Source organism: Carcharhinus amblyrhynchos, chromosome 22, assembly GCF_965287045.1.
Source record: "Carcharhinus amblyrhynchos chromosome 22, sCarAmb.v2.hapA, whole genome shotgun sequence".
In the NCBI taxonomy this organism is placed as follows: domain Eukaryota; kingdom Metazoa; phylum Chordata; class Chondrichthyes; order Carcharhiniformes; family Carcharhinidae; genus Carcharhinus; species Carcharhinus amblyrhynchos.
The window spans coordinates 9,279,055-9,385,073 of record NC_137345.1 but is presented as its reverse complement, the minus strand read 5'-3'; the positions used below and the strand labels follow the sequence as shown (position 1 = coordinate 9,385,073).

At 43.7% G+C, this 106,019-nt stretch overlaps 2 protein-coding genes and 1 non-coding gene across 9 annotated transcripts; 2 read left to right on the top strand and 1 right to left on the bottom strand.

Moving 5' to 3' along the window:
- Positions 1-37,563: 37,563 nt before the first annotated feature.
- On the bottom strand, positions 37,564-37,636 carry trnak-uuu (transfer RNA lysine (anticodon UUU)). The gene has a single exon. It is a non-coding gene; the product is annotated as a tRNA-Lys (tRNA).
- Positions 37,637-37,991: 355 nt separating this feature from the next.
- On the top strand, positions 37,992-73,448 carry zc3h11a (zinc finger CCCH-type containing 11A). Of its 7 annotated transcripts, none has more exons than XM_080209831.1 (19): positions 37,992-38,088; positions 41,595-41,807; positions 43,191-43,384; positions 43,959-44,078; positions 44,385-44,508; positions 46,334-46,549; positions 48,671-48,784; positions 49,264-49,338; positions 49,475-49,597; positions 51,299-51,403; positions 52,620-52,715; positions 55,777-55,842; positions 57,738-58,070; positions 60,484-60,696; positions 63,491-63,585; positions 66,513-66,825; positions 68,069-68,241; positions 69,325-69,398; positions 70,339-73,448. In XM_080209831.1, exons 3-19 carry the CDS (start codon positions 43,331-43,333, stop codon positions 70,592-70,594), a joined length of 2,550 nt encoding a protein of 849 aa, XP_080065957.1. In that variant the 5' UTR covers positions 37,992-38,088; positions 41,595-41,807; positions 43,191-43,330; the 3' UTR covers positions 70,595-73,448. The 7 variants fall into 7 exon arrangements, with proteins under 7 accessions (XP_080065957.1, XP_080065962.1, XP_080065960.1 ...); XM_080209830.1 differs by having other exon boundaries at positions 37,997-38,088; positions 41,355-41,807; XM_080209833.1 differs by having other exon boundaries at positions 38,025-38,045.
- Positions 73,449-75,081: 1,633 nt separating this feature from the next.
- On the top strand, positions 75,082-84,810 carry snrpe (small nuclear ribonucleoprotein polypeptide E). Its single transcript, XM_080209828.1, has 5 exons — positions 75,082-75,220; positions 77,687-77,713; positions 78,005-78,067; positions 79,471-79,549; positions 84,585-84,810. The coding sequence occupies exons 1-5, from the start codon at positions 75,167-75,169 to the stop codon at positions 84,638-84,640; spliced, it is 279 nt and encodes a 92-aa protein (XP_080065954.1). The 5' UTR covers positions 75,082-75,166; the 3' UTR covers positions 84,641-84,810.
- The last annotated feature ends 21,209 nt before the right edge of the window (positions 84,811-106,019 follow it).

Genomic DNA, 106,019 nt, shown 5'->3' with positions numbered 1-106,019 from the left:
ACATCACTCTTGTTAAAAAATAACTAGCCATCCGCATCCTGGCAGCACTACATCCTGCTTGGCTGTTCCTATTCCCTTTGATCTAATCTGGCTCCCGTTGAAGATCCTAGCCCTGTCCTCTTCAAGTCTACTGTCCTCTCCCTCGCCCCCACCCACTCCATGGGCTCACCTCGCCCCTAACTTATAACATATGTTTCTATCATATCCTGTGCCTTCTGAGTGACCAGCTATCCTACTTCCTTTGCCCACTCTTATGGGACAGCACAATGGCTAGCAGTGCTGCCTCACAGCGCCAGGAACCTGGGTTCGATTCCCAGCTTGGGTTATTGTCTGTACGCAGTCTGCACTTTCTCCCCATGTTTACGTGGGTTTCCTCTGGGTGCTCCAGCTTCTTCCCACAATCTAAAAAACATGCAGGTGAGGTGCATTGACCACGCTAAATTCTCCCTCAGTGAACCCGAACAGGAGCTGGAGTGTGCCAACTAGCGGATTTTCACAGTAATTTCATTGCAGTGTGAATGTAAGCCTACTTGTGACAAATAAATAAACTTTAAAACTTTAAACTCATATTGCTTTTCACCACTTCTGTCCAACGCCCTCCTTAAACCCCTCCACCCATCCAACTCACCTTTAAAAATCTTCTCAAAACCCGCCTTTCTGATGAAGTTTTTGGTCACCTTGGCAATCTTTAGTCTTTCGAGGGATATGGGTATTGCCTGCATGGCCACCATTTGTTGCCCATCCCAAGGGGAATTTCACAGTAACTTCATTGTGGTGTTAATGTAAGCCTTAATTGTGACTAATAAATAAACTTTAACTTTAATTTCCTTTCAACTGAAGATATTTCTGAGGATAGCTAAGAGTCAGCTACATTGCTGTGGCTCTGGAGTCATATGTAGGCCAAACCAGGTAAGAACGGCAGATTTCCTTCCCTAAAGGACATTAGTGAACCAGATGGGTTTTTGCTCACCGTTATCGAGACCCAACTTTATATTCCAGGTTTATTAATCAAATTTAAATTTCACTGGCTGCCATGGTGAGATTTGAACCCCTGTCCTGGGCCTCTGGGTTAGTCCAATGACATTACCGCTATGTCATCACTGTCCATTCACCAGCCACCGCACCCTCATCCCCACCGCCATCTCCCCATCATCTTAGCGTACATTTCTGTATCCATTTGTGTTCCTTCCCCCTACTCCCCCCTTCCGCACCACCCCCCCCTCCCCATCCTTGCCCCCATTCCCACTCTTAAAGTATCTTGGGATTGTTTAAGTTTGAAACTTCTATATCAATAAAAGTTATTGCAGAATCATAGAATTGTGACAGCACAGAAAGAGGCAATTCAAGCAGCTCAGCTCCTGAATAACTCAGCCAGTCCCACTCCCCTGCCCTTTCCACAGAGATCTGCAAATATTTCCTCTTCTGAGAACTATCCCAATTTCCTTTTCAAAGTTGAATCTGCCTCCATCACACTCTCAGACAGTGAGATCCTACCCATAGAATCCCCACAGCGCAGAAGAGGCCATTTGGGCCATCGAGTCTGCACCGACTATTTGAAGGGACATCTTACCCAGGACCTCTCTGTCACCCTATCCCCATAACCCCACACATTTACCATGGACATTTTTGGTCTGTGGGAGGAAACCGGAGCACTTGGAGGAAACCCACTCAGACATGGGGTGAATGTGCAAACTCCACACTGACAGTGACTCAAGAGCAGAATCGAACTTGGATCCCTGGCGCTATGAGGCAGCAGTGCTAACCACTGTGCCACCACTCACTGCATTGTTCCGTTGTTCCTCTAGCTGCAGTAGTGATTGAATAAGACTGGCTTGTATAGTTGGTGGAGACTTACACAGACCCTGGCAGGTCCAAATTACAAGTGGACAGAAAAGTTTGCAGAAATTATTTTGCAAAAATATGCTTCATTCATATAAAATCTAAAGACACATTACAAAACATTTCAAATTGTTACAACCGGAAAGTGCGAGGACTTTCATATCTTCTCCAGGGATCCAGATGCATTTTGAGGTGCTTCAGTTTAGTAATGAGAACATTCAATATTTTCATTACAGAGAGTGCAATTCTGTTCAAACAACATATGTTGGACATGTTGCACTCTGCAGTGCTTCAACACAGTTACGTTTAATTAGTATTATGCACACAATCTGAGATGTTTTCCACGGTTACTAGCCCGTTGGTGTACACTGGCTGAAAGGCCTTACACAGTGGCGTTTCCCCATTGCACTCTGCTGGAGAATTGCGTTACATTGCAGCACAGAAAAAGACATTCAACACAACTAGTCCATATCAGCATTAATGCTCCACTAGAACCTTTCCCATTCTTATCCTCAATCAACGTAACCTTGTCTTTCCTTCTTCTTCATGTACCCCGCTGGCTCCCCCTCAAATGCATCCATACCAACACTACCCAAACTGGGAGTTCTGTCAGAGACATCCACGGTCGATCCAGCTGTTTTAAATATGAAAAAAGCAATCCTTCCAACTTGTCCAATTGAAGGTGGTTTCCACTCTGTGTTGACAACTGACAGGTGCACGAGTCAGCCTACCAGCAGCAAGTATGCTAAGAAGCCAGTCTCTGAATGGCCGAGCAGGAAATAGTGACAAAGTCAGTCTTGAAAGTCCCAAGCAAGGCCAAGAGCAAAGGTGAGTGAGTGTGAGGCAAAGAGGCCTAGGAAACAGAGAGAGAGCTCAGAGTGTGAATCTCTATATCTATGTTTTTGTGAGAGAGGGAAAGGTGAAAGTGTGTATGAGAGAGGAAGAAAGATGAGAGTGTGCGTGAAAGAGGGAGTGAATGCATTTGAAAGGTAGAGGTGACAGTGTATTGAAAGAGAGAAAGGTGAGATGTAAATGTGTACGTGTGAGAGAGAGAGAGGTGGGAGTATGAATGTGAATGTGTATCCTTGCATGAGAAATTGGTAAGAGTGTGTATGAGAGAAGAGGTGAGTGTGTGTGTGAGGAGTTAGAGTGTGTAAGAGAGAGGTGAAAGAGTGTGTATATGAGAGAAAGAAAGAGTGTGCTTGTGTGAGAGCGAGGTTAGAGTGTGTGAAAGAAAGAGATGAGAATGTGCATACGTGCGTGTGTGAAAGAGAGGATGGAGAGTGTGTGTGTGATCTGGGGTGGCACGGTGGCGCAATGGTTTAGCACGGCTATGCCACAGCATCATGGGGCCCAGATTCAATTCCAACCTCGGGTGACTGTCTGTTTGGAGTTTGCACATTCTTCTCATTTCTATGTCAGTTTCCTCCAGGTGTTCTGGTTTCCTCCCATGGTCCAAAGAGTGTGGGTTCGGTTGATTGGCCATGCTAAATTGCTCATAATGGCAGGGGAATTACATGGGGTTAAAGGGATAGGGCATGGTTGGGATTGTTGTCAGTGTAAGTTCAATGAGCCAAATGTCCTCCTTCTGCACTATAGGGATTGTGTGTGTGTGTGTGTGTGTGTGTGTGTGTGTGTGTGTGTGTGTGTGTGTGTGTGTGTGTGTGTGTGTGTGTGTGTGTGTGTGTGTGCAAAAGTGTGAGTGTGTGTGTGTTTTTTGCGCGCGAGTAGCTGTGTGTGTGTGCCAGTGCGCGTGTAGTGAGAGCAGCGAGTGTGTGTTTGATGTGTGTGTGTGCGTATGGGTATGTGTGTGTGTGTGTGTATGCATGTGTGTGTGCATGATATGAGAAACCAGCTTTCCAGCAGCATTCTTAATATTAAACAAATTTGTGAGCAAAAGAAGCAACATCACTCCTCCCATAAAAAAATGACAAAAAGGTAAGACATGAGCATTTGTTGAGTTCGAGAGCTTTTTAATTGCAATGAATGTGTACACATAAGAAATAGAAAAGACTATTATAAATGTATTCTTCTAAGTTTGCACCCAATACACAAAAGTAATCATTTTTAGTAGTTTAATTCTTTAGCATCAGAAGAAGAATATTCCTCAATGGTTCTGTCAGTTCTCTTGGAAGTCAAAATGGTTCTGTGGCTGAAAAAGTTAAAGAAACCCTGACCTATTTACCTCAATATTCCCATGTGGTGGCGAGTTCCACATTCCTACCATTCTCTGGAAAAGGGATTTCCTACTGAACCCCTTATTGGATTTACCGCTTACTATCTTACGTTCATCCTGGTTTTTCTCTTCAATTGAAAACACTCACCAATCTATCAAAATTCTTCGAGTTTAACTTCCATGGACCGTGATTCTCTGACCTCTCCCATTGGCTGGGATCATCCAGTCCCACTGCTGTGAACGAAGATTTGGATGAGCACCAAGTTCTCCTTTCCCATTAGCAGTGGTGGCTGGGAATGCAAGACCGGAGAATTCCGGCCAATATCTCTATTAATGACCTCAGCCTTCACTTTTCAAGAGAAAAGAGCCACAGCCTCTTCATCCTTTCCTCTTAGGTAAAACCTCAAGAATCAACCTTGTCAATATTCTTTCCAACTCTCCAGAGCCTTTACATCCTCTTTAAAGTACGCCAGACAGAACTAATGTGTCACTCCAAGGATGGTCAATCCATGTTGAGAATAATTCTAAATTCATCCAAATTAAACAGAGATAGTAATAATGGATGGAATTTTACCACCCCGCCCACCACAGAATCAATGGGATGGGTGAGGCTGTAAATTCCCCCCTAATGAGTCATATGTGAAACACTCTCCTGTCCATAGAGTTGTAGAGCTTTACAGAACAGAAAGAGGCCCTTTACCCCATCGTGTCTGCACTGGCCATCCAGCATTTATATATTCTAATCCCATTTTCCAGCACTTGGCCCATAGCCTTGTACGCTACAGCATTTCAAGTGCTCATCTAAATGCTTCTTAAATGTTGTGTAGGTTCCCGCATCTATCACCCTTTCAGGCAGTGAGTTCCAGATTCCCACCATCCTCAGGGTAAAAAAGTTTTTACCTCAAATCCCCTCTAAACTTCCTGTCCCCAACCTTAAATCTATGCTCCCTGATTATCGACCTTTCTACGAGGGAAAGAAGTTTCCTCCTATCTACCCTACCTCTGTCCCTCATAATTTTGTACACCTAAATCAGCATCTCCCTCCCCCTTAGCCTTCTCTGTCTAATAAAATTTGACCTGATTCTTGACTTTTGCCATTCTCTCATCCACCTCCTCACTTAGTCAGTGCAGAGTTTGCATGTTCTCCCTGTGTCTGCATGGGTTTCTTCTGGGTGCTCCAGTTTTCTCCCACAGTCCAAAAGTACTGGCTTGTTGCATCAGCCGTGCTAAATTCTCCCTCAGTGCACCAAAACAGGCACCAGGGTATGGTAGCATGGTGACACAGAGGTTAGCACTGCTGCCTCACAGCACCAAGGACCCGAGTTCAATTCCTGGCTTGGATCACTGTCTGTGTGGAGTTTGCACATTCTCCCCTTGTCAGCATGAGTTTCCTCCGAGTGCTCCAATTTCCTTCACAGTCCAAAGATGTAGGTGGATTGATAGAACATAGAACATTACAGCGCAGTACGGCCCTTCGGCCCTCAATGTTGCGCCGACCAGTGGAATGAATCTAATGAACCTCTAACCTAAACTATTCCAATGTTATCCATATGCCTATCCACTGACCATTTGAATGCCCTTAAAGTTGGCAAGTCCACAACTGCTGCAGGCAGGGCATTCCACGCCCTTACTACCCTCTGAGTAAAGAACCTACCTCTGACATCCGTCCTATAATTATCACCCCTCAATTTAAGGCTATGTCCCCTCATGTTAGCCATCACCATCCGAGGAAAAAGGCTCTCGCTCTCCATCCTATCTAACCCTCTGATCATCTTGTATGCCTCAATTTGGTCGCCTCTTAACCTTCTTCTCTCTAATGAAAATAACTGCAAGTCCCTCAGCCTTTCCTCATAAGACCTTCCCACCATACCAGGCAACATCCTGGTAAACCTCCTCTGGACCCTTTCCAATGCTTCCACATCTTTTTTATAATGTGGCGACCAGAACTGTACGCAATACTCCAAGTGCGGCTGCACCAGAGTTTTGTACAGTTGCAACATGATCTCATGGCTCCGAAATTCAATCCCTCTACCAATAAAAGCTAACACACCGTACGCCTTCTTAACAACCTTATCACCCTGGGTGCCAACTTTCAGGGATCGATGCACACGTACACCGAGATCTCTCTGCTCGTCGACACTACCAAGAGTCCTTCCATTGGCCCTATATTCTGTACTCCTGTTACTCTTTCTGAAGTGAATCACCTCACACTTTTCTGCATTAAGCTCCATTTGCCATCTTTCAGCCCAGCTCTGCAGCTTATCTATGTCCCTCTGCAAACTGTAACATCCATCCTCACTGTCTACAACTCCTCCGACTTTGGTGTCGTCAGCAAATTTACTAACCCATCCTTCTACACCCTCATCTAGGTCATTTATAAAAATGACAAACAGCAGTGGCCCCAAAACAGATCCCTGAGGCACACCACTAGTAACTGAACTGCAGGTTGAATATTTCCCATCAACCACCACCCTCTGTCTTCTGTCAGCTAGCCAATTCCTGATCCAAACTGCTAAATCACCCTCAATTCCATGCATCTGTATTTTCTGCAGTAGCCTACCATGGGAAACCTTATCAAACACTTTGCTAAAATCCATATACACCACGTCAACTGCTTTACCCTTACCCATCTCTTTGGTCACCTTCTCAAAGAACTCAATAAGGATTGTGAGGCACGACCTACCCTTCACAAAACCATTGGCCATGCTTAACTGCCCCTTAACGTCAAGGGGACTAGGTAGAGTAAAAGCATGGGGTTATGGTGAGCAGGGGGGTAAGTGGAGCTGAGTCCATGAAAAGATCAGCCATGATCTTACTGAATGGCGGATCGGGCTTGAGGGGCCAGATGGCCCACTCCTACTCCTGTGTTTATGGGGATAGAGCCTGGGTGGGATTATGGTTGGTGTAGACTCGATGGGCCAAATGGCTTCCTCTTGCACTGTATGATATTATGACAATGGGATTTTCACAGTAACTTCATTGCACTGTTATTGTAAGCCTACTTGTGACATCAATAAATAAACTTTAATCTTGTTTCTCTTGTCGTCGTCTCAAATACCTAAACCACTTTTAAATCTGATTCCTGACACACTGAGAGAGATTTTAACTCATTCATAATTCATCCATTTCCACTCAGTTAAAACCATTTATATAAACTTATAATCATTTATATAAATTTATATAAAACTATTTATTTACGTGTATCATTCACTGAGGAGCCCAGTGTTAAAACACAGATCCACAATTCTCAATGTTCTGTTCTTGGAGGGAACGCAGTCTGTAATTAGACGCTTCTCCTTTGTGTGTATGTGTTTTGGGGGGCTGGGGTGGGGGGTTGGGGAACGGCGGGGAGATGAAGAACATGATACAGCTTCTAACTTGCATCACAATCTTTGAAATCCCAACCCATGCAAATATCCTCAATCACAAGACCATACCAGTAGGTTTTTTTTATATCCGCCTCCTCAAAACAACTTGCGTTGCCAAATTCCCTTGGGGAAACACAATTCAGACATTCTATTTTCATTAGGTAAAAGAATGCAAGGATTATCCTGGCATGAGAGAGGGAAGGGGCATGCATGGGGATCTTTAACACTGTTACTAGTCATCGCTCTTCATTGCAGCTATCTATAATCACAAATTCCCATTAGTTTTACACATTGTGCATCATCAGCTCCTGACCACATGTGTTAAGAGTTAGAAGACATTCTGCTTAAGCTTTAGGCCAATTATCTGCAAGCAAATGAATGACCTCCTGATTTCCCTAGGGCTTTCCCAGCAGCTCAAGGATTGCAAAGCATTTCATATTACACTGCTCCTCCATTCCTGAAACTCTTATTGACATAGTCATTCCACAGAGACAACACATGGGCAACAAGCGGCACAATGTCACAATGGTTAGCTCTGCTGCCTCACAATGCCAGGGATCGGTGTTCAGTTCCTGGTCTGGGTGATTGTGTGGAGTCTGCACATTCTCCCCTCTGAGTGCCTCGGTTTCCTCCCACAGTCCAAAGATGAGAGGGTTAGGTGAATTGGCCGTGCTAAATTGCCCTTTAGTGCAAGGTAAATGCATGTAGTTATAGGGATAGGGCCTGGGTTGGATTGTGACCGGTGCAGACTCGATGGGCCGAATGGCCTCCTTCTGCACTTTAGGTTTCTATGATTCTATAAACCAAAAGCTTCGGTTTTTAGTTAATAAACATTCTGTTTCCATATTTCCCATGAATTTAACATTTGTTCTGTGGCCAGATTAAAATGCCAGCAATAATTTCTACAGCAAATGTTGTTTTGAACAAATAATTAAAAAGTTCTGCCGAATTGTCAGCTACCCATTGCTGGCTAACTTTATCTCATGTTGGTTTAATCATGCTGGTTCGGGAGATAAATATTACCAGGACATGGGAGAAACATGGGGCTGTATTTTACTTACATCCTCCCTCACCCCTCATGGCTGTGTTTACAGTGGGAGGAGAGGTGGGGGGGTTAAATAAAATTTGTTGCTTATTTATTAGTGTCACAAGTAGGCTTAAAAATATCTAATTGTCTCAGACTGTTAAGTGCTTTGAGATGTGCTGAGATTGTGAAAAGGACGATAGAAATGCAAGTACTTTCATTTGCTATAATGCTCGGTGAAGTTGTGTGTGGCAGCTCATCTGCTGCAGACCTCTTTACTCAGCCATGCTCCTGATCCTTTTCACACATTTGATCGCTATCTTAAGTTTCAGTAGAATTACACCAATGCCACAGACGGATGTAGATCTTGAAAAAGTTTTCTACTTGCCCATAAGCCTGGAAACTGCCGGCTCTGCACTTAAAGTGGTTTTATACTGATGGTAATCTAGAAAAAGCTTACTTGCTTGGTGGCCTCTGACGTGATGTGGAGATGCTGGCGTTGGACTGGGGTAAACACAATAAGAAGTCTCACAACAACCAGGTTAAAGTCCAACAGGTTTATTTGGTGGCAAAAGCCACTAGCTTTCGGAGCGCCTCCCCTTCGTCAGGTGAGTGGGAGTTCTACTCACAAACAGGGCATATAATGACACAAACTCAATTTATAAAATAATGATTGGAATTGTCAGTTTCTCAATTGTTTGTGGGCCGTGTGATTGCCAGCCAGTGAAACATAGGGTCAAGGAACGTAGGAATTAGGAGCAGAAGTAGGCAATTTGGTCCTTCGAGCCTGCTGCCCCATTCAATCAGATCATGGCTGGTCTCTCCCTGGTCTCAAATTTTCCTCCCCACCTCTTCCCCTTATCCCTTTTTTTATTCGAAATATGCCTGTCTCCTTCTAGAAATCATGCAACAATTCAGACTCCACTGTGCGATGGGGAACGAGTTCCACAAATTCACCCACCCTCTGCGAGAAGGAGTTCCCCCTCATCTCAGTTTTAAATCTACAGCCAAAGGGCCTGTTCCCGTACTGTAATTTTCTTCGTTCCTTGACAAAGAAAGAACTTTATTTGTTCTTATGCTTTGACAGAGGGCCATCTGGACTCGACACGTCAGCTCTATTCTCCCCTTACAAATACTGCCAGACCTGCTGAGGTTTTCCAGCATTTTCTCTTTTGGTTTCAGATTCCGGCATCCGCAGTAATTTGCTTTTATTCTTTGTTACTTGTTCTATATCCCAAAGCACCCAGTTAAGTTAATGTGAGGTGTAGCCACTGTTGTAATGTAGAAAACATGGCAACCAGTGTGCGTACCACAAACAGCGATGCGATAATCGGCCAGTTCCTATATTGGTGAAACAATGCTTGAAAACCTCATCAGGTTTGGGCAGCGGCTGTGGAGAGAGAAACAGTGTTAAAGTTTTGAGTCCGCCATGAATCTTTTTTGGTTAATGCTCTTTCTCTTTCGACAGATGCTGCTAGATGCTGTTGTCCTCTTAATCGTGGGCAATATGAAAGATGCACAGAAGAGGAATGATGTGAGATAAGGTTTTCTGGATGATCTGTCTGTACATTTTGTTTAGCCATTTGAAGTTGAGCACATTTTGTAGTCTTCCCTGTCTGAGCAATCAATGGTGCCCTCCCAATAGTTCAGGGCTATGTGGTTGTACCTTATGAATGCTGAGGTTTTCCAACATTTTCTGCTTTTGTTCACAATTTCCAACATCCCACAGTACCTTGGTTTTACTTTCATGTTTTAGTGAACTTCACTGATGAACGATGTCGACTGGAACACCAGGGAGTACACCCCTGTTCTCCTGCTCTTTGGTGAAGAGGGTGATGGGATCCACTGAAGTTCCAAAGATCTGCCATGGTGGACGTCTCCATTCAAATTCTGATAGCTCCTTCATCGAAAGCTCCCACGTCTACTCCATTATTAAAGGTACTGTTATGTGTACCGGGGCATAGCCCCTTTTAAGAGAATGGGTCAGATGAAGTGTAGGGTGAGCTGGTCGGGAACTACACTGAGTGGGTGATGAACGTTTGGTGTGTGGAGCTGGTAGACTGACTAAAGATTTGTGTTTCCTGATGATACAGTAAAAAGTCTGACAACACCAGGTTTTAGTCCAACCGATTTATTTGATAATACTCACAAGCTTTCGAGGGGACTGCCTCTTCGTCAGGTGAATGGAGAGTTCTGGCCTCAGACAGAGCATATAAAGCACAGACAGTTTAGAGATTACTGATTAGAATGCGAATCCTTACACCTAACCTGCTGTTCAAGACCTGAAGTGGCTGACAATGTGAGTGGAAGGAGCACTGATCACAGGTTACAGAGATGTGTATTGTCTCCAGACAGTACAGTAAGTGTTGTCAGACTTTTTACTGTGTTTACGCCAGTCCAACGCCGGCATACCCACATCATTTCCTGATGATAGGCAGTGGCGGACTCGAAACTTTAACTGTTTCTCTCTCCACAGCTGCTGCCAAACCTGATGAATTCTTCCACTAACATAGGAACTGGTCGGTTATCGCATCGCTGTTTGTGAGACACACACTGGCTCAGTGACTACACCTCAGATTAACCTAGCTGAGTGTAAAGTGCTTTGGGATATGGAACAAAGAACAAAGAAAGTTACAGCACAGGAACTGGCCCTTCATGGTAGTTCTTGAGGAAGTGCCTCCGCACTCAGAGATTTAACAGTCACCATCAGTAATCTGTTTCCCTTTCCTTATTCAAAACATACTGTAATCATCTTTAAATTTTGAGTTCATTTATTGGTGTCACAAGTAGGCTTGCAATAATACTGCAATGAAGTTACTGTGAAAATCCCTGAGTCGCCACACTCCGATGCCTGTTCAGGTACACCGAGGGAGAATTTAGCAGGGCTAATGCACCTAACCAACACATCTTTGGACTGTGGGAGGAAACTGGAGCACCTGAAGGAAACCTCAAGCAGACTCCACACAGACAGTGACCGAAGCCAGGAATTGAACCCGGGTCTCTGGCACTGTGGGGCAGCAGTGCTAACCACAGTGCTTTTATGGAGGCCAATCTTCCGTTCCGTCACCATCACCCTTACAGCGTACTGAAATAGTACTGTTCGGCAGCTACAGAGTACAAGTCAACCCCGCAGTCTTTCAACTGCTGCCTGAGTGGAGCCAGCTGGCTTTAACTACCACTGCCGCCTCCCTGCCCCCCCAAAACCAACCCCACTGCTTTCCTATTGAGCAAGCTCCCAGTCACCTAATAGGGGAGCTTGTATTGTACGAGGCCCGGGGGTTGGGGGAGATCTATTGACGGGACCCCCACGGCCATCATGACACATCTCTTTGAGGGGTGCTTGTAATGGATCACATCCTCTTGACCACGGACAATATGAAAGATGCACAGAAGAGGAATGATGTGAGATAAAATTATCTGGATGATCTGTCTGCACATTTTGTTCAGCTGTTTGAAGTTGAGAACATTTTGTAGTCTTCCCTGTCTGAACAATCAATGATGCCCTCCCAATAGTTCAGGGCTATGTGGTTGTCCCTGATGAATTATTTGAGTAAATGTGCAGTGGGACCACAGCCTTGCAGCTGCTGTGGTTAATAAAGCGGTCTTTCAGTTCAGTTTGCTTGTTCTTTCAAAACTGGTTATTGTTGTAATTTGAAGAACGTCTATTACAATATGGAGAGAATCACAGAGACAAAGGCTTCGCAGTCAGTGCAAAGTACCAAACAGCAAACACGAGGCTTGTATTGTTGGCTAGATTTAGTGAGGCAAATCACATCATAGAAGGTGCAGTGGCAGTTACACTGACCAACAAGTTTCACACGGAAAGTGAGACCATAAGATGTAGGTGCAGAATTAGACCTTCTCTACTACTGAGTCTTCTCTACTATTCAATCATTGCTGATTTGATTCTCATCGCCATTTCTCCTGCCTTCTCCCCATAACTTCTTGATCCCCTTATTGATCAAGAACTTATCTATCTCTGTCTTAAAGACACTCAATGACCGGGCCTCCACAGCCCTCTGCGGTAATGAGTTCTCCAGATTCATCACCCTCTGGCTGAAGAAATTCCTCCTCATCTCAGTTTTAAAGGAGCATCCCTTCACTCGGAGGTTGCGCCCTCGAGTTCCAGTTTCTCCCACTAGTGGAAACATCCTCTCCATGTCCACTCTATCGAGGCCTCTCGATATTCTGTAAGATTCAATGAGATTCTCCCTGACCCCCACCATCCTTCAAAACCCCATTAATTATAGACCCAGACTCCTCAACCACTCCCCATATTGGGGGACGGGGTGGGGGGGGAGCAATAAAATTAAGTGCAAAACTAGTGAAGGCCCAGGTTATTTGTAGTCCTGCGCTGTGTAATCTGACCTAAAGCACTACTTTCCTAAGGAGAGAAACAAGTTCAGCCAGGGTTTCTTTCATAGGAACAGTGGGACAGCAGTCAACCATTCAGCCCCTCCAACCTGTTCTTCCATCCACAAAATCAAGGCCAATTCTTTCTGAAAATCCATTTATCCACTGTGGCTTCTTAACTCCTAATACCCTCAATTTTACCAATTTCAGTTTTGAAAATTACAATTAATCCCGAGCCTCAATGCCTTCTTGGGGAAGAGAATACTAGATTTCCCCTATCCTGTGTGTGTTTCCCAACATCATTCCTGAGAGGCCTTGTCCTAGTCTAAGGTTTTGGTGCTTGGTTCAGCCTCCCAATCCAGAAGAAATAGTTTCTATCCATCTAGAATCATAGAATTCCTACAGTGCAGAAGAGAACATTCGGCCCATCGAGCCTACACCAATTCTCTGATAGAGTATCTTACCCAGACCCTCTCCTCCATCTTATCCTCATAGCCCCACAAATTCACCATGGCTAATCTCCCTAACCTACATCCCTTCGGACACTAAGGGTCAATTTAGCATGGCCAATCCAGTCTGTACCGACAACAATCCCACCCAGGTCCTATTCCCGTAACCCCACACATTTACCCTGCTAATACCCCTGACACTAGGGTCAATTTTAGCACGGCCAATCAACCTAACCTAAAGTAGACCATTTGGCCCACTAACTCTCTTCTATCATTTTATCGGCCTGCTTCAGCTGGTCGCCTTTTCTTTATTTTTAATGTCCTTTCCCAATTTTTCTGGAATCTGGGTCCCGCCCACTATGGGAATCGTACGGATGGGACAAGGCCATGTCAGTTGACCTTGGCCGGGATTTCCAGCCTTGGAGCGAACGTGGCCAGAAAATCCCGTCCTAGATCTTTAGTAGCTGTTTCCTTTCCAATGGCCTGCAATTCCTTGAAGAAATCTTCCCACTTTCACTTTTGGATCTGATTAGCTAAATTTCCGGATTGGATTTTGCAAGTAACAAAGCTGTCTTGCCCTCAGGCATGTTTCCTGCCACCGTCAGCAAAAACAAATCCCATCAATCACATCTAATCTCAATGGAAGTCTCCCACAGGGAATTTCCGCTTTGCTTTCCCTAGGAGCGCTTTGCTGGAATTTCCTTCTGTTGCATCTGAAACCAGAGGCAATTTGTTTCTACCCCATTCCTTTGGTGCTTGACTGAGTCTTCAGTTTCATGGAATTTCCCTTAATTTTTGACCCAACCTCATTTTCCATTCTGCCATTCATTCCACATTTAAACAAAAAACTGTCCGTCTGACAATTGATGCTCCGATTGCCAAATCTCCAGGAATGTCACAGAGTCTCCGAAAATTAATTATTATTCTCTAAGACACTGTTGTGAGCAATCTGGGAAAAAACTATTAATAGCTATTAACTATTAATGATTAGTGCTTTTTCTGTAAAAACAATCTGTGGATATTTTGTGGGTGGCACAGTGGTTGACACTGTTGCCTCACAATGCCAGGGACCGGGTTCAATTCCCGGTTTGGGTCACTGTCTGCGTGGAGTCTGCACGTTCTCCCCGCGTCTGCATGGGTTTCCTCCGCGTGCTCTGGGTTTCCTCCCACACCCCAAAGATGTGCAGATTAGGTGGATTGGCCACGCTAAATTGCCCTTTAGTGTTACGGGTACTAGCTAGGGTAAATACATAGGGATAGGTCCTGGGTGGGATTGTGGTCGGAACAGACTCAATGGGCCAAACAGCCTCCTGAGATTCTATGGCATTTTGCTTACTATTCATTATAGTTTTTGAACATGGGGTAATAAAAATATTGTTTTATTAACAGTCAAGAATCTTAACAGGTAATGACTTCCTTTCCAATTGGTGGTAAATTAGGAGGACCAACATATTGGGTGACCAATGGCAGGAATGTTTGATTTAATTTGATTTGACGTGGTGAAAAGTATTGTTTCTTGTGCACTATACAGGCAAAACATATTGTTCATAGGATGCCTAGGAGAGAAGAAAAGGAGAGGGTGCAGAATATTGTGTTGCAGTTGCAGGTAGGGTGTAAAAGAGTTAGCGTTGAGTTTTAAGAGTATAGAACAAGGGTAAAAAAGGATAAACTGGGGACAGCTGGCGAGAAGTCGCCACACCTCGGCGCCTTCTTTGCTTAAGAATTTGTGGGGAGCAGAGATGGAGGCAAGAGGTCATGTGATGACACATAATAGGAGTGTATGCACAAAGTTAGCGGCACAGTGGTTAGCACAGTTGCCTCACAGTGCCAAGGACCCGGGTTCAATTCCGGCCTTGGGTGACTGTGTGGAGTTTGCACATTCTCCCTGTGTCTGCTTGGGTTTCCTCCAGGTGCTCCTGTTTGCCCCCCCTGCCCCACCCCAACACAGTGTGTGGGTTAGATTGATTGTCCGTAGTAAGTTGCCTTTAGTGTCAGGGGGACAAGCAGGGTAAGTAAGTGGGGTTATGGGGATAGAGCCTGGATGGGATTGTGGTCTGTGCAGACTTGATGGGCCGAATGGCCTCCTTCTGCACTGTAATGCTTCTATGATTCTACTAATGGCCTTTCTGCAGACTCAAAACTGTGAAACAGCTGAATAGACGGACCTGAGCTTACACTGCCTTTGATAAAAGATAGGTCTGCACTATCTTTCATCTCTTCTGTCTGATGACACTTTGCTTCTGATATACGATAAGGAGCAAATGAACAAAGGCTCTGGTTCTCAGAAATATCAACCTATTTGTGGTCATTACAGAGAATCCTCTTTTTGGTTTTCGCTTAAGTTTCGAGGTAAAATTATAAGAAATGCGGCAAGTTTTTGCTTTTGGTTGCGTTTTCCCTCACGGTTTTATTTTGTGTCTTTTACCCCCACTGTCAAATAAACGTTGCCCTTAAACTTTTGCTCTGGGTGCCACAACTTATACCCATCATTTAATTTGGGAGGCAGATAGCATTTTAATCGCAGAGATGCAACAGAGTGGCAAATCTTTATCTTACATCAAAATATGTTTTGCTACGGTTGCAAAATTCTTCCCCATCATAAAATGGAGTCCTCACTGAACTTGAGAGAAAGAAAATCCTTTCATTTCAATAAACATAAAGACTGAAGTGGTTGGAAATATTTAGAAGGTCAGGCAGCATCTGTGGAAAGAGAGAGTTAGGGGTTGATAACTTCCATCCAGTTTTAATATTATAACTGGCTGAGCTGTTGGTTATCATACAGGACCGAGACGGGATTTCATAGAAACTTATAAGATTACAACAGGGTTAGAGGGGATAGATTCCAAAAGAATGTTCCTGATGGTGGGGGAATCCAGAACTAGGGGTCATAGCTTGAGGATAAGGGGTAAACCTTTTAGGTTTGAGGTGAGGAGAAATTTCTTCACTCAGAGGGCGGTGAATGTGTGGAATTCACTCCCACAGAATGTAGTTGAGGCCAAAACATTGTCTGATTTCAAGAAGAAATTAGATATAGCTCTCAGGGATAAAGGGATCCCACTAATCCTACTACATTGCAAGCCTACTTGTGACACTAAAATATTTATAGGATCAAGAGAAATCAGAGTGGCGTCCGGGTCCATACGACTCTTAAATTGGCCTCGCAGGTAGAGGATGTGGTTAAGAAGGCATATGGTGTTCTGGCCTTCATCAATCGAGGGATTGAGTTTAGGAGTCGGGAGATAATGTTGCAGCTTTATAAGACCCTAGTCAGACCTCTCTTGGAATACTGTGCTCAGTTCTGGTCGCCTCATTACAGGAAGGATATGGAAGCTATTGAAAGGGTGCAAAGGAGGTTTACAAGGATGTTGCCTGGATTGGGTGGCATGCCTTATGAGGATAGGTTGAGGGAGCTCAGTCTTTTCTCCTTAGAGAGAGAGATGAGGGATGGGGGGTGCCCTGATAGAAGTGTATAAGATGTTGAGAGGTATAGATCGGATGGATTCTCAGAGGCTTTTTCCAAGGGCTGGAGTGGTTGCTACGAGAGGACAAAGGTTTAAGGTGCTGGGGAGTAGGTACAGAGGAGATGTCAGGGGTAAGTTTTTCACTCAGAGGGTGGTGGGTGAGTGGAATCGGCTGCCGTCAGTGGTGGTGGAGGCAATTTCAATAGAGTCAAGAGACTTCTGAATGAGTACATGGGACTTAATAGAATTGAGGGTTATAGGTAAGCCTAGTAGGTATGGATATCATCGGTGCAACTTGTGGGCCGAAGGGCCTGTTTGTGCTGTAGTTTTTCTATGTTCTATTTTAATCCTTCTAAACTATGCATCCTGGGGCAGTGAGGGGCAATTTAACATGGCCAATGCCCCTAATCTGCACATCTTTGGACTGTGAGAAGAAACCAGAGCACTCAGAGGAAACCCACACAGACACGGGGAGAATGTGCAGACTCCACACAGACAGTGACCCAAGCTGGGAATCGAACCTGGGTCCCTGGCGCTGTGAGGCAGCAGTGCTAACCACTGTGCCACTGTGCTGATCTATTTAGGCAGGGATTAGATTATCAGAGCTAATTCACTCTCTGGTCCAGTGATAAGAACGTAAGAATCAGGGGCAGGAGTGAACCCTTGGACCCTCCAGCATGCTCAGCCCTTCAGTAAGGTCATTGTTGATCTTCTACTTCCCCAACCCATCTCCAAATCCATTGGTTTCTTTAGTTCCTGAAAATCTATCAGTCACAGACTTGATCACACTCAATGACTGAGCATTCAGAGACATACATACGAATTAGGAGGCTGGCAGTGTGGCTATTACTGCTGCTTCACAGGGACCCGCAGTTCAATTCCAGTGTCAGATGACTGTCTGTATGGGTTTCCTCCGGGTGCCCCGATTTCCTCCCACACTCCAAAGATGTGCAGTTTAGGTGGATTGGTCATGCTAACGTGCCCCTTTGTAGGTTAGGGGGAATTAGTGGGGTAAATACATGAAGTTATAGAAAAAGGGCCTGGGTAGGATGCTCTGTTGGAGAGTCAGTGCAGAGTCAACGGGCTGAATGACCTCCTTCTGCACTGTAGGGATTCCGTGAGGAGCAACAGTAGGCCACTCAGCCCCTCGAGCCTGCACCTTAATCCCATATTCCTACCTACCCCTGATAACCTTTCACCCCCGTGTTAATCAAGAATCTACCCAACTCTGCCTTTAGAATATTCAAAGATTTGGGGCAGGAATTTCCGGTATCTGGCATCACTCATCCCAAAACCGGAAAATTCCGCCTGACATCAACAGATTCTTGCATGGTCTAACCCCCTCCGATTCCTGTGGCAGGAGGGGCAGGAAAATTCCGTATCTGTTTCCATTGCCTTTTGAGGAACAGACTCATGAACTACAAAAAAAAATTTCTCCTTATTTCTGACCTAAATGAGTGATCCCTTATTTTTGAACAGTGACCCCTGGTTCTACACCCTCTGACAAGAGAGAAAATCATTTCCACAGCCATCCTGTCCATACTGTGGAGTTGCTGGTGTTGGACTGGGGTGGACACAGTTAGTAGTCTCACAACACCAGGTTAAAGTCCAACAGGTTTATTTGGTAGCACGAGCTTTTGGAGCACTGCTCCTTCATCAGATGAGTGGAAGGAGCAACACTCCAAAAGCTCATATTACCAGTTGGACTGTAACCTGGTGTTGTGTGACTACTTACTGTTCCTGCCAATATCTTTCAGGATCTTAAAAGTTTCAATCAAGTCGCGTTTTGCTCTTCTAAATTCATGTGGATGCAAAAGATGCAAAAGTCTGAGGTCACGTACCAACCCACTCAAGAACAGCTTCTTCCCTGCTGCCATCAGGTTTTTTAATGGATTTACTGTGCATTAAGCTAATCTTTCTTTACACCCTAGATATAAAAGTAAAGTTTATTTATTAGTCACAAGTAGGGCTTACAGTAACACTGAAATGAAGTTATTATGAAATTCCCCTAGTCGCTACACTCCAGCGCCTGTTCAGGTCAATGCGCCTAACCAACATGTCTTTCAGGCTGTGGAAGGAAACTGGAGCATCCAGAGGAAATCCACGCAAACATGGGGAGAACATGCAAACTCGACACAGACGGTGAGCCAAGCCAGGAATTGAACCTGTGTCGCTGGCACTGTGAGGCAGCAGTGCTAACCACTATGTCACTGTGCAGCCCATCTATAGCTGCAACATTACATTCTGCACTCTCTCCTTTCCTTTTCTATGAACGGTGTGCTTTGTCTGTATAGCACGCAAGAAATAATACTTTTCACTGCATGTTAATGCATATGTGACAATAATAAACCAAATCAAATTAAATCGAATCCAAACAAACCTAGTGTCTCCAACCTTCCCTCATAGACTCCTTAGATTTGAAATATCCAAAGCTTCACAACCCTTTCAGCAAAGAAATTTCTCTGAGTCCTAGTCCTAAATGACCGACCCTCTTATCCTGAGACAATAACCTTGAATTCTACACTCAGGGCCGACAGACTCTACCCTGCCAAGTCCTCTAAGATCTAATTATAAAATGTCCATTTAAGATCACCAGGAACGTTATTAGAATCTTAAAGAGTATCGCAGTGTTCAATAGGTACTTATTTTTTGTATTTTGGAACAACCATTTTACTTTTATTGAGTTTTGAAGGCACTTGGCCTTATTTTGAAATGTTGCTTGGGATCGTTTCCTGCTTAGGGAATTTCCTTGAAATTAGCTGCAATTCTCATTTCAACGCCGCCCCCCCCCCCCCCCCTCACTTGCACCACCCCCTCCCCGCATCCACCTCCCCCCACCCCACCCCACCCTCCGCCTGCCCCACAGTTGTTCCCCTCTATCATTCACATTGTCAGAGCTTCAAGCAGAGGAACAGCTGACAACCCAGGAAACCTGACTCACAAAGCAGCATCCCTGGAGATCTGGACCTTCTGATAGACATCCAACTGTTTGGATTGATCCCATCAGAGACTCCTACCCCCCACTGCAGAAGATATTGCTCAACATATCCAGGATGTTATGATTCAAAAGGTCCCTGTGCTATATGAATCATGTACTTGTGTTCCTGAAGCTTCCTGCTGCTCAATTCCATGGTGTTTTCCATCATAGGCAGGCTCTGTCAGATAGTGTTCAACATCATCCTTTGTGGCACTATCACTATTCCTGTTAACTGATGGATGTCCCTGTAAATAATTGAAGCATTTCTGATGTAAGAACATAACATAAGAAATAGGAGCAGAAGTAGGCCATCTAGCCCTTCGAGCCTGCCCCACCACTCAATAAGATCATGGCTGATCTGAAGTGGCTCAGTTCCACTTTCCCGCTTTCTCCCCATAACCCTTAATTCCCTTGCCTACTAAAAACCTATCTACCCGTTCTCTTCAGCATTCACATTCTCATGTTGGATTCCAAAGATCAGGGTGATTGGGAGCGATGGTGGATTGGTGGTAGCATCACTGTTCTTGTAATCCGTAGAGGCCACAGACAAATTGGAGATATGGACTCAAATCCTAGAACCATTGGCCTCCTTCTGCACTGTAGTTAGTCTTTCAGCCCATTGAATCTGCATCGATAACAATCCCACCCGGGCCCTATCTCTGTAACCCCACATTAACCTCCTAATCTCCCTGACACTAAGGGACAATTTAGCATGGTCAATCCACTTAACCTGCACATAGAGCCATAGAGGTTTACAGCATGGAAACATGCCCTTTGGCCCAATTTGTCCATGCCACCCAGTTTTTATCATTAAGCTAGTTCCAATTGCCTGTGTTTGGCCCATATCCCTCTATATCATCTTACCCATGTAACTGTCTAAGTGCTTTTTAAAAGACAAAATTGTACCCACCTCTACTATTACCTCTGGCAGTTTGTTCCAAACACTCACACCCTCTGTGTGAAAATAATTGTCCCTCTAGACCCTTTTGTATCTCTACCCCCTCACGTTAAATCTATGTCCTCTAGTTTTAGACTCCCCTACCTTTGGGAAAAGATGTTGGCTATCTACCTTACTGATGTCCTCATTATCTTATAGACCTCTATAAGATCACCCCTAAGACTTGTACGCTCCAGGGAACGAAGTCCCAATCTATCCAGCCTTTCCTTATAACACAAACCATCAAGTCTTGGTAGCATCCTAGTAAATCTTTCCTGCACCCTTTAGACTGTGGGAAGAAACCTGAAGAAACCCACACAGACATGGGGAGAATGTGTAGACCCCACACAGACAATGACTCGAGGCCGGAATTGAACCTGGCTCCTGGGTGATATGAAGCAGCAGTTCGAACCACTGCGCCACTGTCTGAATTTAAATTCAAACAATTAATAAAAATCTGGAATCTCAGTAATCATCAATCAAAAGGTCAGAAGTGGACTTTTCGCTGATCGTTGATGTTCACACCAGTCGTGACTCCTCAGGTACTGAATCAGTCCATGTCCAAGTGCAGCAAAACCTGGATAATATCCAGGCTTGGGCTAACATGTGGCAAGGTACATTTAGGTAACACTGCTGCCAGGCAATGACCATCTCCAGGAAAAAAGAATCTAACCATTGTCCCTTGATGCTGAATCCCCCACTTCTTGGGGGTTATCATTGACCAGAAACTGAATTGGATTAGTTACAAGAGCAGGTCAGAGCCTTGGAATCCTGCAGCGAATAAATCATCTCCCGACTGTCCAAAAACTGTCCATAAACTACAAGACGCAAAATAGGAGTGTGATGGAATACTCTCCACTTGCCTGGATAAATGAGGCTCCAACAACGCTCAAGAAGCTTGACACCATCCAGGACAAAGCAGCCCACTTGACTGGCACCACATCTACAAACATTCAATCTCTCCACCACCGACGCTTACTATCAGCAGTGTGTACTACCTACGAGATGCACCTCAGCAATTCACCAAAGATCCTTAACAGCACCTTCAAAACCCACGATCACTTCCTTCTAGAAGGACAAGGGCAGCAGTTACATGGGAACACCACCACCTGCAAGTTCCCCTCCAAGCCACTCACCATCCTGACTTGGAAATATATCCTTCATGGTCACTGAGTCAAAATCCTGGAATTCCCTCCCTAACGGCATTGTGGGTCAACACACAGAATGTGGACTTCAGCGATTCAAGAAGGCAGCTCACCACCACCTTCTCAAGGGCAACTAGGAATGGGCAATAAATGATGTCCAGCCAGCGAGGCCCGTGTCACACAAATGAATAAAAATATATAGACTGCAGCGGTTGATGAAGGCAACACACCAGCACTATCGCAGTGGTAATTATGGGTGGGCAATAAATGCTGGCCCATCCAGCACCCCCTGAATGAATGTAAAAAGAGAGACTATTTCCTTGGGTGGATGTAGCTGTTGCTAGAGGGCATAACTGTAAGGTTCATGGTGGGAGATATAAGAGGGATGTCCAAGGTAGATTCTTACTCAGTGTGGAATGCACTGCCTGCAGTGATAGTGGCGTCGAACACTTTAGGAACTTTCGAGCAGTTATTGGATAGGCACATGGAGCACACCAGAATGATAGGGAGTAGGATAGCTTGATCTTGGGTTCAGGCATAGCTTGGCACAACATCAAGGGCAGAAGAGCCTGTACTGTGCTGTACTGTTCTACGTTCTATGTTCTATACCATGAAACTACCATCAACCCCTGTAAAAAACCCATCTTGTTCACAAATGACCTACATGGAGGAAAATCTACCATCTTACCTGGTCTTGTCTACTTGTGACCCCAGGCCCAGAGCAATGTGGTTGACCCTCTACTGCCCTCTGAAATGGCATAGCGAGTCACTCAGTTCAAGGGTGATTGGGATTGGTAACAAATACTGGCATTACCAGTGACATCCACATCCCATGAAAGAATATTTTTAAAATGGTGTTAAAGCTACATACACAAAGGCTGGCCTCACAAAAGCTTTCACTTAGGTTCATTGTATCCAAACTGCAATACCACATCCTCTGTCTTCCTTATGAGATGTGGGTCAACTTACATCACTTCCTTTTTCTGAATATCTATGCAGCAACCCCCCTCCCCACACACAAGGTTCTCATTTCTTCTCGGTTTTTGATGAGACAGGCCACTTTCCATGGTCAGTCTTTTTTATTTTTATACTTCCATAGGACGTGGGCATTGCTGGCTAGACTGGCATTTATTGCCCATCCCTAATTGCCCTTGAGAAGGTGATGGTGAGCTGCCTTCTTCAATGGCTGCAGTCTGCGTGTTGTAGGTATATCCACAGTTCTGTTAGGGAGGGAGCTCCAGGATTTTGACCCAGCGACAGTGAAGGAACGGTGACATGTTTCTGAGTCAGGATGGTGAGTGCCTTGGAGGGGAACTTGCAAGTGGTGGTGTTCCTATCTATCAGCTGCCCTTATCTTTCTAGATGGTAGAGGTCATGTATTTGGTCAGTTGCTGAGTGCCAGATGTTGAACTTTCTGACATGTCTCTGCACTCATTCACAGAATAGAACCACAGAATCCCTACAATGCAGATGGAGGCTATTTGGCCCATCGAGTCTCCCACGGAGCATCTTACCCAGGCTCACCCTCCTGCTCTATCCCTGTAACTTCATGTATATCATCCCATTAATCCTCCTAATCCATTAATCCTACACATCTTGGACACTAAGGGGCAAAATATCATGGCCAATCCATCCAAGCCGCATATCCTTGGAGGAAACCAGAGCACCCGGATGAAACCCAAGCAGACACAGAGGGAACGTGCAAACCCCACACAGTCAGTTGCCCGAAGCCCGAATCGAACCTGAGTCCTGGCTCTTTGAGGCAGCTGTGCTAACCACTGTGCCATAAGTACAACATTTTTTTTTCTGTTTTAGCAATTCTGAGATAAGAATGTTGAGAAAAGTGGCTGAAATAAGGATTACCTCAGAATAAGAAGCTTAAAAAGAGAAACCATTTCTAATCCTGATTCTTTGGCACTAGGGTGGCACATTCTAGCTTTGGAAGTAGCATCTCAGACATTTCCAGCCCCACAGTAATTGATTTCAACAATGTGCTTTCAGTTGCTGAATCCAAGTAATCATGTGCCCATTTGGGAAACTGTAATGCGCCACCATGGATCTTCAAGAGCATAGGGATTTAAGAGCAGGAACAGGCCATTCAGTCTTTCAAGCCCCCTCTGCCATTCAATAAAATCCATGCTGATCTAATGATGGTCTTGATTCCACTTTTCTGCTGGCCCCCCATAGCCCTGACTCACTTGTCAATCAGAAATTGATCTAACTCAGCCCTGAATCAATTCAATGATCCAGCCTCCATTGCTTTCTGATGTAAGAGAATTCCTCTGAAAGTTGTTGACCCTTTGAGAGAAAAAAAAATCCTCCTCATCTCAGTCTCAAAAAGGAGGTCTCTTTTATTCTTAGACCGTGTCCTCTGTTCCAGTCTCCCGCATAAGGAAAAACATCCTTCCAGTATCCGAGTCCCATCTTATTGGATCTTATGTTCCAATAAGGTCCCTTCATAGTCTTCTAAACTCCAATGGGTATAGGCTCAACCTGTTAAACCTCTCTTCATAAGAAAAGCCCCAGGAATGAGTCAAGTGGACCCTCTCTGAACTGATTATAGGCTTTTTCAAATAAAGTGACAAAAACTGTACACAGTTATCTTGATCTGGTCTCACCAAGGCTTTATAAGCTGCAGTAAAACTTCAGACACCGAGTCCCAAGAGCAACACTTCATATTAAGTTGGTCTTTTTCTACACCCTAGCTATGACTGTAACACTACATTCTGCACCCTCTCCTTTCCTTCTTTAAGTATAGTATGCTTTGTCTGTATAGCACGCAAGAATCAATACTTTTCACTGTATATTCATACATGTGACAATAATAAATCAAATCAAATCAAAAATATCTCCAGTTCTTTTGTTACCTGGGCAAGAATTCTCCAGCTGTTAACACCCTGCTGCTGATGTCAGCGCTGATGGAGAATTTGGCATCAGCATGGAAAGAAAATTGATTAATAAGAGAAAGCATAAAGTGGGGATAAATGGGTGTTTTTCTGGTTGGTGATCAGTGACTAGTTGTGTGCTTCAGGGATCAGTGTTGGAACCACAATTGTTTACAATTTACAGAGATGATTTGGAGTTGGGGATCAAGTTTAATGTGTCAAAATTCACAGATGATGACACTAAGATGGGTGGCAGAGCAAAGTGTGCAGAGGACACTGAAAGTCTGCAAAGGAATATAAATAGTCTGAGTGGGCGAGGTTCTAGCAGATGGAGTACATGCTGATAAATGTGAGGTCATCCATTTTGGTTGGAATAACAGAAAAATGGACCACTATTTAAATGGTAAAAAAAATTGCAACATGCTGCTCTGCAGAGTCACCTGGGTGTCCTTGTGCATGAATCACAAAACGTTGGTTTGCAGGTTCAGCAGTTAATTAAGAAGGCAAATGGAATTTTGCCCTTCGTTGCTAGAGGGATGGAGTTTAAAAACGAGGTTATATTGCAGCAGTATATGGTGGTGGTGAGGCCACACCTGGAGTGCTATCTGCAGTTTTGGTCTCCTTACTTGAGAAACGTTATACTGTCGGGGATGCAGAGGAGTTCACTTGGTTGATTCTGGAGTTGAGAGGGTTGGCTTATGCGGAGAGACTGAGTAGACTGGGACTATACTCATTGGAATTTAAAGAATGAGAGGGGCCTTATAAAAACATATAAGATTATGAAGGGAATAGGTAAGATAGAAGCAGGGAAGTTGTTTCCACTGGCAGGTCAAACCAGAACTAGGGAGCATAACCTCAAAATAAGGGGGAGCAGATTTATCATCACACATTGAATGCAAACAATTTCACTCGCAACACCAGATGGAAGATAAAATGTTTGATATCTTAGAATTCAAGGCCTCTTTCTGGCATTGGTTTTGTGTGGATTGTCTTAGTAATAAATTCTGCCAGTTTTTTGGATTCTCTACATACCAGTTAGATAGAATTTACACAAGGACACGAGTATAGTAAGGTAAAAGGCCATCATTCTAATTGATCTAACCCCACTGATATACCTGTCCTATCTCCCTCACGTAGCTCCATTTACCTGCCCGCTCACCATAGCCCTTAATTCCTCTGAGCACCAACATGGAGCAGTGAAGCGAGGGGTGGTCAGTGGGTTCATGGGCCAGATGATCGAGTCTGACTGTCAATGAGTTGAGGAGGAACTTCTTCATCCAAAGGGTTGTGAATCTGCGGAATTTCCTGCCCAGTTGAGGCTATCTCATTAATGTTTTTAAGGCAAGGATAGATAAATTTTTGAACAGTAAAGGAATTAAGGGTTATGGTGAGCAGGCGGGTAAGTGGAGCTGAGTCCACGAAAAGATCAGCCATGATCTTATTGAATGGCGGAGCAGGCTCGAGGGGCCAGATGGCCTATTCCTGCTCCGAGTTCTTCTGTTCTTATGCTCAACCCCAAATCTCCGTTCACTGCAGCGGGATTGGAGAATACCACCAGCGTGAACAGTCGGAAATCCCACTCCTCATCTTGTTACAAATATTCTGGTATCTTTCCTCACACTGTCAGCCCACTGCTTGGTCTTGGCTACATTGAATAAAAACAGAACAAGTAGTAAATATTCAGGAGCTGCTGTGCAGAGTAAAACAGCTGGAATTTTACCATCACCTCTGTGAGGGACGGAGCATGGGAATGTCCGATGACCTAGGATGGGGATTTTACAGTTTGGAGATGAGCGATGCCATAAAATCCCAGCACATATTTCAAAGTCTCTTCGCTACTTCCTCATCAACAGCTATGCAATGCCCACTACTGGCAATGTGGTGAATCATTCCATGCACTTTAAAGAAACTACCTTGAGCTGCTGAGGGGATAGATAGGTTGATGTCTGTAGGAGAAACTAGAAGCTACATGAGGGAGATAGGGTAGGTATGTCAGTGGGGTCAGATCTATTAGAATGATGGCCTTTCAGTTTACTATACTCATGTCCTTCTGTAAACTTCATGTAAATGGTATGTAGAGAATCCAAAAATAACAACAAAATTTATAACCAGGACAATCCACGCAAAACTGATGCCAGAAAGAGGCCTTGAACTCTGAGATATCAAATATTTTATCTTCAATCTGGCGTTGTGAGCAAAATCGTTTGTAGTCACTGTGTGGTGTTAATGATTTTTAGCATAGCTGTTAAACATACAGGTCTGGATTTTCCAGTATTGGGAGTGGTGAAGTATTTATTTTAAGCTGCTGATCATGTCAAGATACTAAGAAAGGCCTGAGGCATCTGCACTGCAATTGCCTGGGAAGACGTAAGCTAATTTGTACTGCCCAGGAACCTCCGTGATGTTTCAGTGTCGGATATGTATTACTTATAAATGTCTGGCCCATATAGGATTGATGGGGGACTGAGTACAGGGAGGTAAAAGGTAAAGTTGCCATTATCCCAGATGACCAAAGGCTGCTTTCCACTTTGAGGGGGAGAATTGTCAGGTGCTGATTTAACCTGAGGGTCACCACACCTCAGGCGAGGGGCAAGGTTGAGAAGGTGGGGCCTTCAGGAATAACCTCAGCCGATGTGAGAATTGAACCCATGCTGCTGGCGTCGCTCTGCATCACAAATTCACTTGCCAGCCAAATGCAAGTTAAAGAAGGGGGATGCTGGGTGAGAGAAGTTAGCGAGAAGCCAATCCAAGCAGCCTTTGTTGAGGGTTTTTTCCAGATTGAATGCTGTCCCCATTGTATCAAATCCTGCTAGGGCTGTTAGGCACAGGAAGCCCCTTTGTCTCTGAGTGAATGCCAATACTATCTTGAAATCCAGGAAGTTCTTAAAGCAGAATGTACTTCTTAAAATTTTGAACTTGGATCGGAATTCCACGTGTTGAAATCAATTCAGGCTAATCCGAGGCCTAGCTCAGTTACAAGTTGGGTGGCACAGTGGTTAGCACTGCTGCTTCACAGCTCCAGGGACCTGGGTTCGATTCCTGGCTCGGGTCACTGTCTGTGTGGAGTTTGCACATTCCCCTTGTGTCTGCATGGATTTCCTCCAGGTGCTCCGATTTCCTCCCACAGTCCAAAGATATGTGGGTTAGGCTGATTGGCCATGCTAAAATAAAATTGTCCCTTATTGTCCTGAGATGCGTAGGTTAGAGGGATTAGTGGATAAAATATGTAGGGATATGGGCATAGGACCTGGGTGGGATTGTGTTCAGTGCAGACTCGATGGGCCAAAGGGCCTCTTTCTACACTGTAGGGTTCTATGATCTGATACATCTGGATAAACAAATTCTTAATGTGCAGCACTGCTTCAGGTTTCATTAAAAAGTTGGAAGAAGAGCAGGCGAACATGCTGCTTTACTTAGTAGGTCTGATCCTGATTCTGATTTGATTTATCATTGCCAGATGTATTAGTATACAGTATTGTTCCTTGCAGACAAAGCACATCATACAAAGAGAAGGAAAGTAGAGAGTGCAGAACGCAGTGTTACAGTCATAGCTAGGGTGTGGAGAAAGATGAACTTAATGGAGGTAGGTCCATTCAAAAGTCTGATGGCAGCAGGGAAGAAGCTGTTTTTGAGTCAGGTATTACACGATCTCAGATTTTTGTATCTTTTCCCCGACGGGAGAAGGTGGACGAGGTGCTTGGTGTCCTTGATTATGCTGGCTGCTTTTCCGAGGCAGCGAGAAGTGTAGACAATGTTAATGGGTGGGAAGCTGGTTTGCATGATAGACTGGGCTACGTTCACGACCCTTTGTAGTTTCTTGCCGTCTTGGACAGAGCAGGAGCCATACCAAGCTGCGTTACAACTGGAAAGGATGCTTTCTATGGTACATCTGTAGATTGTAGATGACGATATTACAAATCAGGGAATTAATGATTTGTCTGCAAAATTTGAAGATGTGATAAAAATCATTCCACATTTATTTGAATCTCAGGAGTAAAAAAACTCAAAAAAAATCTCAAGTTAGTGAGAGAGTCCAATGGCGAGGGAAGCCTGTTAATTTATCAATGATCCGTACAAGAAGGTTGTGATACAGAGATTTAAAATCAGAATTCATCAAAAACAGAAGACAAGATTGTCAAACCTTCCCGGTGGGCCATTTGCAGGTGAGGGGATCTCCTAGTCCCACCACTGTCAATGGGACTTCCCATTAAATCAACACCACGCCACCAGGAAACCCATGGCAGGGGTGTGCCATCACCGGGATTGGAAGATCCTGCTGGTGGGAATAGCCAGAAAGTTCCAGCAAGAATAGTGTTGGGAGTAGCATATAGTGCCCCCCTCTGACTGTCTACAAGTGAAGGAAGAGCTGACCCTGAAAAAGACAATCCAGGCAGTTAGACAGTTAGAGCTCTGTGAGCTGCACAGGACCATTGTAAGGGAAGAGAATAAGTTCAGAGGCCAGTCCACAGTTCAGCTGGTTAAGCAGCCAAACTACAGGGACACTCCGGGCAAGGGAAAACAATATCTGAACTGGCCAGCAGGGTATCAGGCCAGTGCTGTGGAGAAAAGCATCCCCTGCAGGTGAGATCAGCATCCTGCAATTTCACCCAATGCTTTCAGCGTTACAGCATGGCCATTCGTGCAAGGCAAAAACTCTCAAAAGTACGGAAGGCCCAAAGATCATCCATGAGATGGAGACTGCAAGTGTGAGAGCTACAGCTGTGCTTCTTGGCCGAAGTCAAAGAACCTGGTTTCTCATTTTTGAACGTGGACACCCAACAAATTTTAAATTAGATACAGCTGTTAAAGCCTCTCAGTCACCGTCCAATAAGGGAGACACTACTTCTTTGTTAACTCACTTAGTTATTCACTTGGGGCAGCGCAGTGGCACAGTGCTTAGCACTGCTGCCTAACAGCGCCAGGAACCCGGGTTCAATTCCAGGCTTGGGTGACTGTCTGTGTGGAGTTTGCACATTCTTCCCACGTCTGGATGGGTTTCCTTTGGGTGCTCTGGTTTCCTCCCACAGTCCAAAGATGTGCGGGTTAGGTGGATTGGCCATGCTAAATTGCCACTTACTATTGGGGGACTAGCTAGGATAAATGCCTGGGGTTATGGGGATAGGGCTTGGGTGGGGTTGTAGCCAGTGCTGACTCAATGGGCTGAATAGCCTCCTTCTGCACAGTAGGATTCGATAATGCATCAGTTATTTTCTGGTTAAACGCCACACATCCAACACCCAATGTCACCTCTTTATAGATCCTAGTGTGCAGTGGCACAGTGGTTAGTATTGCTGCCTCACAGCTCCAGGGACCTGGGTTCAATTCCCGGCTTGGGTCTGTGTGGAGTTTGCACATTCTTCCTGTGTTTGCATGGGTTTCCTCTGGGTGCTCTGGTTTCCTCCCACAGTCCAAAGATGTGTGGGTTGGGCTGATTGGCCATGCAAGGTTTCCCCTTAGTATTAGGTTAGAGGGATTAATGGGGTAAATATGTGTGGTTACAGAGATAGGGCCTGGATGGGACTGTTGTCAATGCGGACTCGATGGGCCGAATAACCTCCTTCTCCACTGTTGGGATTCTGTGATTAAATGCTTAACATTCAATTTAGAACTGAAGTGGAAGGTGACTGTCAACCCATTCCTAACAACAGAAGCCAGCGTAACTTCCTCTCAAATAGAAAAACTGTGGCTAATAACCATTGGGTCTGAAAAACAGGAGGAATCTGTCTTCCAGTCATAGGCATGGTCCTGGAGCCACTAAGTTATGACAGCAAACAAATCCTCAAACTGATGTATATCATCCATAATCAACCTTTGTCTCTCTTAAACGGAGATGCCTTCATAACCTTGGAGCTCCTTAAAATGACAGAAGTGGGTCAATTGTGGCATTTTGTGTTGACTCACAGAACATGGACTGCAGCGACTCAAGGAAGCAGCTCACCACCACTTTCTCAAGGGCAACTAGGGATGGGCAATAAATGCCGGCCAAAATCCTGCCCTTAGTGTCCGGAGGATTAGCAAAGTAAATACATGGGGTTACGGGGATAGGTCCTAGTTGGGATTGTTGTCAGTGCAGGTTTAATGGGCCAAATAACCTCCTTCTGCATTGTAGGGATTCTATGATTCTAACCATTCATGTAAAACTGCACGTCCCCAAGTACCCAAATCAGGAATGAGTATCCTGATTGAGAATTCGGCTCTGAACTGTCTCCTTTCTTTGTGGAGCAGGTTTGTCCATTCTCGCTACAGGTACCAGAAAACCTTCAATAATCAGACCAGCCAAGAGTTCGCCATGATGCATCCAGTGGAGGAAGTTAACAGAGCAACCAGCAACCAATGGGCTTCCAGCTCTGGATTTGACAGCAGATCGATGCTGAAACCATCAAACATACGTTCCAATTCCCAGCCAGGGCATCAAAGCCAGAAAAGACGCTGGCATCCAGTTACTGTGTCCATTGTGAAATTCAGAAGTGGCATTACCACCGAGCCTCTTCCTGGTAAGAAATCTCACAACACCAGGTTTATTTGATAGCAAACGTCACCAGCTTTTGGAGCGCAACTCCTTCGTCAGGTGAGTGGGAGTTCTGTTCTCAAACAGGGCATATAAAGACACAAACTCAATTTACAGAATAATGATTAGAATGCGAGTCTTCACGGGTTATCAAGTCTTAAAGGTACAGACAATGTGAGTGGAGACCCCCATGACTTGCCTGGATTTGCAAAATCTCACTAACTGTCCTGTCTGGAGATAATACACATCCCTTTAACCTGTGCTTAATCCTCTCTCAACTCACATTGTCTGTACCTTTAAGACTTGATTAGCTGTAAAGACTCGCATTCCAACCATTATTCTGTAAATTGAGTTTGTGTCTTTATATGCCGTGTTTGTGAACAGAACTCCTACTCCCCTGACGAAGGAGCAGCTGTCCAAAAGCTAGTGGCGTTTGCAACAAATAAACCTGTTGGGCTTTAACCTGGTGTTGTGAGACTTCTTACTGTGTTTACCCCAGTCCAATGTCGGCATCTCCATCTCATTCTGGCCACAGGGATGCTCATCATCTGCCACAGAGGACACTGCCACATGATGGCGCAAGAAGCAAAAGTAATGAAAAGGAAATGAATATCATGTTCATCTAACCCACTAGGGTAGCAACCAGCGCAATAGCCAAACTGGCCAAGTGCACTTCAACATGAAGGATTGTAAGGAAAGGATACCCAGCTGCCAGAATGACATCCAAACCTCCAACAAAAACAGAAAATGCTGAAAAATCTCTATAGGGCTGCCAGCATTTGTGAAGAGAGAATAGTGCCAATTTTTCAGGTCAGGTTGGCCCTTGGTCAGAGCTGGAAACGTTTGTTCTATTTCTCTCTCCACAGATGCAGCCAGACCTACTGAGTTTTTCCAGCATGTTCTGTTTTTGTTCCAGATTCTGGCACCTGCAGTATTCTGCTTTTACCTCCAAACCTAGAGGTGGGACCGGCACTGGTAGAGCCTACTCCGACAGCTGTGCAGATGAAATATGGAATGGTTACAAGACCTCCAGATCGCCTGAACCATTGAATTCAAGAATTTGAATGGGAGATGGGGTAGTAGGAATGTAGTGGTAACAATGTAAGCGGATGACAGTAATAACAATGGAAGGCATAAGGCAAACACAGTCATTTTAGTATAGCTGGATAAAGACTTGGCAGAGGAGGAGGCCATAGAAACATAGACCATAGGTGTAGGAGTAGGCCATTTGGCCCTTCAAGCCTGCACCACCATTCAAAATGATCATGGGTGATCATGCACTTTCAGTACCCCTCTCCCACTTTCTCTCCATAACCTTTGATCCCTTTAGCCACAAGGGCCACATCCAGTTCCCTCTTGATAAACATGTAAGAAGCTTTGCCTGTCCTGCCATTTTTCTTGCGCAGTTTCCTATTCTTCATTTATACATAAAATCATAGAATCTCTACGGTGAAGAAGGGGACCATTCGGCCCATCAAGCCTGCACCAACAACAAGCCCTATCCCTGTAACCCCACGTCCTTACCCTGCAAATTCCCCTGACACTAAATGTTCATTTAGCATGGCCAATCAACCTAACTTGCACATCTTTGGACTTGGGAGGAAACTGGAGCACCCGGAGGAAACCCACGCAGACATGGGGAGAACGTGCAAACTCCACCCAGACAGTGACCTGGGATTGGAATTGAACCTGGGCCATATTAGGTTCTGACACATGTAGGGTTAATGTGGCACTGAGTACACTACCACCCACAGAGTGATTTAAGAGAACACATGACCTGCAGCTAGGCTCAGCTGAGTATTGCTCATAGGTGTGTGCGTCAGTGAGCGTGCGGACAGCTCCAAGCTTGTATCCTTTATTGGATATTTGTAAGTAGCTCTGAAAATTAATAAAGTCTCACGGTTAACCTGTGTTTGGCAAGAAAGGCTTCTTCAGACTTACTAAACGATAGCCAACACCCTACAACACTATCCCTCCATTCAACCTGATAGACCTGACTATCCACTGCCTCTGCACACACAATTTCCCACACACCCCCGACCTCTGAACCTACTACGCACAAACCCCTGACCTGTCCACTCCCTGACCGCCCCCCCCCCTCCCCACCAATTTAACACCCACTCCCATCACCCCACTCACTCACCCACTCACATCCAGCCTGCATTCACTTAGGGTGACCTGGTGGCACAGTGGTTAGCACTGCTGCCTCATAGTGCTAGGGCCCCGAGTTTGACTTCCGGCTTTGGTCACTGTCTGTGTGGAGTTAGCACATTCTCCCCGTGTCTATGTGGGTTCCCTCCAGGTGCTCGAATTTCCTCCCACAGTCCAAAGATGTTTCCGTTAGGTGCATTGGCCATGCCAAATTCTCCTTCGAGGTAGCTGAACAGGGGCTGGAGTGTGGCGACTAGGGGATTTTCACAGTAACTTCATTGCAGTGTTAATGTAAGACTACTTGTGACGAATAAATAAATAATCTTTAACTTTTACACACTACCCAACCGACCCAACAAAAAGACTTGGAGCGTTTAAAGACTCACCTGAATACAGCAGCTGAAGGGTTAGAAATGTGTCGTGTTGCTTCCACTGCTCCTCACTGCCAGTGCTGTCCAAAGGTGGCTGTTCCGAGAGTTCATTTTTCCCAGCTGGGATTTGGAAAACCCAGCTTGGAGGGTGCAGAACGTTCAGTGCACAATGGCCTCCACAGTCACCAGTGATGTGGGCAGCACTGCATTTGATTGTAATATCTGGCCCAATATTTCATCTTCCTTGTTCAGAACAAATCAATTAATCTTGCATTAATTTGTATTTCCATTGCACCTTTAATGTAACAAAAATCCCAAGGCGCTTCACAGGAACAAGATTTGACACTCTGCCACACAAAATGGCATGGTGGCACAGTGGTTAGCACTGCTGCCTCACTGTGCCAAGGACCCAGTTTCGATTCCCGGCATTGGGTCACTGTCTGTCTGGATTCTGCACGTTCTCCCTGCATCTGCGTGGGCTTCCTCCGGGTGATCTGGTTTCATCCCACAGTCTGAAAGAAGTGCTGATTAGGTGCATTGGCCATGCTAAATTCTCCCTCAGTGTACCCAAACAAGTATTGGAGTGTGCTGACTAGGGGATTTTCACAGTAACTTCATTCCAGTGTTAATGTAAACCCACTTGTGACAGTAATCATTATACTTAAAACAATATTAGGGCAGATGAAGAAAAGTTAGGTCAAAGAAGTTCTGACAAAGGGTCATCCAGACTTGAAATGTTGGCTCTATTCTCTTTCCACAGATGCTGTCAGACCTGCTGAGATTTTCTAGCATTTTCTGTTCTTGTTTCAGATTCTATCTTTCACAGTGCTTTGCTTCAATCAAAGAGGTAGGTCTGAGTGAATATCTTCAAGGAAAAAAGGGTGTTAGAGAGGCCGAGAGGTGGTTTAAGGAGAAACATCTGGAGCTTAGGGCCTAGTTGTAGGTGCAGCTGCCAGTGGTGGAGTGATTAAAATTGGTGATGCTCAAAAGCTGGAATTCAATGAGCATAAGTATCTCAGAGAGTTGTGGGACTGCAGAAGATTACAGAGGTAGGGAGGAGTAGGGGCAAGGAGGCATTTGTAAAGATGGATGAGAACTTTAAGATGTGAGCGTGGACATCTTAATGTGAAGGAACTGTTGTTGGTGCTGGCTCGATGGGCCAAATGGCCTCTTTCTGCACTGTAGGGATTGTGTGATCCTATAAAAAGACATGGGCCACAGAGTATTGGGCGACCTCAAGTTTACAGAGGAGTGTACATGGGAGACTGGTATTTCGAAATAGTCAAGTTTAGAGGCCGGAATCAGGGGAGCCGAGACAGGGTTGAAGTTGGGTGATGTTATGGAGTTGGAAAGAGAGACAGTGGTGGTGATGTACAGGTGTGTGCTGTCGGCATATATTTGAAAGCCAATGCTGTCTTTCCGGGTGACATTGACAAGAATCAGCAGATGAGAAAGAGGAATGCATGGGCCAAGGATACCAGAGGAAATAGTGTAGCATCAGGAAGAGAAGCCATTCACTGACTTTAATTCAACAGATAAGAATGGAATCAGGAGAAAACACACCCATATCCTGACCTTCTTATCTTGTGGCTGTTTGCACTATGGTAAGTTATTTCCAAGTATGTCTAATTGACAATCATAGAATCCTATAAGAGGAAAGAGGCCACTCGGCCCATCGCATCTGCACTAACTACAATCCCATTCAGGCCTTATCCCCATAACCCCATGTCCTTACCCTAGCTAGACTCCCTGACATCAGGGGCAATTTAGCATGGCCAATCCACCTAACCCGCACTTCGTTGGACTGTGGGGGGAAACCAGAGCACTCAGTGGAAACCCATGCAGCCAATCCACCTAACCTGCACACCTTTGGGACTATGGGAGGAAGCCGGAGCACCTGGAGGAAATCCACGCAGACACAGGGAGAACATGCCACACGTACAGTGACCCAAGGCTGGAATCGAACTCAAGTCTGTGGCACTGTGAGGCAGCAGCACTAACCACTGTGCCACCATGGCACCCGTTAATCAACTTCTCTATGAACGGTATGCTTTGTCTGCACACAAGAAACAACACTTCTCACTGTATGCCAATACACGTGACAATAATAAATCAAATCAAATCAAAACTTTAAAAATATGCTCTACCTCACTTAGGGGAAGAGAGTTCCAAACATTCAAAACCCTCTGAGAGGAAAAATTCTTCTCATCTCCATCTCAATAGGGAGGCCCCTTATTTTTAAACTGTGTCCCCTAGTTCTAGTCTTTCCCACAAGGGGAAAAATCCCTTCGACATCCACCCTGTCAAGTCCCCTTGGGATCTTATATGTTTCATTAAGATTGCCTCTCATTCACCTAAACTCCAATGGATACAGGTTACACTTCAGAGAATTATCATAGAATCAGAGAATCTCTGCAGTGCAGAAGGAGGCCATTCTGCCTATCAAGTCTGCATTGACTTTCTGACAGAGCATCTTACCCAGGCCCTCTCCCCTGCCCTATCCCCCTAACCTCACACAATTGATTAAATCCAGGTATAGGTTGGGAGATTTAAAACCGAGGGGAGGAACTACTTCACGCAGAGGGTGGTGAATTTGTGGAACTCGCTGCCCCATAGCATGATGGAATCTGAATCATTGAATGGTTTCAAGAAAAAGATCGATATACTTGTGATAAAAACAAAAAGTGTAAAAGGGATATGGAGAATTGGTAAGGTACTAGATTTGAGAACAGGGAGAGACCAGCCATGATGTGATTGAATGGAGGAGCAGCTCAGAGGGTTGAATTTGCCTACTTCTGTTCCTAATTCCAATGTTCTGATTTCCCATGGCTAATTCTATCGAACCAACACGTCTTGGGAACAATAAGGGGCAATTTAGCATGGCCAATCTACCTAACCTGCACACCTTGGGATATTAAGGGGCAATTTACACAGCCAGTCTACTTAACCTGCACATTTTGGGACACTAAGGGGCAATTTAGCACAGACAATCCATCTAAATTGTGCATCTTAGGACGCTAAGGGGCAATTTAGCATGCCAATCTACCGAACCTGCACATTTGTGGACATTAAAGGACAATTTAGCATGGCTAATTCACCTGACCTATCAATCTTAGGGCTCTAAGGGGAAATTTAGCATGGCCAATCTATCTTATCTGCGCAACTTTGGACAGTAAGGGGTAATTTAACAGGACCAATCTAATTAACTTGCACATCTTGGACACTAAGGTGCAATTTTGCACAGACAATCCACCCAACCTGCATATCTTGGGAAGTTTAGGGGCAATTTAGCATGCCAATCTATCTAACCTGCACATCTGTGGACATTAAGGGGCAATTTAGCATGGCCAATTCACCGAACCTACACATCTTTGGACACAAAGGGGAAATTTAGCATGGCCAATCTATCTCACGTGCACATCCATAGACAATAAGGGACAACTGAGCACGACCAATCCACCCAATGTGCACATAGAATCATAGAATCTCTACAGTACAGAAGGAGACCATTTGGTCCATTGGGCCGAAAACAATTCCACCCAACCACTATCCCCGTAACCCCCACACATTTACCCCACTAATCCACCCTAACCTACGCACCTTGGGACACAAAGGGGCAATTTAGCATGGGGACCTCAGTAGCACATTATTGGCTGTAAGGTTCTCTGATCATGAAAGACACCAGGTAAGTAAATGCAAGTTTGTCTTCGACCAAATGAAGTGTGAGGGTTGCATGCAACTTGGGTTGTGGATTAGAAGTGGAAATATGAAGTTGCCTCCACAACTGAATTTAAACAATTATTGATGAATATTAATTTGGAATAAATGACTGTATCAGTGCAGTGCTGTTTTGAGAAGTTCTGTATTTGCAACCAGTCTTCAGTAAATTCAATGGGTGAGAAGGGGAAAAAAAAACTAACGCCCGAACAGGGACTTGAACCCTGGACCCTCAGATTAAAAGTCTGATGCTCTACCGACTGAGCTATCCGGGCCCTGAGAATAGAGGCGCCCACTGGCTATTAGAGGCTATGACACCACATAGTTGTCTTGGGTGATTTGTATGAGAAGTTCCAAACCACCAAAACTATAGCAGCTAGGTGTCAAACGAACTAAATTCTAATTTTAACCAAATAATATTGTTGCTCGTTAAAATAAAAATTCTGCCAAAAGACTCCCTGTGACAATTCGAGCGTTTGCCATGTTTGTTGCTGGCAAGTGAGTGCACGGAACAGCGTCGCTGGATGCCATGTTTGTTGCTGGCGCACCACTAGGAGGACATCCGGTGGACGCCATCTTTCTTGCTGGCAGGCACGACCCACCCCACGATCCGGCAGGCGCCATGTTTGTTGTTGGCGGCCGGCGGCAGGTGGCGGCATCGCGCGGCGATTCGGTCGACGAAAGGTTTGACTAGCCGCCCCGTTGCCGGCTCTAAAACCCGCTCTCGGTACTGGTTTTTACCGTTATTACCATCGTTAAGGCAGTGAGGTGCTAGCGTAGGGCGGCGCGCAAGGTCGGGCGTTTTGAGACGTCCTGTTAGTTTTGTGCGGAGCGAAGGAGCGGGTAGGCCGCGGGCGGTCGGAGAGAAGCCTCGGACTCGCCTGAAGCGGTTACCCGGAGCAGGGGGCCACCTGAGCCGGCTCAGACAAGAGAGAGGGGAAGGCCGGTGTGCTGCAGAAATTAGGGGTAATATTTAACCAGAGGATCTTCGATCTCTTTTAAAATCGTGTTAAAGTGATTGTTTATCATTTCTATCTGCAGCATCAGGTGTTTTTTTGGGGGGGAAGGGGGAATTTTAAATCAATTATTTGTTCTTTTTAACCCCACAACATGAGCCTGATGGAACTAGGAGATCCACCTTGACTTGGACCTGACGTGGCATCCATGTCCTTTTTGGGTATTAATCCTGGGTCATGTTGACAGCCACTGTTTATAAATGTCCAGCCTGCCTGTTGGCTCTTTGGTAGCTGACAGGAGTTTTACGTTCATGGAACAGTACAGAAGGAGGCTATTCGACCCAATAAGTCTGTACCCAACCATCCCACCCAGGCCCCCATCACCATAACTCCACGTATTTACCCTGCTATTCCCCATAACAGTAAAGGGCAATTTAACATGGCCAGTCTGCCTAACCCGCACATCTTTGAAGTGTGTGGGAGGAAACCGGGATGCCGGTGGAATCTCACACAGGCACGGGGAGAATGCGCAGATTCCACCCACACAGTCACCTGGGTGCAGTTCTGGCCTTGGGGAACTCACAGATGCTCATTTTCTGGCCACTTCCTCAAAGGGAGGTTCCCCTTCTGTGGTCACACTTGAGATGTTTCTGCTTTGGAATTCTTCGCTGGGATAACCTGATTCCCTTTTTGCCGAAGAGCTGCTGTGGAAAGGTGGATCTGCAAAATAAAGCAACCCTGCCCTTTTTTTGAGAAATGAGTTAATGGGAGCCAAAGAGAATTGACCCAGTGTTTTGGCCATATTATTAACAAAATGGATACGTGCTGGACTTAATATTTTGGCTTTTTTGCTGCCTGATGGAGACCCACTTTGTGGTGTTCCTATTCTGAATTGTCAACATAACATAGAAGGCAATCTTTCTTATTTCTGGTACTTCAATTGGCTCCACTTAGACCCTCCTTTTCTTCACAATCCTGCCAAGTGAGATTGCACAGCAGAAAACGTGCAGTGAGTGTATTATGATCTAGCTGTTGGTTTAAAGTAAATGGAGCAATCTCAAGTAATTTGGGGTGGGATGACAAATCTTGATACTTCATCTGTTTGAGTTAAACAGAGTTGGTTGCAATGCCACACCTTCCGAATGCCTTATTTGAAATTTACGCCACTGATTATTTTTCTCAAGACCAATGTTGAGTGCCAACTAAATTTGTTTCTGTCAAAAAGGAATTCTTAACCAGAGTACTCAGATCAGAGTTCCCTTTGATTACTTGCCCTTATTTTAATGGAAGCTCAATACTTGACTGGAAAAAGTATGTCCCCTCTTGGTTGACATTATAGAGCTACATGGATGAGATGATGCAGTTTTTCAAATTGAGAGAATACTTAATTGGCAGGGGGCAACATCTTCTCATTGCGTTTTACTAATTTTTGTGCCCTCCCCGCTTCCCCAAGCTACATTAAGGATTTGCATGATTGTCTGCAGAAAACAGGGCAACATCAGTTTAATTTGATTTAAAACCCCTTTCTGTGTGTCACCCAATCTGTTAATATATAACCTTGTCTGTAGGACTCTGCAAACTGTGTGTAAAAAGCTGTATTTTAACACAATTGCACAAAACTAAATGAAAAGTAAAACGCAATGGGCAGTTGACAAACTTAATTGCCAGTGTACTGTAGAGGAGCATTGTGACTTCCAGAATGCAGGTTTTACTTATTCTGATCAAAATGGTACACGTTTGCTCTCTGCACTCATGCCCAGCCCTCAATCTGGTAATAGACCTGGGAGAATCTCTGCATTGGAGTTATTCTTGTGGGAACCGCAATACGAGCGTGGTTTATTTTCAGAATGTCAAGTCATTAACCAGGTGATGCATCTTTTGTAAATATATCTTGTCTTCAGATGGAGACCCGGGACACCAATCTCTCCGTTTGCAATCATCCCCAAAAGTCAAAGTAACGCAATGAGTAAAGCACTTTGAGACTTCTCAGTGCAATGAGTTGCTCCGTAACTTTGGTTGATTTGTGTCAATGTTCCAGGCCTGTCATTTCTGTGCCCCAGTACATAGGTGTCATGACTGATCAGCTTTCAGCACTCAAATCACCCTTTAACACATTTCCTGAGGTGAAAAACGTGTTGTTGCAATTAAGTTTTTTTTTGTTCTTGTCAATGAGTGCAACTACAATCAGCAGAATTCGTAACCCACTCATTTGGCATAGTTTAACCAAATCCTCCTCTTTGGACCCAGCACAGTTTGGTTTGAATTCCAGCTTGGGATCATAGTCCAGTGCTCCTTCTGAATGCAATGTTAGTAACTCCTAATTTTCGATTTGGTTTTGCTTTGTTGTGTTTGAAAACTAACTGGTTGTAGCTAACCCTGGGTATTAGCAATGGAAGTATTGAAGCTTCCAAATGTCAAAGCTGCAGTATCTCCTTTTGCATACCCTGTGTTTCTCTATCCGCTGCTCTGTTGACCATGAGCTGAGGTTACTGGGGAGAATATTTGATTCTATTATCAAGTGGAACCCAATGTTCTACTTTGTTGTCTACCAAAAATGAATGCAGCTACATTCCTGCAGAAGTGGTGCCGTGCCCAGAGACCTGTACTGTCTTCGCTCAAAAGCTGCAGTGACTTCTCATCATGTCAGGCTTCCACTGCATTCTGATGGACATCTTGGGTATACTGAACAAGATAGAGGAGTTCTCTCTGAGTAAGCTCCTCTAAGTTCTAATTCTCGCCAAGATGGCATGCCTGTGGGCACTGAATTCTGGCCAAATACTTGTGGTGCCTGCTTTGATTGAGCCCAGCACTCTCATTACCTGGCACTGGTTGGAATTACCAACCTTTGATCACATTCAGAGGAGTTGTCCAGATGCTGGTGGTATGTACCCCTACTGCAGGGCGTGTTAAATCGAATCTGTTTGCAAACCGGGATACTCCAGTGAAAATCCAAAATGTGTCTGATGGTTGGGTGTTAAAGCATGCCGGGGATGCTGCTTACAAATTTGGGGAGGTTGTTTGTGCTTTTCTCCAATAGGTGCAGATGTCCTGGAGAAGCAGAGTTGGATCCGTGTGTTTTTTTTAATTAATTAAGTTAGCCATTTGTCGTCACACAAAAAAAAATCCGTAATCCAAGGCCAGTCAAGGCTGCGGAATCTCTTGGAAGATTGTAAAAAGAATGGGATATTTCCCATCGGCTATAAGTGTAGCAGCAACCTGGCTACATGATTATGAACTTTATCGGCGGAGTTGATTTTTAATCCCTGGCTTCCTGCAGTTCAACAGAGCAGAAGATGGACTCATTCTAGCACCCTCAAGTAGAGTATTTCTAAGGCACTTTGTGCATGCAGATCGCAAACATTTCTACCCGTGTGAAGATGGAGGTGATACTGAGCCATTTATAATTAACGGATTCGTTGTTGGTTTTGCCTGCGGTGACACGTTAGCTGGAAGCCTGAAGAAGAGCACCCATATTGCTGATCATTCGAAGGTACATCTCACTGCTCCCATCTAATAGGATAACTGTTTCACTAGTGAAGCGCAGGTTTGCAGTAAGCACGTGGTAGCTTTTATTCATGATGGCACAGTGGTTAGCACTGCTGCCTGACAGCTCCAGGGACCCATGGTTCGATTCCTGGCTTTGGTCACCGTCTGTACAGAGTCTGCACGTTCTCTCTGTGCCTCCAGGTGCTCTGGTTTCCTCCCACAGTTCGAAAGATGTGGAGGTTAGGTGCATTGGCCGTGCTGAAGTCTTCCTCAGTGTATCCGAACAGGTGCAAGAATGTGGCGATTTGGGGATTTTCACAGTAACTTCATTGCAGTGTTAATGTAAGCCCACTTATGGCACTAATAAAAATAATGTCTATTAACGGCACCCTCTCAAGGGCAGCACAGTGGTTAGCATTGCTGCCTCATAGCACCAGGGACCCGAGTTTGATTCCTGGCTTGGGTCAGTGTCTGTGTTGGGTTTACATGTTCTTCTCATGTCTGCATGGGTTTCCTCCAGGTGCACCAGTTTCCCCCCCACAGTCCAAAGACATGCAGATTAGGTGAATTGGCCATGCTAAATTCTCCCTCAGTATTACCTGAATAGGCACTGGAGTGTGGGGTCTAAGGGATTTTCATAGTAACTTCATTGCAGAGCTAATGAAGTTAATTATAACTAATAAATAAAAGTAGTCACTTCGTAATTGCTTCACGTTATTCAAATATCTACTCAACCCAAGTGTTGATGTACCCTTGCAGTAAATGATTTGGGCTGGTGGTTGAGATCAATTCACAATGGAGATTTGGAGCTGGTACCTTCATGCTTGTTTTCCATTGAGACATTTAACCATCACATTTGGAATGCTGCATGTGAAATATTTATCCATGTGTTACATGCCTATTGCCTCTTCCTACTCTAAGGCACATTAAATACATTTTTCTACAGTTAGGCTTCCTGAATATTCTGCATTTTGTTGTAGTTTAAAATCGTGTTGCGATTTTTATATCTTTTGTTGTGAAATGCCGCTTGATTTTTTTTTTCTCTCTGATTGTATAACAGTTCGAAGCCCTTCTGAAGATTCCTCCAACCGTCTTGTGAGACCCTGGGGTTTTGATTCTGTTGTTTCCCTCTGAGCTCCTATTTAAAACACACCATGTATTTTTTTGCAGCAAGACAAAGTGTCTTCAGAAAGAAAATGGATGCACCTTGCATGGGGTTGTCTCGGGTGACCCAACCCTTTTGCCAAATTCCTTTTAGTATCCCGTCGTACTTGATCTTTGGTTACTTTATTGAAGAAGTTTGTGCAACTTGAACACTATTTGTAACTACATAGAACAGCATTGTGCAATTCACTCACTTTGCTATCTTGTTTTTCTTTTGGTCCAGACAAAGAGTGAAGAAGGTTGCAGAAGATTAGCGTCTTGTCATCCCGCCTAGACAGACTATCTTGGTCTGCGATAAGCGTGTGGACAAAGTAACAGTGAAAAGTCTTTGCTTGATTCTGGAGGAGCCGTTATACTCCAGCCATGACTCAACAAGGAGACGATTGCTACTTTTATTTTTATTCTACGTGCGCCAAGGTTGGTATGCAGAATTTTGAGTGAATTTTTGGGAATTAGCAGACCATTCTCAATGTGATATACCCAAAGAAAGCTGAAAGAATCTATTGTTCCAATCAGGTCAGTCCAAAACTCTGTTTTGGTATCTTTCTTAAATAACAATCTTCCAATTGGCTGGTAGTCTGACCATTGACTATTTATCATACTCCAGTGAATAAATTGAACACACGCATCATGGTTGAGTGTGGTCGCACATTTATTTCCAAGAATTGGACATCAGTAATACAGAATATTTTCTGACGAATTTCAGAATGACTCAGAGCAGAGTTTTGTTTAAACAAGTAGTGCAACAAAAATATATTTGACCTGATTTTACTGCTGCGTGAAACAGCAACTTCATAGAATTTTTTTTCTGTTTGCATGCTATTAAGAAAGTGTACTGACAGCCTATTCTTCACTGATATCTTGTTGTATAGCTGTACCTGTATTGTTAGTATCAGTGAAACAGTGTATTAGCCCAGCTTGCTTGTATTAAGGAAAAATGAGGCCCAGGAATGGTTTTTATGTGTTCATTAAATTTATTTTTGCTTTACAGGGAGACAACTGCCTTTTTCGTCATTGTGAAGCAGCCCTTGGCAGTGAGACCATCTGTACCTTATGGCAGGAAGGACGTTGCTTTCGGCAGGTCTGCAAGTTCCGTCACATGGAGATTGATGTAAGTGGTCAGTTGAGAAGCTTCCCTGTAAAGACGTAGATTATAGGTTCTGTGCATTTACAGAAATACTTTTATGAGCACGCATACAGATTTAAAACGTGTGTGCATGTGTTCACCGTAATACTCCTAGTGTTCCGATTTTACAATTTTACTCCGATTGAACTTTCTTGTCTTGTTTCTCTGAAGATGTACACCATCAGCTGTGCTGTTTAGACTGTTGTCAACATGTGATTTGTAATATTGTGTGTGATGCCTCTACTGTGCAGAGTACAGTAAAAGATGGTGTCTATTCTCTTTTCCCTGTAGAAGAGGCGGAGTGAAATTCCCTGCTACTGGGAGAAGCAACCCACTGGGTGTACAAAGTTGAACTGTGCTTTCCGCCACAGCATGCCTCGCTTCATCGAGGGAGTCTTCTTCCCTGCTACAAAAGGTACTTGCATCTGGATTGTTCCTTTCTGACATGTTTCCTACATCTGATTAGAAATCTGGTCTTTCTGTGCTGGTCATCCTTTTTATAATGGCTTCTTCGTGCAATTGACACATGTTGGTAGCAGAATATGAAGGTAGGTGTCAGGAAATCCTTACGTTTTACAGGCTAAGAAGCGTATCAAATCTTTGCACTAGTGTGGGTGACCTTGAGGATGGTAACCTTGACGTGTGGAATTTATGCTGCAAGCTTTTTTTTAAATATTTGATGTCGTGAACTGCTTTTGTACAGCTTCCTTATGAAGCTGCAAATGGTATTCATTTGGTGAGTTGTGTGACAGAATCACTTGAGTTATGGAACAGAAACTTGCATTTGAGGTCAGAAATGTAATCTCTTCCACCAGCTTCCAATATCTTTTAAGATAGAAAATAGTAAAATTTTCAAAGGATTATCTAAGTGCCTTGGTGTTGGAGAAATCTGTGCTCAGAGACTGAGCCCTTGGCTGTTTCTGTATACTCTGCTGCACAATCTGCATGTGGTCGTTTTTTTTTTCCTTCGCTGTCGCATTTCTAGCCGGCACAGTATTTGAATATTTCTAAGAGGTGGACGGTTTCTTGATGAGCGAGGAGGTGGAAGGTTATTGGGGTTGAGGTTAAATCGGATTAGGCTATGAATACTGCGGTGACTAACTCGCCAAAGCCTGTCCACCATCTACAAGGCACAAGTCAGGAGTGTGACGGAATACTTCCCAATTGCCCGGATGGGTGCGACTCCAACAACACTCTAGAAGTTTGATGCTACCCACGACAAAGCAACCTGCTTGATTGGCACCACATGTACAAACATTCACTTCCTCCACCACTAACACTCGGCACACTGCTGCTACTATCTACAAGATGCGCTACGGCAATTCGCCAAAGATCCTTAGACAGCACCTTCCAAACCGACGACCACTTCTATCTAGAAGGACAAGCGCAGCAGATACGAGAGAACAGCATCACCCGCAAGTTCGTCTCCAGGCCACTCACTGTCCTGACGTGGAAATATATCACCATTCCTTCACAGTTGCTGGAAGCCTGGAATCCCCTTCCTAGCGGTATTGTGGGACAACACACAGAATATGGACTGCAGCGATTCAAGAAAGCAGCTCACCATCACCTACTTGAGGGCAACCAGAGATAAGCAATAAATGCTGGCCAGCCAACAATGCCCATATCCCATGAATTAATTTTAAAAAGTCAGGATCTTATGGTGGAGCGTGTTCTTGGGATGGATTGGCCAAGGTCTGCTCCTAATTAGTATGTTTATAAATCAGCCAGTATGCAGCAGCAATTTGCAAATTGTTAATTAGCTTTGGGGAGTTCTGAACTCTGAATATCAGCAAACTGATCTGAAATTTTACATTTTCATGTGCAAAAACTTACTTTGTGATTGTCCTCTTCTATACTTGGTTTTAGTTTTTTTTTGATCTATTGGAAAGTTGTTTAGCTGTGTCTTGTTACTTGCACCCCTGAAATGTCTGGTTAATATTTTAAGTTGATTCTGTATTTTTGCTGCTTTTAATTAGTCATAGAGCTTTGCTGCACAAAAACACCCTTCATGTCTGTGCTGGCCATCAAGTACCACCTATTCCAGCCCCATTTTACAGCACTTGCTATAGTTATGTAGTACTAGTATGCTATAGTTCTCTAAAGTGCGTTGTTACCAATTAAAATCTTATGTTCCTGTGTTATGGATGCACGCCACCAGTGAATTTCTTATGCATTTGCTGAATAATGTTCAGTCACAGCTCTCTTTGTCACAAAGGTCTGTTCCCTTGTCGTCTCAGGTGTCCAAACCAAACAGGAGGTGGCTGAAGCAGCTGAGGAGCCCATGTTACCACAATTACCTGTCAACCAGTTACAACAGCCGAAGATTCCCATTCAATCTAACCCGTCCCCTCAAGTTCGCGGGGTAATGAAACTCGAGGCAACAGAGAATGTCCCGAGCCCCACTCACCCTCCCGTGGTGATCAATGCTGCTGATGATGATGAAGATGATGATGGTGAGCTACATTAGATTCTTCTGGTGTAATGTGCCTGTCTTTTCCTCTTTGAGAGAGTATCTTTCCTCTTCCCCTTTTTAAAAGTATTGTCTCTTGATCCCGTGTTCACCTCTTTGCAGAACTCATAGTCTCTAAAGATGTTATAGCAGTCATGCGCGGTCCAGACTCAGGAAATGACGAGGCATATCTTTAATTAACATGAGAAGTGAAACTGATTTCTGGTTTATTTTGAAACAGAATTTTTGTTGCCCTCTCCAGGGTAACTTGGAGTCTTGACAAAAGTTTCCTGGTTCAGTCCCGTTCTTTTCCGTGAGTGCTGTGAAGAGGTTGATACAATCATAAAATTCCTGCAGTGCAGAAGGAGGCTCATCTGGTCTGCACCAACTCTCCGACAGAGCATCTTACCCAGGCCCAATCCCCGTAACCCCACATATTGACCCTACTAATTCCCTTAACCTATATATTCTGGGGCACTAATGGGCAATTTACCATGGCCAATCCACAGAACCTGCACATCTTTTGGACTGTGGGAGAAAACCAGGGCATCCAGAGGAAACCCACGTGGACATGTGGAGAATGTGCAAACTATACAGTTACCCTAAGCTGAAAATGAACCCATGTCCCTTGTGCTGTAAGGCAGCAGTACTAACCACTGTGCGGCTCCAGGATTCCTTGGTTTATTGTCTGGTCCTTCATCCTGAACCCTTTTCCTTGACAGTTTAGGAATTGAGTGTCAGAACAAATATCTGATTCTGTTAATCAATGATGTAATTAGTTTTGGGACCACCACCAACCCACCCACACCCCCCCGCCCTTGATAAGGAAGACCTGCCCATTGCTGCTTGTACAACTAGTCTACAGGAGCTCCCTGCCTTTGCCCTTGAACAACTCTTTGAGATTAAGGAGGTGGCAAGGCTCCAACAGATGTAAATTAATTACCCATTGTTGAGTTGTCCATAAATCTGTGCATTTTAATTTTGTTATCTGGTCAGCCTACTTGGTTCTGTGTATCCTTTAACTCTTCGTCTTGTGTCCTAGCTATAAATGTAGGCATATAAACTATTGATGGCTTGTCACCATTTATACAAAATTTTCAGAAGAACCCCTGTTCATTTCCACAAATCTGATTACAAAAGAAGTCGGGTTGAAAGGTGGCAGTCAAGTCATCAGTCGGGATAAATTAGCTACCTTCTTCTCGGAATCATTTAGGAGAAAAATGTCAAAAAGGGAGTTCCAATGTGACTCCTTCTCCCTTCTAAAACATCTTATGTTACTTAAATATCGCATCTAATGTGTTTTTGTGTGCCTGGTCATCAAAACAACATTTAAATCTAGTTATACTTTATTCAGCAGTTTTCTGTAACCTCAGTAGTTGGTTAGCAACAATTATGTCTCTCCATGATTATGCTCTGGCCTTCAAGTGTTTTGAATGGTAGAGTTTAAAATTAGCAGTAGAAACCATTGTGTCATGTCAGGGCAGGTGTATCATTTTTAATTTCAGATTTGTAGCTAATTTTATTTTACATGTTTTTCAGAAATTATCACATATTATTTTAGTTCTTTGGAAATGCGGTATTCTAATGACCCTGTTTTGTAAATCACTCAATTCTTCGATACGATGGTAAAAAATAATCTTCATCAGTTAATGGGTCTTTAAACGCAGTTTATTTATTAGTCACAAATAAGACTTACATTAACACTACACTGAAATTAATGTGAAATTCCCCTAGTCGCCACACTCTGGCGCCTATTCGGGTCAATGCATTTAAACAGCATGTCTGTCATCTACGGGAGGAAACCGGAGCACCTGGAGGAAACCCACACAGACAAGAGGAGAACGTGCAAACTCCACTCAGACAATAACCCAACCCAGGAATCGAACCCGAGTCCATGGCGCTGTGAGGCAGCAATGCTAACCACTGTGCTACCCCTGAGGATCAGTGATCCTTTACCAGTCTGGTAAATTGGATGACCCTATAAGGCTCTCTCAGAACCAAAAAAAGCTGCATGGCAGTGAAGGGAGATGTAAAGGGACCCAGGTATATTTCACATGGTTTCTTTGATGTGTGAGGGACAGGGTTGCATCCTGAATAGTCAGTAATGTTTCCATTCTAATTTCAGATCAGTTTTCAGAAGAAGGAGAGGAAAATAAAAACACTCAGCCTCCAGCCACGGAGGAACAGAATGGCATTCGCGTCACTTCAGCCAAGAGACAGGCCATCCCAGTTAAGAAAGGTAATCTGAGAAAATCCCAGCCATAACTAGAAGCCCATAGCCTCTCGTGTTAATATTTGAGAGGACAGTTCTAGTATCTACTAGCCTGTCCATGCAGTTGAAAAGGAGACCAGGTCTTGGGCTTACCACAAGTTGGTGACATGTGGACCCAACTAATGGAAGGCAAGTGAGAATGCTTTGATAATTAACTTTTTCCATTACTGCCCCAAGAAACGAATGAAAGGTTAAAATAGATATGGATGAGGAAAGTTCTGTTCAGTTTTATCAGTAAAGCTGCATTTTCTGCAGTGGGAGTATTGAAAATAGTGGAGTTTTTGGAAGTATATTGATAATTGGTAAGGTCTCTCTCACACGCTCTCTTCCCTAGTCCCCGATCCACTCCAGCTTTCTCTGTACGATTTCTGATAAACAGGCTGATTTTTGTTTCAGTGGATGGTGATTAATTTTGCTGTACTAGCAAAGATCTTGTTTTCTGTCAGCAGATGATAGTTTGGATTTTGGTATAAAAACCCTGGAGCAGATTAAACAGAAGAAGCTCATGAAGGAGGGAATGGGTAAGTCCCCTTTGCTTGTCTGTCTAGTTGCCTCTGTTTTTGTGCGTCCTCTGGGAGTTTGGCAGAGGTCATCGCTAGTGTTGCTGGAGGCAGTTCATAATGCTTCAATCTTATCCCTTTTCCTCTCTTGTCATAGATGATCCCTCAGTGGATCTGCTGGCACAGACTCAAAAGGTGGAGCAGAATCGTGAAAACCTAGTCATTGAAAAAGAAAATGTGAGGACAGTTTTCCGAACGGTGACCTTATCTCCAAAGAAATGTGAGCATTTTAGTTCATTATTAAATTGAATTTCATATATATTGTCCTTAGCTAGATTGAAGAGGATTTCATTGAATTAGTTATTGTCATACCAATGAAGGGGCAGCGCTCCGAAAGCTCATGATTCCAAATAAACCGGTTGGACTTTAACCTGGTGTTGTGAGACTTCTTACTGTGTCCATCCTAGTCCAACGTTGGCATCTCCATAAAGTGTCTATGTATTCTTGCCAACCAAAATTCCAGGATTTCCAGGCTGATAATGTCTATAAATCTGTATCCTAGAACAATCATTTTTTTTAGTCACGTTTTAATTGGAGAGGTGGTGGTGTAACAGTGATCCGACTGGACTGGTAATCCAAATACCCAGGCTAACAGCTGGTGGAATTTAAATGCAATTAGTAACATCTGGAAGGTGAGCTAGCGTCAGTAATGGTGACTGTTAAACTATCATTGTCATAAAACCCACCTATTTCATTGATGCCCTTTATAGAATCTTAGAATGCCTGTAGTGCAGAAGGAGACCATTTGGCCCATCAAGCCTGCGCCAACAACAATCCCACCCAGGCCCTAGCCCTGTAACCCTGCTAATCCTCCTGAAGCTAAGGAGTAATTCAACACAGCCAGTCCACCTAACCTGCACATCTTTGGGCTGTGGAGGAAACTGTAGCACCAAGAGGAAACCCACACAGACAAGGGGAGAATGGATAAACTCACACAAACAGTGATCTAAGACCAAAATCGAACCCAGTCCCTGGCATGCGAGGCAGCAGTGCTAACCACTGTACTGCCCTCCCCCTACTGGAAATCTGCCATCCATTTCTGGTCTGGCCTATATGTGACTCTAGACCCACAGCAATGTGGTTGATCCTTAACTGTTCTCTGAGATGGCCTAGCAAGCCACTTGGTTAAAGAATGATCAAGGATGGCCAACAGACGCCGACCTTGCCAGCGACACCACATCCAATCAAAAAACTTTTTAAAAAGTGTTTAGTGTTTTAGGAGTTTGGAGTTGTCATTGAATTCATGCTGTCCAATTTGTGAGCTCTCCAGCAGTGGAACAATCAGCTCAGTAGTCGCTGTGGAGGTTTGACTAATCTTCTCTTCTTAAAATACATAAGAAATACCTGTATGTGCTGCCTGAAAGGGTGGTGGAAGCGGAATCAAAATAACTTCCAGCGGTGAATTGGATAAATACTCGAAATGAAAATAATTGCAGGGCAATAAACCAAACATACTGTGATCCGATGTCAACAATATTCTTTGCCAATCCCTCCTGGAGAAGTACTTTTGAATACGATGAAAGTCCAGCAAGTTATCACACTTTGTGCAAGAGAATAAATGTGCCTTGGAAAATAGTTTAACAGTTAGTGATTTCTGAGGTAAACAGATAAGCAATGAATATTGCACCCATTGTCATTCTGACGTGATTCATCAAAATATGCTGACTAAATTATACTGCAGTCTGTGTGCTGATGCCTTATAGTGATATGGACCTCTATTCCCCTATGTATTTTCTGAGTGATGAATAAAGTCATGTGATGACTAATAAAGGCACTATTAAAGATGATTGGCACTGGGAGGAAGATCTGAGATGTGAAATGTGGGCTACTGCTGAGCCTTTTGAGAGACTGCCTAAAATTGGTAGGTTGCACATTGTTTTTTTGCAAAGAATATCTAATTTCATTTTATTTTCTCCTCCAGTAACCATAAATGAAGCTGAACCACCTTTTAAACGCAGCCTTGCTGAAAGACTTGGCAAAAAGAAAGTGCTGTCAAAGGATAACCCAGAGGAGTTGCCAGTCAAAGGTACCTTCCATTCCACGGTTTTATCGCAGGCAATTGCTGTGCAGTTGAAAATTTTCAAATGTCTCCACATTTCTGAAAATAAAGACTCAGATTTATACATAGGACTAAAAGCATTTTTGAAATGTAGTCATTATTATGACTTGGGATATTTCACTGCTGATCTGCATGCAACCATATAGTTTGATGTTTGGGCCTCTATCAAAGTTGCGAGGTAGCAGTGTTAACTTCTGGGTTCATCGTGATGTTTGTCATTGGAGACCAGAATGAGTTGACTTGTCTATCTTGATTTGAAGATGTTGTATCTTTGGATCAATTCCTCCAGCTTAATCTGCCATCCTAGACAGAGTGCAGGAATGAGATAGAGAAACTGGCACTGCAACAATAATCTCTTCCTCAATGTTAACAAAATGAAGGAGATTCTCATCGACTTCAGGAAGCATGGTGGGAATATGCCCCTCTCTACCTCAACCGGGATGAAGTAGAAATAGTCGAGAGCTTCAAGTTTTTAGGTGCCCAGATCACCAACAACCTGTCCTGGTTAAAGCCCACCAACACTTCTACTTTCTCAGACGGCTAAAGGAATTTGGCATGTCATCAACATTTGCAGATGCACCATAGAAATCATTCTTTCTGGTTGTATCACAGCTTGATATGGCACCTGCTCCGCCCAAGACTGCAAAAAAAACTACAAAAGGTCGTGAATGTAGCCCAATCCATCATGCAAACCAGCCTCCCGTCCATTGATTCTGTCTATACTTTCCGCTGCCTCGGCAAAGTAGCCACCATACACACCGTGGAGATTATCTCTTCTACCTTCTTCTGTCAGGAAAAAGGTGCAAATGTCTTGAGGTCACGTAACATCCGAGTCAAGAACAGCTTCTTCCCTGCTGCCGTCGGTCCTTTGAATGGACTTACCTTGCATTAAGTTGATCTTTCTCTACACCCTAGCTATGACGGTAGCACTGCGTTCTGCGCTCTCTCCTTCTCTAATGAACAGTATGCTTTATCTGTATAGCACACAAGGAAGAATATTTTTCACTGTATACTAATACATGTGACAATCAATCAATCTTGATCTCCAGTGAAAACAATACAATCTATTTCATCCCCCATGCTGCTACTCCCAGTAAAGCAAAATGGGTACTTTATTATTGCTAATTGTATGCTTTACGTAAATGCCGTTTTGAATAAGGGTTTTGTTTGTTCATTTTTGAAGCGGAGAAAGAAACAACTTTAAAACGCAACCTCTCTGAGAGACTTGGCAAAAGAAAAATACTTACTGAGGATGGCGCAGAAGAGTTGGCACAGAAAGGTACAGATATCACTTTGCAAGTTAATACTTAGTTGCAGTTTGACCCTGAAGTTGATACTGTGGGTGAAGAATTGGAATAACAAATAGCTTTAGTAACCCAGGGGTCAGGGTGACAGTCGGGCCTCTGTCCAGTAATCCACCCGCGGAATTTAGCAAGTCGCGGGCCTTGACTGTTGCCAATTTGTGTCTGTGAGGCAGGAGCAATTACTCAAAACAATGTTTAAAAAACCTAATAAATGCTGCAGCGAATCAAAAAAACATTTTGTCTGTCACATTTTATGCAGTAAATGTGTCACACTTATCCGTAATAGAAGTTTCAGGGAATCGCAGCAATTGAGCAGGAATACACCAAAGTAAAGCAAGTGAAATGGTGACATGTCTTTCCAATATATTAATGGCACTGAATAAAGAACCAACGGAAGTTGCTCATCTAAAGAAAAAATTGAATCGTTGAAATCGCCCCAGATATTTTTGGAAAATCATCTTGATATCTTCTTGGGATGTCACTAAACTGAGTCAGTTAATACTGACAACAGTTTGTAGTAGTAAAGATACCAAGTAATTTATATGCAAAAAAATCACATTTATAGAAAAAAAAACTGTTGCCTTTTTTTATTAGAAGCCCTAACCTTAGAAATTTCAGACTAAAGTCTCAAATCAGTCAGAGTTGCAAGAAACCCAAAGGGCTAGTTTTATATTCATTCTTTGGATGTAGGTCTTGCTGGCTCAACCAGTATTTATTGGCAATCCCTGATTGCCCCTTAAAGGTGGTGCCAATCAAGCGGGTTGCTTTGTCCTGGATGGTGCCAAGCTTCTTGAATGTTGGTGGACAAGCTTTGTAAAGTTGAGAGGTGAATTACTCACTGCAGGATTCCTAGCTTCTGAACTACCCTTATCGCCACAGTATTTATGCAACTAGTCCAGTTCAGCCTCTGATCAGTGGTAATCGCCAGTATGTTGATAGTGGGGGATTCAGCGATGCTAATGCCATTGAATGTCAAGTGGTCGTGGTTAGCCTCTCTTAGAGATGGTCATTGTCCGGCAGTTGTGTGGTGCAAATGTTACTTGCCATTTGTCAGCCCAAGCTTGGGTATTGTCTGCATTTGAACGTGGACTGCTTCAGTATCTGAGGAGTCACAAATGATGCAGTCATCTGGGACCATCCCTGCTTCTGACCTTATGGAAGAAAGGTCATTGGTGAAGCTACGATGGTTGGACGAAGGACACAATCCTGAAGAACTTCTGTTGTGATGTCCAGAAACTAAGGTATTTACTCCAACTAGTGGAGGGCTTTCTTCCCGATTCCCATTGACTCAAGGTTTGCTAGGACTCCTCAATGCCAAATTTGGTCAAATGCTGCCTTGATGTCAAAGATTAGTCACTCATCTCATTTCTGGAGTTCAGCTCTTTTGTCCATGTTTTGAACTAAAGCATGGAGGAGCTGAGTGAACCTGGCAGAGCCCAGACTGAGTGGAAGTGAATAGGCCATTGCTGCACGTGCCACTAGATGGTGCTGTCGGTCGATGCCCTTTCCATCACTTTACTGATGATCAAGAGTAGACCTGACAGGATGGTAATTAGTCAGGTTGGATTTGTCCTGCTTTTAGTGTACATAATGTACTTGGGCAATTTTCTAAGCTGCCGGGCAGTGTTGCAGCTGTACTGGAACATCTTAATTAGGGGTGTGGCAGGTTCTGGAGCACAGGTCTTCTGTATTATTGCTGAAATGTTGTCAGGACCCTTAGCCTTTGCAGAATCCAGTGCTTTCAGTGACTTCTTGATATCATGTGGAGTAACTGGTCCCTCTTGATCGTATGTCCATGTGCCGCCATCTCTGCTGGCTCTGTACCCCGGGTGGACAGGACACAATCAGGAAGGGTGAAGATTGTATCTGAGACATCTTCTCTAAGGATTGGTTATGTCAGGCTGTTGTTTGACTAGTCTGTAACCTGCTCTCCCAATTTTAGCATTGCCCCCCAGTATTACTAAGGAGGACTTGCAGGGTCAACAGGGCTGAGTTTGCTATGGTCTTTCCTCAGTTGATGTCGGGTGGTCCATCCAGTTTTGGCAGTGAAAATAAATTAAGATTTTTTTTGTGTGTGGATAAACCATTTAAATGAAATGAACTGTGGATCCTGTGACTCTTTCCTGATTAGTTGTTCAAGGGGGTATGTTTGTTTAGCAAATAATGTGTTACATTTGTGCTGAATGCAACTTTCCACTTAGAAAATTGACTTTATATAATTTTAACATATTTGATGAAGTCCCAATGATCGTAAAATCTTAATCATAAAATTAGTATTAGTGGTTCTAGCTGAAAGGGATATACTACCATTGTTCCGGCTTGGTTGTGAGATACAAAAAAACTTAGCGTAACATTAAATACTGTTGCAGAGTTATCTTTGGAGGTGGAAGAAATTTATCTCAAAACGTATTTAATTGTCTCAAAGATCAACACCCGAAAGAAAGTGAGTTATTTTCCCATTAGGATACATAGAGATTTATTTATCGATGTAACTAAGAGAACAAATTCATCAATGTGCACTAAGTAAGGAAAAACATTTGTAGGAATCAATTAAAGGACACATCCATGCTTTTAAGTGGAACTTGCAAACATTTTGCTAAATCCACAGTGGATGTTTTCTTTTCCTTCCTCCCACCCAGGTAAATGTTACAGTGCCATAAAAAATTAACTCAAGACTGTGTATACAAATTGCCTTTCCACTTTCCTTTCCCAACCATCTGTGTAAAATTCAGATTGTGGGTTATCTTCATCAGTTCTCTTTTTTTTGTGCTGTGCAGCCGCTAGAAGGTGGCGCTAAGTGATGTGGCCTTTGGATTTATTTTTCATTTTCTGAAATAAATAGTGTTGGGATTGTTGGTGATATGACTGAGATTGAAAGAAGCTGTCTGGACAATGTTCTGTACTGCTCCTTGGGTCATTACAAAATCAAATGTGCCTACTGTGGATATTCCTGTACATTCTAACTATAAAGATGACTGATTACCAGTGCTCCAAGCCGCACTCAAATACCTGTGTGTTTCTTTTTTGTTGTTTCAGTTCAAGCTCCCAGGTCCATAAGGGAGAGACTTGGCCTTCCTGCAGAAGTTTCCACAGCAGAAAATGGTAGGTAATCAAAATTGAAATGTACTTGAATAGTTTAAAATGGTGTGTGTTTAAAATTTAGTTATTACTGTCACGAGTAGACTTACATTAACACTGCAATGAAGCCACTGTGAAAATCCCCTAGTCATCATACTCTGGTGCCTGTTCGGTTAAACTGAGGGAGAATTTAGCATGGCCAGTGCACCTAACCAGCATGTCTTTCGGACTGTGGGAGGGAACAGGAACATCCAGAGGAAACTCATGCAGACACTGGGAGAACACGTAGATACAGTGCAGTCAGTGACCCAAGCCAGGAATTGAAACCAGGTCCCTGGCACTGTGAGGCAGCAGCGCTAATCCACTGTATCGTAGTCATATCTAAGTATTTGTTCCCCTTGAAAGGTCTGTTGTAGAAACATTGTTGAGGTGGGTTGGCATTTTTATTTCTTGTTGTTTTCTTGTATATTTGTCTCTTGTCCGGAAAGCAGACTAGTCCTAGGTTTCTCACGTGCCCCTAGTTAGTCGATCTGTACAAATTTACATCAGTAGACCCTTTATATGTGCAAACATCTTCATTTTATTTTCACACCTGTCATTTGGGAAATGTGACTTCTGTATTGGGAACTTGGGCTAGAATCTAATCCTGATCTTTCAGTCGATCAGTCTTGCACTGTGAGCCATTTCCTCAGATTATATGCATCATTTCTGTGCCAGCTACAGAGCTTGAAATCGAAATTGAAAGTGTTTCACATTGAAACAATTTATTTGGCTCAGTTCCAGTTTAATCTAACCTTGGCATCTTTTAGTGGCCCTGCCCTGAACAGGGGATCAGCAATAGGACTTTGCACTCAGTGCAGTCTCTAACCCAGCAAGCTGTGCTTTGTCATGTCTTACTACACCTGTATTATGGAATAGTGAATGCATGACTTCCAGTAGGAATATGGCCAAGCAATTTGACCTGGTTACTTATTTCCTGGGCAAATCTTTGTTCCAGTCTGTGACCTTGTTTTATAGACAAGGCTAGATTTTAAGTTAAAGTTCATTTATTAGTCTCAAGTCGATTTCCATTAACATTGCAATGTAGTTATTGTGAAAATCCCCTAATTGCTACATTCTTGACACCTGTTCAGGTACGCTGAGGGGGGATTTAGTGTGACCAGTGCTCCTAACCAGCACATTTTTTTTGGAATGTGGGAGGAAACGCATAGAAACAGGGGGAGAACGTGCAGACTGCGCACAGACAGTGACCAAGCTGGGAATCAAACCCTGGCCCCTGGCGCTGTGAGGCAACATTCATTCATGAGACATGAGCGTCGCTGTCTGGCCAGCATTTATTGACCATCCCTAGTTGCCCTTGAACTAAGTGGCTTGCTAGGTCATATCAGAGGGCAGTTAGAATCGGCCACATTGCTATGGATCTGGAGTCGCATGTAGGCTGGACTAGGTAAGGATGGGAGATTTCCTTCCCTAAAGGACATCAGTGAACCAGATTTTTTTTCTAACAATCGACAATGGTTTCATGGTCATCAGTAGATTCTTAATTCCAGATGTTTTTTACTGAATTCAGATTCTGTCATCTGCCATGGCGGGATTTGAACCTGATCCCCCAGAACATTAGCTGAGTTTCTGGATTAATAATCTAGTGATAATACCACTCAGCCGTTGTCTCCCTCAGATTGCCTCCCCTAGTTGATTTGTCATATTCCGCTCCCCACTGAAACTGCCTTTTCACTGTCTGTTTCGTACAGATCTCACACAGCAAATGATAGTGCACATGGCAATTGTAAAAATCCACAGGATATTTGCCTGATGATGTTAGATTTCACAATGGATTGCACGCTCAGCTTTGTTGTAATCCAGTTCCTGATTGACATTCAAAGAGAATTGTAAGTAACAAAACTCATTCCACTTTGCAGAAAAGCCTGTAAATAAAACAGAAGGCTCTGGAGAAATAAGAGTGAAAACTCTAGAGGAGATTCGCAGGGAAAAGGCTGCCAAGCGGGACCTCAGTGATGGCAATGGAGATTTCAAAGTTGCTGCTACTGGCCTTTATAAACCCATCCAGGCCTCCACTTTGCTGGAGGAAGCATCTAAAATCATTAGGACCGTACGGGTGAAAACTGCCTCTGAGTCTCTACTGAAGAAGCAGGGGCAGCTCCTGGAAGAACCTGGAAAGGAGAATCCATACAAAAGGAATCCTGAAGCTGCTCCAAAAAAGGAAAAAAATCCTGGAATTGGAAAAGGCAAGGGTGAGTGCTGACTGTTTTGATTGTAGTATTTTAAGCAGAATCTGTTCATCGCTATTTAGTTTCACCCTGTAGTTTTCCTGTTTTAAACGCCAGTTACACAACTAAATGAACAAATAATTTTCTACTCCTTCCATTAAGAGGTGCTGAAAATGGTGTGGCTGCCTGTATTCATCTGTGCATTTGGCATCTTTTCCTCCAGTTTTCCCATGTGAAATGAATCTCACCAGGTAGCCTGTGTTTACTGTGCAAAGAGCTGGCTGCCTCCAATTCTCCGGCCATTACATTTGACCTTTCTACAATTCCCTCTCCTGTTTTCACCTCACCCAACGTAAAAAGTCTCCACATCATTGATCATCTTGGTCCCCTCTACTAACTCCTCTCTGCTTCCTACTTGGTATCTCTCCACTAACTCTAAATTGTCACTGCTTGCCCAACATGAAGTGCTGGATGAGCAGAAATTTCCTGCCACCAAAACCATTGTCTTTGATCCCTATCGCAAACTCCGGTGCTTATACACTTTCCCATACCTCTCCTTAACAACCGTCTGACTTTGGGAGACTATTCGTAATCTCGCTGCAATCTTGCTGAGCTTTTGATCACATTTTATAGAATCCCTGCGGTGCAGAAGGAGGCCACTCGACCTATCGAGGCTGCACTGACCCACCAACATCCCTCCCAGGCTCTATCCTCAAAAGCCCCCTATCCCCATTTGCTCCATTAATCCCTCTAACCTACACCTTGGGACTCCTAAAGGGAATTTGCCCTGGCCGTTCCATCTAACCCACACAACTTTGGACTTGGGAGGAAACCGGAACACCTAGAGGAAACTCACGCATACGTGGGGAGAATCTGCAAACTCCACATAGACCGCCACCCAGGGCTGGAATCGAATCCGGATCCCTGATGCTGTGAGGCAACAGTGCTAACCACTGTGCTGCCCACGTGTCCATGACATCAGTAGGATTCTCCAGCTCCATAGCGTTGTCTGATTCTGCTTTTGCATCAGTCCATCTGTTGCTGAAACCACCATCCATAGCTTCATTATTCCTAGACTTTATACTCAAATGGCATCCCACCTTCTACCTTCTACTCAGTTGATGTTGTGGGGACCCGGGTTTGAATCCTGCCAAGGCAGATGGTGGAATTTGAATTCAATAAAAAAAAATTACCTGGAATTAAGAACCTACTGATGACTATTGTCGATAATCGGGAAAAACCTATCCGATTCACTAATGTCCTGCAGGAAAGCAAATCTGTCACCCTTGTCAGGTCTGACCGACGTGACTCCAGAGTCACAGCAATGTGGTTGACTCTTAACTACCCTTGGGCAACTAGGGATAGGCAATAAATGCTGGCCAGCCAGCGACACCCAGGTCCCACGAATGAATAAAAAAAAAACTCCCATAACCTTGAGGACGTCTAAAACTCTGCTGCCTGTATCCTAACTTGTACCAAGTCCATGTCACTTATCAAGCCTGTGTTCTGACCTATGTAAGCTTCCAGTTAATAAACATCCCAATTTTTAGAATTTGCATTGTTTTCAAATCCATCCGTGGCCTCGCATGTTCCCTTCTCTGTAGTCTCCTCCAATCCTATGGCCTTCCGATTATGACCTTTTGAGTGTCTCCAGTTTTAATCATTGTATGATTGGAAGCCATCCCTTCATCCATCGAGGTTCCAAGCTCTGGAATTTACTCTCCAAGTCTTTCCACCTCTCCTCCTTTGGGACATTCCTTAAAGCCCACCTCTTTGACTAAGCTTTTGGTAATTTTTCCTATGTGGCTAAGTATTAGACTTTGGTAACATTATACCACATTGGAGCTCTATTTAAATACATGTTAGATACTTTACGATCTGATAAGATTGTGTGTAAATGTAATTTGTAGAACTTCCTTTGCAACCTTGTAACTTGTGTAAAGTCTATTAGTCACAAATAGGCTTACATTAACACTGCAATGAAGTTACTGTGAAAACCCCCTAGTTGGCACACTCCAGCGCCTGTTCAGCTACACAGAGAGTTTAGCATGACCAATGCACCTAACCAGCATGTCTTTTAGGTTGTGGGAGGAAACCAGGGAACATGTAGGAAAGCCACACAGACACAGGGAGAATGAGCAAATTCCACACAGACAGTGACCCAAGCCGGAAGTCGAACTCAGGTCCCTGGCACTGTTGGGGCAGCAGTGCTAACCACTGTGCCATCGTGCTGTCCATGTCTGGCTGTGTGCACTGTTAATATATTATAATTCAAACTCCATTTTCCTTGGATGTTATATTTTCGTGTTTACTTCTTAGTGATTTTAAGGAATGCAATGCTGCTTCATCTAGAACATTTTGCTTCTTTGAGATTGTCATTACAGATCATTGAAAGTTTCTCGAGTTCACTCTTTTCAATCCATGTTGTCTATTATAGCAAAAGCACGGAAGGCATCCCCGGATGAAGCCCTAACTGAGCCAAAGCCACTGGAACAAGTAAGAGTTAAAACTCTTGAAGAGATTCGACGTGAGAAGGCACTGCGGAAGCAGGAGAACCAAGAGAGTCTCTCAGCACCTCAAGAAAACGAGAAGCCAAAGAATGAGACTCTGCCTACTCGGAAGAGACTGCTGAGAATTACTAAACCTATAGGTGAAGATGCTGAACTTTGATTTAATATGCATTCACGTCTTGTCCTTGTATCAACTTTCTCACTGCAGTTATATTCCAGCACTCCAATTGCATCTTAAGGGCACTGCTGCTTCTCAGAGAAGAGAAAGCGAGAGGGGGCTTTGATGGCTCAAAATAACTGAGGTCTGTGCATTGTAGATAGAGTGAAACTGTTCCCGTTGGCCAAAGGGTCGAGAACCAGAGGATACTGATTTAAAGGGATTGACAAAAGAACAAAAAGCAGCAAGAGCAAAAGCCATTTTTTAACACAGATCTGGAATGCACTATCTGAAACAGATTCAAGCATAATTTTCAAAGGATATTGCATACTTTACTGAAAAGAAAAAATGTGCAAGGACACTGGAGAAAGGTAGAGAGTGGAACTACCTGAAAAAGTGTTGCCGAGAGTTGCCACAAAGATATATTCAGTCCAATGGCCTCCTGTGTTATAACTGTTCTGTGATCTGGGAGCTTAAAGAGAAGCTGAGAGTTGGATGGAAATTGCCATTTTAAGTGTCGTTCGAATGGAGGAGGGCAATAATATGACCATCTGTCTTGTAATTATTTATTGTATCTCCTCCATCACAACTCTAGATTTTGGTCCACTCTCCTCTTGATTTAAAATTACATAGACATCATTCAGAACTAGTAGCCAATTTTTTACTCCAAATAGGAAACTGAACCTCAATTATCAAAATATTAACAGTTCTGGGCAGCAACCAGGTTAGCAAATGTTCATGTCCCTATGGCTGAAGTAGTGGAATTTAAAAACTATACATAATTACTTATACTTGAGGATGGTTGGGTGATGTAGAGGACAAAATAATTCTGATTTAACAGACATTAATAGCAACACCAAGTGTAAATAGCAGTTTCCTTTTAAAAAACAAGGTGACAGGATTGCAGGAGTTCTATAGCATGGGATGATAATATAAATGGTGAGATATATTCTCACCACTGCTCTCGCGAGCAGAGATCTCGGGGTACATGTGCATAGCTCCCTGAAAGTTGGCACCCAGGTTGATACGGTTGTTAAGAAGGCGTACGGTGTGTTAGCTTTTATTGGTAGAGGGATTGAATTTCGGAGCCGTGAGGTCAAGAACTCTGGTGCAGCCGCTCTTGGAGTATTGCGTACAGTTCTGGTCGCCGCGTTATAAGTAGGATGTGGAGGCATTGGAAAGGGTGCAGAGGAGGTTTACCAGGATGTTGCCTGGTATGGTGGGAAGGTCTTATGAGGAAAGGCTGAGGGACTTGAGGTTATTTTCATTAGAGAGAAGAAGGTTACGAGGTGGCCTCATTGAGGCATACAAGATGATCAAAGGATTGGATAGGGTGGATAGTGAGAGCCTTTTTCCTCGGATGGTGATGGCTAACATGAGGGGACATAGCTTTAAATTAAGGGGTGGGAGTTATAGGACGGATGTCAGAGGTAGGTTCTTTGCTCAAAGGGTAGTAAGGGCGTGGAATGCCCTGCCTGCAGCAGTTGTGGACTTGCTAACTTTAAGGGCGTTCAAATGGTCAGTGGGTAGGCATATGGATAACACTGGAATAGTTTAGGTTAGAGGGTCATTAGATTGGTTCCACTGGTCGGCGCAACATCGAGGGCCGAAGGGCCTGTACTGCGCTCTAATGTTCTATGTTCTATATATGTGTGAATATGTACAATTTGGAGTTGTATATTATTCGAGCAAGGATGTTAAGATAATGCATGTTATGAAGGAATGCATTGGGAGACTTGGAAATATTGGAGCTGTTGTTGAAACAGAAGTTACTGGTGTTTTGATTTGAGTATTTAAAGGAATGAAGAAATGTGACAGACAATAGAAACGGACAGTTTCAGTGGTTGAGTAGTGTAGAATGAGGGTTGAGAATGTACTGTTTGTTGGGAGTTTTGACAAAGGATCATCTGGACTCAACATCAGCTCCTTTCTCCTTACAAATGCTGTCAGACCTGCTAAGATTTTCCAGCATTTTATAAGACCATAAAACATAGGAGCAGAATTCAGCCACTCGACCCATCAAGTCTGCTCCACCATTCAATCATGGCTGATATTTTTCTCATCCACATTCTCCTGCCTTTTCCCCTTAACCCCTGATCCCCTTATTAATCAAGAATCTATCTCTGTCCAAAAAACACTCAATGACCTGGCCTCCCCAGTCATCTGCGGTCAAGAGTTCCATAGATTCACCACTCTGGCTGAAAAAATTCCTCATCTCTGTTTTAAAGGATTATACCTTTAGCCTGAGGTTGTGCTCTCTGGTTTTAGTTTTTCCTACTAGTGGAAACATCCTCTCCGCGTCCACTCTATCCATACCTCGCAGTACCCTGTAAGTTTCAATAAGATCCCCCCCTCAATCCTTCTAAACTCCAAGTGCAGATCCAGAGTCCTCAACCTTTCCTCGTACGACAAGCTCTTCATTCCAGGGATAATTCTTGTGAACCTCCTCTGGACCTTTTCCAAGGCCAGCACATCCTTCCTTCGATATGGGGCCCAAATCTGCTGACAGTACTCCAAATGGAGTTTGATGCAGCCTCAGAAGTACATCCCTTTGGTGCTGTCAGAGTTGCTGGTTAAAATAGGGACCGTGTCAACATTTTTTTTTAGAAATCAGCTAGGTGGTCGAAAGAAAACTGGATAAAGGAATATGGGAAATGGAGTTAGGACGAATCCCAATGTGAAGAATGAACATCAGTTTGTCTGTTTGGGTCAAATGGGTTTTTTTAACTTCAACTGTGTGTACAGGAAAATTTAGAACTTTTATATTATCTTTTAAGCAGAAGCTGTCAAGCCAGAAAAGGCAGATGTTGAACCAACAAACTTGCAGTCAACGGATGCTGCCATCCAGGGAGACACAGTGGAAACTAATAAGGTTGGTGCAACTGATGAGAATAGTGGGCATCCTATGGTCCTTAAAAGTTATTTCTTCTTCACAGCAGCTGAAATAAATGTTTATTGATGATAATTTACAATTTTGGGAAAAGAGATTCTCCTCATCATCTAGACTGGACTCTAATCATGGAGAAAATTGCAAGTAAATTTTATTCTGAATACAGAAAATATTCACAGGTGAATCTTTTGAGAGAGAAGAGTAGCACAGTTTGAAAAGTAACCTTCAATATATTTGGAAATTAATTTCAGAAATTGAATGATGTTAGATTTTGATCAGGAAAACAGGGGCTGTGTATTACTTGAAAATAGAAATGTAAATGGCATAGAGGAGCAAAGGAACAGTAAAAATAGCATTGCCGGTTAATATGGTGGTTTTCTTTCTCTAAAAAAGCAAACCAAGCACGAGGCTTTGATTCTGGAGGAATAAAATTGAAAAGTTATGCTAAACCTGTAGCAAACTTCGGTTACACAGGGATCGGTGCTGGGGCCTTAACTGTTTTCCATTTATATAGATGATCTGGAGGAGGGGGCTGAATGTAGAGTGACAAAATTTGCTGATGACACAAAGATGAGTGGGAAAGCAAATTGCGTGGAGGGTGTGGAAAGTCTGCAGAGAGATCTGGATAGGCTGAGCGAGTGGGTGAGGACCTGGCAGATGGAGTATAATGTTAGCAAGTGTGAGGTTATCCACTTTGGCAGAAATAATAGTAAGAGGGATTATTATTTAAAAGGCGAAAAGCTGCAGCATGCTACGGTGCAGAGGGACCTCGGGGTCCTTGTGCATGAGTCGCAAAAACCCAGCCTGCAGGTGCAGCAGGTGGTCAGAAAGGCGAATGGGATGCTGGCCTTCATAGCGAGGGGGATTGAATATAAAAGTAGGGAGGTCTTGCTGCAGCTGTATAGGGCATTGGTGAGGCCACAGCTGGAGTACTGTGTGCAGTTGTGGTCGCCGCGCTTACGCAAGGATATTTTGGCCTTGGAGGGAGTGCAGAGGAGGTTTACTAGGCTGATACCGGAGTTGACGGGGTTGAGCTATGAGGAGAGGCTGAATAAACTAGGCTTGTACTCGTTAGAGTTTAGAAGAATGAGGGGCGATCTCATTGAGACATATAAGATGATGAATGAGATGGCTAGGATAGAGGTGGAGAGACTCTTCCCGCTCAAAGGACAGTAGGACTAGGGGGCACAGCCTCAAGATAAAGGGGGGGTGGTTTAGAACGGAGTTGAGGAGGAACTTCTTCACTCAAAGGGTGGTGAATCTCTGGAATTCTCTGCCTGTTGAAGTGGTGGAGGCTGCCTCGCTAAATATTTTTAAGACGCGGGTTGATGAGTTTTTGATAAGCGAGGGGATTAGGGGTTATGGGGAGAGGGCGGGAAAGTGCAACTGAGCCACGACAGATCAGCCATGATCTTATTGAATGGCGGGGGAGGCTCGAAGGGCTAGATGGCCTACTCCTGCTCCTGTTTCTTATGTTCTTATAAGAACATAAGAGTGTTGGCCTATGAAGAGAGACTAAATAGACTGGGCCTGTACTCATTGGAGTTCAGAAGGCTGAAGGGGGATCTTATAGAGACGTATAAGATAATGAAGGGGATGGATAAGGTAGAAGTAAAGAGATTCTTCCCGCTTAGAAAGGATAGCAGGACGAGAGGGCACAGCCTCAAGATAAGGGGGGGAGCGGTTTAGATCAGAGTTGAGGAGGAACTTCTTCACTCAAAGGGCGGTGAATCTCTGGAATTCTCTGCCCGTTGAAGTGGTGGAGGCTACCTCGCTAAATATATTTAAGTCACGGGTAGATAGGTTTCTGATAGACAGGGGAATTAAGGGTTATGGGGAGAAAGCGGGAAAGTGGAACTGATCCACTTCAGGTCAGCCATGATCTTATTGAATGGCAGCGCAGGCTCGAAGGGCTAGATGGCCTACTCCTGCTCCTATTTCTTATGTTCTTATGTACACCATACTTTGAATTACTGTGTACAGTTCTGGTCACCATATTATAAAAAAAGATGTATTGGGACTGGAGTGGTTGCAGAGAAGATTTACAAGGATTATTCCAAGAAGTGCGTGGTAATACATGTCAGGAAAGGATCAAAAGGCTGGGTCTCTTAGCTCTTGAAAAACATTTATTTATTGGTATCACTAGTAGGCTCACATTAACACTTCAATGAAGTTACTGTGAAAATCCCCTATTCACCACACTCCGGTGCCTGTTCAGGTACACTGAGGGAGCATTTATTATGGCCAATGCACCTAACCAGCTCATCTTTTTGAGCTGTGGGAGGATACTGGAGCACCCGGAGGAAACCCACGCAGACATAGGGAGAACATGCACATTGTGCACAACCCAATTGCTGTTCAAGCTTGCTGTCAACGTTAGCCAGGTAACAGGGCTACCTGGTCCCAGTAACATGGACACCGTGACTCAAGGTGAGGAACACTTCATGAGAGACCCAACCTGGGAATTAAACCCGAGTCCCTGGTGCTAAGAGGCAGCAGTGCAAATCACTGAGCCTACGTACTTATAACAGGTGACCTAATAGAGGTCTAAGGTTTTGGTAGAGTGGAGACAGACAGAATGTTTCCTCTTGTGTGGAAGAGCATAACGAGACCATCAATAAAGGATAATCATCAATAAATGCAATATGTAATTCAGAAGAAGCTTCTTTATCCATAGAATAGTTTAGAACGAGGAATTTGCTACCATGGGGAGTGGTTGAAGTGATGTGTACATGTGTGTCAGGGAAATCTAGGCAAGCATAGGAGAGATAGTTACAACAGTAAATTTAGATGATGAAAGGTGGGAGGAGGCTCGATTTGAAGCACAAGTGATGGCGTGGACTAGTTGGGCCGAATGGCCTGTTTCTGTGCCATACATTCCCTGTAATTCCTGTCAACTTCTCTTGCAGTCTGCAAATGGAAAGGAATGTCCAAGATTGCAGAACGTGCAAGTTAAAAGTTTTGAAGAAATACTGAAGGAGAAACGCCTTCGACAGCTGCAGGAAACCGAGAAACAGCCGAGTCAAACCCTGCTGGGAGAACAGGTGATTGCAAACAAAACGAACTGTGAGAGCCAGGCTGCTGAGCAGGGCAAGCAGCCTGCAGCCTCGACAGAACTGAAACCAAACAGCCGTCTCGTAACTGAACGGTCCACCGTTAAGACAGAAGAGAAGCTGGCTGCTGCCAAACCTGAAGTGGCTGAACCCCCACTTGCTCTGAAAGGTATATGTCTTGCATTTTCATTTACATGTGGTTGCTTGCCTCTGCATGTTCTTGGCCTGTTTCTTCATGCCTTCTCCAGTTGCTAGCGATGAAGCCTGCTAATTTCTAGAATATTAGTAGATATGCTGTTCTTTTTGCTCAAATCAAAGCAGACGATAAAAGTGTCATCTGTTCCTCTTTTACTCTCTCACTTCGATAAAGATTACGAGAGCTTGACTATTCTGTGACGCTTGAGAAAAATGCATTAGCCCTTAGCAAGAACTAGTGTCCAGTTCCCAGCATACCAAGAAGCTCAGCAAGAAACTGAGCAGCTGGTGGCTAGTTGAGTTGAGACTGATGAAGATTCATATTTTTGTCACAAACTTTCCTTCCAGTACTGCTGGATGATTCAGCACAAAGATGAGTTGGAGCATTTGCCTGCATTTCTCTCATGAAGTGCTCCTCACCTTGAGTCATAGTGTCCACGTTACTGGGACCAGGTAGCGCTTTTACCTGGCTGACATTTACAGCAAGCTTGAACAGTGATTAATTCTGATACAGGTGTTTTATTGAGATTATGCTTCTGAGCCTGTCACTAAAAAAAAATTGTACTGGCTCCAAGCACCAACGATGTGTCTGTGCCAACTATTTGCTGCTCAGTTGCTGGTGAATAGTTGAGTTGCTACTGATGAAGATTCCCCATCGTGTCTCTGCATCTGTAGCCAACAGCAGCAACCAATAAAGTTTCTGAACTGAGTTGCTCATTGAAATTACATTTGCTTGCTGACATTCTGTCAAATCCTATCTAACATTTCAGAACTTCACAGCTGTGCTGAATTTCTTTTCTATTAAGAAATTTGACATTATTTTTTCTTAACCTGAGACTGAGACAGTTTTTCTTCTAAATCTTTCCTGCTGCTTCCTCCATTTTTTTTTGTTTTTAGTTTATTGGTGTTGACGGCTTGGCAAGTTGATGGATCGTGGAGTGTGTACAGTGGGGAATCGGGAGGAAACAAAATGGGAATGTCTAGTAATGCATCTAGAGACTGGACTCCTGAGGCAAGCTGAGCTTCTTGCGGTGCTGGGAACTGGACACTGATTCCTGCTAAGGACTAATGCATTTTTTAATATATCAATGGATTATTGAAAAGAACATAGGAGGGTTGGAGACTGTTATATTAGTTTTTCATGACTCATTTTCATTGGGTTGTTACTGTATTCTGACTCCCATGGCTCCCTAATCTCCATCTTTTTTTTTTAACAGTGAAACCCAAGTTAAATGTGAAACCATCATTTGTGAAGAACTCCTGTCCTGTGAGGCTCAGCCAGAAACGCAAATCTCCTGACATCCATCCTTCCAGCATTATGGCAGTTAAACCGCTCAACACTGTAACTACTGATCTAACGAAGCAGCCAGCAGCGGAGAAGATCATTACAGTAAGACCCTCTTGTCGATGCCTTTTATTTACATGATGCAGCCACACTTCTGTTCATTTTTACGTGGCAGGCTAAAGAATTACTCTAATTAACTGGACAGTTGGAAGACCTTTTTCTCCCCTCCCTGCATCTTCACTCCTGTCCCTGTATCAAAAATGAACAAGCATCTCAAGAGTTCCTGTAGATTCAGAGAATCTCTCCTCATCTCAATGTGAAATGCATTTTAATATCTATGGGTCATGGATTGCACTAGTTACTGCATCAAGACAATGTCAGAAGGGGAGATTCTGGTTTTGTTTCTGCCGCACAATACCATTTACCAGTCTTGCCCCTGCTACCTTGGGGTGACTGAACAATGGATGTAGGCTAGGAAACAGAGGTTAGTTCGCAGCTAATTTTCATGTTCCTGGATGCAGGCACGGATGATGAATATTCCACTGCCACACCCACGCACATGCCCACACACACGCGTGCGTGCAAACACACCCCAAATAATTTCTACACCCTTTTAAAAACTATACACTTGGCAATCAGGGCTGTGTGGTCACATCGTCTACCGGTGTATGGACCTTAGGAAATGAGAGGAATTTGTTCGAAGTTATGACTATAATACTCCAGTCTGCATCCTCCTTTTCTTCTCTATGAATGGTATGCTTTGTCTGTATAACGGGCAAGAAACAATACGTTTCACCAAATACCAATACATGTGACAAAAATAAATCAAAAGTTTTGGGAGAGCTGGAAGATTTTTGGGTGCAATGTAATAGTGTCTACTACTCTGCCTCATATTGTGGGCAAAGTGAGTCCTTGTGCTATATAACTCAGGATTGGTAGGCACTTTATTTCTTGTGCTAATCCCATTTATTCCTCTTGTACCACATTCTGAATTCCAGGATACTCAATATCTAATAAGCTGTGGTGGTCCTTGTTCAGACTTTTTCCTATGATATGATTTGTGTGTAGCTTTCCTGTCATTTCTTATAAGGTAGCTTGCCATCAGCCCCTTTTTGGCAATTTAGTAAATGTTTGTTCTATGTCTGAAGCGAATGTCATAGACATACTTTTACGTTTTCTGTCCTCCAGTCTACAACATCACCAGTTCAGAGAGAAGAGATAACCTCTCCAGCTTTGCAGGTGCCAGAAAGGTCCACGGAAAGGTGAGGTCTCAGTCTCATTATTTTGCATAGAAGGTTTCAAAGCTGCAATCTTTCATCAAGTTTCCATAATCCTGCAAAAAAAGACTTACCTGGGCTGCACCCAGGCACACTCCTCAATCCATATCAATACAATTGGACAACTTGCAAACAGAACTGCAATGGAAAAGTGTGGGAGGAAGAGTTGACATTTATTTATGAAATGGTGAGAGTGGAGCTGTGCATTTGAGGAAAGAGGATGGAAGAAGAACAGCAATGATAAGTACAAGCAAACACATATAACAGCACAATGAGTTATATAGAGAAGACCAGGAAGTTTCAAAGAGATATAGATTAAATAGGTGGATAAAACTGGCTGATGGAGTGCAATTTCGGGAAGTGTAGCCTCCATTAGAGGCAGATCTGAATATTTACTTCGTGAAAAGAGACTAGGAACTGGGCAGGCTGAAAGTGGGTTGAATGTGGAGGCACAAACACCAAGTTTACAAATACAGAAGATAATTAAGAGTTAGCAGAATGTTTTTTTTTCCCCAAGGGAGCTGGAATAGAGAGGAAGCAATGCTTCAGTTGCACAAGGCCTTGGCCAAATCCTTTCTTGAAGTACTGCGCTCAATTCTAGACACTAAGAATAAATATGTTAACTGGAAGGGATGCAGCGCAGATTCAGCAGAATGATCCCCTAGTGACTTGATTCTTATTGCTTACTGTCAGGGTCAGACTGGAAGAATGGCTATGTGGATGCTGTATGTTATAATTTAGCAGCTTCTAGATGGGATTGATAGGGAAGAATTAACCTCTCCCTGAAGAGATTGTGTAGCAATAAATGATTGTTGCATTTCTATGGTTAACGCCAATAGTTGTAGTTTTAAAATTTAAGGAGCAATTTAGTTAATGGTTGCCAAAGTGCATATCTGGGCAGTTAACTTGATTCCTTTCTTTCCAGGAACGTTAATCGTGCCGGACAAAGCAAGTCATCTGGTACATCGGAACCAGAGCTCCATAGCTTTTCTCCTCCCCGAGTGCCTTCTAAAGTTCGGAGGCTGAGTTCTGCTGCATCCAAGACGCTACCATCAGAGGATGATTTTGAAGAGCTAATGAAAGAATTCTCAGATGATAAACTTGAAGCAGAAATCGACCTGGACCCTGGGAAGGATGAAGATGCCTTGTTGCTTGAACTGTCTGAGATGATTGACAGCTGAAGGCCCTGTTAAGCATCTTTTTTTCCTGGACCTGTCAAACTGATTCAAACGGAATTTCCCACATGATAAGCGGAGATTAATTTGGACCTACGTTTTTGTATTCGATTCGGGCTGTCCACATTTTTAAAGCTGTAACCAGAGCTATGTCTGCATATCGTGTACAGTCAGAAGCCAGATCTGTTTTTAAACACATGCTGGTATTACGACCAACTGAATTAACTGATTAATTACAACCTTTTGATCGCTGACCTCACTTTCCCCAAGCCCTCCCAAAAACAAGTGGAAAAAGTGGTGCGATTATTATCCCGCTTTTGGATTTACAGTTGAAGAAAACCCAGTGATACAGTCTGGAGATGTTTTTCTGTCAGCTTTGACGCAAAGACTTTGACCATAACCCACCAACAGTGCAGCAGCAATAATGGTGTTGGTTCTTATTTCATAATACTTTCATTCTTAGTCGTGGCTCCTTCATAGGAACATCCACCTATCCCAATCTCACCTGCCAACAGTAATAATGATATTAAGGCTAGTTCTCTGCATGTTTGTTTTATATGCAGAGCCATTCCTAGCCGAAGGCTAAGTGAAAAGTATATGGAGCTGCCTCGGCATTTGTATTAAAAAATGACTTTGGATTGTACACAAGGCTGTGTAATTGCAAGAGTTCTGATGTTGTATGCTTAACAAAGATGATCACAAATTTAACATTTAACCACATCAAATTGTCAGGTAACACAGCAATCAGCATTTCAGGACTCCAACACACATTTGAAAGAAGAATAAACTTTACATCGGAGTCCCGGACACCATTGCAAACTACCTGTTTGATGCAGTGTGTGAATGTTACTGGGACTGCTTCACATTTATTCTAATACTTTGAGAAGCATGTATGTTTTTGGTTCCCAGGTGATTCTGAACATTTAGCACCATGTTAATTTGCATTACTGTTGCATAGATGGTGTTTATCTCTTAACATATGTTTGGTCAGCAGTTTATAGTCCACTGTTAAGATATTTCCATCTTTGCCCCACGTTTCCTCTTGTACCGCACCACATGTGTCAGATTTAAATTGTGGAAGTCTCCTGCCCGAACATACGGGTATTCAGATAGAATAATTGGGTGTTTGCAGACCATTCTGTTCTCTTTGTGGAAGTGGATTAACTAGTTTTACTTTGTATAATGCATTGCATTCACATCGTAACTGGTACAACAGCAAGTTTAAGGAATCACAGGTACTCCTAATTTACCTTAAAGTAATAAGCCAGCTAAATGAACAGAAGACAGCTATATGTTAGCAGTGTTTATTGGAGATGTATTCTCAAATGCAGTTGGATGTTTTGGCTAATCTAACAGAATGATCAAAAACATTTGATGCTATATTGGTTGTTTGGCTGGATTATGAAGAGATACAGGCCATAGTTGTATGTTATTCTTGGCTGAATATGCTGGAAGAGCCAGAGTTTGTAACTTGGAGATATATTAAGGATGTAGTAATGCTGCCAGTGAAGAATCCAACAGTGTCCAAGGAAGTGAAGTTTCTATATGGTAACTTTAAGAGTAGCCAGGCTACCTGTTGTTTCCAACATAATGTTGAAAGATGAATATCCTAAGGACTCCTAAGAGTATGAGGCTTTGTATTGGAATGTGCTGTTGTTTATCTATAAAGCCAGTAATCTACTATAGCAATCCAATTGATCAGATTGCATGGAGTGCCAAAGTCAACCTTTGATTGTCTCATCACGGTGTGGCGAGTTGGTAAAGCTGAAGAAAATCTAATCCTGCAGGATTTTGGATGTGAACTTTGAAAGAGACTTGCAAGGAGAAAAGTCAGTTCGGTCATTGGTGAAGGACTATTCACATTAAAGTATACATATCCACTGTAAGAGCTTTGCAGTCAGAGGGGTTTAGACAAAATCGTTCGCTCCACTTCAAGGAGTTGTTACCAAGTCTGGTGTATATTTGTAGTGCCTTAAGTTAAACTGTTCACTGTCTGCTCAGCAGAAATAGTTTAATTTTTGATGTCTGGTTCAAATGGATTATTCCTTCCCCCGCATCTCTCGTTCTGTTTTCCCCAGCCGTCGATCAGCAACAAATTTCAAGTTTGAGACTAGAATACTGCAGCTGCTGGTCTTTGCACTCCAGAAATAATTCTGAAACGCTGCTCAAAAGGCAGCAGCTACTGCACACTAGGGTCATTGTTAACGTTGTATGGGACTGGGAAGAAACGGAATAACTAGCGCTGCAGTCCCCTCAAGAGTCCAAGAGCTGGTTCGTTGATTTGCTTCAAAAACAGACCTTTTAAGGCTGCTGGTAATACACTAAACCATTGTACCATAGTGATAATGAAGGTCAGTTTGCTGGTGGAACTTTCTTCCTCAGCTTCCTGTACCTTAATATGATGGACTTCACACCTGTCACTGACTGATATGGAACAAATATTTTTAAGATGATTGAGAAACACCTATGTATTTTACTTCACTGTAAAGTGTCCATACAAAAATGCGGCGATGTGTTCCAGAGCAGTTGCTGTCCTGTAAAATATTTAAGTTGCTTCTTTAAAGCAGTCTTTGTCAGTATTCTGCAGAGGCAATGCTTTCAACCTGTTCTTTATGAAACATTGTAAAATATTTTTGTTCAATTATGGTCTGCATTTAGGTTGACTATATCATTTATGTGTTTAGAACTTAAGAGAAATAGCCTGTGTTTCTAATATTTCTGCTCTTGTGCCCTTTGATTTATCTGTTGTACTTTTGGTTTATTTGACATGATCCATCCTACTGGGTGATTTTATTTATGAGTGTATGTAAACACTGAATATGTAACATTTTCTTTGTAATAAAATGACTATATTGTTCAACTTGTGTAGTTTACATAAGAACATAAGAAATAGGAGCAGGAGTAGGCCACTAGCCCTTCGAGCCTGCCCCGCCATTCAATAAGATCATGGCTGATCTGTCGCTGCTCAGTTCCACTTTCCCGCTTTCTCCCCATAACCCTTAATCCCCTCTCTTATCAAAAACCCATCAACCCGCGTCTTAAAAATATTTAGCGAGGCAGCCTCCACCACTTCAACGGGCGGAGAATTCCAGAGATTCACCACCCTTTGAGTGAAGAAGTTCCTCCTCAACTCCGTTCTAAACCGCCCCTCCTTTTATCTTGAGGCTGTGCCCTTGACATTCAATGGCTTTCTGATTGCTAAATTCCACAACTTTAACATCCTGGGGTTAATCTGAACAAGCCATATAAATACTGTAGTTGCAAAAGCAGGTGAGCTGTTGGAAATTCTCCGCTCCTAACTCCCGAAAGCCTTTCTGCCACAAAGCAGGAATATAATGGAATATCCTCCACTTGACTGGATGAGTACAGCTCCAACAGCACTTGAGACACTGTCAGGACAAAGTCTCCTTTATTGACAACATCCACCATCAAAACACTGACAGCAGTGTGGACCATTTATAAGATGCACTGCAGCAATTCACCAAGCCTCCTTAGATATAACCTTCCAACTGTGTAATTTCTATCATCTTGATGAACAAGGGCAGCAGATGTAAGGAAATATCATCTGGCTATGAGTTCCCTTCCAAGTCTTGTGCAATCCTAACTTAGAACCATATTACCATTTCTTCATTGTTGCTGGGTCAAGGTCTGGAGCTCCCTTCCTACAGTGCATGGACTGCAGTTCAATAAGACAGCATACCAACACCACCGCAAGGGGGCCCAGGATTTGATTCCTGCTTAGGTCACTGTCTGTGCAGAGACTGTATGCTCTCCCCACTTTTACAGGTGTTTCCTCTGGGTGCTCCTGTTTCCTCCCAAGGATGTGCTGGTTAAGTGCTCGGGCAATGCTAAATTATCCCTCTGTGCCCGAATAGGTGCTGGAGTGTGGCGACTAGGGGTTTTTCACAGTAACTTCATTGCAGTGTTAATGTGAGCCTATTTGTGACACTAATGAATAAACTTAAGGATGGACATTGAATGCTGCCCCGCCCATTAAAAAAAACTCATTACCCAACTGGATGATGCCTTACGATCAGTAATGATGTGGAGATACCAGCGTTGGACTGGGGTAAACACAATAATAAGTCTCACAACACCAGGTTAAAGTCCAACAGGTTTATTTGGTAGTAAACGCCACTAGCTTTCACTGCTCCGAGAGCTAGTGATTTGTGCTACCAAATAAACCTGGTGGAATTTAATCTGATGTTGTGAGACTTACTGTGTTTACTATCAGTAAACCAGCCTTTTTCCCATGTTCAATGCTTGGCGAGGTGAATTGTTCAAAGTCACCAAAAAACTTTTTTTTAAATATTTCTCCAGGGTTGCAGCCAGCAGCGTCTGAAAGATTCAGCTCCAATTCCTGGCGGGTTGGCCACTCCAGATTAATGAGCCACCTGGAGGGTGCCACCCTCAGGCTCCGCCCACACCTGGTTGGCATGGCAGCGTGCGCGCGGTGGGGGTGGTCAGAGGTTGTGGGGCCCCGCCTCCCCGTTCCCAGGGTCCCTCGCGCGGGCGGCGGGAGGAAGCCAGCGCCGCCGCCGCCATTTTGTTTCCTCACTGCCTCCCGAAGCCGGCGACATGGCGTACCGCGGGCAGGCCCAGAAAGTGCAGAAAGTGATGGTGCAGCCCATCGTATCCTTCAGCCGGCGGCGGCGGAGATGGGGACGGAGACTGAGGCTGAGGGAGGCGGGCGGCGAGGTTGGATTATAGCTCTGAAGGCTGAGGATCCCGGGCATGGGGAGTCCAGGCCTGAGGAGCCCGGGCTTGGAGACCCCAGTCCTGGGGAGCTCGGGCCTCGGGCCTGTCTTTGGCTGCGGCCGCGCTCTCTTCCCCGATCGGTTGGGATTTGCCGTGTGCAACCCGGTAGCTGGGTGAATATAAAATTAACTTAATACTGAAACCCAGGCCTCTCCTCACCCCACACTAAACATAAAGGCACAGAGAAATATAGCACGGAAACAGGCTCTTCAGACAAACCGGTACATGCTGCCTTCCAGGCTACTCCCAATTGACCACGTTTGGCCCATATTCCTCTAACCCTTTCCTATCCATATACTTATTCAAATGCCTTTTAAATGTTGTACCCGCGTCAACCACCTTCTCTCTGGCAGCTCATTCCAGACATGCATCATCCTCTGTGTGAAGAAGTTGCCCTTCAGCTTCCTTTTAAATCTCCCCCCCCCCCCCCCCCCCCCTCTAATTTTTAATTGCTCTTCCCTGGGAAAAGACTATGTGCGTTCATCGATGCGTGTTAACCAGCTGCTTGATGCCTTGTCTCACGCACCAGCTCCATTTTCATTCAGCTCAAAGCTGGGACCTTAAACATTTTTTGTTTAAAAAGAGCTTCTCCACCGTTCCACTTAAAAACTGAGAAGCGGATTGATGGCAAAACACTAAATAACTTGGTTTGCAGCATGGGAAATGTATAAAATCAGAAGAGGCGTGGGTAGGATGAACACACATAGCCTTTTCTCAGGGAAGAAGAATTGAAAACTGGGAGCAAGTTTAAGATGAGAGGGGAGAGATTTAAAGGAGAGCTGAGGGGCAACTTCATGCAGAGGGTGGTGCGTATATGGAATGAGCTGCCAGAAAAAGTGGTCGATGCAGGTACAACAACATTTAAAAAGCATTTGAATAAGTACATGGATGGGAAAGGATTAGAGGGATATGGGCCAAACATGGTCAATTGGGACTAGCTGGGAGGACACCATGTTCGGTATGGACTGGTTGGGCTGAAGGGCTTGTTTTCATGCTGTATTGCTCTGTGACTCTATGTTTGATGTTCGGTGAACAGAGGCCTGGACAAGTTTCAGTATTAATTTTATATCCACTCAGCTATTGGGTTGCGTGTGGCAAGTCCCAAGCGAGTCCAGTTTGCATTTAAATAGCACACAGTGGCACAGTGGTCAGCACTGTTGTTTCACGGCTCTAAGGACCTAGGTTCAATTCCAGCCTTGGATGACAATCTGTGTGGAGTTTGCATGTTCTCCCTGTGTTTGCATGGGTTTCCTCCAGATGCTTCAGTTTCCTTCCACGGTCCAAAGATGTGCTGGTTAGGTGGACTCATTGGGCTGAATGGTCTCCTGGACTGTAGGAGGTTCTATGACATTGCTTGACTGGGAGCCAAATACAGGTCACAGCTGATGGATGAATAAGGTGCATAGCCTTTTGGTGAAGATGTCGGACTGAAATGGACTCGAGTGGTTACATGGCACCAGGTTATAGTCCATCTGGTTTATTTGAAATCGCAAGGTTTTGGAGCATTGTTCCTTCATTAGAAGTGCTTTTGGTGGTGAGATTAAATGCATGGAGTGAATGAAACAGGGAATGCAAGTAATTGCATTGTTTCAAAGTCAGCAATATTAGGATTATAAGTTTCTAGATCCATGTTTGTATAGGCAACTTCCCGTGTAGGAGTGTGACGTTTTAGTCGTATCCTTCAATCCTCAAAGGCATCAGAAAAGATAGGAGAATGTAGTGTTGGTACGTTTACTTAGGAAGTTTCTATATTGTTGACACATTTACTGGGGCGTTTCTATGATAAATGAAGGCTTGGACTAGGGCATACCGAATTCAGACATACAGAATCGAACACTGTCAGCCAGATAAGATTTCGGCATTAATAATTGTTTTAGATATCGGGGGAGAATCTCACCCAGTTGGTGGAGTGCCTGTCCAGTACAAATCAGGAGCACCCTTACTTTGCTGACTTTGACCAGACCCAGGCGTAGACACGACTGCTGAATTCAATTCAGCTGGGTAAAGAGAGGAAAATGGCCTGAGTTCCTTTTCCTGATCCCAGGGAATGTCTTCTGGAAATGTGTCTGTGAATGCTGGCTTTGAGTTTGTGATGGTTTTTGAAGCTGAATGGCTTGTCACCACTCACTTGAATAAATCCACCTGGGGAAGTTTATAGGTAAGTTGGGTCACATGCTGTGTTTGTGAGCAATTTGAGGTAGCGCTAATATAATTGCATTTGGGTGGTGAGTATGCCATGGACTGGTTATAGGGAACATGTAGGTATATCCAGATTTTGCTGCAGAGAGGCTTACTGTATAACTTGAATGTGCCTGCATTCCTTAACTGCAAATGCAACAGAATCTTATTTTCAGATATCTTCAAAATGTAAGTACATGTCATTTCCATAATCTTTTCCATAATTAAGCCTTGCATAGTGATATTTAATTGTTGCCCTGATAAATAAATGCAGTTCATTAATATGACTTTGCTACATTAGTTCTGGAGTCATGAGTTCAAACTCCATTTCAGAGATTTGAGCACAAAATCTAGACTGACTCTTCAGTTCATTGCTGAGGGGCACTGCATTGTTTAGGGATGCTGTTTTATTCAAACAGGAATTCAAATATCTTTAAATAATTTATTGCTAGCTTAAAATACCTTTTTTCTTTACTCTAGCGATCCAGGATCCAAGTGTGGTTGTATGAACAAGTCAACATGAGGATAGAAGGCTGTATAATTGTAAGTACGAAATTTAAGCTGTAGTCCTGATGTGCTGTTAACTGGGATAGTGGAAAGTTAAACAGGTTGTTTTGGTTAGTAATTGGCCAGAAAGTCTGGAATTGCATTAAGTGAATCTAATCACCAATTATGTAGAAAATAGAAGCAGGAATAGGCCACTCTAAATATGACTCCATTAATTTTTCTGGTGTACCCTTTTTTCCATTGGGGCAGGTACAAAACTGAGTGATAGTGGTTTAATTTAATCGTTCACTGTCACCAATTAACCCCCCCCCCCCCCCCCCCCCGCAACTCTTCAGCAGTTGGCTACAAGGCAACATTAATAGAAAGGTGCAGAAGGTCAGCAAGCATTTGGAAAGATAGATTGCTTAAATCTGGGGCATTAATTTGTAATTTCTTTACCTTTGCTGACAGATGTATGCATTCCTACCATTTTCAATATGCACGGTTGTGCTCTTGTATCTTGTATATGACTTGGGTAGTGCCTTAAATTGGCATTGTTGGCATCACCCTCTTTGAGATGTTAAACTCTGTGTTTGGCAGTTGCAGTGGGTATTGGATACTATGGCACTATTTGAGGATCAGTGTTCTGGTGCCCTGGTAAATATTCCCCCTCAACCAATTGCAAAATTTTTTGTATAGTTTAGGCAAGCTACTGGTTTTAACTGGAGTTGAGTCTTGATCTCAAATAGTAGTAAGAAGATTGGCTTACTGAGCACAGCATTTATAGAGTCATAGAGGTTTGCAGCATGGAAACTTGTCCATGCCACCCTTTTTTTTAAACCCCTGCACTAATCCCATTTGGCCCATATCTCTCTATACCCATCTTATCCATGGAATTGTCTATATTTTTAAAAGACAAAATTGTACCCGCCTCTGCTACTACCTCTGGCAGCTTGTTCCAGACACTCATCACCCTCTATGTGAAAAAATAACCCCTCTGGATCCTTTTGTATTTCTCCCCTCTCACCTTAAATCTATGCCCTCTAGTTTTTGACTCCCCTACCTTTGGAAAAAGATATTAACGATCCAGCTGATGTATGCCCCTCATTTATATTTGACTTAATTACTGCCACAATACCTGATTATTTACCTCATTGGGGTGTAAAAGGAGATGGCATAAAGAATAAAAGACATATCGAATGCAATTGGTAAGAATCTATTCCAAAGTATTTTCTGAAGCTCTCTGCTGAGCCTGTACTCTAGCTATAGAAGTCTCTTTTTCAAATAAAACCCATTACTTGTAATTTGTTGCACAATACTGGCGCAGGGCTGATGCTATTTTAGCCCGAGGTTACTGTGAATTTTGATCCAGCTTTGCGATTTCTCCTCTGCCCTACTTTTGGCAAGTGACAGGCCCAGCTGTTGTGAAAAGTAATTAATTTGATTTTTCTTAACCTTAGGGCTTTGATGAATACATGAACCTTGTTTTGGATGATGCAGAGGAAATTCACATGAAATCAAAATCAAGAAAACCATTGGGTAAGTTTTTCTTTCTTTATCCTGTCATGGGATGTGGGCGTCAGTGGCAAGACCAGTGCTTGTTGTCCATCTCTAATTGCCCTTTAACTGAGTGGCTTGCTAAGCCATCTCTGGTAGTTAAGAGTCAACCACATTGCTGTCCACATTGGAGTCATGTGTAGGCCAGACCAGGTAAGGATGGCAGATTTCCTTCCCTAAAAGGCATTGATGTACTACATGAGTAACAATTGATAGTTATAATCACCATCACTGAGACCGGCTTTGTAATTTTGGGATTATTAATTGAATTTTAATTCCACAAGTTTCCATGTTGGGATACGAACCCAGCATTAACCTTGATCAGTGACATAACATGGTTAATAAAGCCCTGGTCGTCCAGTGGTGTATCTTTATTAATGAACAGTTGGAACAAATTGTGTGTAGCGCCTATCCTCATTTACAATTTGCCAAGATGTGTCCTCCTTCAGACACACTCTTTCCTTTGATTTCTCTACCAAAATTCTGATTAGTGCATTTGAGATTTCATCCTTCTGAAAAAGGAATGAATTAAGGTGGACTTGCATTGGATTGCAGCTAGGTGGCCATATCAAAGTATCTGAAATAGCTTCAGTGGATCTGCATAACTTGGTAAATACACCGAGTGGAAAATATTTGAGTTAACTGATCACAGCCAGTGTAGTTACAGTTGGTTTCAACTTCTGAAGACTGGCACAAAGGAAAGTCGGCAAGATTTGTTGCCCCTAATTGTTAACTTAGGACAAGAATTCAAGATGTTAGAGATTTGGGTCTGATTGTGTTGCACACCCAATGATAAATAGTTTGCTGACACTCTATTCATTTACTAGATATTAAAGTGGCAGCCTTCCATGTCATAATACAATGATTTGCACTAAGGTGGTAAATTCTTGTGTTAAAACCATCCCACTCTGGCATGGCAGTCTCTGCCGCAAGAACTGAAGAGGAAGAGGGTGGGCAGAGAAGGTGCACTGGAAATCTACTCTGAATGTGAGTTACGTAGAAAAATTGGAATAAAAGAGGCAAAAAAAAAACTCCATCCTGATGTAATTCATCTGGAAGGTTTGGTCTCTCTTCTGTTTTGAATTATTGAAATTTGGTTGTGTTGTTCTGCTAAAATGTTAATTTGACTTGTCATTCAACTAAATCACTTGATGATATCAGAATGACTAATATCAAAAATGTTAAATTAATAACTATCGTGTGGTACAGCTGGTACAGTTGAAGTATGCATGTTGACTACTTTTGATATTTAAAGCTTATTGAATCATTACCTTGACCAGGTGGCTATATGATTTGATTTATTGACACATGTATTAGTATACAGTGAAAAGTATTGTTTCTTGTGCGCTATACAGACAAAGCATACTGTTCATAGAGAAGGAAAGGAGAGTGAGCAGATGGAATGTTACAGCCATAGCCCAGGGTGTAGAGAAAAATCAAGGTAGTCCCGTTCAAAAGTCTGATGGCAGCAGGGAAGAAGCTGATTTTGAATCAGTTGGTACATGTCCTCAGACTTTGTCCTGCTGGAAGAAGGTGGAAGAGAATATGTTTGTGGTGTCCTTCATAATGCTGGTTGCTTTTCCAAAGCAGTGGGAAGTGTGGACAGAATCACTGGATCAGAGGCTGATGGACTGGGCTGCATTTACGACCCTTCATAGTTTTTCATGGCCTTGGACAGAGCAGAAACCATGCCAAGCTGTGATACGACCAGAAATAATGCTTTCTATGGTGCATCTGTAAAAGTTGGTGAGAGTCGTAGCAGACATGCCAAATTTCCTTAGTCTTCTAAGAAAGTGGAGGTTGTGGTGGGCTTTCTTAACAATAGCATCGGCATGGAGGGACGAGGACGGATTGTTGATGATCTGGACACCTAGAAACCTGGAGCTCTCGACCATTTCCACTTGGTCCTCATTCATGTCGACAAGGGCATGTCATCCACTACCACTCCTGAAGTTGATGATTATCTCCTTCATTTTGTTGACATTGAGGGAGAGATTATTGTCGTTGGACCAGTTCACCAAATTCTCTCTTTCCTGTACTCAGGAAAGCATCATTGTTTGAGGTCTGACCCATTATGGTGGTGTCATCGGCAAATGTGAAAATTGTGTTGGAAGAGATTTTGGCGAGACAGTCAAAAGTATGTAAGGAATATAGTAGGAGACTGAGGACATAGCCTTGTGGGGCACCGGTGGTGAGGACGATCGTTGAGGAGGTGTTGCTGCCTATACTTACTTATTGAGGTCTGTGGGTTAGGAAGGCTAGAATCCAGTTGCAGAGGGAGAACCAAGTTCCTGGTCTTGGAGTTTGGAGATGAGTTCTGTCGGAATCATGGTATTGAAGGCTGAGCTGTGGTTGATAAATAGGAGTCTGACATAAGTGACTTTGTGTAGGAGTTTCAGGGTTGACAGTAGCACCATGGAGGTGGCATTTGCTGTGGATCTGTTGGGGCGGTAGGCGAACTATAATGGATCCAGGCAATCTGGGAGGCAGAATTGATTTGTGCCATGACCAACCTGAGGGGCCTGAGACTTCAAAAGCTAGTGCTGCCAAATAAACTTGTTGGACTTTAACCTGGTGTTATGAGACTTCTTACTGTGCTAACCTATCTACCACACTATTTGCTGTGTAGTGTTACCTGAGTGCCTTTACAGTCAGTGAAGTTAATGGGTTGTGAGCCATATTTTTCTTTCTTTCCCTGTTTCTCAGTGTGTGCTAAAAAAAGTTCAGGGCAAGTGAGAGATGGTTACTCCTACTGGGAATCAAGTACTACTGGCTCTAATATTTCAATTAACTGCAAAATGTCTGCTGAATTTGCTCAATTGTCCTATAAACTATTCTTTGCACCAATGTTCTGAATGGTTGCTGTCTAGATAAGGTGTAGAATATGCTTCCATTCACACCATGCCTTTTTAGCACCCTTCGATTGTCTCAACAAATTCTTGTTGATTTGATCTGTTATTGTCATATGTATTGGTATGCAGTGGTATACAGTATTGTTTCTGGCGCGCTAAACAGACAAAGCACACCATACATAAAGGAGGAAAGGGGAGAGTGCAAAGTGTAGTGTTACAGTCATTAGTTAGGATGTAGAGAAAGATCAAATTAATGCAAGATAGGTGCATTCAAAAGTAATATAGCCACTGCGTTATCAAAGGTGACGTGAATTAATTATCCAGTAAGATCTTGCAAATTAGCCACTGACCAGTCACTGTTTTATTAAGGGAGAACTGCTGACCAGACTGCTGCTCAGTGTGATTGGATCTTTTATGTCCTGAACAAGTATATTTTTAAATTTATTTATTAGTGTCACAGGTAGGCTTACATTAATACTGCAATGTGTTACTGCTGTGAAAATGCCCTAGTTGCCACACAGGGTACACTGAGGGAGAACTTAGTGTGGCCAATGCACCCAACCAGCCCATCTTAATAGCACCTGTGGGTTAACATCTCATCTGAAAGAATGCCCAGTCCTTGAAAAGTAGATTTTGTCTGAATTTTAAAAGGAGAATTTGAATCCCCAACTTTCTGTCTTGGGTGTAGCAGCTGCCACTCTCTCACCCAAGTTGACTTGGGCTACATTTACCAGCTTTGCTTCTGAAGTTGTTCGAGTTAATGGATCTGGATGCAGGTGTCCAGGGTTAGCACCGTGGCAATGTTTGGTTAAATGAAAAGAGAGTAGTTTGAAAGGGAGTGTTCCTATTGGCATATGTGTCAAGAACTTGAGAACACAGATTTAAAGTGATTGGCAAAGAAACCTAAGGTAACAAGAGTCATAGAGGTTTATAGCATGGAAACAGGCCCTTTGGCCCAACTTGTCCATGCCACCCCTTTTTTAACCACTAAGCTAGTGCCAATTGCCAAGTTTGGTTCATATCCCTCTATACCCACCTTACCCATGTAATTTTGTAAACGCTTTTTAAAAGACAAAATTGTACTCGCCTCTAATACTACCTTGTCAACTTGTTTCAGACACTCCACTTCCTGTGTGAAAAAATTGCCCCTCTGGACCGTTTTGTATTGTATCCCATTCCACCTTAAATCTATGCCCTCTGGTTTTAGACTCCCCTACCTTTGGGGAAAGATATTGACTGTCTAGCTGATCTAAGCCCCTTATTATTTTATAGACCTCTATAAGATCACCTCTAAGCCTTCTATGCTCCAGAGAAGAAAAAATCCCAGTCTATCCAGTCTCTCCTTTTAACTCAAACAATCGAGTCCCGATAGCATCCTGGTAAATCTCCTTTGCACTCTTTCTAGTTTAATATCCTTTCTATAATAGGGTGACCAGAACTGTACGCAGTATTCCAAGTATGGACTTACCAACGCTTTCTATAACTTCAACAAGACGTCCCAATTCCTATACTCAATGTCCTGACCAATGAAATGCATGTCTAATGCCGCCTTCACCACTCCGTCCACCTGTGATTCCACTTTCAAGGAGCTATGAACATGTACCCCTAGATTTCTTTGATCTATAACTCTCCCCAACGCCCTACCATTAACTGAGTAAGTCCTGCCTTGGTTCGATCTACCAAAATGCATCACCTCACATTTATCTAAATTAAATTCCATCTGCCATTCGTCAGCCCAATGACCCAATTGATCAAGATCCCATTGCAATCCGAGATAACCTTTTTCACTGTCCACTGTGCCACCAATCTTCATGTCATCTGCAAACTTACTAACCATGCCTCCTAAATTCTCATCCAAATTGTTAATATAAATGACAAATAACAGTGGACCCAGCACCAATCCCTGAGCACACCTGAGGAAAAATTTTTACACCGCTGTGCTTGTGATCTACTGCCGGAAAGGGTGGCAAAGACAGATTCAGTCGCAGCTTTTAAAAAGAAATGGAATAAGCAGCTGAAGGGAAACAGGCATGAGGGGAAAGAATGAGACAAGCTAAGTTGCTCTTGCAAAGAATTAGCACAGGCTTGATAGCCTCCTGTGATGTAGTGGAAGCAGTCATTTATTTTAATTGAAGCCTTCTATTAAGTTTTTTCTTTTCTTTCAGGCCGTGTTATGCTGAAAGGAGACAACATTACCTTACTACAGAGCGTCCACAGTTAAGAATGGATTCACTGGAACTTTTTTGTCTATACACTATATACACTCTAACAAATAACCCATCGTTATTGTGAAAGAATTTTGAATACTGGATGCTGATGAACAGATTAAGTTGTGTTTTTGTACCTAGCCGCAGTAATGATTTTCTGAAATAAAAATCTTATAACCAACAATTCTCCATTTTATTCACAATTGAACATAAACTTGAAGCAATCACATTTATTTCAGTTTTGTTATTGTAATGGAAGCCGGGTGTCATTGAATCTTTTTATTGTTAGGTAAAGGAATCACAAGTTACCGAGGGGAGATGGGAACGTGAAACTCAGCAGGAACAAATCAGCCGTGATCTTATTAAATAGTGGCATAAGCTCAAGGGGCTGAGAGGCTTACTTTTGCTCCTATTTCATATACTATAGTTTCCAATTACCACCAACACAAACTAGATAAGATGCTTTTTGGAACCAAGAGTAATAACTTAAACTAGTAGTCCGAATTTCACTATCTTGAGTGTATATCAAGTTTTTCTTTTGTCTGACATCCAAACATTGGAAATAAATAACACCACTTAGATGATCTTGACCAGAATAGTAGTTAGTTGGCTAACATTATTCTCTTGGGACTAAACCAAGAGTCAGCCAATGTCTTTGGGGCTAGTGAAGAAATTGGGAAGGATGCCTAAGTTTCCTTGAAGATTTTCATAGTACAGTCGGAATTGTTAGCATGTGGGGATTTGCCGGAGAGAAAAGCTTTTTAGCATAGAATCCCTACAGTGCGGAAGAAGACCATTCAGTCCATCGAGTGCACCGATTCTCCAACAGATCATCCCACCCATGCCTGCCCCATACCCTAACCCTACCCATTTACCCCACACCCACCTAACCTACACACCTTGGGACACTAAGGGGCAATTTACAATGGCCAATCCACCTAACCTGCGGTGTGCCAATTATAACTTGTCCAATACCTTAAATTTATGTTCCCAGTGGTAAATTATGTTTTTTTGTAAGTGTTTCAGCATCTCATTTAATCTGAAATTCATAACCATACACAGTTTATTTAGTCTTATCAGTAAGCCTACATTAATACTGCAACAAAGTTACCTTTTAGCTGCCACACTCTGGCACCTGTTTGGGTACACCGAGGGCGAATCTATCATGGCCAATGCACCTAATGAGCACATCTCAGATTTGGAGGAAACCCATGCAGACATGGGGAGAATGTGCAGATTATACAGACAGTGACCCAAACTGGGAATCAAATCCAGATCCCTGGTGCTGTGAGGCAGCAGTGTTAGCCACTGCATCCTAAAATGGCACAGTGGGAGGTGGTATGGTATGAGGAGATAGTGTATTGAGCACCTGCTGTGCTTTCCTGGTCTGCTTCAAGAGGAAATAAATATTGCAGTGTTGCATTCAGACCAAGATAAATCCAGTAAGAAAATAACTACAATTCTCAAGCTGTAGATTCTTTATATTGCAGTAGAATTAAATGTGTGATTAACGGTTGCATAGCAAAAAATATTTTTGGGTACCTTGCATAGATTAGGTAGTGTCCTCAGTAATGCAGAGCCGGTTCCTATTTTCTTGTCTGTTAAACAAATGATTGCTGTGTTCATCTTCCCAACAGGCAACCTTTCAAGTAGCTGAGGTGTGAACCACTGTCTGTTGGTGGTGTTTTGTTCTCAAACATGGCAACAATCCTGTCGGTTAGCCGCCCAGCATTATTTTGAAATTTAAGCCAGCCAGCTCATTTGCTTATTCATTCCAGTGGGCACTGCCATGACCAATCAAAGTCAAACTGCCTGGTTTAAACTTCAAATAGTGTTTGGCAGTTAACTGCTCGTCAGCGTCAACTGATGCATGCTCCATGGCAATGCCTCTACGAATCAAGATTCCACTTACCAAGCAGTTAGCACCCTCTTACAGTATAAAGCTGTTTCCCCTGAAATTGGTATTCTTATGATTGTCCTGATCTGTGCAAGATAAAAAGGTTTGACAAAATCTGATGTAGATTGTTGTTTCCTCCATGTTTTTTTCTTAATCAAAATTGACTTAGTTTATGACAAGACAGTGACTACAATAAAGTCTTGCTATCTGCCCTCAAAAGCTCTTAAGACAACTTTCTGTATTTTTGTCCTCTCCACAAGTTTCATCTGTAATCATTAAAAAAAAATTGGGCTGCTTTATTTCAAAAAATGACATAAATGGTTTAGGTACATTCTTCAGCTATGTATGCTGCTGATATGATGGGCTGTACTCTTGCGCGTAAATCTGCAATGTTAACTGGTCATGTGGGATTCTCTGAATGCTGTGTGCCCAGCAGATGTGTGGCTTAAATTTAGTGTTCCATTTGAAATTGAGAATATTCAGAAGAGTTAATGTGCTTACTGTCCCAGAGAAGGGAAAGCGAGAAGGACAAATACTTAGTTGCCTGGGGTTTGATTAGCTTTTGCTATCCTGTGAAATTGCAGACATGATCCTGTGCACATCCATTTCTTGCAGTTGCATCTGACATATTCGCTGTTAAAGCACTTGACTTTCTTGAGGATAAGGTTGATGTAATGTGGAGAATATATTAACATGGGGGTGGATTGAAAAACACAGAATATGTATTACAAGTAAATTCCCAGAAATGTTAAGCTTGCATCATGTAACCTGCAGATATAGCTTAGTAAACAGAGTATTCGGAAAGTAAATTTAAATGCTACTCTATTTAGAAATACAAAGTTGCTTTATGTCATCAGTGTCATGCTGAGTATGCAGCACAAGGTAATGTAATATTGATGATGTAGTTACTTGTCACTGCTGCTATCCAATATTAGGAATCTAAAGACTTCTGACTTCCAGTCATTCAAAAATGCAGAGAACATTTTTACAGAATTTAAGCTGTCTTAATTTTTCCCTCCGCTTTTCTACCCATTGGGGGAACGGCAAATTGTGCGGAGGGTGTGGAGAGTCTGCAGAAGGATCTAGATAGGCTGGGCGAATGGGCCTGGAAATGGCAAATGGAATTTAATGTTGGCAAGTGTGAGGTGGTCCACTTTGGTAGGAATAATGGTAGGAAGGACTATTACTTACGTGGCGAAAAACTGCAGCAGGCGACGGTGCAGAGGGACCTTGGGGTCCTTGTGCATGAGTCGCAAAAACCCAGCTTGCAGGTGCAGCATGTGGTCAGGAAGGCGACTGGGATGCTGGCCTTCATAGCGAGGGGGATTGAATATAAAAGTAGGGAGGTCTTGCTGCAGCTGTATAGGGCATTGGTGAGGCCGCAGCTGGAGTAGTGTGTGCAGTTTTGGGCGCCGCACCTGCGCAAAGATATTTTGGCCTTGGAGGGAGTGCAGAGGAGGTTTACTAGGCTGATACCGGAGTTGAGGGGGTTGAGCTATGAGGAGAGGCTGAATAAACTAGGCTTGTACTCGTTAGAGTTTAGAAGAATGAGGGGAGATCTCATTGAGACGTATAAGATGATGAATGGGATGGATAGGATAGAGGTGGAGAGACTCTTCCCGCTCAAAAAAGACAGTAGGACTAGGGGGCACAGCCTCAAGATAAAGGGGGGGCGGTTTAGAACGGAGTTGAGGAGGAACTTCTTCACTCAAAGGGTGGTGAATCTCTGGAATTCTCTGCCCGTTGAAGTGGTGGAGGCTGCCTCGTTAAATATTTTTAAGACGCGGGTTGATGGGTTTTTGATAAGAGAGGGGATTAAGGGTTATGGGGAGAGGGCGGGAAAGTGGAACTGAGCCACGACAGATCAGCCATGATCTTATTGAATGGCGGGGCAGGTTCGAAGGGCTAGATGGCCTACTCCTGCTCCTATTTCTTATGTTCTTATGTTCTTATGTAATGAATCAGTGACATAATCTCCAAGCAGATGGGCACTCGTTGGTAAATGCTGCGCTCAGTGGATGGAGGATATCCTGTATGAATCTTTCCACTATAGTTTAAATAATAACTCATTTTCATTTGCTGAATGTTGAAGGAGTGTTCTATTTCGCTCAGAGGCCAAAAGATAGGCAAATAAAATGCAAGGGGCTAAAGGGATCAAGCAGTTTTGTTTAAATGATGCAGGATTGCAGTTTTAAACCCTGAAAGCCATGGACAGAAGAGAAACAACTGAGAAAGTTAGAGTTGTGTTGTTTTCACAGAGAGTCTTAGAGGTTTACAGCATGGAAACAGGCCCTTCAGCCCAATGCGTCCATGCCGCCCTTTTTTTAAATCCCAAAGCTAGACCTAATTGCCCGCATTTGGCCCATATCTCTATACCCATCATACCCATGTAACTGCCTAAATGCTTTTTAAAAGACAAAATTGTACCCACCTCTACTACTATCTCTGACAGCTTATTCCAGACACTCAGCACCCTCTGTGTGAAAAATGGCCCTCTTGTGTTTCTCCCCTCTCACCTTAATGCCGTCTAGTTTTAGACTCCCTTACCTTTGGGAAAAGATGTTGACTATCTAGCTGATCTATGCCCCTCATTATTTTATAGACCTCAGTAAGACCGCCCCTCAGCCTCCTACAGTCCAGAGAAATAAGTCCCAGTCTATCCAGCCTCTCCTTTATACCCAAAGCACTGAGGGAGCATATAACATTGTCAATGCACCCAACCAGCATGTCTTTAGGAATGTGGGAGGAAACCAGAGCACCCAGAGGACACCCATGTAGAAACGGGAGAACATGCAGACTTAGTACAGAACTAAGCCAGGAGTCGAACCTGAGCTGTGAGGCAGCAGTGCTAACCACTGCCACCAACTTGATTTGATCAGGATGTTGATTTCGATTATCAGCCATGATCAAAATGAATGGTGGCACAGGCTCAAAGGGCCAAATGGCCTACTTCTGCTTCGAGTTTCTACATTTCTATGACCTGTAATAGGCAGTAAGGGACAGAACGAGTTTCCTCCTGTCTGCCATTAAATGTCCTGGTAATGATTAAGAATGATTGCATAGTGGTTATGTTATTGGAAGAAAATTCTGGCTCATTCACGTCATGATAAGAAGTCTCACAGCACCAGGTTAATGTCCAACAGGTTTATTTGGTAGCATGAGCTTTTGGAGTCTTGCTCCTTCTTCAGACGACTCACCTGAAGAAGGAGCGAGACTCCGAAAACTTGTACTACCAAATAAACCTGTTGGACTTTAACCTGGTGTTGTGAGACTTCTTACTGTGTCCATCCCAGTCCAATGCTGGCATCTCCACTTCACGACATAAACTTTAAACACAGGTAGCTGTCGAGCAGCACAACTGTCATCAGCATAGAGCGTATAGAGTGAAGGTTTACCAGATTGATTCCTGGGATGTCAGGTTGTCATATGAGGAGAGACTAAGTCAGTTAGGATTATATTCACTGGAGTTTTAAAGAGTGAGAGGGGATCTCATAGAAATTAATAAAATTCTAACAGGATTAGACAGGATAGATTCAGAAAGAATGTTTCCAATGATGGGGGAGTCCAGAACTAGGGGTCATAGTTTGAGGATAAGGGATAAATCTTTTAGAATTGAGGTGAGGAGAAATTTCTTCACTCAGAGTGTGGTGAATTGTGGAATTCGCTGCTACAGAATGTAGTTGAGGCCAAAATGTTGTGTGATTTCAAGAAAAAATTAGATATAATTCTTGGGGCTAAAGGGATCAGGATATTGAATTTGATAATCGGCCAAGATCAAGATGAATGGCGGGGCAGACTTGAAGAGCCGAATGGCCTACTCCTGCTTCTAGTTTCTATATTTCTACATATGAAACATGACCCAATATTTATTGATGACTCCACTGAACAGTAACATAGATAAAAAGTTGCCCTTGTTCATAGTTACATTTGGGACTCTGGAATAATTGAGCTTGATTACATAGCAGGAAATGGGTGAACAATCCCACCTAGGTCCTTCCCCCGTAACCCTGTGTATTTACCCTGCTGATCCCCCCTGATATTAAGGGCCAAGTTATCATATCCAATCCACCTAATCTACACAGCCTTTGGACTGTGGGGGGAAACTGGAGCACCTGGAGGAAACCCACAGAACGTGCAAGCTCCACACAGACAGTGATCCAAGGCCGGAATCGAACCAGGGTCCCTGGCGCTGTGAGGCAGCAGTGCTATCACTGTGCCGCCCAGATAATAGTTTGATGTAATTGTTCATAAGGCAAGAACACAGTGTAATGTAATTGACGAAGGCAAATAAATCAAAGGATAATTATCAACAATAACCACTGTATTTCAATAGAATTCATTCAGTGAAGCTCAAATGTTCGGGTATGACGGATTCAAGTAATGTAGGTGCTGATCAGTTGAGTTTGGTTCAGTTAGTTTTGCGCCAGTTGAGACACAGTTTGTAGTTGTAGTTTTTTATCACTGAGGGGCAGCAGTGTCCTTTCTAAATGCCAAGCGTACTTCACATCCAGTGCAGAATAATCTATGCTTCTACAATGCTAGTACCCCTGCTGGAGAGAGTTACCTATTGTTCTTTCTGGATTATGGCTAATTACCTATTTCCTAACCGGTTGCTAATTACCGTGTACGTGGTCACAGAGCCAAACAATAGCTTTGTCAGTAGCTGAATTCAGTTCCTTAAGCCCGCATTCAAGTATAATCAGCAAACATTCCTCAACAAAGTCAGCCATTGTTTTGAATTGCACTGCCACTGCAGCCTGGATGGTCTGGGTAACCACACTGATTTTGAGTGCTGCACAGGGGCTGTGGTCAGTCCTGAATCAGTCTAAAAGGATCCACTGTGCCAGTCAGAGGTGCGGCGCAGTGGCGCAGTGATTAGCACTGCTGCCCACAGCACCAGGTTCAATTTCCAGCTTGGGTCACCGTCTGTGCAGAGTCTGCACATTCTCCCAATGTCTGCGTGGGTTTCCTCCCATGGTCCGAAAGATTAGTTTAGGTGCATTGGCTATGCTAAATTCTCCTTCAGTGTATCTGAACAGGTGCCAGAGTGTGGCGACCAGGAGATTTTCCCAGCAATGTTATTAAAAGCCTACTTGTGACACTAATAAATAAACTTAAACTTAATGGAGGAGCCATAGGGCCTACAATGAGAGAGTGGTTTATGGTGGATACATTCCCCTGTTATTCTTCAGCATGGTGGAGTGAGGGAAGGCGCGTGCTGCTGAAGCTTGAGGAGACCCTTGAATGAGGGCAGCCTTGATTGAAATGGACTTGCTCCACAATCTTGTTCCCCTCCTGATGGTGGGAGTTGTGGGAAAATGTTGCTCAGCTCTGGCTCCAGGGAGCTGAAATAAAATTCTGGATAAACTCAGTACACAGCATCTATCGACAGAAGCTGAGTTAACGCTTCGGATCTAAATGATCCTTCTGCTGATCTCTTGGGGGAGTTGGCTGAAAGGTACCTATGATAATCACATTGTTGATAGAAGCAAAATACTGCGGATGCTGGAATCTGAAACAAAAACAGAAAAATGCTGGAAAATCTCAGCATGTCTGACAGCACTTGTGGAGACAAAATAGAGCCAACGTTTTGAGTTCAGATAAAAGCAAACTACTGCGGATGCTGGAACCTGAAGCCAAAAGAGAAAACGCTGGAAAATCTTAGCAGATCTGGCAGCATCTGTAAGAAGGGGAAAGAGCTGACGATTCGAGTCCAGATGACCCTTTTTCAAAGTTGGACTCTAAATGTCATCTGGACTCGAAATGTCAGCTCTTTTCTCTCCTTACAGATGCTGCTAGACCTGCTGAGATTTTCCAGCATTTTCTCTTTTGGGTTTGAGTCTAGATGACCCTACGTCAGAACACATTTTTGAGTTGCATATCAATAAATTTGGTATGGAAGGATTGGTATCCCACTGCGCCACCCTGACCTGACCTTCACTCCTGTCCCCCAGTTGTCTGACCCAACCTTCTCCCTTTAAATTGTCCCTTCAAACATCTCCTCTACAGAAGCTAGTGTCATAAAAAGGCAACGTTTCTTTCTTCTCTGAGCCCTGGAGGCTCTCTTCGCTGCTCCTGTCTCACCCAGCCTGAGTGAGGAAGGTTGGGTGAATCAGGGGCTTTGCAGTTACAGGGAGAGTAAATCCATCAAGTGTGGCAGTCCATCAGAGATTGCCAATCTGAGGAATTCATAGAATCGTACAGTGCAGAAGAGGCCCTTCAGCCCATCCAAGTCTGCACTGACACACGAGAAACACCTGACCTCCCACCTAATCCCATTTACCAGCACTTGGCCCATACGCTTGAATGTTATGATGTGCCAAGTTCTCATCCAGATGCTTTTTAAAGGATGTGAGGTAACTCGCCTCTACCACCCTTCCAGGCAGCACATTCCAGACCACCACTACCCTCTGGGTAAAATAGTTTTTCCTCACACCCCCCCAAACTTCCTGCCCCTTACCTTGAACTTGTGTCCCCATGTGACTGACCCATCAGCTAAGGGGAAGAACTGCCCCTTATCCACTCTGCCCATGCCCCTCATGGACCCATGTCTTGCAGTAGTTGGCTAGCTTAATAATATCATTGGTTAATATGTTTTTCAGCTCAGGGCAAATCGGTATGACCCAGCGCGTACCATCTCCGTAGATAAACTTCCAGGAACTGGCTGGGGGTAAGTTGTTGCTGCACGAGTTGAACAAAATTAAGGCTTATGGTGACTGCTGGCTAGCCCATTCCTCAAGGCGATAAGTCTTGTTGCCCATAAACACAGTCATATCAGCCACGATCTTATTCAAAGGATCCTCCAGTGCAGAAAGAGGCCATTCAGCCCATCGAGTCTGCACAAACCACAATCCCATCCAGGCCCTATCCCCATAACCGCATGTATTTACTCTGCTAGTCCCCCTGAGACTAAGAGGCAATTTAACATGGCCAATCCGCCTAATCTTAACATCTTTGGACTGTGGGAGGAAACCAGTGGAAACCCACGCAGACACGGGGAGAATGTGCAAACTCCACACAGACAGTGACCCGAGCCGGGAATCGAACCCGGGTCCCTGGCACCATGAGGCAACCACTGTGCCACCGTGCCGCCCCATTATTGAATGATGGAGCAGGCTCAAGGGCCAATTCCCTGCTCTTAGTCCATGTGTCCACAGTGTGAGGGAACAGAATCTTAAAATCATAGCCAGGGCACTCGGAAGTGAAATCAGAAAGCAATTTTTTTACACAAAGGGTTCTGGTAATCTGGAACATTCTTCCAAACAGTTGTGGATGATAGGACAATTGACACCTTGAAGACTGAATTCAACAGATTTTTGTCAGCTAAAGTCATCAAGAGATTTGAAGCAAAGATTTGGTAAACAGATTCAAAGTCCAGGTCAGCCGTGATCTAATCCAGGTGGCATGGTGGCACAGCGATTAGCACTGCTGCCCCAGGTTCAATTCCCGCCTCAGGTCACTGTCTGTGTGGAGTTTGCACAGTCTCTCCATGTCTGCATGGGCTTCCTCTGGGTGCTCCGGTTTCCTCCCACAGTCCAAAGACGTGTGGGTTAGGTTGATTGTCCATGCTAAATTGACTCTTAATGTCAGGGGATTAGCAGGGTAAATATAGGGGAATAGGGACTGGGTGGGATTGTGGTCGGTGCACACTCAATGGGCCAAATTTGCTTCCTTCTGCACTGTAGGGATTCTATGATTCTATGAATTGAATGTTGGAACAGGCCTGAGGGGCTGAATGGCCTCCTCCTGTTCCTAGTGTTCCTCGGTGCTTAGAAACAGTAATTATTATGTTAATCATTAAAACAATACTGGGAATGTTAGACACAAAGGTATGCCATGATCTGCTGGCTGGTAATGGGTTGCGTCTCTTGAACTGAGAATAATTGCTTTGGGGGATCACCATCAAACTATAACCAAGGCTCCTTAGACAGGACAGAAAATGTTAGAGAAAATTCCATTGTACAGGTGAGTTAATCATTTGCATTTAAATTTTATAGTTTTAATGGTGTTTTTCTCTATGTGTATTAAGAAGTGGAATGTTAATGCTGGTGATTGGAACCCTTCCTATTTCAGGCCCCCCAGCTAAATGCAAATTTCTCTCTACATTAGGGTGGCACGGTGGCACAGCAGTTAGCACTGCTGCCTCACAGCACCAGGGACCTGGGTTCGATTCCCGGCTCAGGTCACTGTCTGTTTGGAGTTTGCACGTTCTCCCTGCGCCTGCGTGGGTTTCCTCTGGGTGATCCAGTTTCCCCCCACAGTCCGAAAGACGTGCTAGTTAGGTGCATTGAATCATAGAACCCTTCGGCCCATCGAGTCTGCATTGACCACAATTCCACCCAGGCCCCACCCCCATATCCCTACATATTTTCCCTGCTAATCCCTCTAACCTAAGCATCCTAGTACACTGAGGGGCAATTTTTAGCATGGCCAGTCAACCTAACCCGGACATCTTTGGACTGCTGATTGGTCGTGCTAAATTCTCCCCCACTGTATCCGAACTGGCGCCATGCCGGGAGTTTGGCGATTAGGGCGTTTTCGCAGTAACTTCATTGCAGTGTTAATATAAGCCTACTTATGACACTAACAAGTAAACATTAAGGGAAATGGCCCCAATGTCAAAAGAGTGTTCTCTACTGCATCAGTGTGATATATACCCCCTCCCCCACCTCACCCTCCAAACACGTTCCCACTAACCCTCCACAAACCGGTCTGACTTGCCTTGTTGCAGGTAACCAAATTAGAGGCAGTTGTGTGGGTTGCTGGGAACTGGACTGTGTGTGGCTAAACCCATTATAATGTTTTGGCTGAAAACTTAAAACCGACGAGAGCATTAAAGACTGCATGATGTCTGCTTGCTTTACAGAGGATTTATGATGTTTAATGAGAGTGAGGGAGCCAATAAATAGGTTTTAATGTGAAAATGTTTGCCCCGTATGCTTGTAAATCCTGAACCTCACACAACTGGATAAATGTAGGGAGTTATGCAAACCCTTTACCTACTCTGCCTGATCTACCTCAACTCCATGTTTCCCCACATTTCCCTATAGCTTGACTTTCTTGGATCCTAAAAATCTATCGACTGCAGTCTTGAATATTCTCAATGACAGAGTGCTGTTGCAACTAGGCTGGGGATGGTGGGTGGGCGAGGATGAGTTGACTCCCCTCTTTCTCCCATTCCAGGACTGGTTATAACAGTTCAATTCTTTTTAAGTTATATTGCCAATTCAATATGTAAGTAAATGAGTATATAGGTCAGTGTTTAAACGTGTCAGATTCCTTGAGTTAACAAGTAAAACACACCCGGTAAAGATACAGGAATCATTAACCAAAAGGTTTGAAATGTTCAACTTCTGCCTCAATCCCCAATGTACACTATTTCCCCAGGCACGCGCAAAAAAAATAAAACTTTACAGAGCATCAGCTGTTGACCACATCACAGGATCCAGGGTGAGGTATCTAAATGGATACAAAATTGGCTTCTTGACAGAAACCAGAGGGTGGTTGAAGAGAATTGTTTTTCAAACTGGAGGCCTGTGACCAGTGGTGTGCCTCAGGGATCAGTGCTGGGCCCACTGTTACTTGTCATTTATATTAATGATTTGGATGAGAATATAGGGGGCATGGTTAGTAAGTTTGCAGATAACATCAAGATTAGTGGCATGGTGATCAGTGAAGAAAGTTATCTCCAATTGCAATTGGGACCTTGATCAGTTGGGCCAGTGGGCTGACAAATGGCAGATGGAGTTTAAATTAGACAAGTGCGAGGTGGTGCATTTTGGTAGATTGAACCAGGACAGGACTTACTCAGTTAATGGTAGGGCACTGGGGAGAGTTACAGAACAAAGAGGCCTAGGGATACATGTTCGTAGCACCTTGAAAGTAGAGTCACAGGTGGACAGAGTGATGAAGAAGGCATTTGGCATGCTTTGTTTCATCAGTCAGAACATTGAATATAGGAATTGGGATGTCTTGTTGAAGTTGTACAAGACATTGGTAAGGCCACACTTGGAATACTGTGTGCTATTCTGGTCACCTTATTATAGAAAGGATATTATTAAACTAGAAAGAGTGCAGAAAAGATTTATTAGGATGCTACTGGCACTTGATGGATTGATTTATAAGGAGGCTGAGGAGTTATCTTATAGAGGTCTATAAAATAATGAGGGGCATAGACAAGGTAGATAATCAATATCTTTTCCCAAAGGTAGGGAAGTCTAAAACTAGAGGGCATAGGTTTAAGGTGGGAGGGGAGAGATACAAAAGTGTCCAGAGGGGCAATTTTTTCATACAGAGAGTGGTGAGTGTCTGGAACAAGCTGCCAGAGTAGTAGTAGAGACAGGTATAATTTTGTCTTTTCAAATACGGGTCAAATACGGGCAACTGGGATTAGCTTAGGAGTTTTTAACAAAAAAGGGCGGTGTGGACAAGTTGGACCAAAGAACAAAGAACAACACAGCACAGGAATCAGGCCCTTCGGTTCAACAAGCCCGCGCTGCTATTTTAACATTCAGTGAGTGCCTCATTCCAATCCTTCTTCTACCTATGACTTTTGCCTACGCCTCTTGGACTCCACAATAAAGGTGTGCAAATTTAGAGAATTATATGTGTGCCAGATTGAGGGAGGTCAAATTTAGGGACAATTTGTCAACACCAATCAGCCTAAAAGCACGTTTTTGGGGTGTGGGAGGAAACTGGAGCACTCGGACAAAACCCACGCAAGCACGGGGAGAATGTGCAAACTCCCACAGACACCGACCCAAGTTGGAGATCCAACCCAGGTCCATGTATCTGCACAGCAAACAGTGATAGTCACTGAGCTGTCGTGTTGCCCGTCAGTTGGTCCAGTTTAAGCGTACACTAACGATGTGAAGCACTAGGCAACTCTCGAAGCAGCATCCAAGAGCAGCCCTCGCACGACCCACCGCTTGTTGGCCAACAAGGTGGACCAAAACACCTGTGGATGTAAAAAAAAGACGTCAATAAACATACACAGCTTATACAGACATTCACAGACCAAAGGGCCTGTTTCCATGCTGTAAACGTCTATGGCTCTATGACCAAGAGAAATAAAAGAATGAAATCAGAAACGTTACTCTTGAATTGCCTGAATGCTTGTTCACAGCTAACGGGTCACTTTCTCCAATGGCTACTGATTCTTTGGTTTCTCACTGAAGCAGCCATTCAGGAGTTGTAGCAGATTGATTCTCTTCCCTCTCGAAGGCAGTGGTGTTAAGTTAGAATCCTCCTTCAGAAACTTTCAGTTTGCAGCAATGAGGTCTTCTGGCTGGTTTGCAAACCACAGACAGGGCTCAGTTTTGTTGGAGAGGTTTCAAAGGCAGGGGGGTTTGATTTTCTGATTTGACTAATTATTTTCACATGTATTGTTTCTTGCGTGCTATACAGACAAAGCATACTGTTCATAGAGAAGGAAAGGAGTGAAGGATGTAGTGTTACAATCATAGCTAGGGTGTGGAGAAAGGTCAAATTAATGCGAGGTAGGTTCATTCAAAAGTTTGATGGCAGCAGAGAAATTGATCTTGAGTTTGTTGGTACGTGACCTCAGACTTTTGTTCCTTCTTCCCGATGGAAGAAGGTGGAAGAGAGAATGTCTGGGGTGCATGGGGTTTGTGATTATGCTGGCTGTTTTACCAAGGCAGCGGGAAGTGTAGACATGTCAATAGGTGGGAGGTTGCTCTGAGTGGTGGATTGGGCTTCATTCACGACCCTTTGCATTAAGTTGATCTTCCTCTACAACCTAGCTATGACTGTAACGGTACATTCTCCACTCTGTCCTTTGCTTCTCTATGAACGATATCCTTTACCTGTATAACACGCAAGAAATAATACCTCTCACTGTACACTAATACACGTGACAATAATAAATCAAATCAAATCTTTGTTGCTTCTTGCGGTCTTGGAGCAGGAGCCATACCAAGCTGTGATACAGCCAGAAAGGACGCTTTCTATGGAGCATCTGTAACAGTTGTGAGAGTCTTGGCGGACATACTAAATTTCCTTTAAGGCTGTTAAAGGAAATGTTAAGGCTGTTGCCTCTACTATCCAGGTGGAAGTCTGGGTTTGTTAGTTCAAATCCAGTATATTCTAAACTTAAGAGCTGGTTCACATGATATCTCTCTGGTTTCAACCTCAGGTTTGTCTTAACCACTGCCTCTGAGAGCTCCCCAGTTTCTGCCTTTCCATTATGCGGCTTGTATCAAAAGAACATAAGAAATAGGAGCAGGAGTAGGCCATCTAGCCCTTCCAGCCTGCCCCGCCATTCAATAAGATCATGGCTGATCTGCAGTGGATCAGTTCCACTTTCCTGCTCTCTCCCCATAACACTTAATTCCCTTGTCTGTCAAAAACCTATCTACCCATGACTTAAATATATTTAGCCAGGCAGCCTCCACCACTTCAATGGGCAGAGAATTCCAGAGATTCACCACCCTTCGAGTGAAGAAGTTCCTCCTCAACTCCGTTCTAAACTGCCCCCCCCCCCTTATTTTGAGGCTGTGCCCTCTAGTTGTGTTTAAATATGTATCCTTCTTAAATGCAACTTAATGGCTCCTGTGTTTAGCACAAAATATTTTCAACAGCTTTCCATGTGTATATATGTTTTATTTATTAGCATCACAAGTAGGCTTACATTAACATTGCAATGAAGTTACTGTGGAAATCCCCTAGTCGCCACAATCTGGTGCCTGTTCGGGTACACTGAGGGAGAATTTAGCAATGGCCAATGCATCTAACCAGCGCGTCTTTTGGGCTATGGAAGAAAACCAGGCCACCGGGAGGAAACCCAAGCAGACACAGGGGAAACACGCAGACTCTGCAGAGACAGTGACCCAAGCTGGGAATCGAACCTGGGTCTCTGGCACTGTGAGGCAGCAGTACTGTGAGGCGGGCGGCATGATAGCACAGTGGTTAGCACTGCTGCTTCACAGCTCCCAGGGTCCTGGGTTCGATTCCCGGCTCGTTCACTGTGTGGAGTTTGCACATTCTCCTTGTGTCTGCGTGGGTTTCCTCCGGGTACTCTGGTTTCCTCCCACAGTCCAAAGATGTGCAGGTTAGGTTGATTGGCCATGCTAAGAATGTGCCCCTTAGTGTCCAGGGATGCGTAGGTTAGAGGAATTTATGTGTATAATATGGAGGGATATGGGGGTAGAGCTTGGGTGGGATTGTGTTCAGTGCAGACTCAATGGGCTGAAGGGCCTCTTTCTGCACTGTAGGGTTCGATGAGTCTACGAAAATACCCACTACGCCACACTTCCACCCCAGCTGATTCAGCTGATGACATTACAAATCAATAGCCTATGTCGCACAAGTTCATAATAGCTCCCATAGCCCTTTGGGACATGCTCCCTAGTTCTGGTCCCCTTGAGAATCTTAGAAATTTCAATGAGGTTGCCTCCAAATCCCACAGAATGTGGACACAATCCATTCAATCTCTCGTTACAGGATACGTAAGTAACAGCTGTCTGTTTTCTGTAAACAAATGCTTTGGAAATTTGACTATAAGCAAAGCACAGGTGTACTCACATCTCTGATCTGCGTGTACCCTTCTGAGGTGCCAGCCCTATCTCAAAAACTCAACGAATAAAATCTCTTCGGTGTCATGTAGTCAACAAACCATTTGAAAAACAATGGAACGAAAAAATCAGATCATGAGGAAAGATTTTTGCACTAAGTAAAAATATGTCACTTTTTAAATTTGAGGTATGCGTTCTTATTATTTTCATAAAGGAAACTGATATACTGCCATTCAGGTCCTTAGTCTTTTGATGTATTTCTCTGTCCCCCTCTTTGAGACAACCTCTTTCTCGCAATTCTTTCAGCACTCTTCATCCAATTTCATTCTCACCACAGCAAAAAGCACAAATGGCTGATTATATAAGGGCAGCAAGGTGGCACAGTGGTTAGCACTGCTGCCCCACAGTACCAGGAAACCGGGTTCAATTCTGGCCTTGGGTCACCATCTGTGTGGAGTTTGCACATTCTCCCCGTGTCTGTGTGGGTTTCCTCCGGTTTCCTCCCACAGCCCAAAGATGTACGGGTTAGGTTGATTGGCCAAGTGAAATTGACCCTAGTGTCAGGGTGATTAGCAGGGTAAATACATGCATGGGGTTATGAGGGTGGGATTGTTGTCGGTGCAGAGTTGATGGGCCGAATGGCTTCCTTCTGCATTGTAGGTTTCTATGATTCTATTACAGGCTGAGCAACATGTCCTCGCAGTTGGAGACTTAGAGAATTATACTGATAAACTCATTGGAACAAGTGGAGGACACCTAACATCTCAAACCTGTTTGGCCATTCAATGAGACTGTAACTGATCTGCGGCCTAACTCCACAAACCCACCTTCGCCCCAACTAAGGAAATTTAGCGTGTCAGCCAAGACTCTCACCAACCTTTACAGATGCAGAATAGAAAGCATTCTTTCTGGTTGTATCACACCTTCGTATGGCTCCTACTCTGCCAAGACCACAAGGGACTACAAAAGAACGAAGAACAACACAGCATGGGAAACAGAAATCAAGGGTTGTGGGGATAAGGTGGAAAAGTAGGGTTGAGGATTATCAGATCAGTCATGAAGCAGGTTCAAAGGGCCAAATGGCTTACTTCTGCTCCGACATCTCATGGTCCAGGTTGAGCTGAATCCAGTTCTCAACTCATGCCCTTTCTTGGGATTGCAACACAAGAATAACAATTTGGATGAATACTAGAGGCTGTGGAAGAATATCTCTGAAGGAGAGAAAGAGAGAGAGAGAGAGAGCACTTCAATACACCTGAGAAGAAAACACGAGGATGAAGAAAATGGAAACGGTTTGCCCGAAGGATTTGTGCAGAAAATAGTCAGAATAATTTCCTAGTTTGAACTTAAGCATCAGAAACCGAAATGATTCAATTGTATTGAGTTGGAATTTAGAATTCTCCCTGATCTGGGAAAGGTTTTACCTCATTAACGAATGATCATTCCTCACACAGTTAGTTTTAATGACTTTCCAATCTGAGCCCTGACATGCTTTGCCTAGTAATTATGATCAACAGCCCCCTGGTTTTGCCTCATTAGTTTGTTCAACAGGCAGTGTTGACCGAGTTCAGCAAGAAAATGGACTAGTGCTCCCCCGTGTCTCAGATACTACGCTGCATAATTTTATTACAAGTATAAATTGAATCAGTCGTAATGCCGGGATGCCACAGGCACTCGTTACAATGAGGATTTTAATCGGGAAGGGATTGGGCTTGTGGACAGAATCGGATGACCTTTGGCCTTTGACAGGGCAGACGCGATTGAGAGGCCGTGTTATAAAAGAGAGGAGGATTGCTGTCGGCACAGTGAGGCTTCATTCCTGGCCAGCATTTGACATGCAGCCAAAGTCACATTTCGGGCATTGTCAGGATTCCCTACTGCTGTTCTAATTAAAAATGAGATAGCTCCAGTGTGGTGCCATGTATTAAAGGGACAGTTTTGCTGTGTCAAAGAGGCGGGGTAACTATGCGAAGGTGCGGGATCTTCCTAAAGTAACTGCACTGCACTCAATGTCATAAGGACCAAGATGATTCCTGCCCTAACCTGCCTTGGGTCAGTTTATATGGAGGACTACGCAGAAGACGTCTGCTGAGAGAAAAGTCCATCGAGATCCCTGTTCCTGATTGTTATCCAGTGAGCTAGTGAGGACAGGACTACAAAGGGATGCTAGCTCTGTTACAACATTTCCCGAGAATGATCCTGGGAATCAAAGTCTTAATGTATGAGGAGCATCTGAGGACTCTGGGTCTGTACTCGATGGATTTTAGAAACATGAGGGGATCTCATTGAATACTGAAAGGCCGGGATAGAGTGGATATGAGGAAGATGTTTTCACTTGTAGGAGGGATTAGGATCCGAGGGCACAACCTCAAAGAGAACCAAGATGAGGAGGAATTTCCTTGTCCAGAGGGAATTATTCCACAGAGCGTTAGCCTGGACTCAATGGGCTAATTGGCCTCTTGCTGTGTCATAATGTCTCATGACGCTATGAATATAGGAGATTAAGGTGTGATCTGATTGAAGTGTTCATGATGACCGGAGGAATGATCGGGTAGAGAGAGAGAAACTATTTCCTCCGATAGGAAGTGTAGAACAAGGTGGTAGAACCTTAATTTGATAGCCAGGCTGAAAAGGGATATCAGGAAGGATATAGCTCTCCATACACCAGATGGTGGAAACGTAAAACTCTCTCTCCTAAAATACTGTTCAGATTGAGAATCATTGAAAAGGTCAAAACTATGACCGATTTCAGTAAGGCAAGGGATGAGGGACTCAGGAGGGTAGATGAATCATAAAATCATAGAATTCTTACAGTGCAGAAGGAGGCCAGTCAGCCATCAAGCCTGCACAGGCCACAATCCCACCCAGGCCCTAACCCTGTAACCCCATGTATTTATCCTAAGAATCCCTTTGACACTTGGCAGCAATTTAGCACGGCCAATCAACCTAACCCACACATCTTTGGACTGTGGGAGGAAACCGGAGCATCCGGAGGAAACCCACACAGACACAGGGAGAGCGTGCAGACTTTGCACAGGAATTCAAATAATAAAATCTGGAATGGAAAGCTTGTCTCAGTAATGATGAACATAAAACTATCACCGATAGTTGGAAAAACCTCATCTGGTTCACTAATGTCTTTTAGGGAAGAAAATCTGCTGTCCTTACCCGGTCTGGCCTACACATGGTATCAGACCCACAGCAATGTGGTTACTCTCAACTGACCGATGAAATGACCCAGCAAGCTACTTAGTTCAAAGGTAATTAGGGATGGGTAAAATATTTTGGCCTTGCCAGTGACTTCACAGCAGCAGGGACCCGGGTTCAATTCAGGCCTCAGGAGACTGTGTGTAGTTTTCACGTTCTACCCATGTCTGCGTGGGTTTCCTCCGGGTGCTCAGGTTTCTTCCCACTGTCCAAAGATGTGCGGGGTATATTGATTGGCCGTGCTAAATTTCCCCTTAGTATCGGGGGACTGGCACAGTAAATACGTGATGTTACAGGGATGGGGCCTGGGTGGGATTGTTGTCAGTGCAGGCTCGATGGACCGAATAGCTGCCTTCTTCACTGTGGGGATCAGCTGTCACCAACATCTCGAGTCCTCAGGTGGACATAAAGAAAGATAAGCCATTATTTTAAAGCAGAACAGGGGAGTTATCCTGATCAAATGTCTTCAACTAATATTAATAAAGTAAAACAGATTGTCTGGTGATTATCACATTGCTGTTTAGAACCATAGAACTGTAGAAAATTACAGCTCAGAAACAGGCCTTTTGGCCCTTCTTGTCTGTGCCAAACCATTTTTTGCCTAGTCCCACTGACCTGCACTTGGACCATATCCCTCCACACCCCTCTCATCCATGAACCCGTCCAAGTTTACCTTAAATGTTAAAAGTGACCCCGCATTTACCACTTTATCCGGCAGCTCATTCCACACTCCCACCACTCTCTGTGTGAAGAAGCCCCCCCTAATATTCCCTTTAAACTTTTCTCCTTTTATCCTTAACCCATGCCCTCTGGTTTTTTTTCTACCCTAGCCTCAGTGGAAAAAGCCTGCTTGCATTCATTCTATCTACACCCATCAAAATCTTGTACACCTTGTGGGATCTTGCTTGATAAGTTTGCTACTGCACTTCAGGGGTGTTTCATTGGCTGTGACGTGCTTTGGAACCACTTGAGGTCATAAAAAGTGCTACGTAAATGCAAATTCTTCTTTCTCATTTGGTCACCAATGTCTCGGGTGAGATAGGAATCCAACAAAATATTTAAATCGCTGTTAATCAATATCTAAATCCAAAAGAGACAAAAACTACCGGGGGGTATTTCAGAGGATTGGGGGTTAGAAGCACTGGCGGGATAGTGTGGGACACACACATCCTTCCAAATTCTTTGCGATGGACGTGAAACAAACGAGATTCTAAAAATGTGAGCGTGACAATTATAGAGAGTTTGTTCCCAAACGTTGTGAAAATTTGCCACACAAGGGTCTCCTGCCCATTGGGATGTAGAATGGTCTCATGTGGCCAAGAACCCTGGTTAGAATCTAGCTCGGTTAAAGATATTCTCTCTCTCTTGTTACAAACCAAGTCTGCAGAACACACGGCGAACCCCACTTCAGTAGTCAGGCACAGCGAGGTATGTTGCTGCCAGCTATTATTTCAATATGTAGACACTGAAATGCAAATAGACAAGGGTTGTATTGATGGCACACACTAGATATTTGTGCTTTATGGCGTGGCACCAAGCAGATAGGCCCCTCACAGGTCAGGAAAGGTCCATCACAATGCTGGATCTCAGCTGCGTTAGCGGATATTAACTGTGTTGTTGCAAAGCTGCTATGATTGGCCTCCAGACTACTGCCAATATTGTACAACTCATGAGAAATGGCCTCGTGTGTGTACAACCAGGGGGGTTGTTGGGATTCTGCAGGTGCCAACTGTAAAGTGGGTCAAAATTCTAAGCATTTCCCTCTTTTTGTCGACCAGTTAATTCCAGTTTCACAGGGTTCACTCCATCCTCCAGAAACTCACACAACTGAGCAGTCATTAGTGAGTTTTGGCACTGCTGCTGTGGGGCATCACAGCTAGGCCTGATGCTGAAATTGCCCCGAAATCACACACACACACACACACACACACACACTCATACTCACACATATACACACACTCACACTCACATACACACACACATTCACACTCACATACATGCACATTCATACTCACACACACATATATACACACTCATGTATACACACACACACACACTCATGGGCACATATGCACTCATATATACAAACACACACACACACACACTCACACAATCAGATACACACATTCACGCTCACTTACTCATGCACACACACACTCATGCACACACATATTCATGCAATCATATAAGCACATTCACACATGCCCATTCACTCACACTCACACACACAGACACATACACACATTCACACACACACACACACACACACACGCACTCACACTCTCACTCACTCATACACAAATTTGATAATGAATTTGAATGGCGAACATTCCACAAACCTAGCAGCATTGAGGAAAAACTCTATCTCCCTAAGTCTGGACCAGCTAACGGAGCAAAGGCTGGGGACCAAGCCTGAGGCCTTCTCAGTCTAAATGGCTCAGCAACTCATCACGTGACCCCAAAGTGACATCATACTTCGTCAGTTTGAGAAAAATGCTGTCTGCCACTGAGGGTTGCCAACCCTCCAGCACAAAAAAACTTCCCAAACACCATATGTACCAAACAACAAGGAATAATGGGTGGAGTGGCCTGCAGTGCTGACATTTCCATGACTCTTTGTTTATTAATAGAAGGCTTGCACAGATGTGATAAACAATTGTGTTTTTTTTCGGTAAAGGACATTCCAGATAGAGGAAATGACTCATTGTGGTTTCCCACAGATCACCTGAAGATGATTTAAATGAAGCCTCACTGATC

Excerpts from the sequence above, each read along its gene's own strand:
- zc3h11a (XM_080209831.1), top strand. The coding sequence starts at position 43,331 with ATGACTCAACAAGGAGACGATTGCTACTTTTATTTTTATTCTACGTGC. Across the intron at positions 49,339-49,474 it reads GCTCATGAAGGAGGGAATGG|ATGATCCCTCAGTGGATCTG; the intron begins GTAAGTCCCCTT and ends CTCTTGTCATAG. Across the intron at positions 58,071-60,483 it reads TGGAATTGGAAAAGGCAAGG|CAAAAGCACGGAAGGCATCC; the intron begins GTGAGTGCTGAC and ends TGTCTATTATAG.
- snrpe (XM_080209828.1), top strand. The coding sequence starts at position 75,167 with ATGGCGTACCGCGGGCAGGCCCAGAAAGTGCAGAAAGTGATGGTGCAG. Across the intron at positions 78,068-79,470 it reads GGATAGAAGGCTGTATAATT|GGCTTTGATGAATACATGAA; the intron begins GTAAGTACGAAA and ends TCTTAACCTTAG. Across the intron at positions 79,550-84,584 it reads AAAATCAAGAAAACCATTGG|GCCGTGTTATGCTGAAAGGA; the intron begins GTAAGTTTTTCT and ends CTTTTCTTTCAG.